At 43.5% G+C, this 144,179-nt stretch overlaps 1 protein-coding gene across 3 annotated transcripts; it reads left to right on the forward strand.

Moving 5' to 3' along the window:
• Positions 1 to 747: 747 nt before the first annotated feature.
• Positions 748 to 57,632, forward strand: TOLLIP (toll interacting protein). Of its 3 annotated transcripts, none has more exons than XM_063438517.1 (7): positions 748 to 880; positions 38,651 to 38,800; positions 40,956 to 41,138; positions 42,389 to 42,541; positions 44,111 to 44,201; positions 47,892 to 47,912; positions 54,997 to 57,632. In XM_063438517.1, exons 1-7 carry the CDS (start codon positions 848 to 850, stop codon positions 55,203 to 55,205), a joined length of 840 nt encoding a protein of 279 aa, XP_063294587.1. In that variant the 5' UTR covers positions 748 to 847; the 3' UTR covers positions 55,206 to 57,632. The 3 variants fall into 3 exon arrangements, with proteins under 3 accessions (XP_063294587.1, XP_063294588.1, XP_063294589.1); XM_063438519.1 differs by lacking the exon at positions 748 to 880 and adding an exon at positions 34,676 to 34,815; XM_063438518.1 differs by lacking the exon at positions 47,892 to 47,912.
• The last annotated feature ends 86,547 nt before the right edge of the window (positions 57,633 to 144,179 follow it).

Here is a 144,179-nt window from a genome sequence, read left to right on the forward strand (position 1 = left end):
ATACAGACCCCCCATTGCACCAGGTAGGGGCAGTTATTATTATTATATACAGACCCCCCATTATACCGGGTAGGGGCAGTTATTATTATTATATACAGACCCCCCATTGTACCGGGTAGGGGCAGTTATTATTATTATTATATACAGACCCCCCATTGTACCGGGTAGGGGCAGTTATTATTATATACAGACCCCCCATTGTACCGGGTAGGGGCAGTTATTATTATTATTATTATTATTATTATTATTATATACAGACCCCCCATTGTACCCGGTAGGGGCAGTTATTATTATATACAGACCCCCCATTGTACCGGGTAGGGGCAGTTATTATTATTATTATTATTATTATTATATACAGACAGGCCATTGTACCGGGTAGGGGCAGTGATTATTATTATATACAGACCCCCATTGTACCGGGTAGGGGCAGTTGTTATTATTATTATTATTATTATTATTATTATATACAGACAGGCCATTGTACCGGGTAGGGGCAGTTGTTATTATTATTATTATTATTATTATATACAGACAGGCCATTGTTATTATTATTATCATTATATACAGACCCCCCATTGTTATTATTATTATTATTATTATTATTATTATTATATACAGACAGACCATTGGAATGTGTATTAGAATGTTACCTCAGACACAATCAATGACGTCACCCGGCCATGTGATTTTTGTCTTTTTTGTCCGTGTTAATAAAGTTGTTGATGGTTGCTGGGCTGGCGCATGCGCGCTGCGGGCCGACTCGGATGACACACTGTCAGACGGTGCGATCAGAGTCAGGAAGTGGGCGAGCAGAGGGAGCGGAGTCCGGAGCCAGCTGGGAACCATGGCGACCAGTGTTAGCACCCAGCGGGGCCCGGTGAGAGGCAGTGACCGGGGCTGTCTAATGGGAGGGAGGGGGAGGGTAATATGGGGGGGGGAGATGGAGGGTAATATGGGGGGGGGGGGGGGGGGAGATGGAGGGTAATATGGGGGGGGGGGGGGGGAGATGGAGGGTAATATGGGGGGGGGGGGGGAGATGGAGGGTAATATGGGGGGGGGGGAGATGGAGGGTAATATGGGGGGGGGGGAGATGGAGGGTAATATGGGGGGGGGGAGATGGAGGGTAATATGGGGGGGGGGGGAGATGGAGGGTAATATGGGGGGGGGGGGAGATGGAGGGTAATATGGGGGGGGGGGAGATGGAGGGTAATATGGGGGGGGGGGAGATGGAGGGTAATATGGGGGGGGGGGAGATGGAGGGTAATATGGGGGGGGGGGGGAGATGGAGGGTAATATGGGGGGGGGGGAGATGGAGGGTAATATGGGGGGGGGGGGAGATGGAGGGTAATATGGGGGGGGGGAGATGGAGGGTAATATGGGGGGGGGAGATGGAGGGTAATATGGGGGGGGAGATGGAGGGTAATATGGGGGGGGGAGATGGAGGGTAATATGGGGGGGGGGAGATGGAGGGTAATATGGGGGGGGGGAGATGGAGGGTAATATGGGGGGGGGGAGATGGAGGGTAATATGGGGGGGGGGGAGATGGAGGGTAATATGGGGGGGGGAGATGGAGGGTAATATGGGGGGGGGGAGATGGAGGGTAATATGGGGGGGGGGAGATGGAGGGTAATATGGGGGGGGGAGATGGAGGGTAATATGGGGGGGGGAGATGGATGGGGGGTAATATGGGGGGGGGAGGGAGATGGGGGGTAATATGGGGGGGGGAGGGAGATGGGGGGTAATATGGGGGGGGGAGGGAGATGGGGGGTAATATGGGTGGGGGAGGGAGATGGGGGGTAATATGGGGGGGGAGGGAGATGGGGGGTAATATGGGGGGGGGAGGGAGATGGGGGGTAATATGGGGGGGGGGAGGGAGATGGGGGGTAATATGGGGGGGGGAGGGAGATGGGGGGTAATATGGGGGGGGGAGGGAGATGGGGGGTAATATGGGGGGGGGAGGGAGATGGGGGGTAATATGGGGGGGGGGAGGGAGATGGGGGGTAATATGGGGGGGGGGAGGGAGATGGGGGGTAATATGGGGGGGGGGAGGGAGATGGGGGGTAATATGGGGGGGGAGGGAGATGGGGGGTAATATGGGGGGGGAGGGAGATGGGGGGTAATATGGGGGGGGGGGAGGGAGATGGGGGGTAATATGGGGGGGGGGGAGGGAGATGGGGGGTAATATGGGGGGGGAGGGAGATGGGGGGGGGAGATGGAGGGTAATATGGGGGGGGGGGGAGATGGAGGGTAATATGGGGGGGGGGAGGAGATGGAGGGTAATATGGGGGGGGGGGAGATGGAGGGTAATATGGGGGGGGGAGGGAGATGGAGGGTAATATGGGGGGGGAGGGAGATGGAGGGTAATATGGGGGGGGAGGGAGATGGAGGGTAATATGGGGGGGGGGAGATGGAGGGTAATATGGGGGGGGGGAGATGGAGGGTAATATGGGGGGGGAGGGAGATGGAGGGTAATATGGGGGGGAGGGAGATGGAGGGTAATATGGGGGGGAGGGAGATGGAGGGTAATATGATGGAGGGTAATATGAGGGGGAGGGAGATGGAGGGTAATATGGAGGGTAATATGATGGAGGGTAATATGAGGGGGGAGGGAGATGGAGGGTAATATGAGGGGGGAGGGAGATGGAGGGTAATATGAGGGGGGAGGGAGATGGAGGGTAATATGAGGGGGGAGGGAGATGGAGGGTAATATGAGGGGGGAGGGAGATGGAGGGTAATATGAGGGGGGAGGGAGATGGAGGGTAATATGAGGGGGGAGGGAGATGGAGGGTAATATGAGGGGGAGGGGCAGATGGATGTTCCTCATACGAAAGGCATCCACAAAATGCCATTATATTATCATTGGTATGCATACTCATGGTTACCACTAACAATTTAACAACCTTTGCAGTTTATCCTTTGTTTTGTTGAAGTTGGTTCAAACTACTGTTTATCTCTACATTTTCTTCTCTTCAAAAGAAACAACTCTACCTCACCCATTTGCAATAAAAAATCCGCTTTAGTTGCCTTTCAGTACTTGCCACGTAGCTCCCTATGCTGCCGCCCTACCTCCCTGGCTGAGATCATCAAGGTTGATGATCTCAGCCAATCCAGTGCTTCCCCACATGGAAAATTAAGTGGTTGGTTCATATGCGTGGCAATCAAATTCTCTCTACTATGAGCAGCCTTTGATTGAAAGCAGAGTCTGACACGGTTGCAGGGTTAAAAAATCAGGGGCATGGCACCCAAACCACTTCATTGAGATGAAGTGGTCTTGGGTGCATATGGGAGGCAAGTATAAAAATAAATTCCAGCACTTCCTTTTGAACGTAGTGTCCCTTTATTCAGGTGCACAGCAACGTTTCAACCGCTGCAAAGGTCTGTATCACAGAAAGCTCTCAATAAATACTATACAGGAAATTGGAATATTCTCACATGATCTATTCCAGGTCCCGTGACAAATTACATGAACCGAGAACCATAACAAAATCAAAATGTGAAGATATGTAATGGTCTTATTCCATGCCAGGTATATATACTAAAAAGTATTACAATTACATGCTAAACGAGGACAAATCTAAAATCACACAACTTACAAAAAATGGCTCATCTACGAAGCAGTGTTGTAACCGCAGCTGGTTCCCCTATTTAACACTAGAACATGTTAATGCATTGAATTTAGCAGGGCTAACCGTACAGATATCTTGGCTAACGTGTTTTATATTGTTAAAGTTCCTCTATTTACAATATATAAATAATAATACAATAAAAAATAGGGATTGTCTTGGAAGCAATAGTTTTCTTAAATATAAATATAGACATAAATTAACTTAATCCATTATAATAATTTACAGCAGAGTATACAAGATTAAAGTACATGCTTCCAATAATCAATAAAATAGAATAACATAGCCTCTCAGTCATGATAAAATGGAATAGCGTCTATGCATCCAAAATTTACTTCATCGTTCCATTATTATTAACACATATTTATACCCTAAAATTTTCAATGAGGTCATGTTAGACCCTACCTTAACTTGGCAAAGATACAAGTCCATGTCCATTAACACGGGAACATCTTAATCGGTTTGTTGTTATGACCTAGACCTATTATCTATATTTAGACTAAAACTAAAGGTTCAAATACGTGCAGTGGTGAGATTCCTAGCGCTTGTTAGATCCGAGTATGGCAGCTGATACGTCCCAAACCAGAGTCTCTTCTCTCTAGGCGTAACTAGGTATAGGTCAGGAAAGCGTACAGGCAACAGCAAAAATAGAAATCATAATATACCTCTAGGTATAAAGAGATCCCAGAAGCCTCAGTTCCCCAGTCTAGTAGCAAGCTGATGCGGATTGTTAAGTGTGGGAAACCCAAATACTGCCATGAATAATAGTCAGGAAAATAAAATTACGACAAGTATGAATACATTTTTCTCATTCCTGGCTAATCATGGCAGCATTTAACTTATGGGGAATGCCCAAGCAGTAAAAATACAGGAAGGCAATACATGCCCAGAAATCTTTGATATTTTTATTATCGACTGGATGTTTCTTCAGATGCGGATACACAATTTGGCTTTTCCGTCTTAAATTCTTGTAAATTTCAAAACAAAGTATTACTTTACTGAGAGGGTAGTGGATGTATGGACTAGCCTTCCAGCTGAAGTGGTAGAGGTTAACACAGTAAAGGAGTTTAAGCATTCGTGGGATAGGCGTAAGGCTATCCTAACTATAAGATAAAGCCAGGGACTAATGAAAGTATTTAGAAAATTGTACAGACTAGACGGGCCGAATGGTTCTTATCTGCCGTCACATTCTATGTTTCTATGATAATGACGTATAAACGTTTTCAGTGAAGACCAATTCGCTGCTTTGCAGATGTTCTCTGGTGAAACTCCATATTCTGCAGCCCATGAGTGTGCACGTATACCCTTTGGAACCAGAACACCTTGAATCTTATACGCTCTTCAAATGGTAGAGACTGCCCAGGATCAGAGAGTAGACGCAGAGGCAGCTGCTCCTTTACCGGAACCCAAGGCATAACAAAGAGTTGAGATTTTCTCCATGGCTTAGTTCTTTGAATATATGCTGAAGGCATCTCTGAAGATCCAGCTTATGAAACTTTTTTCTTCCTCAGAATTAGTTCTGACAGGTTCTGACAGTAAACTGGAAGAATAATCTCCTGGTTTATGTAATATGGAGAGACCATTTTAGGGAGAAATTCTGGTCTGGAACAGAGAATAACCTTATCATAATAGAATGTAGTATAGGTTCTTCCACTGAAAGGCCCTTTGTCTGCCATCCTTCTAGCTGATGTTAGAGCTAAAAGAAGTAGAGTCTTCTGTGTCAAGGATAACATAGAAATGTATTCCAGTGGTTCGTATGGATTTTTCATTAAGGCCTGTTGGTGGTCTAATCCTGATGACTGCTTTTAATGAAGCGAATCACCATGGGGTTTGTCTGCCCATCTGATGCCTGAAATGGCAGAGATAGCGGAACAATGAACCTTAAGGGTGTTCAGGCTTAGGCCTCTATCCAAACCTGCCTGTAGAAATCCCAATACCTGTGAAATGGAAGGTGATTTTAGATCCTTAACATCTACTTGAAGCCATCCAGCAAAGGCCTCCCATATCTTATAAAACGTGGAGGAAGTAGATGTCTTTCTGGAGCACAGTAAAGTGGAAACCACTTGAAGCATGGAAGATGAGAATTGTGAGCTGTGGTAATTAGATCTACTTGTGCAAGACCCCATTTCTGGACCAGTTGCTGAAAGACTTGTTTGGAGAGTTGCCATTCTGTCTTCTTCACCTGATGTCTGCTCAGGAAATTGTCGACCGTATTCTCCTTTCCCGGTAGTTATATAGCACAAAGGCCTGCTATATTTTTCTGTGCCCTTCATCAGATCCCAACTGGAGCGACTATCAAAACATTGTTGAGATAATGGAATATTGCCACTCCCTTCTTTCTGAGTAAGGAATAACTGTTACCAGTACCTTTGTGAAGGTCCTTGGGGCTGTGCTGATCCCAAATAGCAGTGCTTGAAACAGGAAATGTTCTTCATCTATGCAGAATCTGAGGAATGCAGAATCTGTTGAGCTGTCGGAATATGGAAGTATGGGTCTTTGAGATCCACTGATATCAGCCTGTCTCCTTGATGTACCACAGGTACAATTGATTGTGGAGACTCCATTGGGAATTTCTTCATCCTCAGATGTATGTTGAGTTGGTGGAGGTCTAAAATGGGTCTCCATTTCCCCCTGGCTTCTTCACCAGAAAGAGAGGGGAGTAGAAACCTCAAAAATTCTCGTTTTAGTACATGTACCAATCACCTGTTGCTGTAGAAGGTCTCCTGTGTAATGAAGCAAAGCCTTCCTTTTCACAGGATTTAAGGGTAAACTTTTTTTTTTTTTTTTTACAAATCTTGAGCAGGGAAAATCCATGAATTCCAGAGAATAACCTTCTGTGATTATTGACCTTGCCCATCTGTCTGGGATCTCTGCCCAGACCCTTTGGAAATCAATGTCTTATTCCCACCAAAGGAGTCTAGGTGTAGTAACCTTCAGAATTGCTTGTTAGAACGAAAGGAAGAGGCAGTTGACTTTCCTCTAGTGGACTTGCTGGTTTGACCACTTCTCCAAGAAGCTGGTCTGTAGTATTCTCGGCCAGGTCTGTATGCCTTGCTCTCTCTATAAGAAGGGTGTTCTCTGTAAGAGCCACGTTCTTGTGGCGGTCTTCTATCTTGGGGAAGTAATACTTGTTTGACGTCTAGTGCCTTCTTGATGGTTTCTTCAAGAGGTTTTTCGAATAACACCTCTCCTGAAAATGGTAGGAAACATAGGTTATGTTTTGAGGCATTATCCGCCCCCCACGATCTTAGCCATAGAGCTCTTCTGGCTGCTACCGAAAGGGCTATAACCTTCTACATGACCTTGATCATGTCTGTGGAAGCTTCTAAAAAACATTCACTGGCTAATCTGACCTCCCTCAATGAATCTGCAATATGGTGTCTTCTATGTCCAGGATCCATGATCTTCGTGTTCTAGACATGGCAGAAGTAAAAACTGCAGGATGACATCCTGTTCCAACTGCCAAAAAAACAAACACTTTGAGAGGTCTGCATCTATTCTTTTCTCCATTAAGTCCCTTAGTGAAGCATTGCGATCAATAGGAAGGATAGAGCGTTTAGCCACCTTGATAACTGAAGCATCCACCTTAGGATTAGAGGTCCACAACCTGGACTCTTCAACCTGGACTCTTCTTCTCAGATGGGATATAGCTTATAAAGTCTGCTTTGAAGAGAAAATATTTTTTCTGGAGTAAGCCACTCGTTGCGTATAAATTCCTTTATGGATTTAAGAAGGTTTCTTTCTACTGAGACACTCTGAAGTGTCTATACGTGGCTTAGGTTTCTGGACCCTCATCTGGTAATTCCAGCGTTCTTCTTACCAGAGTAATCAGACGTTCTATAGCCTTGGAGTCTAGCGGGCAGGAATATTCATCTTCACTAGAAGACATAGGTTTTAGATCCAGGGATCCTGAATCTTGTCAGAGTGATCAAAACCTACTTGTGGATATTCACATCTAGGACGCTTGCCTCTGTGTGATTCTGCTCTTCTCTTGGGCCCCCTGCCTGTTTGATCCATGAGGCTATATCCTGAACTGAGGTAGAAGCTTGGGGAAATTGTTGGAACTCCGATTCTCCAGCAACCCGTGCGAAGCACCTTTTGCAGAGCATGCAGTTGTCCAATGGTCTGGAATCCCATCCTGCACAGGCTTACGGTTTATCCCTTCTCCTAGAAGATCTAGGGCCGGACCGGTCTTGAGAGCTGTAAATACAGAAGTAAAGAGGCTGTACCCTCTAGTGCACTCTTTATTATGGAAGATTAATATAAGAAAAAAAAGTTAATGATGCCTAGCTATTGACTATTGTTGCAGAATGATCCATCATTAGAAAGGAAAAAACTGGCTAAAATAAAATTGAATGTAGGTTAGTTGAAATTCTAATAGAGAATTTGATGAAGAAATAGAATAAAACCTTTTTTACCTGCAGAGTTATTGAGTCTTGAACCGCAGCGAGCACTTCCAGCATCCAAAACTATGTAATTATACACTGCCGCTTTAATTTTGCGGTAAAAATTAACCTTTACCGCCATTTTATCTTCTGGCGGGGATCGGACTACTATTAAAAAAATCATCCTATGCGTAGGCGTCTGTGCTCTGATGAGGCTCCCAGGGGTCCCCAGCTACAAAGAGGTGGGTTACTTGTGCCTGGTCTTCCTACAGAGGGAGGCTGACCTCTTAAGGAAAGGGGTTATAGTCATACCCAGGTGAGCATAAAATAAAAACCTTTTGTATTAAAATACAAGCGGTCCTATCTAGCTAGGAGGACAGGAAAAAGACTGGGGAACTGAGGCTTCTGGGATCTCTTTATAGCTAGAGGTTAATTGATTATTACAATTATTTAATTGGTATTCCTGTCCTATTGGCTGAATAGCCAGGAAAGGGGAAATGCATGGCTAAAACAAAGCATTTGACGTGTGCCTCCTGTTCCCAGCCTTTACCAGACGGATATAAGAAGAAAATCTGTGTCCGTTGTGCTAAAGAGGTTTCAGACTAAGTAAAAAAAAAAAAAGTGGAAGTCTCATCTTTCATGTCTTGATTCCAAAATGGCTTACAGCGAACATTTGTTGACTTAGAGGCCGCTCTACTACCAGCTCAGTCTTCTGTTCAACCAAGTTATCCTCCCTATAAAGAGAAGAGTACACGTTTTGAGGTTCCAGTTAGCTCTGAATCCTCTTCTAATGCCTATTCTTCTGAAGAATCTAGTGATTCCTCTGAGGAAAATTGCTTTCAGGGAAGAAAAGATATTCAGGAAACAAACCTTTTTACTACAGAAACAAGCAGTCTTATAGAGATTTCTTTTGTTGGTACTCATACAAGAAAAATCAAAGAAGACCATTTTTCGTTTGATAAAGGGAAAAGGAATTTTCCGGAGGAAAAAAAAAAAACCCTCTATTTTCATACAAGATTGTACTTAGACGCTTGTTTTGTTGCTATTTTACCTGTTGGTGTAAAATTATTGTAATAGCGCTATTATTGCATATTAAGATCCAAATGGCCCATACAGAATGGAGCAAAACCATTAGGCTCCATACAGGGTCACTAGGACTACAAAATCTGAAAATTACACACTATTTAACAATGTCCAGATTTTGCAATTTAGATCCCGACTGAACACCACCAAATGCTTCAAATCTGTGCCCGGATTTAAAGAAGTAAACAAATATTTGAACTATTGGATGGCAGCGCCAACAGTAAGTGGACAAAGTTAAAAATACTTGGCAGCGTGAGGGGTAATTATGTGGCGGCTTGCTAGTCCAAACATTAAATGGTTGGACCCCAATATTACTATAAAGGTTAAAGCTCCCTACTATATTTGCTCAATATTTAAAGAGACACCATAGTCACCAGAACAGCTACAGCTGCTAGACAGCCATTAGAAGAGGACTTAACCCTGCAAGGTAATTATTGCATAATTGCTGCTCAGCATTAACCCTTCTGTGGATTAGGTTGCTGCTTGGCACAGCTTTTCCTGTGTGGACAGTAAATGTCATTAACCACATTTCTATAAGCGGATGAATACGTGACAATAACACTGGACAAAGGTTGGGGTTATCCGGTAAAACGGGTAAAAGACCTCTTTAGTCGAGGATTTCGTTCTACGGGAAATATTGAAGGACACACCATTCGGAACAAAAATATGTGCTTTCCAGTCCAACGCCCTGACATCAGTGACGCGTTTACATGAAAGTAAACAAAAAAGCATTGCCACTTTTTCAAATAACTGTTTAAGCGAAAGCTTGTGATTTGAAGGCCAAGCTTCCAAAAAATTGAAAATCACATTAACATCCCAAAAGGAAGAATATCAAGCTTGTGGAGGTAGAGAAAAACGAATGCCTTTGAAGAGTCTACCCACAAAGGAATGTCTACCAATAGGGACAACATACAAGCCGCCCGTATGACCAGCTGAGATTGCTGATCTATAGAGATTTATGGTACGAAAAACCTTGCCCTCTTCAAAGAGCGGAGTAAAATAATGTAAGACTGCTTTTAGAGGAGCCGATACGGGATCCAAGGATCATTGTTGTTTGCGAAACATCCTCTACAGCCCAGGGTCCCTGGAAATTAGCCACGCTATAATATGACGCTGGCCCTGGTCGATCAATTCGCGACTCACCCCTTCTGGATTGGTCAGAAGGGAAGGCCTGTCTAGTATTATGCGAGGAAAATCTATTGACCTTTCCAATAGATGTGGGAACCAATGCTGAGACTGCCATAATGGGGTTATCAAAAGCAGAGTCCTTTGGAAGAAACGCCAAGGTCCGGGTTATAAGATTGAATGGAGAAAAGGCTTAATTCCTTCCCGTGGTCCAGTCTTGTAGGAATTCGCCTGTCGCTAGTGCTTCTGGCTCCGGTCTCCTGCTGAAGAACTGTGGGAGTTGGGTATTCAGAGGGGATGTGAAGAGATCTATGTATAGAGGTCCCAAAAGTCAAGAAAGATGTAGAAAAACTGATGGATGGAGGTACCAATCTCCTGCGTCTCGTAGGTATCAAGAGTTCCAGTCCACTGTAGTATTTTCCTGTCCTGGAATATATTCTGCTATCACCACTATGTTGTGATGTAGGCAATAATGCCAAAACTCTCAAGCCATGACTGCTAAAATTTTCGACTTCGTTCCCCCCAGGTGATTGATGTAACGCACTAATACGTTGTCCATCTTGAGGAGGATTGAGCAGGAGATGCCGGTGGGAGATCTAGACAAAGCTGCGTATGGCGAAGGATGCCGCTGGTAGATCTAGACAATGTGCAGAAAAGCCTCTTTGGTGGACCATCTGCCACTGGAAGAAACGTTCCCACATTGTGCACCCCATCCGTGTAAGCTAGCATCCGATCCTATGACCAGATCTGGAGTAGATCCCAAAATCGCCCACCCGTTCCATGATTCCATGTGGCGTGCCACCATGTCCGTTCCTCTCTGGACTCCTCATCTAGTGAAACACAGGTTTTGTACGAGTGACCAGAACGTAAATATGAAGCTTTGAGTTTTTGCAGATTTCGATAATGTAGAGGACCTGGAAAAATAGCTTGTATTGCCGATGCCAGTAGTCCGATAATTCTCGCTAGTTGTCTGAGAGAAATGTCTGGAAGATTCATAAGACGTCTGATCTAATTTTTAAAAAATTTTTATTGATGTGATTTTGTCGTTTGGTAGACACATTTGTCAAATCTACATGGAATCCCAATAAATCTATGCATTGGGAGGGGAGAAGGACCGATTTTTTTTTTTTTTTTTTTTTTTAAATCCCAAATTTTGGAGAAGATGCGTTGTCCAAGACAGGTGAACACTAAATTAGGATTGTGACTGACACAGGAGAAGGATGTCGTCTATATAATTATTTTATTTATTAAGCGCACTCCTCACATGCGTAGAAAGGAAATTACCGGCTTCAGAACTTTTGTGAAGCACCAGGGAGCAGAGGAAATGCCAAATGGGAAAACATACAAACTGGTCGTACTCTGCCTCCTTTCTTGGGGACTAGAAAAAAGTTGCTCACAAAACACTCTGTGTCCCAAGGGATCTGCTGAATTGCATTTTTTGATGCCAATTCTAATTTCTTGCAAATTGAAGGTTGATGGTCGGCGGGCATGATCATCTAGCGAGGAGGGAGCACCTGTACGGGATGAGAGACTAACTCCAACTGATACCATTGTATTGTTTGCAGAACCCATACATCTGAGGTTATAATCGTACATGCCTGGTGAAACAGTGCTAATCTGCCCCCCGCTCTTACATGGGGAAAAAATGGAATAAGCGATACTCACCATAAGGTCGTCTGCAGGAGACTGACCCCTGTGGTCCATGGGAGCTCCAGGGATGTTCTCGAGAAGGGAAGAAAAAGGTATAATTACGCTCCTCTATAGGTCTTTGCGTATTAAAGGCGCCTCTGCCGTCTCTGAATGAGCCCTGAAATCCACTGCTGGACAGACTGCTCCTACCTCTTCCGGTCACTCCAAAAACCTAAGGTGCAAACACTCTTTTCATAGAAGTTTGTGCTTGGTCAAGTGCTGTAAATTCTTTAACATACAGACCTAAATCCTTGATAAAGGATTCTCTAAAAAAAGAAGGCCCTTAGCAACCGGTCCCAGCTCATTGGTCGCCATACTGACCAGTTTGGGCTCAATTTTTTATAGGATTGTCTTGTGGCATTCGGTGGACATGCTGTATTCGCATTTTCTCACCATGCAAACCTAACATTGCAACCAACCCTTTGTCACCTCGAAATCCAAAGGCCATCGGATTCAACAAGCTCATAAAGCTTAGCAATATTGCTAAAGTGAGAAATCAAGGCTTTCCTTGGTTTCCATCCCGACTTGTTCAGGAACTGAACCAACTGAGGGTCAACATCCGGTAAAATGGGTGGGCATTCAGCTCTAAGCTTGCTGCGACCCTCCTTAGACAACAGCTTACGCACTCTTAAGTGGCAAGATATTGAGCAATGTGCTCAGGAGGCCAACCACTCAGCTGAACGAGGGTGGCGCAGATTATCTGGGTCAAACAAGGGATTACCCTGTGGGCCCCAGAGACCGCTGCCATTGTTCACTTCGAGAGGCTCAGAGCCCTGAGCTCGGTGGAAGAGCGCCATCATCGACAGCCTAATGCGTGTCATTCAGGACAGGACAAACCTGTTCATCTGGAGCGGAAATAGTATTTTTCAGTTTACACAGGGCCTTGCGGCCTGGTTGCGCTAGGGTGGCGACTAATGGGGCCTGATTACTCTAAGGGCCACAGCTCTGTGCCTGTATAAAGGCCTGGGTGATTGTGTAATGGAGGATGACATGACACACATTGCTGAGGCTAGTGCCTTATTAATGTTGTGACGTGGAGTCGAGGAGGGATTGGAAATCCTCCAATGCCATCAGGCTGGCGTCATCCCCACCAGATGGGGGAAACCCCAGGCAAGGGTAAAGTGGAGCCAGAAGGCCCATCACCCTGAGACTGCATAGTCTGTATGGGTAGAAACACCTAATCAAATGACAAGTAATAATACTTATGTGCTACTATATACTAGACTAGTATGAGCAGTCACAGTACTCGGCAAGTGCCACTAGTAAGTAGACAAATACTAATGTGTCACCCTATGCAAAAGCACTAGTTAACAATAAACCTAGGGAGAAAAAACATGAAGACACAATAAAGGTGGTGACAGGATAGCATAATCCACACACCACAACTTACGCACTGTTGACCAAAAAAAACACTATGCAGTCTGGGAATGCACCAGGGAGAGGTAGGAAACGCTCCAGCAAAAGGGAACACAATATTCGTGCTCTTTGCTGGCATGCGTGAAATAAAATGTCTGCTGCACACGAAAGTGCAAATTTGCGGCAACATGAACCAAAAAGATGCCATCTGTGATGCAAACTGCGCACAGCGGCGGGCCGACGGGACAACCGGATGCAAAAACACTTGGGCGTGCCATGACAGCCCTCCACCGAGGCCAACACAGAAAAGAGTGGGTCGAGCGGGAGGGCGGACAAGAGGCTGCCTGGCCAGAGAGGGGAGTGAGAAACCCCGCAAAACAGGGAGCAAGTAAATGGCAGGGAAAACCAGTCTCTGAAATACAAAAAATGGGTAGAGGCAGCTCTCCCAGAAGGCACAGACACAATATAAATAACAATATATTAAATAAAAGTAAAAATAGCCCATAAATTCCAGTCAAAACACACTCAAATGACAGTTAGAAAAATTGAATACTTAGCTGGTCTGAGGGAGCAGCAAAGAAAGAGGAAGAGTCTAGGAGTACCAAACCTTTATGGAATGTACTGGATCCTGATTGGTTGCAGTGTTGCTATGCTCTGTTACCGTATGTTTTTACTGCTGATTTTCTCTAGTTTTCTTTTGCTGCTGAGGGAATAGAGAGAGAGCATAATTGGAGCCTCTGTGTCTTTAATAAAATCTATATTTATCGGTTTTCAATTTTATTATCCAGTGGGTGCCTTTTTTTTGTTTGTTTTTTTTTTAAACCAAAAAAACCCATTAACTTAAAAGGACACTATAGTCACCAGACCAACTGCCGCCAAATGTAATTGTTCTGGTTTCTATAGCCAATCCATTTTTCAATGTAAATGCCTCTTTAGAGAAATCTAGAAAATACTATATTCCACAGTTTTTACAGGCTTTTAATTTTCTGATACTATGTGGATGTTACACCTCAGAATATCTGAGATTTATTTAAATGTCATCTAGTACAACGACCTACAATGAATCTTTGCTTCATATTTTGTTTATTACTGAGCCCTCGTTCCTTTGATATTTTCATAAATACCAGCCACTTGCTTCATTGGAGCAGGGAGTCATTTGGTATTTATGACCGCAGTCTGTATTACTGATGTCTATTTCCCCACAACCTTTCAGTAGAAGATAAGTGTAAATCTAGGGACATGTATTTGTTACATATGATTGCAGAGATAAGAATGGCAAACGTGACCATCTTTAGTCTAAGAATAGTGTGAAGGATGTTATGCAAGAGACCATGTTAATGTTTAACCATACGTGGGGTTAAGGAAAGAAAATATTGTAGGATTTATGGTATACACAGCAATGAAGATATTTCAATGTATTTTAATCAACCAAAAAATATTATTTTCAGCTAATGAAATTAACCCCTTCAGGACGGGTGACGGATGAGGTCTGTCATCCAGGGGATACCCTTAACGACGAGTGACGGACCTCGTCCGCCACGCTGTAAAATTAACCCCAGATCGCCACAATCGCGGCGATCGTGGGGTTAATGGTGCTCCGGTCTGCCTCTGTATTAGAGGCAGACCGGGAGCACCCGATAGTGCTGCCCCAGCACATGTTCCCGCTCTGACAGCATGTCAGAGCGGGCACATGTGCTCAGTATACTTGCCTTCCGCCTCCCTGCACTTCCGGGTTCACTGTGAAGTGCAGGGAGACGGATCAGTGCTGATCCTGCCCCCTAGTGTAAAAAAAAAATAAAGTAAATTTAAAATCCCACCCCCCTTTACCCATTTTAATAAATTAACCCCTTCCCTGCCAATTGATCACTGACTACAGTGATCAATTGGCAGGGATTACATTTTAATATGATCTGATTTTTTTTTTTAACCCCTGAGGGTTAATTCTTTTTTTTTTTTTTTTTTAACCCTCAGGGGTTAAATTTATTTTATGAATTAATTTAAATATTTTAAAATTATACATTTAGCTAGCTGGGGAGGGTGGAAGTTAGTGGGGAATTGGGGGATTTAGTGTTAGGCTAACTAAGGGGTTAACATTAAAAAAAGTTTTAAAATAAGCTTTAAAAAGTTAAAAAAATGAAGTTAAAAAAAAGTTTTAATAACGTTTAAGTAAAAAATTTAAAAAAATAAACCCTTTACCCAGTCCAAATAAAAATTAACCCCTTCCCTGCCAGTCGATCACTGCCTACAGTGATCAAAATACAGATCACAGTATTATACTGTGATCTAATTTTTTTTTAACCCCTGACAATTAACTTTTATTTATTTTTTAACCCTCAGGGGTTAAATTTAATTAACTAATTTAAATATTGTATAATTAAATATTTTGCTAGCTGGGGTGGGTGGGAGTTATGGGAAAATGGGGAATTTACTGTTAGTGCTGCTTACTGCTAGTTAAGGGTTAACGGTAAAAAAAAAAGCTTAGAAAAATGTTAAATCTGTAAAAAAAAAAAAAAAGTTTTACGAAAGTTTAGGAAACTTAAAAAAAATAAGCAAAACAAAAGTTTAAAAATAGTTTTAAAAAGTAAAAAAATACATTTAATAACGCTCATTACCACTACACCTGATACAAGCTAGCGGAAAAATGATCCCACGCTAAGGTTAAAAATATGCCTTTTGAAATACCCTGGGATGTCTTCTTTAAGAAATGGTATGGCTTTATGGGGTATTTGGATTATATAGCCTGGTAAAATACTCTAAAATGGGACATGGGCACAGCGTAAAAATTTAAAGTTTGAAGAAAAATGGAATGGCTGTGTCCCAAATGTGCCCCTCCGATGTCCATATATACATGGCAAAGGTACATACGGGGGTATTTTTGCACTCAGCCGACATAGCTGAGCAACATATAAAGTATTATAGAGTGGTGGTACACATAAGGTTTGCAATATATACTGTGCAAACTCACTTTGTGTGTCAAAAAGGCAGAAAAAAACGCTTATTACCACTACACCTGGTACAAGCTAGCGGAAAAATTATCCCACGCTAAGGTTCAAAATATGCCTTTTGAAATACCCTGGGGTGTCTACTTTAACCCCTTCAGGACCGCTGACGGTTCAGGACCGTCAGCGGTAAAACGTGCGTTTGGACCGCTGACGGTCCTGAACCGTCATAACGGTCTGGGGCTACTTACCTGATCGCCGTCGGTCCCACGGCGGCGATCAGTGCTCCACCCGGTCCAGGGGGACTGCCTGTCTGCCCGGGCAGTCCCCCCTCGGCAGATCAGGACCCCACGGCCATGTGATCACTCGATCACATGACCGCAATAGGGGTCTGTGTATCTGCCTGCAGGGGGACTGTCTGTGCTGACAGGCAGTCTCCCTGCAAGTAAAAAATCCAAAAAATAAAGTAAAAAAAAAAGAGTGTAAAATCAGTGTAAAAATAAATAAATAATATGTGTATATATATATATATATATATGATATATATATATATACACATGTATTATATCTATATATAATATATGTATATGTATCATATATATAATGTCATATTAAGTGTATTTTTATATTTATATATACGTATATTAATATAAAAATACACTTATATTTAAATTACACACGAATATATACAATATATATATAATTGCTATATATATGGTATATATATATTATTATAAAATACAAATAATATGTTAATAAAAATAAATAACAAAAATAAAAATAATTTTTAATAATTATAAAAAATATTTATATATGCAATTTTATTCTAACAGTATTTTGATATATATATATATATATATACCGTATTTTTCGCTCCATAAGACGCACTTTTTTTCCCCTCAAAAGTGAGGGGAAATGTCTGTGCGTCTTATGGAGCGAATATGAAGCTTTACTTACCTGTCTTGCAGCATTGGCCGGCAGCACAGGGCGCACCGCGGTAGTGGAACTTGAATTTCATGTTCCGGTTTCCGGCGGGACTGAAAGGAAGTGTGCACAAGCTGAGTGCGCACTTCCTTTCAGTCCCGCCGGAAACCGGAACATGAAATTCAAGTTCCACTACCGCGGTGCGCCCTGTGCTGCTGGCCAACGCTACAAGACAGGTAAGTAATTATGGGACAAGGGGAGGGGGACAGTAAGGGGAGGGGGACAGTAAGGGGGGGATGAAGTCTATGGGGGGGATGAAGTCTATGGAGGGGGGGGATGAAGTCTATGGGGAGGGGGGGGATGAAGTCTATGGGGAGGGGGGGGATGAAGTCTATGGGGAGGGGGGGGGATGAAGTCTATGGGGAGGGGGGGGGATGAAGTCTATGGGGAGGGGGGGGGATGAAGTCTATGGGGAGGGGGGGGGATGAAGTCTATGGGGAGGGGGGGGGATGAAGTCTATGGGGAGGGGGGGGGATGAAGTCTATGGGGAGGGGGGGGATGAAGTCTATGGGGAGGGGGGGATGAAGTCTATGGGGAGGGGGTGGATGAAGACTATGGGGAGGGGGTGGATGAAGTCTATGGGGAGGGGGTGGATGAAGTCTATGGGGAGGGGGTGGATGAAGTCTATGGGGAGGGGGTGGATGAAGTCTATGGGGAGGGGGTGGATGAAGTCTATGGGGAGGGGGTGGATGAAGTCTATGGGGAGGGGGTGGATGAAGTCTATGGGGAGGGGGTGGATGAAGTCTATGGGGAGGGGGTGGGTGAAGACTATGGGGAGGGGGTGGGTGAAGACTATGGGGAGGGGGTGGGTGAAGACTATGGGGAGGGGGTGGGTGAAGACTATGGGGAGGGGGTGGGTGAAGACTATGGGGAGGGGGTGGGTGAAGACTATGGGGAGGGGGTGGGTGAAGACTATGGGGAGGGGGTGGGTGAAGACTATGGGGAGGGGGTGGGTGAAGACTATGGGGAGGGGGTGGGTGAAGACTATGGGGAGGGGGTGAGTGAAGACTATGGGAGAGAGGAGAAGACTATGGGAGGGGGGGACACTATGGGACAGGGGAGAAAAAAAATATTCTGTACAAACTGTCCCATAGTAAGAAACACTATGGGACAGTTTGTTCAGAATATTTTTTTTCTGGGTTTCTTCCTCTAAAAACTAGGTGCGTCTTATGGTGAGGTGCGTCTTATGGAGCGAAAAATACGGTATATATCAAAATATACTTAGAATGTAATGATATATATATCTATGTATAAATAAATAAATAAAAACAATACGAAATATACATATGTCCATATACATAATTACATAAATAATTTCATAAATATACACGTAGACGTCAAATATATAAATATGTATATATATTAAAATTCTACATGTGTATTTATGTAATATTTTTACCTAATTAAGTAATTTTAATGATTGCAATTTGAGGGACCTGCCTGCCAACCCAGGCCGAAAGTCCAGATAATTTAATTTGCTAGCACTGTGTTTAACCCTGTAACTTTCTATGACACCCTAAAACCTGTACATGGGGGTACTGTTCTACTCGGGAGACTTCGCTGAACACAAATATTAGTGTTTCAAAACAGTAAAACATATCACAGCGATGATATTGTCAGTGAAAGTGAATTTTTTTGCATTTTTCACACACAAACAGCACTTTCACTGAGGATATTATTGCTGTGATACATTTTACTGTTCTGATACACTAATATTTGTGTTCAGCGAAGTCTCCTGAGTATAACAGTACCCCACATGTAGAGGTTTTATAGTGTTTGTGAAAGTTACAGGGTCAAATATAAGGCTTGATTTTACTTTTTTTTTTTTATTGAAATTTGTCGGATTGGTTAGGTTGCCTTTGAGAGCGTATGGTAGCCGAGGAATGAGAATTACCCCCATGATGGCATACCATTTGCAAAAGAAGACAACCCAAGGTATTGCAAATGGGGTATGTTCAGCCTTTTTTAGTAGCCACTTAGTCACAAACACCGGCCAAAGTTAGCGTTTCTTGCATTTTTAACACACAAACAAATATAAATGCTAACTTTGGCCAGTGTTTGTGACTAAGTGGCTACTAAAAAAAACTGGACATACCCAATTTTGAATACCCTGGGTTGTCTACTTTAAAAAAAATATGTACATGTTAGGTGTGTTTCGGGGATTTATGACAGATAACGGTGTTACAAGGTCACTATTGATACATTTAAAATATATATATATTGAAACAGCAATTTCCTACTTGTATTTATAGGCCTATAACTTGCAAAAAAAAGCAATAAAGCATGTAAACACTGGGTGTTTTTAAACTCGGGACAAAATTTTGAATCTATTTAGCAGTTTTTTTCATTAGCTTTTGTAGATAAGTAAAAGATTTTTCAAGTAAAAGTCCAAAAACATGTTTTTTTTTTTAATTTTTCACCATATTTTATTATTTTTTTTAAATACAATATTGGACATAATACAAATAATGGTATGTAAAGAAAGCCCCTTTTGTCCTGAAAAAAACAATATATAACTTGTATGGGAACCGTAAATGAGAGAGCGGAAAATTACAGCTAAACACAAACACCACAAAAGTGTTAAAACTGCTCTGGTCCTTAACGTACAAACATCGCAAAAACAGGCCGGTCCTGAAGGGGTTAAGAAATGGTAGGCCTTTGTGGAGTAGTTTTGAATTTAAAACCTGCGAAGATGCTTGGAAATTGCACATAGGCCCAGCGTCAAAATTCAAAGTTCGGTAAAAACTGATATGGCTTGGTCTCTTATATGGCACTGTAGCTTCACAAAATAGTGCCAAAGACATTCATTGGGGGTGTCCTTTTACTCAGAAGACTTAGCTGAGCATAATTTGGTGGTTTGAACTTAGTGGCACATATGAAATATACAAAATGCCCAGCAAAAATGCAATCCGTATGTAAAAAAAAAAAAATGCCCAAAATAATTTTTTACCACATACTTTGGCATATATTGGTGAAAAAAATGGGGGCATGCTAAGGCACAATATGCACCTTTGTGAGATACCCTGGAGTGTCTACTTTTACAAATGGTAGGCCTTTTGTGGGTTTTTTTTAACAGTCAAACTGTTATAATACCCCAAATGGAAGCATAGGCTCATTAAATCCGTCTCTCAAAATTCTACTGTGAATACTGAAAAGGACAGGTCTCCTGTATGGCACTGTAGCTTCACAAAATAGTGCCAAAGACATACAATGGGGGTACCGTTGTACTCAGCAGAAGTAACTGAACACATAATAAAACTTTGTACAGGAATAGCACACAACAACTTTACAAAATACACATGAGAAGTTCTTTGTTATAAGTTTGTGTGCGAAAACCCCCCAAAAAACACAATTTTACTCCAATATTTAGCAGAGGTTCGCGGTAAAATGGCTACGTAGAAAGTGTCAAAACAACCTTAGGTAAATAACCTGTGGTGTCTACTTTATTTAAATATATACTCTTGTGTGGCAATTTTGTTTTCTTTTATGGCTATTAAGCTTACAAGACAAACATACCAAATTCTAAAATCGCTCCACATTAAAAGTTTATTTTACTCCTTGTGCTTTGTGACCTGTAACTACCAAAAAAAACGTAAAATCCCAGACACATTAAATATTCTGTAAATCAGAACAACTAAATGAATTTATTTTTAATTACATTCCTTAACCTGCACTAATTGTGCACACATTATTATTGCAAAAACTGTAAAAAAAAACAAACAAGATTTTTCATTTTTTTTTGCATTTTTCTGTCTTTTTTTTAATAATAAATAAGCATTTATGTAAATATGTTACATCAAATTAAAGCCCTTTCTGTCCTTTAAAAAAGGTGTATAATATGTGTCGGTGCAATAAATTAGTAAAATGCAAATTGCAGTTGAACGCAAACAGCAAAAAATGCTTGTCATTAAGTGAAAGACAAGCTTCTGAAGCTGTGTCCTTAAGGGGTTAAAGGGATTCTATAGAAATCTGTATTTCTACCACTATAGTACCCTCTTGCCTACCCTAGCAGCTCAAAAAGGGTTAAACCCTCCCTTTCCCCTCCTCCTCCCCCCCCCCCCCCAAAAAAAGTTATTTACTCTTCTTATTCCAGTGCTGATGTTCCTCAGCGCTGGGTCAGCGATTCCTCTCCACCACCAGGGGGTGTGTTGCTCATACGCTGCGAGTGTATTAGGCCCTCCCCCTAGGAAAGCATTGCCACAATGCTTTCCTGTGGGGATTTCACTAATGTTGGATGTCCTCATGCAGAACCTCATTCATAGTCCCTGAGATTCCAGGAAGCGCCCCTGGAGGCAGTCTTATTAATTCAAAATAATTATTGCAGTTTCTCAAAAACTGTAATGATTTACCGTATATATTAGAGTATAAGACGAGTTTTTCAGCGCATTTTTTGTGCTGAAAACCCCCCACTCGTCTTTTACTCGAGTGAGTGTCTGTATTATGGCAACTTACATTGCCATAATACAGACAAGGGGCTGTTGGGGGCTGGCAGAGAGCGTTTACTTACCTTTCATGCAGCTCCTGTCAGCTCCCTTCTCTTCTCCTCCGGTCCGGTCAGCTCCGCGCGGCACTCACATTGCGAGACTTGCAGAGGGAGCTGACAGGGGAGCTGCACGGACCGGAGGAGAAGAGAAGGGAGCTGCAGGAAAGGTAAGTAAACGCTCTCTGCTCTCCTACATAGCCCATCCACTAGACCACCAGGGAGTGAGAGCCCCCCTCCCTGGCCAGCTAACAAGCAGGGAGGGGGGACGAAAATAAAATAACATAAACATTTAAATAATATAAAAAAATATTAAAATAATATACATTTTTTTAACCCCTTAAGGACCGGACTGTTTTTGCGATGTTGTACATTTGCGACCAGGCATCTTTTTGACACTTTTGTGGTGTTTGTGTTTAGCTGTAATTTTCCGCTCTCTCATTTACTGTTCCCATACAAATTATATATTGTTTTTTTCAGGACAAAAGGGGTTTTCTTTATATACCATTATTTATATAATCTCATGTAATTTAATAAAAAAAATGAAAAAATATGATGAAAAATTGAAAAAAATACATGTTTTTTGACTTTTATGTGAAAAATCTTTTACTCGTCTACAAAAGCGAATGAAAAACACTGCTAAATAGATTCAAAATGTTGTCCTGAGTTTAAAAATACCCAGTGTTTACATGTTTTTTGCTATTTTTTTGCATGTTATAGGGCTATAAGTACAAGTAGGATATTGCGGTTTCAAAACATACATTTTAAAAATGTCTCAATAGTGACATTGTAACACTATTATCTGTCATAAATCTCTGAATACCACCCCACATGTACATATTTTTTTTAAAGTAGACAACCCAAGGTATTCAATAGGGGGTATGTCCAGACTTTTTTAGTAGCCACTTAGGCGCAAACACTGGCCAAAGTTAGCGTTCATATTTGTTTGTGTGTGAAAAAAGTAAAAAACTAAATTGAACGCTAATTTTGGCCAGTGTTTGTGATTAAGTGGCTACTAAAAAAGACTGGACATACCCCATTTGCAATACATTGGGTTGTCTTCTTTTGCAAATGGTATGCCATCATGGGGGTAATTCTCATTCCTCGGCTACCATAGGTTCTCAAAGGCAACGTAACCAACCTGGCCATTTTCAATGTAAAAATATTTGACCCTGTAACTTTCAAAAACGCTATAAAACCTGCACATGGGGTACTGTTATACTCAGGAGACTTTGCTGAACACAAATATTAGTGTTTCAAAACTGGAAAATGTATCACAACAATTATATCATCAGTAAAAGTGCTGTTTGTGTGTGAAATTTTTTTAAAAAGTCACTTTCACTGACAATATCATCGCTGTGATATGATTTACTGTTTTGAATCACTAATATTTGTGTTCAGCGAAGTCTCCCGAGTAAAACAGTAACCCCCATGTACAGGTTTTAGGATGTCGTAGAACGTTACAGGGTAAAATACAGTGCTAACAAATTAAATTATCTGGACTTTCGACCTGGGTTGGCAGGCAGGTCCCTTAGACCCTTAAGGACCAAACTTCTGGAATAAAAGGGAATCATGACATGTCACACATGTCATGTGTCCTTAAGAGGTTAAATTGCAATCAATAAAATTACTTAATTATGTAAAAATATTACATAAATACACATGTAGAATTTAAATATATATGCATATTTATATATTTGAAGTCGTCTACGTGTATATTTATATAATTATTTATGTAATTTTGTATATGGACATATGTATATTTCGTATTCTTTTTATTTATTTATATATACATAGATATATATACAATTTCATTCTAAGTGTATTTTGATATAAATATATATTAATATCAAAATACAGTTAGAATAAAATTTCATATAGAAAAATATTTTTTTTTAAATTTGTATTTTTAAATTTTTATTTAATTTAAATTACTTATTATTTGTATTTTATAATAATATATATATATATACAATATATATAGTTATTATATATATTATATATATACGTGTATTTTTATATTAATATATGTACATATTAATATAAAAATACACTTAGTATGACATTATATATGATATATAGACGTATATTATATATATATAATATACGTCTATATATCATATATATATATATACACACATATATAATTATTATTTTTATTTATTAACTTTAACCTTTATTTTTTTAGGATTTTACACTAGCAGGGAGACTGCCTGTCAGCACAGACAGTCCCCCTGCAGGCAGACACACGGACACCTATTGTGACCATGTGGTTGCCCTGTTGAGCGATCACATGGCCACAGGGGTCCTAATCTGCCATGGGGAGACTGTCTGTCTGGGCTGCAGGCAGTCTCCCCACACCGGGACTAACGCCGGCGATCGGGTAAGTAACTCAGACCGTTAGGACGGTTCAGGACCGTCAGCGGTCGGCAAGGCAAAAATGCAGATGACGGTCCTGAACCGTCCTCGGTCCTTAAGGGGTTAAATGCCCACCCCCCCACCAAGGCTCTGCATCACATATACACACACTGCACTCTTACACACACACACACACACACACACACACTGCGCTCTTACACACACACACACTGCACTCTTACACACACACACACTGCACTCTTACACACACACACACTGCACTCTTACACTGCACACACTGCACTCTTACACTGCATTCATACACACACTGTAAATAAATATTCAATTAATATAATTTTTGGGGATCTAATTTTATTTAGAAATTTACCAGTAGCTGCTGCATTTCCCACCCTAGTCTTATACTCGAGTCAATAAGTTTTCCCAGTTTTTTGGGGTAAAATTAGGGGTCTCGACTTATATTCGGGTCGACTTATACTCGAGTATATACGCTACATTGCAGGTCTAAATGGGACACGGCACTGCACCTAGACCACTTCAATGAGATTGTTGTCTGGGTGCCTATAGTGTCCTTTTAAAAATAATTTGTTGTATGGGAGAAGGAACCTGGCTACCAATGGGACTTAAGAGTTGTATGAGATGTCAACATCTCTTAAATCTATTTCACAATGTCCTTGCCATAAGGAGAACCTCCATTGTATGGAATATCATTGAGATTGGTTCATTAATATAAAAAAAAAAAAAAAAAAATACTCTGAATTTTGGCCCACTTTGTTTGTGTCTGTCTGACTGTCTATGATTTCTCACTGTCCTATTAGCTGGCAGCAGGATCCGTTACTTCTCATAAAGCATTTAATTCATTGCTTGTTTATGAGAAGTTTAGTGACTGCCAAGCTTGCACTCCATCTGGGTTATTTACTGAAGTCAAAATTCAAGGTTAATTCTGAGTGAATTTCAAATTTAAAGCCAGAATAGCCAATTTAGGGAGTTTTTCCTGAAATTTTATGGTGCCTGAAGTGTTCTTTTTTGGGGGGTTGCATTCCCTGCATCCTCTCAGCAGCCAGGAGAGCTGGAGTTGCTTAGGAGCTTCCATTAGATCTCCTGAACTAAGCCCTGCAGTGCTCCTGTAGGTTTTAGTGGCACCTGGCGGATACCAGGTAGACGTCAAACTTTTCTAAAAAGTACTCCTAGCACCATAACTACTACAACAAGCTTGGAGTGTTTGTTTAAGCACCTTGAATATTCAGTAATATGAATACAATTGTTTTGTTTCGTGACATCAGTTTGCATTGGTAGCTGGTAATTCATGCCTGGCACCTGAGAATCTCTGTTGGTTCAACCACACAGTTTTATGCCCCATAGCACTGTCCTTCATATAACTTGGGCAGACGGAAGGCCACATAGTTATGCTATAGTTTTCAAACACTCCCAAATATTCACCTTCCTGGTTACGTAACTTCCCAAACACTCCTGAATACCCAATGCCGAAGTATATCAATGTAACGTTTGCGTGTTGGACATTTACAACTGTATGTGGGTGACTGTAGGGTGCATTGTGTGTTATGAGTAGTTAAAGGGACACTATAGACACCCACACCACTTTAGCTCATTGAACTGTCCCTTAAAGGACCACTCTAGTGCCAGGAAAACATACTCGTTTTCCTGGCACTAGAGTGCCCTGAGGGTGCCCCCACCCTCAGGGACCCCCTCCCGCCGGGCTCTGGAGAGAGGAAGGGGTTAAACTTACCTCTTTTTCCAGCGCCGGGCGGGGAGCTTTCCTCCTCCTCTCCATCTTGATCGCGACGTCATCGGCTGAATGCGCATGCGCGGCAGGAGCCGCGCTCGCATTCAGCCGGTCGCATAGGAAAGCATTTACAATGCTTTCCTATGGACGCTTGCGTGCTCTCACTGTGATTTTCACAGTGAGAAGCACGCAAGCGCCTCTAGCGGCTGTCAATGAGACAGCCACTAGAGGATTGGGAGGCTGGATTAACCCTCATTATAAACATAGCAGTTTCTCTGAAACTGCTATGTTTATAAAAAAAGGGTTAATCCTAGAGGTACCTGGCACCCAGACCACTTCATTAAGCTGAAGTCGTCTGGGTGCCTAGAGTGGTCCTTTAACCCGGAGCATGTCATTTTTAAAAGAAACTGTAATAATTACCTGCTAGGATTAACTCCACCTCTAGTGGCTGTCAGACAGCCACTAGTGGGACATCCGGGCTGTTAGGCGACTTTTGCTTAACTGACACTGGATAGCCTCACACTATTCATGGTGACGTCCAGCATCACCCAAAACCCTATAAGAAAGCATTGAATAATACATTCCTATGGGGGCCATTGCCGTGCATGCACATTAATTCTCCCCTGCCGGCTGCCCCGAGCCAGCTCTGATGGACATCAGCGCTGAAACCAGATAAGTACCAGATTGCTGTGTTTTTTTTTTTTTAAAACCCCTTCTGCACCATCAGTGTGGGGGAGAGAAAGGGGTGGAGGGGTAAGCGATAGTGCCAGGAAAGCTAGTTTGTTAAGTATTATATTTGTGGTGGTCTATTTGCAAATGGAAATTGAATCCAAATCATCTTATGGGTCATACCTCTGGCTGCAGTACATGCTGCCATCTGGTGGAAGAAGCCAGCATGGTTGTCTGAATTATTGAGATTCCCCTCAGCTTAGAAAGGAGCTTAACTCCAAGAAGCAGTGGTTCAGGCGATACTGAACACAGTTGCTATTTACTGTAAGGATGTGCAAAGTCACATCCCATAGTCTTATAGCACCAGCTATAGGAAGTGCAGCCGTGCCACACCACCATACACCAGGAGGTCTTCCGCAGCTCCAAAAGATTTTAATGAGGTGCATGTCTGGTGATAGATTAAAAATTGGAACTGTGCATGTGGGGTTAATACAAATCATAAAGAACTATTTAACCTTTTCACTTATCTGCTCTGTAATGGGTGGAAGGGTTATTACATAACCCCCAATATGTTAGTAATATGCAGGTCTTAATGATGTGTGTATTACAGTGCCTATAGTAATGTAAAATGTATAGGACCCTTAATTCACTCACACTGTTACTTTAGGCAAATACACCTTAGGACTTTAGCATTCGAGCCTTGTTTCATGGAGTCAGAAAAGTGCCATAGGGCTGCAATGTAGATGATATGAGATAATGGGCCACAGGAGCGTGAGATAGGGGCTCTGTGAGATTGGATGGCTTGGGAATGAGAGTTGGGAACTGTATTAAGTAGTATGCAGTAACCGTATGGGATAAGTAGCCGTTGGCATGGTTTGGGACCTGTGTTGCGTAGCGTGAAAAATGATTAACATAAAGGTAGCAGATTGGTGATGTTTAGGATAGGACAGGGGATAGTCAGCCTTTAGCACTCTAGATATTGTTTACTAAATCTGTAAGAGCATTCTCGGAGATGTAGGCCACAACATCTGGAGTGCCATAGGTTGTCAACCTCTGGGATAGGAGCAGAGCATAACAATGTTTCAGGCCCCACAACGGGCTTTTGTCAAGCCTTTTTGTTTTGTGGGAAATGCACACACCAATAAGGAGTATTCTCACTGGGGTGCTTCAGGAGGGAAAGGCAAAACCCCAAAAGCCACACTGGAACGTTCGATAAGAAGCATCAGGCACGCCAGTGTTTTCCTTAAGAAGGACACTTTAGTTTGGGTTGGTGGGCTTTGGGCATCATGGAAACCTAAAGTTTTCGTGGGGGAGAGGGTTTTGGCAGGGAGCACATATAAGCCTTTCCCCAGGATGCCTTGTGACCTTGCTACATCTATGCTTATCCTTTTTAGATAGAAAATATTGTTTAAAGCTATTTTATTTTTTTTAAATTCCTTATTTTGGTTGCGCATAGATATACAATACATGTTTGCAATGCCCCAATAGTATATGCAAGTGAGGCAAGGGTTAACATTTGGGGGAGTCTGCACATTTTAGAAGTTAATAATAAGACTGGTATGACATGCGTGAATAAACAGTTGCTATGTGAACTAAGGAAATATGCGCAGATTAACTGTCATCTAACATGCTTATTGTTGCAGTATACTCAAGCTAGGTATGTTGGGTGTCGACAGCTTTACATATAGAAGGGAACAGGCTATACTACTTGTCAGTAGAATTGGGCAAAATTAGAAGATTAAACATTGGTTAAGCTAGGTCTTTCTATCTTGACAGTGGAATGTGTTAGTGTAGCTTGTCTCCTATATGAGGCCCCCAACAGTAATGGTAACTCCTGATGGCAGTCCCAGTGTATCTTATAGGCAGGCACGGTAGCCAAGAGTCCAATAAGTCCCTTTACGTGGCCCAGCTCAGCTGATGCCCTCACATGGCAGGCTGTGTGCAGACTTCCCAGTGAGATGCTTCAGGGTATGCTTAGCATGGTTGGCAGTGCGGGAGCTCAGTTGCTGCTAGCTGGTCTTTAGGCGGTGCCGCTCTTTGTGGAAGCTTCATGGTGGGTTTCGGCATCTTCATGGGAGGCCTTCGGGTTGTCCGTCGCTTGGGCTGTGCATGCCGCTTGTGCTGTCGTTGTGTGGGGTCATTATCCCGATATGGTGCTGCAAGCTTTGGTGATGGGCTCTGGTGAAAGGGAGCATTTGGCTGTGTAGGGGCATGCTTAGTCACCCTAATTTCAAGCCTCTGCCAGAAGTCCAGGAACAGTTTGTCCAGCCTGGTGAGTGTATCATCAGGGTTAGTGTTTGGAGCTAGGAGCCATGTGGCATCCGCTATCTTAGTTTGACTGCCGCAGGGTGCTCCCGTAGCCGGCTTAACTGATGGCGTTGGGCTGCCTTCTGGGGGGAGCCCGGGATTACACCCGCCAGTCCGGGGGGGGGGGGGGGGGGGGGCGGGAAAAGAGTTGTTAACGGGGCACAGCTTCATGTTTTTTTGCAGCTAGGTTGCCCTGTAGCAGGGGATCGGCTGCTTCCACCGCCCAGGATTCACAGTGCCGCTTTTTCCACGGAGGTAGCCGGTTAGTTACCTCGGGTCGCCAGCCTCCTTCCCACTTTGTAGGTAAATCAGGTAGTTTGGGTGTTGAGTTGATTAGTTCAGATCGAGCAGTAGTGGGCTGTAAAGTGCTGCATTTGGCTTGTTGGTGTAGGATCTCCGAAAAAAAAATGGGAAGTGGGAATCCTCATGTTCTTGTTCCTTTTCCGTCCCTAGGCGTGAGTGGGAGCTAATAATAAAAAGAGGGGGGGAGCAGTGGTGTATCCTGGTTTTGTGCTGCCCTAGGCAGGACAAAACTCAGGCGCCCCCCCTCCCCCCGCGCCACCCCCACCCAACCTTTCCCCCCGCCCCGCATTCTAAATACACACACACACACATTCACTGACAGATACGCATACACTAGCTAACAGAAATGCACACTCGCTAACAGAAACACACACACACTAACAGACACACTCACACTCAGTAACAGACAAACACACTCACTAACAGACACACACTAACAGACACACTCACTCACTAGCAGACACACACTAACAGACACACACACACACTAACAGACACACACACTAACAGACACACACACTAACAGACACAGACACACGCACTAACAGACACACGCACTAACAGACACACGCACTAACAGACACACGCACTAACAGACACACGCACTAACAGACACACGCACTAACAGACACACGCACTAACAGACACACGCACTAACAGACACACGCACTAACAGACACACGCACTAACAGACACACGCACTAACAGACACACGCACTAACAGACACACGCACTAACAGACACACGCACTAACAGACACACGCACTAACAGACACACGCACTAACAGACACACGCACTAACAGACACACGCACTAACAGACACACGCACTAACAGACACACGCACTAACAGACACACGCACTAACAGACACACGCACTAACAGACACACGCACTAACAGACACACGCACTAACAGACACACGCACTAACAGACACACGCACTAACAGACACACGCACTAACAGACACACGCACTAACAGACACACGCACTAACAGACACACGCACTAACAGACACACGCACTAACAGACACACGCACTAACAGACACACGCACTAACAGACACACGCACTAACAGACACACGCACTAACAGACACACGCACTAACAGACACACGCACTAACAGACACACGCACTAACAGACACACGCACTAACAGACACACGCACTAACAGACACACGCACTAACAGACACACGCACTAACAGACACACGCACTAACAGACACACGCACTAACAGACACACGCACTAACAGACACACGCACTAACAGACACACGCACTAACAGACACACGCACTAACAGACACACGCACTAACAGACACACGCACTAACAGACACACGCACTAACAGACACACGCACTAACAGACACACGCACTAACAGACACACGCACTAACAGACACACGCACTAACAGACACACGCACTAACAGACACACGCACTAACAGACACACGCACTAACAGACACACGCACTAACAGACACACGCACTAACAGACACACGCACTAACAGACACACGCACTAACAGACACACGCACTAACAGACACACGCACTAACAGACACACGCACTAACAGACACACGCACTAACAGACACACGCACTAACAGACACACGCACTAACAGACACACGCACTAACAGACACACGCACTAACAGACACACGCACTAACAGACACACGCACTAACAGACACACGCACTAACAGACACACGCACTAACAGACACACGCACTAACAGACACACGCACTAACAGACACACGCACTAACAGACACACGCACTAACAGACACACGCACTAACAGACACACGCACTAACAGACACACGCACTAACAGACACACGCACTAACAGACACACGCACTAACAGACACACGCACTAACAGACACACGCACTAACAGACACGCGCACTAACAGACACGCGCACTAACAGACACGCGCACTAACAGACACGCGCACTAACAGACACGCGCACTAACAGACACGCGCACTAACAGACACGCGCACTAACAGACACGCGCACTAACAGACACGCGCACTAACAGACACGCGCACTAACAGACACGCGCACTAACAGACACGCGCACTAACAGACACGCGCACTAACAGACACGCGCACTAACAGACACGCGCACTAACAGACACGCGCACTAACAGACACGCGCACTAACAGACACGCGCACTAACAGACACGCGCACTAACAGACACGCGCACACTAACAGACACGCGCACACTAACAGACACGCGCACACTAACAGACACGCGCACACTAACAGACACGCGCACACTAACAGACACGCGCACACTAACAGACACGCGCACACTAACAGACACGCGCACACTAACAGACACGCGCACACTAACAGACACGCGCACACTAACAGACACGCGCACACTAACAGACACGCGCACACTAACAGACACGCGCACACTAACAGACACACGCACACTAACAGACACACGCACACTAACAGACACACGCACACTAACAGACACACGCACACTAACAGACACACGCACACTAACAGACACACGCACACTAACAGACACACGCACACTAACAGACACACGCACACTAACAGACACACGCACACTAACAGACACACGCACACTAACAGACACACGCACACTAACAGACACACGCACACTAACAGACACACGCACACTAACAGACACACGCACACTAACAGACACACGCACACTAACAGACACACGCACTAACAGACACACGCACTAACAGACACACGCACTAACAGACACAGACACACTAACAGACACAGACAGAAACACCCCCCCCCCCCCCCCCCCCACAGCCTCCTTACCTTTGGGAATGCTGGGGAGGGGGGGTGTCTCTTCCTCCCTGGTGGTCCAGTGGCTGCTGGGCGATCGGGCGGCACTGCCTGGCGGGCGGCCGGCCGGCCGGCAAGGGAGCACTTCCCCTGAGCTGTCTGCTCAGCTCCCTCGCCAGCCGCAGAGTGAGGCTGGGAGCCGGAATATGACGTCATATTCCGGCTCCCAGCCTCACTCTGCGGCTGGCGAGGGAGCTGAGCAGACAGCTCAGGGGAAGTGCTCCCTCGCCGGCCGGTCGGCCGGCCAGTGCCGCCCGATCGCCCAGCAGCCCGCCGGCATGTCTGTTAGCCGCAAGGCTAACAAGACATTTGCCTTGGGCATTTGGGGGCGGCTTTTTTTGCCGCCCCCTGGAAAATGCCGCCCAAGGCAAATGCCTTGTTTGCCTCGCGGCTACTACGCCCCTGGGGGGGAGGTATTTTGAGCTGCCAACCAGGCAACAGCTGGTATTAAATCCACTGAAAAATGAATTTAAAAAAAAAAACTTCCAGTCGAATTGAATAGAGGCCTAAAACAATTGCTTATTTTTTATGTATTTGCTATTAGAATTGTTTAAATATCTAAGCCTTCTACATCTAGGGAGTTACGAAGACACTGATTTTATTTTATTGAAGGTACATTCAGTGAATTCACAATATTACATGGTATTGTTTGACAACGTTGTAGTCATTTTGCATATATTGAGAGGAGTGATATAACTGTATCATGAGTGAAATGCAAGCAAGCAGATGTCACAAAATGTACTTTTTGTATGAAAAGTAACACATAACAGAATAACATAGTTACAGAAGGTAGGGTAGATGGGGAAGGGGATCTTGTTTAAAGGATCACTATAGTGTCTGGAAAACAAATCGGTTTTCCTGACACTCAGGCTCCACCTGACCCGGTTTTCCTGACCCCTTCAGTTACTCACCTTATTCCACCGCTGGGCTCCCTTACCTCTCCTCCCTCTGACGTCAGCGGAGCGGAATGCGCATGCACTGCCGCGCGCGCGCGTTCAAAATGACCTTAGGAAAGCATTTTTCAATGTGTTCCTATGGTCGCTCTGCGTGATGGAGGCATATTATGCCTCCAGCGTTGCAGATGCGCCTCTAGTGGCTGTCCGGAAGACAGCCACTAGAGGCTGGCTTAACCCCAAATGTAAACATATCAGTTTCTCTGAAACTGCTATGTTTACAGCAGGCAGGGTTAACCCTAGAGGAACCTGGCACCCAGACCACTTTATTGAGCTGAAGTGGTCTGGGTGACTATAGTGTCCCTTTAAGGGCTGATTGTTATGCATAGTTCACAGTTTATTCATTACGGATAGTGTTGTACCCCAGTTTACTAATACATACTATTGAATGGTGTGAGTGCATATTGTCTGATATGCACAATTTCGGAAGGATAGACACAGCTGTGGAATTCGGCGCATGACCATGTCAGCCGTCTGACCCTTGGTTTGGAGTTTAGGTAGAGATCCCATTGGGTCCATGCCATTATTTAATATATATTGGTTATGGAGACTAGTTCAATGCATGAGTGGATAGTTGGGGCAGATTGCTAGTAGTGAGTGCTGCATTCCGTCTGGGAATGCAAGAAGTAAGAAGGTTTCTGGTGTTGCAAGTATGAGAATGTTGGTTTGTGCAGGCGTGTATTAGGTCAGCTATTTCCACCCAATATTGGGTTAGTTGTGGGCAGGACCATCATGTGTGAAGCATGGAGCCAGTACCAACCTGACATCTCCAACAAATGTCAGATTTTGGGGGGTCATCATTTTTTAAGCGAGTGGGAACTGTATACAGCGATATAGCATTTTTCAGGATAGTTCTTTCTTTGTGAGTCTCTGAGAGTGAGCTTCTAATCTTTTTCATACTTCAGTAAGGAGGGGATTGGTACTTCAGTAAGGAGGGGATTGGTTCCTTGAATGATTGGCAGCACACTGGGGAGCATTAACCTTAAGCATATGGTATTTTGTCCACCTCCGACAGCTGTTGTCCATGTGCATCTTTTTTTGTTCCTTTCATAATATTTGTGTAGCTTTAATTTGCATGTCCGAAAATGTTGCAATATTTGAAATGCCGTCCTTTTGTTGTAAGACCTTAAACTCTGAGTCACTTGGCGTAGGGAAGAGATCTTGTATTTATGCCATATTTTATAATTAAAGCTTGGGATGAGGGCTGAAAGTAGGCTATTTTATAATTAAAGCTTGGGATGAAATTAGCTGAAAGTAGGCTAATTTGTGTTTTGCTAGTTTGTGTTTAAGTTTATACTTGTCCCAGTGACTGAGAGGGAGTGCGGTGTTGGGGGAGTTATGTGTATATGTTTTGGTGTCCATGCAAGGCAAGATTATCCTCCTGTGTGGCAAGCTTCAATATGAATCCAGGGGGGCTTGAATTGAGGCTGAGAGTAGTGGGACTTAATATTGCTGCTTGGTAATAGTTTTGTAGATAGGGGAGTCCCATGCCTCCCATTGAGAAGGGTCTGTATAGAGTAGGTGCTGCGAGCCTAAGACGATTTCAGCCCCAGATGTATGGTTTGGGCTTCTCTGATGAATGTTTTAGGTAGCCTGAAGAGTTATAAATATATGCTGGAATTTTGGATGTATCATATTTTGTTTTATTTATTTTTTTTTATAAATACTTCACATGGTATACATATACATCCAACTGTGAATGAATATTTTTTTTTTTTTTTTTACCCATACAAAGGTCTTTCTCCAGGCAGTCTTGTATACACACCTCTTGATCAGGTATACTGTAGGAGCAACACCTTCCTCTTTCTAGAAGGGGCGAGTAATCTCTGCATAACAGATGCAGAAACACTTCACTAGGAGAGCACAGACGGCACAAGCTTCATTGATCTTATTGTCTATTGCTTTTTATAAACTTCCAATTGTTTCTTGAATTTACACCTCTGATCCTGACTCAGGTACATAAATCTTTGTATAGTGTGTTAGTTTTTTTTCTTTAACATGCAAAGGGGTTAATAGTGGTAAATGTTGCTCTGCACTGTGTGAACGAACGCTAATAGTAGCACAGGCTTTGCAGATCCAGCACAAATGGATACCTGGTGGGACTCCCTTAACTACTGCTTTTTACATTTCATTAAAGTTTTTTTTCCATAGAATTGCAGTCTGTGGATTTAGGTGATCGTACAGTGGAGTCTAGTAGCTTAATCTAGGTCGCTGACTCCGTTAAACAGCACAGACAACCAGCTAACCTAAACCAATTCAGAATTAACAATCTTATACTGCAGGCAGCGAAATAGACACATACACACAGAGTATCAGCCCTGTTTATAATCCATACCTTGGAACGTTATGTCCACCTTGGTGACAGGCCTATATAATAGTAGAACGATAAAATATTGTAGTGTCACTTGTTATTACAACATTGTCTCAATACTGAGCACGTTTTGAAAACTTTATAATGAATGTATATAGATTTTGATAGGAAATAGATTGTACTTTAAAACCATAAATCATGTATTAAAATTTGAATGGCTTTATAGACTTTCTGCCTGACACACCTTGATTGCCTATGCCAGGTGGCAGAGTGGCTTTTGGTGTTGTAGTTGGACTCTCAGAACATAAACCTACAGTTGTTTTAGGTGTCAAAGAAGGAAATGGAAAAAATGAGCCATATTGTCTGAACGATGCCAGGGATTTTCTGGGGTGTTCTACATACCGCCATAGAGTATTTTCAAGTTTCAAATAGCCAAGCAATATAATTTTCATTCACGCACTGCCATGTATCATCCATCACAATTTGGTCTCCTGTGTTTCTATATTTCTAATTTCTTTAGCTACATATTTAAAAGGACGCCAGATAGAATATGTACTTTGAAGCACATGGCATTTTTGTTCGAATTTGTTTTTTTGTTCTCCTCTGTCCTACACCCAGTAGATTCTGTTGAGCAGTGTACAGGGGCAAGGGGGTGTAAAAGACGCACATCATCATGCCTGTGGGTGACATCATTATCTGCGTTGAAACAGTGTGTATACAAGTGCCCTCATGGCACTCCATACATTATGGCATACAATATTTTTTAAAAGCCTGACTGGACTCACTAACTGTCCTGCTTTAACATTTATTTTGTCATATAGTTTGTGTTTATTCTCTTTTTAAACATGACCTTATTTCTCTCAAACAACTTTGTATCTTTGACTTCGGCCTAATTCCACAATCTCTGAATCTGAATGTCCCTTTATTTCTACTCCGCTCTCCCTGCCCACCGTGGTTCCTTCTAACTATATAGCGTGCTCTTCCGGCTGTTTGGAATCACAGTCAATCACCTCCTCATTCACATGTTATCAGTTACTGCATTTATACTATACATTTTCTCTGCCATCACCTCCAAACCCCTTCAGGCTAACTACACTGACACCCTGAGACTAAACAGGTAAGGGCACACAGCAGGCTGCCCAGTTAGATAAAACCGTATTCATTACACAGTGAACAATTGAAAAGTAAATTGCAGATATTGGGCTAAATGGGCAAATTAGATCACATGATCTAATTTAGCCATTTCCTGGCTCCCCTGTCTTTACAAATAATTCCAACCACTAGTCGAATATCCATAATTCCTGACTTGTTGAATAAACCCCACTTAATTAGAAATCTGATGAAATCAGTATTTCAGTCTGAATTGCTGCAGGACAGAAGTAGATCATGTATCACAGGGTGCAGCAGTGGTTGTACTTGTCCCACTCCTTATTTTCTGAGTCCTCCCTTTTTAAGGTGTGCTAGAAATGCAGTGTGTTTAACGCAGTGTGTCTGTAATGGGTCACATTCTGACTACCACTGATTGGAAAGATTGTTTGTAAAATACTTCTTCGTAGCTGTCACAGCCACACCTTATTAGCGAATGTAAAGCAGGGTATATCAATAGATCTTCAGTAAAATCTTTAGTCCTGTGAGATGGAAAGTCTGTGAGCTAATAAAAGGTCCCTGGAAATAATGAGACCATTTTAGGCATTCTCAAACATCTGTTTATTATACCTGCGCTTCATATGAACCCCCCACACTGTTGTGTGTTCAGTGATATTCTTGTATTAAAAAATCAGCAACATTTGTTTGATAGCTTTGCATACTGCAAATCCCAACTCCCTCCTCTTCAGTGTAACTTAATGGAAACTTTAGGCACCATAACCACCACAACTCATTGTAATGTTTACATTGGGTACACCTGAAGCCCTCCCCACTCCAGGGATTACAACCACTGCTGCTTGGGGTAATCCTTTAAAGGGACTATAGGAGCCTGGACCAGTTCGTCTCATTGAAGGTTCATTGACCACCTTTAGTGACTGTCTTCCAGATAGCCCCTCGTGGCACTTCCTGAATTCCAACGAAGTTTAAAGGGACACTGTAGGCACCCAGACCACTTCAGCTCATTAAAGTGGTCTGGGTGCCAACTCCCATCACCCTTAACCCTAGAGTGGTAATTATTGCAGTTTTTATAAACTTCAATAATTACCTGCTAGGGTTAACTCATCCTCCAGTGGCTGTCTACCAGACTTCTGGCTTCTTGGACCACTTTTGGTCGTCTAAATGACGCTGGACGTCCTCACGCTATGCACGAGGACATCTAGCGTTGCTGGAATCCATAGGAAAGCATTGAATAATGCTTAACCTATGGGGAGATCCTAATGTGAGCACGGCCATTGCCGCGCATGTTCATCAGGTCTCCCCTGCTGGTGGGGGAGGAGCGTGGGTGGAGCTGAGCCAGCGCCGAGGGACATTGGCGCTGGACCCTGGTAAGTGACTGAAGGGGTTGTTAACCTCTTAAGTGCCGCAGGAGGGGGCGTTGACAAAGAGGGAAACTATAGTGCCAGGAAAAATATTTTTTATTTATTTTTTTTAATTTTTTTTGCCTGGCACTATAGTTTCCCTTTAAGTCTGTGAAAGGACATTGGAAATCCTCATGCTTTTCAAAATCCCTATAGGAAAGCACTTAGTCTTTCCTATGGGGAAACTTTAATGTGTATGTGTAGCCTGCTGAGCATCCACGTTATGTTTCCCCCTTTGGCGTGACATTGCAGGACCACGGCGCTAGAAAAAGGTGAGGAGGGTTGCATACCTATAGATACAGTGAGAAATACAGTTTTGCATTCCGAACTCTATAGTGTTCCCTTAATGTGTAACCCAAACCGTATTACAATATTGGCGTACTGGCTGTTCTAAATGACATTTGTATTATTTAGAATATTTGACACTTAAAATCATTGCAGTCCTTATTTCCTTATATAAGTAAGTGCAGGTGAAACCTATACGTAATGGTAGATGTGTCAAATTGAAACTGTTCCACCCATGTCCATAGTAGAAGACACTTTAAACTTGCAATTTCAGGGATGCACATCTATCAGCGTAGAGGAATTCAGAGCCCAATCGAAGTGCATATAATGTCATATGTAGAAAGCGATTTTCAATCTAGATATATATTTTGGATACTTATTAAAAAAAAAAATGTATTTCTTAGCTCACACCAGGGGTCCCCCCCCCCAATAGAAAGTGTCTCCTTTATTGCTCGAGATGCTGAGCAATTAAACACTGTAAGATGTATCTGATTATAGCCTCCTGGGATATGCTTAGTCTTCTTTACAAATGCTCATGTTTTTTGTTTTCAAATATGTGTCTCTAGGCTCAGGGCTCAAAATGTCACATGGCAGCCAGTTACCGGTCACCAGAAGCATATCCAAAACCTTAAATAAAATGTTATATCATTGTTAATAAAGGGCCCATTTTATCTTTGGATTCTCCTACAGGTGTTTATTGGCGAGTTGCCTCAGGACTTCTTGCGCATCACTCCCACTCAGCAACAACAGCAGATTAATTTGGATGCACAGGCGGCTCAACAGCTACAGTACTCGGGAGCAATGGGTACAGTTGGACGACTCGGCATCACCGTGGTTCAGGTTTGTCATTATTATTGAGATGGAGTGGACGTTTGTTATGCCCTTACCTTAAAGGATTATTCCATTATATGTCATTTTATTATTTACAGTTAAGTGCCTAGTTTTTTAGAATTACTTTACAGAAAAATACTGTCGCAGTGCACAAGAATAAACTATTGAATGTTAAATGTTTAAAACTGCATCTATAGCTTTTCACATCCAGCTTTTTACAAGAAAAAGAAAAGTCAGGTTATAATACACAATGTATCATTGAGATATTGACAGCGTAATATAAGCTGATAAAGAGACTCAATCCCAGTAAAGGGAAACTATAGTCATCAGAACCCACTACAGGCACCCAAACCACTTCAGCTCAATGAGGTGGTCTGGGTGCCAGGTCCATCTAGGGTTAATGCTGCAGCTGAAAACTGTTTACAATAGGGTTAATCCAGCCTCTAGAGGCTGACTCATTGACAGCCGCTAGAGGCACTTCCGCGATTCTCACTGTGAAAATCAGTGAGAAGACGCTGATGTCCATAGGGAAGAATTGAGTAATGCTTTCATATAGGCGGTTTGAATGTGCCGCGCATGCGCATTCGGTGCGGACTTCGGCAGGAGGAGGAGAGGTCACCAGCGCCGAGGGAGTCCGGCACTGGAGAATGGCAAGTGGCTGAGGGGGCCATGAGGGTGGGGGGGGACCTAATGACCCTATAGTGCCAGGAATACGAGTTTGTTTTCCTGGCACTTCGGTGGTCCTTTAATTTAGTGGTTCTGGTGTCTGTAGCCTGTCCCTGCAGGTTTTTGAATGTAAACACTGCATTTTCAGAGAAGGCAGTGTTCGCATTGCTGCCTAAGAACACCTCCAGTGACAGTCAATCAGACGGTCACTAGAGGTGCTTTCTATTCCACGCTCTGCATGAAGATGCTGAATGCTCCCCATAGAAATAGATTGATTCAATGCATCTCTAGGAGGAGATGTTGATTGGCCGCGTAGCATTTTGCCACACATGTTCAATAGCCTCCCAAAAACTTTGGCGGGTTGCGTAATTGTTTGGCAAACACTGCCATTGTCTGTCATTAACCTGATAAATGGAAAATTGTATTGGATACATGAAAATAACGTGCTGTATACTGGATGGTTGAGTTAGTCCCATGAAGGAACATTCCATGTAAAAAAAGTTCTTTTAACCCCTTAAGGACACACGACATGTGTGACATGTCATGATTCCCTTTTATTCCAGAAGTCTGGTCCTTAAGGGGTTAATGGTCATATGACAATCTTTGTGTTAATGGAGGGCTCTTTCTCATCTTTTGTTAAAGACAACAAACACTACATCCTGCTGTAGTGATTATGGTACAGGCATGCTACTGATGCCATGCCTCGGTTCCGTGTCAGCTTTTGAGCAGTTTGACACAGTACCCAGTGAATATGGTGCTCAGCCTTGCTCTTGGCTTACTGTTATTGCAGCAATTACACTTCTGCATTAGTAATGTCCATTTAGCCAAATTTGGACTGCACGAGAGAGAGAGGGTTGGTATGAGGGCATTTGGAGAGGTTTCCTGTCTCCATAGATGGTTCTGTGGATTAAAGAGGAACTACCATTTCTTGGAGATTCATACCATTGAATAAAACATTGAAAATTGCACATAACAGTGTTAACCTTTTTTTTCCAATTAGATGCTTAGTCCATTTCCATTTTTGCCATTAGATGCTTTCTTTTAATTTTTTTGTTATTAAAGATTTAGCAAATCACATCATGGCCCTTTCTGACAAGGCAGAGCTAATATTGCAGATGAGGATAAATGGAGCCGTTGTTTAATTTCTCTGTTTGTTTCCACTATACTGACTGAAAGAACAAAGTTTGTAACAATGATTGACAGGGAGCGAAGATGGAGAGTCCCAGTTGCAGGAATAAGGGGACTTCTACATTTAGTTTATTTTTCACACCGCACAAATAAATTTTTGGTAAATGTAGGGTTAAGTAAATAAATGGGAAGTTTCAGATATCCGGTTTGAGTTGGGATGACTGCCGGCACAGTGCAGCAGGATTTGTGTAGGTCAGATATCTGCACCATTATTTTATCTAAAATAGTTTTAGGTTTTAGAGCTGGTTTATTGATACTAATTTTGTATAATGTGTTTCGATTCCTTCTCTCTTTCTAAATATGTTTTTAGGCCAAGCTTGCAAAAAATTATGGCATGACTCGGATGGATCCTTACTGCAGGATACGTTTGGGATATGCAGTGTATGAAACACCCACAGCACATAATGGAGCGAAAAACCCGCGGTGGAATAAAGTGATCCAGTGTACCATTCCTCCTGGGGTGGACTCTTTCTACCTGGAGATCTTTGATGAGGTTAGCCTTGATACATTTTCCTCATGGTCATATTCAGGCCTTAAGCTCATTTGTTAGATAAATAGTGCTAATTTATAGGAAGGGATGGCACCTACAAAATCTGTCCTTTTCTGCTTGTTCTGTTTTTTTCTTTGTAAATAGTCATTCTTCAGAATGTTACTTAGAATGTAAAAATATAAAGTTTTAAAGCCAAGTATGTGAGGGTTACATGGTGATAATTAGTTTTTGGGCGGCGTAATTGGCCTGGCATGCACACCCTCTGTTCACCATGGAGTGATCATACTTTAGAAGAGCACATGCTGAGAAAGCCCAGTCTATCCACTAAAAAAGGTTTCTCTGTGCAGTTTAGGAAATTGATAAAAACTAAAAGGTGGGAAATTACTCAAAGTTTACCAGATCTCCAGTATGTGCAGGATTTACTCAAACAGCAGAAGTATTTTCAAACATAAAATGAATAAATTGCAATAAAAATATAAAACAAAGAAATGCCCAACCAACCAATCTGAGGACGTATACATAAAACAAATGCCTTTCAATTATAACCAAAATATGGGACATTCTTCGATTGAGTGACAAAAAACTGCACTAGAATTTAATAGCAGAATGTATTGTGAATGAAAACCACTTTTATTTCAAGTTTCAATAAAATTCCAAAAAAGAGTTTGTTGCTTTTGAAGGCATACAGAAAGGAGAAACATGCACAGGAATCTGTCAGATTTACACTGTTTGGTGAATTCTGGTTATTAGAACATTGAGAATAAATTCATTTTCAGTGAGATTACATTTTGTTTGCTCTTGATGATTACATGTCCTCCCCTTGCTGCTCACCTTTATCAACGGAGAAATGAGATTGAAGCTCTTTTTCTGGCTTCTCAAGGCTGTGTCTGCGTAGTGCGTTTGCAGTTATGGTTTCCCTCTTTATTTGCTTTTCCAAGTGCTGTATAAAGGCAGAAATCCTGGAGGATGTAATATTCTATCACTTCCACGCAGTGCTGTCAGTCACAATGTTGTGAATGTGAGCAGAAAGAAGGAGAATAGAGCGAATAATTGATCTGCCATGTCTGTGTTTGGCGATCTTTTTATTTTACTCAGATCAATAGGCAGACATATTTTGGATTCACCATGGTGACCTTGTGACATAGCTTTATCAATCTGTGACACATTTCTGCATCCTAACTGTAGCATGTTATTTCATTAACCACCATTGTATGTTAAACATTCCAATCTTTTTCTACTCTTTTTGCACACAGAGAGCTTTCTCCATGGATGACCGCATCGCTTGGACGCACATCACTATACCTGAGACGCTGAAGGAGGGAAAGGTGGTCGATGAATGGTTTAGTCTGAGTGGGAGGCAGGGGGATGACAAGGAGGGCATGATTAACCTTGTGTTGTCCTTCTCGGTGAGAATGCCTGAAAAATATAAATGTATAGTTCTAAATGTGCTACATAATACATAATGCTTGGTTTTCTTTTTCTTTTTTTGTTGTCTTTTTTGCTCTTGTTCAAATGCATCCTTAAACTGAACTTGTCATGCACAAAACTACATTAGCTATTTTTAAAGAGCATGACATTTCATCTCTACATTGTGCTAGCAGTTTTACCAGCAAATGCAAAGGCTAGTTGAAAAAAATATTTTAAAATAGGTTTTTCTCCCACCTGTCAATCACTTCTTTGGCATAGACTCTATGCAGAAGAGACCTCCACTAGCAGCAGACCTTCTGCTCTTCACCAATAGCACCACAGTGCATGCGCTGTAATCGCTATGATGAATTCCTAGCCAGTGCAGCTTACCTGGCTACAGAGTATAGGACAGATTGATATCTTCAAACTCCGGCATGCTGGCAATTAAGCCAGCGTGTCTGCGTCATGGAGGAAGTTTTCCAGCAGGGCAAACCAGTGAAGAAAGCAGGAGAAGCAAGGGCAGACAGAGCTTGGTGTTACAGAAATGTAATAATATTGCAGCGGGGTGGCAGGTTCCCTTTAACAGGCTTAGCTCCAAATTGAAAGAAGCTCCGAATTTGTTTTTTAATTATTAAAATTACCCCGCTGATCTGAAAACACTTATCCCAAATAATGTACAAATTACAAACCAAAATGAATGAGTTTCAGTGAACACATATGCAATGCTGTGTCAAAGTTTTGATACCACTTTGAGTAGGCATTTAAAAAGAACATAAGCTCTACAGTAAAAAGGCTTAGTATTTTAAAAATACGCACATTTACATTACCTATGTCAGGAGAGGAGGTAGGACTAGAAATGATCTCCGGTGAGATGCTTCCAGCGTCTATCAGAATGCTACATGAAGATGAAACCGTATGGGAGGTGGACCAGATCGGTCTCCGCTGCATAGTAGGAGTCTGCCTTGCTTGGCCACCCTGGTCCGGCGCTGTGATAGTATCAACTTAAATTTGCCTTCCACTAACTTTTAAGGCAGCATCCAATAATCTGTTGATATTTGTGCTTGCAAAATTGTCAGCATTTGTGAATACTCAAATATCTTTTTGAGAGGGCTGTGGTATTTTGTTTCTTCAAGATGGCTAGCTAGCTGTACGTGCACATTGTCAGATGTATACACACAGCTTCTCAAATTTCATCAGCCTTATTTGTAGTATATTTTCTTCTCCCTGCACAAAAAGTGCAATAATATGTATTGCCTTTAACAAATGTATATGCTCGTTAGCAGTTTGGACAGCTCAAGGTACAGATCTCATTAGCTGCAATACAAACCAGGGCTAATGTATACCTCTTATGTACATTAATGATCTATTTTTCCACTACAGCCCATTCTAAATTTCATTAATAGTTGTCAATTTTATTTTAATGTGCCCTTAAATCACCCAACTATTAAACTTTATTTGAAAAATATTTCCCTTGGTTTCAGGTTATAAATGTTATAAAGCCAGTGTTCCTTTTTAAGTGTAGTTTTGTTCTACTCATTAGTATTAATGTATTTGTATTCTTCTTTCAGTCCATGCCAGCAGCAATGATGATGCAGCCTCAACCTGTGGTTTTAATGCCTACAGTGTATCAACAGGGAGTTGGCTATGTGCCCATTGCAGGTAAAAATGCTAACAGGTTGGGTTTCTGCGTGACTGGAATGTATGTAGTGGAGTTACCTCTGAGAGCATGTGGTTTAGGCTGCAGTTTGAAAAGGAGCCCAAGTAGTCTGAATGTGTTAATTCTAGTAGAACTGTAATACATTGGCTGGACTATGCTATATGGGGCAGTAATCTTTGATATCCATAAACAAAATTTATGCACAAAGTATAAAGTAAGATATAATCTAATTTAAAACATGTGTAATGTCACCTGCCATCAAGATTTTGGGGGTATTTAGTTCCGCTCAGCAACATTTTCGAACCACTATAATTTATCACTGTCAGTGTACTGGTAATGAGTGTGGTCACCTTCTTGTGGTGTGGTTACCTTCTTGGCATGGGGTCAGGTCACCTCTGTCTAATGGGATATTGCACCAGTCTTCAAGAGGAAAAGCCCCAGTTCTTGAAAACAAAAGAGATGGACATGACGTTTCCACACTGCATTCTAGAAAGTCCCATAAAGGTTCTATGATATATCAATCCATCACAGAATATAAATCCCTAAAAGATGTGCTCATAAGAGTGAAACAAAGGGAAATCTACTCGTTGTTCTTCACCAAACACACCCAAAACCAGACAGAAAAACATGTAAGTGTAGAACCCCAAAGTACAGGAAAGATATATCTCCTCGGAATTCTATAACCTCCTATATCTGAAAATCCTTATATTCATAGTGTAAAACCATATGAGTAATGAGGCTATGGGGGAAGAGGTGGTAGAACGTTCACAAAAAGTGAACAAATGCCTAGGGGTGCAACTGATGGAACCAAATCTTCCTCCTTGATATATCCTTAATATTGGAAGAAGAGAAACACAATATATAGATATTTCATTCCATCACTTGTGCAGGCTGTGGAAGATGTGTTTCTGGGGTACATTAAACCTCTCAAGAATTTGCTTTGGTTTGTGAAATTCGACATTATCATCCTGCAGTATTTATTAACAAAAAAGGGTAGCCACTAATCTCCTTAGTCAATACATAGGGGTGATGATGTTAGTTTTACCTATGTTTTGTGTAGAGTTCAGAATACAATCTCCACAGCGGTGCATTTATCATAGATGGGATGTCAGGTAGTTTATGTTCACTATATCCAACTGATGCGATTAATTAAGATACAAAGAAGCAAAATATAATGGAACACTGTTTATATTTATTTTACAAAAATTCCCAACCCCTTATTAGAAACTCTTACACAATAAAAGTGTGGTTTTCGTTTTCATGATCAGTAGTATACAGTCAAGCAGTATGTTCAGAGGATTTTTTCTACTCTGTCAAGGCAGCTGGTTCCACCGGTATGTTGAGTGCCGATTTGCAATATGTGCATTCCGAACCGCAGGGACGCTGAGATTAAACCTCGTTGAAATAGTCCGTGCTCTCTGATATGCGTGCAGGCCAATGGTTCATAAAAGTATTTTCACTCTTCCATCCTGCAGAACTTTTCATGTGTCTTCCAGCATTTAGCTCTTTTTTTCAATGAGAGCATGTCTATATAATTCCCTTATCTGGTATATACTTCAAAGGGGCCTGTTTAAATAAGGTGCTACACAGTGGTAAGTAAATAACTACCTGATAACTTATTACTAAAATACATAAAACCATATATAAACAAAATAAACGGAAAAGATCAGTATAAATGAGGATGTCGCTACATATAATGCAGGTTAAAAGAAAACCAACCTCAATTATTACTTCTTAAATGGATCATTTCAAGCCAGTTACATGGATTCATGTGTCTGCTTTTGTAAAAAAAAAAATACACAAAGTAATTTTAAAAGGGTATAATTTTTTTTTTTAACAAATATTAAAACCTGGTTTTCTATAAAAAAATTCTTTAAAAGAACCAAACAAACTGGACACTCCTTATATTCTACTAGTTCTCAGAGGGTTACAGGATGCAATATTTACACCAGAGGTGTAAGAGGTTCTGTAACATTGTAGAATTCGTATCTCATATTATGGATTAGGCATCACTTTGACATTTGATTTAAAGACCTTTGCCCACCACATCTGTTTAGGTGGAAGACATACTTGAGCACTTTAGCAAAACAGTGTTTTTGGTTATATTAGCAGTCTTCATGACAAAATATTAATCATGTAATCATTAATGTACAAAAAAATTTTTTTTTTTAAACTCAACTAGCCTTCCGTTGTTTAGGAGCCAGCTGCACTGCCCAAATACAAAATAAATTTAACGGTTTATTATATATACCCCAAATGAAAACTTGTATGTATTTAATTATACATTTTTCATTGGGGATAAATCTCTCTTGTCTGCAGACTTTGCGAGCCCACCCCTTCTAACCCCGCCCAGACTTTCTGTGGCTGTCCACTCACAGAATTCCCAAAGCAGCTCAATGAGAAGTCATTTGTAAGTCAGGTGCCCTGGGAAATTGCTTCCTCTTGAGGTCAGCTGCATAGAGCTAACAAAACCAGGAATTGACATTGCCGGTTTTCTGCTTGAAAGTGTCAATTTTTATTGAAATCTGCACTTTTTGCAAAAGGAGAAAGAGTAAACTCTTCACACATAAAGCTTTTCAGCAAGCTAAAATTGGAGTGACCCTTTAAATTAGAACAATAACAAGGATCAGTTAGATTCCATAGAATTATATTTCACGGGGGAAGCTAGGAGCAGAGAGTTCATTGTATGTTAAAAATAAAACAACCCCAAATTGGAGACTACACCACAAGATGTCATTTTTTTTATTGCTCCAGCTCTAAAAGAATGGAGACTTTTTTCTTCTTGAAGTATGGCACAGTATTCCAGCTCACACGGTCTACCCGTGCACCCCATATTTCACCTGCAGCTTGTGTATTTATTTAAACGCAATCTGAATTACTCCTTCAGCGATGGGCACAGTGTCATTAATGGGGGAGAGGGGTGGAGGGCAAGAGCAACTTTTTATTTTTTTTATTTGAAGCATATTTTTAAGTGAATTAAATCACAACATCTGTAGACATGTATGTTGATTGAGCAGAATAGTCAATAATACAATATAAAATGGAACAGACTTTCTAAAGGGCTGAGGATGATTTGTGATTGGTATGTGTTGGTCTGGTTCATGTGTTTTGAAAAGGTTTATACTGTACGTAGCGGATGTCTGTTAATGCATTTATTCTTTTTAGCAATTTAAATGTAATAAACATATGTTAGGAAATCAACACTTTAATAATGCCTCTGTCATCTCTACTTACGTTAAACTGATTTACAACTAAAATTCAATTTTTTATTTTTTTATTTTTTTTATGAAGACTGTTGTGTAACAGTCTTCTGAACTTCTGATATTTGGATGCCCATTCCGTGTCCAGTTGGCAGCATGTTATTTCTGTATAGCTGACTTCTCGCTGTATCAACAATTCCTGCTTGCTAAGGTTTGATTGCTGCTAACCTTCCGAAAATATCATATGCAGTTAATTTATGTCTTGTGGTTTCAGAAGACGTGTACACCTTTGTAACATTTGCAATAAGACAAAAAACTTGAATTTTAGCAGTGATTGGTCATTTCTCAAACTTTTGCATTTCATACAAAGCTATATTACCTGTATATTAAATTATCCTCATATATAGTCCATTAACATTCTTTCTTACTTATCAATTTCACTCTTTTTCTTATGTTTGTATCCTGTTCTATCTTTCTTACATCTTTACCTAGGTCTTGATTACTTAACTCTGGGTAAGTGTATGCAGCCTTCAGCATGATATGTTTTGCCAAGCACTTCACAAAACGAATCTGTGTGTTTAATACAATCACAGCTATTATTTATTGTAATTTAAAAGCTGTCTAGGGCAGTCTAAGTGAATCCTCACAGCTGCTGGTGTTTCCAAACTGGTTATGAACTTTCTTGATATGTGGATGTGGTTGAATTGTTTGATGTTCGTAGATGTTATTTGGAGAATAGGGGAATCTTTCTTGAAGTGTTAGTCTCCTGTAGTGTGAAATCCAAGTTTCTGTTTGGAAACGTTTATCTTCTGGTTTGTATGTTTGAATAATATGGATTTTGGTTGTAGAATAGTAACGTCGTTGTTCCCATAGTAGGATACGTAAGACGCCAATTAGTTGCAAAGTTCTGCAGTGCTGCAGCATTCAAGTGGCTAACAGAGCATTTAGGTAACTGATGTTTCCTTCTGTTACAGGATTTAAAGGGAACCTTTGGGCGCCATAAAAACGTAATCATAATTATGGTGACTGCTTTCCTTTCGGGATTTCTCTCCAGAGCCGTTTAGCTCAGCCCCTGTCCTTCTGTTGCTCTGAAATTTTCCATAGTGAAAGATGCGGACGGAGGTGCCACAGATTGGCTGAGAGCATCAGCTGACCGTATGAGCCAGACAGTAGCTCCCCATCCATTAGAACAGCTTAGGAAACATATATACGTTCCTCAAGTTGTTTTGTCGGAAGGTAGTTTAGCGTTCAGAGGCAATCAGAGGTGCCTCTGGCTGCGTCAGTCCGATGTTTCTTGTTTGAAGACTCTTAGAGCAGCAGTAGAACAGGGGCAGAGCTAAACAGCGTTGGATAGAAGACATTCACAAACGTTTTAACCCCTAAAGGGAATCTACTGGTACATACATTCATTCTGATGAAGTGGTTATGGTTCTCGGAGTGTTCCTTTTAATTGGTAATAAGGTTACAAAAACTAACAACTGTGAACTTACCTTGTAGTGATATGCTGTCCTGCGAATGGCCATCATTAACTAATTTGTTAAGATACATTTTTAATAAACTACTCTTTCCGTTTTACCTCTTGCATTTAAAGCCGTAGGCTAGAAATATGAGTCAGGTGTCATGCAGTATAAATGGAACAGTAAAGAGTTACTTGTAGCGGACCCTCCATAAAGTCGGCAATCAGTTCATCCGGCTGGTTACCTCCGCTATTAATAAAGGACCAGACCCATTTCTCCCAACTCCCCCTAGGTCCCCCCTTGGCAGCCAGCATCCGCTACGACTGGCGGCATTGCTCCTGGGTTAGCATATTCCCTAGTTGGACCTCGATGGACCCTGCCTGGGCTCTATCTTCTTGGAGGTTCGGCAGGGGAAGATTTTCTCAATCTTCCAAGGCCGGAGCACAGATGGCGGCCACATGCAACAGGTGCCGGACCCCAGTACCCGAGCACGGACCGATCACATTGGTGGTGTCACACTTTTGCTCTACCACCCAGTATGGGCCCTATCATGCCAGACAGGTTTGAGAATCAGGACCTTCTGCCCAACCTGAAAGCTACGACTCCTGGCTCCCTGATCATACCATGCGTGCTTGCACTTCTGGGCCACTTGGAGGTTTTCCTGCACTAGCTGGGTGAGCTCCTCCAGTCGGTCCCTCAACTCCAGCACGTATGGAACGATGGGGGTCACCCCTTGCCTCTGTGCTAGGATGAAGGCCTGAGTCTCATATATTAGCTTGGTTAGTAGTTCCGCCGGGGGAGTCTCTTCGAAGAAGGCCAAGCACTGCCTTTTTGCCTTTTCAAATGCATCTTCTTCCCCTTATGGCTATGGGGTCGGCAATCAGTTCAGCTGACTGGTTACCTCCGCTATTAATAGAGGACCAGGCACAGAAAGCCTGCCAAACAATCATTCTCCCCAAAGAGTATCCCCACCAATCTCGGGGACTAACAGCCTCCGTTCGTGGGGTCCCTGGGTGAAACCAGGCAAGGGAAGCGTCTCCTTTCAGGACATGAATACTCCCCCTGGCCGGCGTTCGTTTATACGAACAGTGGCCACCCAGGAAAGCACTCATTAATTACTTCCCTTGTGGTTTCTCACTTATGTTGCAAGTTATCAACGTTCTAATTGATTGGTGTGAACATTCCAAGGGGCACTGGGGAGGTCCTCGTTCAGGAGCTGAACGAGGTCTGAAGCAATCCGCGAATGCTCCCCCTGGATGGCGTTAGTCTAACGAACAGGTCGCCAGCCAGGGTCGGCACGCACAGAGGCTTCCCTTGCGGTTTGTGGTTTTCACACCTCGTTTGTGTGAACGTTCTAACTAAACATTCTAAATGGGGTATTGGGGTGGACATCGTTCGGGAGACGAACAGGCTTTGTTCGTACGCTGCCTCCCAAACTCGGAGCAGGTAAAACACACAAGAAATCACAAATCCATGGGGAACAAAATACTTTTTACGGTTTAGCGGTGATCCTGCTACATTACTATAGATGGAATACATTTCACAGAAGAACATTTAGTTCTAATGTTTCCATGAGGATGTTGGATTTCACTTGAGAGACTTTGATGGTCTGTTGCTTCACAGAGAACTTGTTCTTCAGTGGAATAAAAGTTTTATATGTTGGATGATCTCATGCTTATTAATTGGGGAGGAGGTTTAGTGGCTTAGTGGCTAGGCTAAGGGCTCACAAGGGTCCTGCACTGAGTCATCAGCGTATTGCCCTGTTCTCTGTTTTTGCCTAATAGTCTGTGGGTCAAACACTGCTCTGATCTGCTGAAGGGAAATAGGTGTTGCCACAGAGAGACTCCATCAAGCATTTTAGCATTTTCATAGGTGTTGCCACAGAGAGACTCCATCAAGCATTTTACATGTTCAAAGAGGGACACTTTAATTTTAGGGGTGCATCCAGGAGCAGGGCTGATACATTTTAGGTGACTTACTCATAACAATTATTTTTTTATTTTTTTTGAAAATAAATTATAATTTAGAGCAAGAACAATGTGTCTTATTTACAAAAAACTGATTTCTAAACACATGTATTTTAGTTTAACCCCTTAAGGACACAACTTCTGTAATAAAAGGGAATCATGACGGACTATATCCGCCATGTGTCCTTAAGGGGTTAAAGATGGATAAATAATTGTGATACATCAACAATATCGTGATGCGAGAAAATAGGGACATTAGGATAGAAACGAGGGAAAGAGAGATTTTGGCCCTAAATAGGGACTGTCCCTTCTAAATAGAGTGTTACCCAATTAGGACAGAACTTTGCACAGTATTCAAACAGAACCATGAAAAGTTCTCTTGGACCTTGATGGAGAAGGAGTTGTTTTACCTATGCAATGTTTAGTGAATATTCCCCTAGACATACAGAGCTATACATAATAAATAAATATATATACCGTATATACTCGAGTATAAGCCGACCCGAATATAAGCCGAGGCCCCTAATTTTACCCCAAAAAACTGGGAAAACTTATTGACTCGAGTATAAGACTAGGGTGGAAAATGCAGCAGCTACTGGTAAATTTCTAAATAAAATTAGATCCTAAAAAAGTTATATTAACTGAATATTTATTTACAGCGTGTGTATATAATGAATGCAGTGTGTGTGTGTGAATGCAGTGTGTGTGTGTGAATGCAGTGTGTGTGTGTGTGTGAATGCAGTGTGTGTGTGTGTGAATGCAGTGTGTGTGTGAATGCAGTGTGTGTGTGTGTATGCAGTGTGTGTGTGTATGCAGTGTGTGTGTGTGTGTGAATGCAGTGTGTGTGTGTGTGTGAATGCAGTGTGTGTGTGTGAATGCAGTGTGTGTGTGTGTATGCAGTGTGTGTGTGTGTATGCAGTGTGTGTGTGTATGCAGTGTGTATATAATGAATGGAGTGCAGTGTGTGTATGAGTGCAGTGCAGTGTGTGTATGAGTGCAGTGCAGTGTGTGTATGAGTGCAGTGCAGTGTGAGTGCAGTGTGTGTATATAATGAATGCAGTGCAGTGTGTGTGTGTGTGAGAGTGCAGTGTGTGTGTGTGTGTGAGTGCAGAGCATTGGTGGGGGTGGGCATTTTATTAATTATTATTAATTATTATTAATTATTATTGTAATATATATATTTTTTAATGTTATTTTTTTATTATTATTATTTTTTGTATTTATTTTTTCGTCCCCCCTCCCTGTTAGCTGGCCAGGGAGGGGGGCTCTCACTCCCTGGTGGTCCAGTGGATGGGCTGTAGGAGGGGGGCTGTCAGGAAGCTGTAACTTACCTTCACAGCAGCTCCTGTCAGCTCCCTTCTCTCTCCTCCGTCCGTGCAGCTCCCAGGTCAGCTTCCTCTGCAACTCTCGCGGCCCCGTGGAGCGTTGCCACGGTAACCCGTGGCAACGCTCTGACCCCGCGGCTCTCGCGAGAGTTGCACAGGAAGCTGACCTGGGAGCTGCACGGACGGAGGAGAGAGAAGGGAGCTGACAGGAGCTGCGGTGAAGGTAAGTTACAGCTTCCTGACGGCCCCCGGTCCTTGTCTGTATTATGGCAATGAAAATTGCCATAATACAGACAACTGACTCGAGTATAAGACGAGTGAGTGTTTTTCAGCACAAAAAATGTGCTGAAAAACTCGTCTTATACTAGAGTATATACGGTATATATATATTGTTACAGGGTGTCAGTCTCAGGTCCTGGTTTCTACTTCTGTATTTCTTATTACTAGCTAAAAGTATATACTATATACAGGGCTTGGAAGATTGAATGCTCAGTAAGCCTCATTATAATACAAGATACTCATCCTTTGAAAAGGTTAAAATGCCTTTCCACGTCTGCAGGGTTTACAATCAAGAATTTCCTCTCCTGTCTGCAATCTGTGGCAAGCAGGAACCCCCTTTTTTCTCAAACTGACACTAGTTTTAACTATCTTTTATAAACATCCTACCGTTGGGGAAAAAAATAACTATTCTTTCTAACTATCTGCAAATTTTAATTTGGTTACTAAATCAGACTGTCATGTACTTCAGTTAACAATAGACGTGCTAGAAATGCGCAGTAGAATAACGGTAATGTTACATGAATAATTGTACTTTTTGCACTGAACGTCTATGATTGGTTGATTTTGTCTCCTGTTGGATACACCCCTGTGAAAACTGTGTTTGTTTCATATATACACTTCTTTCTGAAACTTCATAATGACTGGTCTGCTTTAATTGTACATTAATTGTTCTCTGCAGTGAACATATACAAAGATTAAGGAAAGCAGGATGTGTTACCAGCATAAGTCCATGGCAGCGTAAGGGTTACATTCCCTGTAAAATTCTTAGAGCCTAACAGACCACCTAGATATTATAGATTTGATTATTATGTGTATACCACCAGCTTATTCTGCAGCTCTTTACATTAGAACAGTGATTCTAATCCTTTCAATTTTGAGGGACAATTATTTGCACAGCACGAGTCTGGCAACCCATTCTTCAACTAGATAATGAGCTCAGTGACACATTCATCAAACGTAGTATAATTAACATTAAAATACATTTTGCATTGCATCTTAATTAGGCTCTTTACAGTATCAAAGGATTTTGCATTTCACTGGGGAAAGTCAGTACCACTACAGACACAAATTATGGTGGGCAGATGCCTGGGGTCTGATGAATGTGATCTTCCTACTCCAACCACTGGGAATCCAAGTTTAGGATCTGACACATGAATTAAGAACTATTAGCCTAGAAGTTCCATTTGCAATTCTTCAGTTTAGTTTTACCTTCCTGTAGCTTCTCGAGATAAGGGTAGTTTTGTGTGGAATACTGAATGTCTCTACACATACGCAGTTATTTACTGTGAATGATGGAATGATCCATCTAAGCTTATACAAGAGATGCTGAAACAGTGTATATTTTCCTGTATTCAAGATCCATTTGTGATGAGACCTATGTCCCTTCACAGACATTTATATCAAATTGTTATATTATAATTATCGCCATTTATATAGCGCCAACAGATTCCGTAGCGCTTTACAATATTACAAGAGGGGGGATTTAGCTATAATAGGAAAATGACAAGAAAACTTTCAGGAACGATGTATCAATGTTGTGTTAGTAGTTATTTGTAAATGCTATGTCTGCTGCAACACACTTTATTTAACATCCGAGCAAAGAGGCAATTTTCAGATTGATTTTACAGTCAGAGAAATTCTCCTGTTCCTTATTGGAAACTAGTAAACGTGATCTCTATGACAAAGGCTTTGGCTTCTCCTGGAACATTATAGAATTATCCATTTATAATCCTGTTCTGGTCACAAAGCCCATAATGCAAGTACATGTTTCAATGTTACCAAATCATAACCTCGCTCTTTGCCTTTATATCTGGCTTTTGCTGTCTTTACAATACAAACCTAAAGCAGGCAAACATCCAGTGGGTGGATGAAGAATAGGACACACCATTGTCCTATCCCCAAACCTGCAGATATTATAGAAGAAAACAGTAATGCCATCACTACTGCCAACTCAATAGAACCGTTAATTTAAATTGAAACTCTCACTACCCGTCACTTTATTAATCAAATCTGTATGTGATGGTATAAAAACAAAATGAAATGAAGAAATTTGTATCTCTTTATTCTGTAACAGATCTGTCCTTTGACGGTCAGTATAGAAGAAACGTAACGAAAAGGAGAAATGAAACCGTGTTTCTATTTCTCATATTCATTTGCAATGTTTGACCTGGATTTTCCCTGTCTGAAATGGGTCATGGTGTAATTTGTGAAATCTTTATTATACATTTTATTCAGTGTTGTGACAATTCCCCTTTAGCTCCGCTCACCTGTAATAGTCGACATCTTGCTGAGTGGTGTCCATATAACGTGCTTATAATAATAAAAAAAAAAATCTCTAAATTGGTTGCCCTCTCATAAAGCTTATTTATATTTCAGTCTGAAAATTACTTCCTGTTGGCAAACATGTTCGTTGTCCGAAACATACTAATCATTTTGGGCTGTAATTTTTTTTTTTTTCGTTGCTTGTGTGAGAGATGTTTTGGTGTTCCTGAATACATCAACACAGATAAGTATGTACTTATAATTTTCTTGTGCTGATTAAGTTATATTTAAGACTTTCTTTCTACAGGTATGCCAACAGTTTACAACACTGGGTTACCTGTGACCGCACCGCCTCCTGTGAACCCCCAGCACCAAACCAGCGATGCTGACCTAAAAGCCCTGCAGGATATGTTCCCCATTATAGACCCTGAAGTCATCCGTACTGTTCTGGAAGCCCAACATGGAAATCGAGAAGCTGCTATCAACTCCCTGCTCCAGATGGCAGAAGATTCATAGTGTCTGTCTCCTTTCTGTATGCCATCCCTCGCTGATCTTTTGTTTGACTTGTCAAGGTGGAATTGTCATTCTGTCCTTTTCCAACCTTTGAGATATGCAGTTATTGCTGCTCATGTGTGCTGACTGTTGATTGTGACCTTCCCAGCTTCTCAAGCAGTTCCTGAAGTTGGATGTTGCTTCACATTCCTTCTACGCAAACAGTGTACGCATTGACGAAAATACAATTTTCTGGAATTTACATGAACCCACAGTAGACTTATGTATGTTCTGTATTATGAGTGAGCTGTAGATTTTAAGATGCTTGACAGATTCTTTCCTTGTAATTAATTAATTGTATGCCTACTTAAATTAGCAATCCTGCTAAATTAATACTGCTAAACCATTTTGCTGAATATTAACAAAATGCATAATCCTAAATCATTGCTTGCTACAGCAGCTGTAATCATACACCTGAAACAGATCATTTTATTGGCCCCTGGGCATCTCCAGTGAGTGGCTGCATGTGAAGTAATGACTGGTTGTTAAGTTCTTCTCCACAAAATTTGCATAGTACAAATTCTTTTAAAGTCTATTGGCCCTATTATCTTTGTAGAACACTGCATAGGTCAAAGCAGATTGCTAAACCACCAGTGGAAAGATATGTGCCTATGCTCTACCAGACTTTAAGTTTGAAATCGGTAGCCAAGGATGGGTGTGGGTTGTAAGATAAAAATGGCCTTGTTTGTCTGGCTGTGTGACTGTAATGTAGTCTGTTTAAAAGTTACAAAGTGGAACAAGAGGTGCAACAAGTTCAAAAGGGGAGTTTGGGAACATTTAAAACTGAGTATACAACATGGTTGGAAGGGGCAACATTGAAATACTAAGAGTGACCGCAATAGAAGCAATCAACAATATATTGACTTTGTAATGTGCCACCTAATTAAGTCAATTTACTTTTTAATTGAAACCATAAAGTCAACACAACACACAAAAAAAAGCTTAGAGTGGCTGATTCATTGATGAATGATATTCACAATATTAGCAATTTTTAATAAATATACCGTTTGAATATATATTCTAGTTAAAATTGCTAATATTGTTACTCGTTAATATTCCCCCATTAGTGTGAGTGTGTGGTTCTATTCTATTAACCACTTTTGTGCTGGGACACACGTCTAAACTCACTGATTTACACAATTTCTGGTCTACAATGATGCACTTTACCAAGAGATCCATAATTTAAATAACTAATTGGGCTTACGCATTAGCCCTGAATATTTAAATAAAAATTGTTGTATTTTATGCTACCAAAAAAATTCTAACTTTTCTTTTTCATTGAACTTGTTTTTAAGTTAATGTATGGAGTACTCTCAAGGAAAATAAACCGCTTGAGAAAGTTTGTTATATATCTTTAAATTTTATTTTTGTATTCAACCCCAGGTCCTTGTTTTACTTGTTTGGGTTGCACAGACTACGGTAGTATAGTATGTTTCCAGAAAATATATATTGTGTGCATGTATTCTGTGATAGTGCAATAGCGAAGTCGTTTTTTTGCACTGCTGTCGATGAACTATACATCGGTTTGTGAGATGGCATAACAGACCCTTTTCAGATGCAAATTGTGTCTACCCATGGTATAGAAACATATGAAATGACCTGTGATCTGTCTATATAGGTCTACAGACCATGAGGTGTGGGCCTAGTACTGTGTAGGAAACTTGATACTTTACTATAAACATAATCCAAAACCTGTATGTACAATGTCAAACAAGCTATTCAGTTGAGGAAAACTGTTAATTACCATTAAGTACCACTTGAGTACTAGATGGATAATTGGTCTTTATGACATTAACAATCAATGAAAATCAAAATCCTCCCCAGAACATGGTCAGTATAAAAACAGAAAGTTGTGCAAAAGTAGAAAGGGTGCCTTCAGTACCCAAAAGAAAACCCAAAACTGCATGCAGCATCAGTCAAGGCTTGAAGCAGATACAAAAACAGGCTCAGGTAGAAGAGGTTAATGTGTTGGTGATAGTGTCACCAAAATATTAAATAAGAAGTGAAACGGCAAAATACAATACAAACCTTTTGGGCAGAAAGCCATTTGTCAATGTACATCTGCTCTAAGAATGTCTTGGAATGCAGAATCCTGCTGATTGCTTTACAAATGTAGACTATCAACGGAGCTTAGTAGGTGAAATAAAAGCGTAGTTTTTAAGACCAGCGTGTTACCTAATGACATTCATTTGTTTTTCCTCAACAGTTTGTTGTTTTTTTTTATTTCTTTTAATGCTTCACTGAATTTCTTTTGCACCTATAATTTTGTTGTTTGCCGGTGTGTTTTTTTCCTCACCCTTATATCATGAACTTTCTGTTGTAATTCACAATGTGTCCATTTTTCTATTATTCATGTTGCCTGTGATACTCTCATAAAGCTATATATATTTTTTAATCTAAATAAAGTTATGTGGCCTATTTTAATGAAAGCTTCGCATAAAGAGAAATTGAAGTTTACATTCTTTTATTTCTAATTATCACAAAAAAATGTGATCTGACATTAATACACTGTCCTGTTTACGCTACTGTTAAGGAGCACGCTAAGCACCATATCCATTGCAGTCTAATGTAGTGGTTATGGTTCCCTGGTACCCCTTGTGGTGTCCCCCAGTTCTGTCTGAGGTTTGTCTCCTGGGTGCTTCTGCATTATCCAGTTGACAGAGGTGAGCTGGGGTCTGCCGTGGGCTAGTACCTGCACTGCAAGAGTGGCTTGGGTTGTTCCTGTAACAATCATCTTATTGAAATTGTGTGACATTTTGAAGTGCTGCATCTGAAAATTCCTTGAGGTAGCTAGTAGGGTAGGCAATCATTTTGTACAGCTTTCTGTGTGGGCACCCACTTGAGACCCAAATTGTCATATTAAAATAAATTGGGTGCCCACTTGAGACCCATACCATCAGACTTGAATAATATGTAAATATGCAGCCCAGAGCTACACGTCTGTTACCATCTGCACTCAGAAGCCAAACTGGCAATACCTTAAGGCCTCTATCTCTAGGCAGACACACTAGGGGTAGTCACGTAACGCGAGCTTACTGTGGCAGCATTAATGCATCCGCCATTTTAAAATAAAAAGCAATAATGTCTAACATTGGACAGCAGATATTTAAATTGACTACTGTTTTCAGCCAGGCATCATAAAAATAGGACAGTCAATATTTGCCATCACTTCAGTAAAGCACTGATAAGCAAGTCGATACAAGGATTCTCTCTAGTCATGAACGCCAGCCTTGGTTTCAGAGCACCTGAAAAATGTTATCAGTCTGAATGGCACCTGCCTTATCTTGTCCACATGAGCTTGCGTTCAGTTTGAGAAGTGCCAAACCATGGTGTATATAGTTGTTGAAGATACTGAGGATATGTTTTTATTTTGTTTGAGGAATTTTGACATGTTTTCATAACACAATAATTGAACAATATTTGTCTTATGTTTGATTCAACTTGTCCACAGTTGCTCCAGCAAGTTAACATAATATATTTTTTACAATTGTAATAATAGTTGCATAATTGTTTGTGTGCAACACATCTTTCCTAAATTAAATTAATTACTGAAGCTCTGTTACGGGGGCCCATTGCTAGGGAGATACGGAGGACATTTTATAGAAAATACATCCTGGAGGGTTGTTAATTTGTCAGCATAGAAGCAAACAAGTTAATCTAGCGTTTTGCAGGTCAAAATAAAATGTTAGAATGTAGCAAAGCTTTTACGGTATGGTTGCTTTCATTGAGACAATAGGCAGTATAGTAATGTTTGTAATGTCACCTGAAAACACAAGAGGGCAGTACTGTGGAAATGATGTAGGGTCCTCTTTTTATATGTTGTTAAAGGGACACTATAGTCACCTGAACAACTTCAGCTTAATGAGGTTGTGCAGGTGAGAACTATAGCTCCCTGCAGCCTCTCTCATGTAAACGCTGTATGTTCTGAGAAAATACAGCGTTTACATTGGAAGCTAGGAACACCTCCAGTTGCAGTCACTCAGACCGCCACCAGAGGGACTTCCGAGTTCATTAAGGCATAAAACTCCTCAATCCACTCAGATCTGCTGTCAGCAGAGCACAGGGCAACACTGTCTCCTCCCACTGCATGCAAACACTGCACTTTCCTCAGAGATTCATTGATTCAATTTGTCTCTATGAGGAGATGCTGATTGGCCAGGGCTGTGTTTGAATCATGCTGGCTCTGCCCCTGGTCTTCCTCCTTGTCAGTCTCAACCTGATCCGATCACAGTGCTTCCCCTTAGTATTGGCTAACACTTCTGATGATGTCAGCAGACTGTTTTTTTTTGTTTTGTTTTTTAAGGCAAACCGCATGTAGAGTTACAGCTTCTGGCTTGAATACAGTAAGATCTTTACTATATTTATGGAGGCATGACGGGCCAGATGGTGATGTTAACAGTATAGGGTCAGGAATACATGTTTGTATTCCTGACCCTATAGTGTTCCTTTAATATACATTGTGGATGTTGGCAGGTTTGCTAAAAGGAATAGTGATGGCTCTGTTCGTTATAACCGCTTTTTTGTTTAACTAGACACATATCAACAAATGTTAAGATGATTGATTTCTGGTATATGAACACTGGGGTTTGAAGCCCTGTTCTGCAGATTGATGCAATGAAGTCCTGTAGGAACTACCCTTATTAGCTTTTGTCTGACACTGCATTGCTTTGACATGCAGACAAGTTCGTAGGGTGGCCCTTGTAACCCCTATGGACTTTGACAGAAGGTCATGCTATACAAGAACAGGTCAAATAGGTTAGTCATCTGGGTGTCCTGAAGAAAATATTCTGTGTTTAAATCTTGTAAAAGAAAAAAGTAATGTAATGTTTTCTGTTTCACAGACTGGACCTCTGTAGCACATTATCACTATCATGAACCAGCATCTGTTTGTTTAGTGTGATCTTCAGTTCTCTGTATAATATAAAATGTGTTTTCCTTGTCCATTATGTGTAAGATAATGTATTGCACTTATACTTGAATTCTTCTCTTTTGTACCTTCATCCATTAAGCATCACTTTAATGTAAATTATTACTCTTTATGTTATTTTAATTTCAAATTGCTGCCTAAGTTAATAAATGGATAATTAGACATTACGCAGTATAGTAAAACTCCCGATGTGTTGCTGTGTTTGCTATCAGTCTATCGCAGAACACTTCCAAGATCCAATAAAAACACCTTCTAACTAACCCTCTTGTCCGTTCACCCTCTCACAAGATGAAATTTAAAAGCATCCATCATAAAAACAAATTTTATATTCACTGCATTTTTTTTATGTATAACAGTGCTATATAATCAAGTATTTCAGGACATTTAAATATGATTTATTCCTTGATTATAAAAGTAAAAGACCATGGCCTTGAATTTGTGGTTTTCCCTATAAAAGCTCCCCTGCTTACCAATGTGGTTCCTGTTAGAGTGACGTTGCCACAACAACCAGCACTTCCGGTTTTGGCCTTCCCCGTTGTTCCAGCAGCCACGGACTCGACTCCAGCCTCTTTAACCAGGCCTGCAGCTTCACGGGGGCCCCAACTGCCTACAGGTCCTTTGTCCCGATTCTCAATCCTGACACCGGCTCCCGGGTCTCTAGACGCGGCACGCACACATATGTTCACGTGGGAATCCGTTTGCGGCGTTTGGGCCAATGCGGGGATTGGCTCCCTCTGTTTTGCACAATTCATGCCGTTTGTTAAATTTCTGTTTATATTCCGTTTAATTCATTTCGTTAAATTGGTCCTTCATTTAATCATTTTGTTTAATCCTTTTCGTTTCAATCATTTCGTTTAAATCTATTCAAAGTTACAGTTACAAAGCTGAAAAGACACTTGCATCCATCAAGTTCAGCCTTCCTCACATATGTTTGTTTTTGCTGTTGATCCAAAAGAAGGCAAAAAACCCAGTCTGAAGTGCTTCCAATTTTGCAACAAACTAGGAAAAAATTCCTTCTTGATCCCAAAATAGCAGTCAGATGTCTCCTTGGATCAAGCAGCTATTACCCCACTAATTAGAAATGATATCCCTGTATGTTATATTTTTGTAAGTATTTATCCAATTGCAGTTTAAACATCTTTATGGACTCTGATATAACCACCTCTTCAGGCAGAGAATTCCATATCCTTACTGCTCTTACTGTAACAAAAAAAAAATGTATTTGCCTTAGATGAAATCTCCTTTCTTCAAGCCTAAATGTGTGACCTTGTGTCCTATGTATAGCCCTGTTTATGAATAGTTTTCCAGATAATGGTTTGTACTGGTCCCGAATATATTTGTATAATGTTATCATATCCTCTCTCAGGTGCCGTTTTTCCAAATTAAAGAGATTTAAATGTTTTTAACCTTTCTTCATAACTAAAATGCTCCATTCCTTTTATCAATTTTGTAGCTCGTCTCTGCACTTTTTCTAGTGCTATGATATCTTTCTTTAGAACAGGTGCCCCAAATTGCACAGCATATTCAAGGTGTGGTCTTACCAGCGATTTATAAAGAGGCAAAATATTTTCATCTCGAATTCATGCCCCTCTTTATACATGACAAAACCTTACTGGCCCTAGCAATGGCAGATTGACATTGCATATTGCTGCCTAATCTGTTGTCTATAACAATTCCCAAATCCTTCTCGTGTGTGGTTATCCCTAGTTCACTACCATTTAGGGTGTAAATTGCTTGTGCATTCTTAACCCCGAAGTGCATAACTTTGCATTTCTCTACATTAAATTTCATCTGCCATTTTAGTGCCCAGTCCCCAATCTATCTAAATCCCTCTGCAGCAAAGCAATATCCTGCTCACATTTTATTACTTTACAAAGTTTTGTGTCATCTGCAAACACTGATACATGGCTTTCAATGCCCATTTCAAGATCATTTATAAAAATGTTAAATAGAAGCGGTCCCAAAACAGAACCCTGAGGGACACCACTTACCACTTTTGTCCAGCTTGAGAATTTACCATTAATGACAACTCATTGTACTCTATCCTTAAGCCAATGTTCTACCCAAGAACAAGAACATTCATCTAGACCAATTTATTTTAGTTTAAAGACTAACCTATTGTGAGGAACCGTATCAAATGCCTTGGAAAAATCCAAGTAGATCACATCCACTGGAACACCCTGATCTATACTTCTACTTACTTCTTCGTAAAATGCAATTAGGTTAGTTTGACATGACCTGTGTTTCATAAAACCATGCTGATTATTGCTAATAACACAGTTCTTCCCAATGAATTCCTGAATATTATCCCTTAATAGCCGTTGAAATAATTTCCCAGTCACAGAAGTTAAGCTCACAGGTCTATAATTTCCAGGCAAGGATTTCAAACCCTTTTTAAATATAGGAACAACATCTGCCTTCCTCCAATCCTACGGTACAAGACCTGAAACAAAAGAATCTTGAAAAATTAAATACACTTTAAGTGACCATGTGTGGGTCAATAATCTTGTTAATCCATTGTTAACTCTGGAAATGTTGGTATTCCGGATGGGAGCTGGTTGGCGAAGGGATGCACCGTGTAGAATGCCTAAAAGTTAGATCACTTATTTCCCCACTTAGCTCCTTAAGTACTCGTGGGTGGATACCGTCAGGCCCCGGAGCTTTATTTACATGAATTTTCTTTAATAGCTGTAGCACCTTGTCTCGAGTTATCCAATCACAAGTTATCTGCATTTGTTAATATATATTTAGTTTAAATCACTGTTAAAGCTGTTCCTCTGTCTCTTACGCTCAGTGCATTTGGTCAATTCAAGCCGTACGTTTGCACACACTATCATTCACACGTTGGCTGTATCATATGCCCTTTAAATCTTAGAATACGTGAAGGCTACCACTTTAATTTGTTTCTGCTATTTGATTGGTAAATTTGCATAACGTCACGATTAAAGGACCTCTATAGTGCCCTGAGGGTGCCCCCCCTTCAGGGTCCCACTCCCGTGGCGCTAAGGGGGGAGGAAGGGGTTAATCCAACGCCAGGCTCCCTCGTGCTGGGACTCTCCTCCCTCTTCTGACGTCACCCGCTGAATGCGCATGCGCGGCAAGAACCGCGCGCGCATTCAGCCAGTCTTATAGGAAAACATTCTCAATGCTTTCCTATGGACGCGGAAGCTCCTCTAGCGGCTGTCAATGAGACAGCCACTAGAGGCCGGATTAACCCATAGGTAAACATAGCAGTTTCTCTGAAACTGCTATGTTTACTGCAAAAAGGGTTAAACCTAGCTGGACCTAGCACCCAGACCACTTCATTATGCTGAAGTGGTCTGGGTGCCTATAGTGGTCCTTTAACCCCTTAAGGACACATGACTTGTGTGACATGTCATGATTCCCTTTTATTCCAGAAGTTTGGTCCTTAAGGGGTTAATGTTGGGTAGTTCACAATTTAGTACGCTTTAACTGTTCGGTTTTAGCAGTTCCTAGATATTACTTAAATCTCACAAGCACGTCAGTTTTGTTCCTGCACATATTTGTAGGTTAATTCCCTAGATCTAACGAGCCCTGCACATTACTTTCCTCACTATCCTCTGCTACACGGTTTATTTAATTGTGCACCAGCTTGCCCGGGTTATTAACGAAATAAACTCCATCTGCACGGTTAAAATGTTGCTCACTAATTGTCTGGACTCTGTCTCACGGGATACTATTTCAAATAAATCTGTCACAATTGCTATTTAGTAAGTCTGTTAGATAAGCTTAAACACAATCACTAACTAGTCTTTCCTCGGAACGGTACTCATGTTGTCTTTATATCACACGCAGTGGCGTACATACCAGGGTCGCAGGGGTCGCGGCTGCGACCGGGCCCGGCCCACCAGGGGGCCCGGCCGCCCCTGCGACCCGGTATGTATGTCACTGGGCCAGCCTCTTCTCCTGGGGGGCCCAGGAGCCGGCCACCTCCGGGCCCCCCGAGGCTGGCCCTGCTTACACCCGGCGGGCTGGCTGGTCCTGCGGGAGCGCGAGGGAGCACTCTCCCCTGTGTGCTTCCTCTTCAGCTCCCTCGCACACCGCAATGATACCGGAGCCGGAAGATGACGTCATCTTCCAGTGCCGGTATCATTACGCGGCGCGCGAGGGAGCTGAAGAGGAAGCACTCAGGGGAGAGTGCTCCCTCGCGCTCCCGCAGGACCAGCCAGCCCGCCGGGTGACCGCCCCCCCAGGAGCCCAGCAGCACCACTGGACCCCAGGGAATCCCCTCAGCACTCCAAAAGGTAAGGAGGCTGGGGGGATTAAATACAAAAAAAAAATGTTAGTGTATGTGTGTGTGTGTTAGTGTTACTGTGAGTGAGTGTGTGTGTGTGTGTGTGTTAGTGTTAGTGTGTGTGTTAGTGTTACTGTGAGTGTTAGTGTGTGTGTTAGTGTTACTGTGAGTGTGTGTGTTAGTGTTACTGTGAGTGTTAGTGTGTGTGTTATTGTGAGTGTTAGTGTGTGTGTGTTAGTGTGTGTGTTAGTGTTACTGTGAGTGTTAGTGAGTGTGTCTGTTGAGTGTGTGTCTGCTAATGAGTGTCAGTGAGTGTGTTACTGTGTGTGTCTGTTACTGAGTGTGTTTGTGTTAGTGAGTCTGTTTGATGTCTGTTAGTGAGTGTGTGTTTGTCAGTGAGAGTGTATGTTTTGTAAGTGAGTGTGTATGTATGTCTGTCTGTCGCTGAGTGTGTCTCTGTCAGTAAATGCGTGTGTCTATTAGCTAGTGTGTATGCGTCTGTTCGTGAGAGTGTGTGTGTGTCTTCAGCACTTACCTTTCTCCAGGGCCGGACTCCCTTGGCGCTGGGGATCCCTCCGCCTCTCAGCTCCGAATGCGCATGCACAGCAAGAGCCGTGCGCGCATTCAAACCGCCCATAGGAAAGCATGACTCAATGCTTTTCTATGGACGTTCAGTGTCTTAGAATCGCGGAAGCTCCTCTAGCGGCTGTCAATGAGACAGCCACTAGAGGCTGGATTAACCCTCGGGGGGCCCACCGATCAATTTTCGCACCGGGGCCCCATAGGTCATGTGTACACCACTGATCACACGTGTATCTTAGGTGGCTATTTCTAGGATTAGCAAGTTCCTGGTAAAACCTGGGACAGGGTTGTTCTTCCGGCAATCTTGTTTCAGGTATTTCCATTTCCTTACGCTCATATTCAATCATAACCGGTACATCACGGCCTCGTACTGCCTTTTACGTTTACACGTTAAGCTCAGTTAAGGGGCTTGTCTTATCACATCCCATGTTTGGGAACCTCTATACGAAATCTTACAAATCTTCTGTTGTGCTATCTGTTTTCCAGCTTTGGCAAGTAATACCATTGACAAAATTAAGACACATAGAGTTACTACAACACCTATCAGGTAAAAAAATACAAATAAATTTAAAAAAATCGCTCCGTTATTCCATTTATACTACTTATTACACATATCCCCAATGTTTTCTTTCAGGTGCACATAAGATACTCCTATCCTGTAAGAGATATCTCTCCTAGGCTAAATTAAGGGTACATTTATATATACATATATATGTACACTAGGATATAACCATTACTCCACTTATCATTAGTTAATAATTGATCCTTTTTCAAATAGGCATCTTTAAACCTGCATCATCCCTCTAGCTTTCTACTCAGGTTCTATCTCATCCTGTTATTAGGTACATATGTGATTATCACAGGTCGGTTTTCATCTATGATTATCACAGGTTGGTTTCATCTAAGACAGCAGCGGCTCTGACCCAGTCCAACACTCGCATCAATTAGAGTCACTTGGACACAGAGCTCTTCTGCAGGCATTTCGCCAGCTTGAGACCCCCGTCTTGTGCGGTTTGCTCCTCTACCTCACACTTCTCCAACTTGTGTCCCTGTGAAGCAGAACACTCTACATCTCAGCCCTCCACTTCCTACCCATCCCATCCGTCAGTCAGGATAGAGGACAGAGAGATAAGCTGGGCAGACCAGTCGTATTCCTGGGCAAGGCGCAGATATGCAACAACTTTAATGCTGGAGCATGTAACTACACTGCCTGCAGGTTGTTGCATATGTGCTCCATCTGCTTCAGGGCACATACAAAAGCCATGTGCCCTTCTAAGCTTTTCCCTAGGAAATGACTGACGGAGGAAAACATCGACACCTTAGCTTACCGATTAGGAACCCACCTTTCCCCTCATCTGGTGCAATATTTGATTTCTGAGGGTTTCCGCACCGGGTTAGTAGCACTCCCAACAGGCACACTGGAATGCCCTAATTTACTCGGCTACAAACGACCCATCCGCCATTGACGAGTTGCTATGGAGAGAGACCACATCAGGCTTTATGATCGGTCCTTTTCCACCCCCTCCTTTTTCTACATGGCGTACGAAGCCTATCGGATTGGTTACCAACAACATATCTAATAAAAAAACATTTGATTATCGATTTGTCAGCGCCTCATTCTTCAAAGAACCCTTGTTTAAATTCATTAATACCGGCTGAAGAATTATCTCTCCATTATGCCTCCGTGGATCATGCCATACAAGCTATTCTACTGGCCGGCAAACAAGCCTGGCTCAGTAAGACGGACATAACTAACGCTTTCAAATTACTACCAATCCATCCGTCTCTCTGGCATATCCACGGCATCATATGGGGCGATAATTATTACTTCACCACCAAGCTCACTTTCGGCTCCAGGAGCAGCCTGAAGCTGTTCGATATATTTGCAGAAACACTTTGTTGGCTGCTCCTAAATATGGTCAGATGCCCTACGGTCATACACTATTTGGACGATTTTTACTGGTCAAGGCAGGATCCCTCACTCCACGTACTATCATTAGCACCACTGCACCGGTTTTGGCACTAGGTGTCCCATTGTCCCCTGACAAAACAATAGGCCCCACAACACAGTTGGTATTCCTGGGTATCTCACTCGACTCAGTGTCTATGCAGGCACACGTCCCCCATGTGAAATTGGTACGCATCAGACACGAACTGTACCAGTTACTCCAAAAAGGTACTGGTACTTGGAGGGATATCCAGTCTCTACTGGGATACCTCAATTTTGCAATGCGTATCATTCCACAAGAGAGTTCCTTCATCTCCAGGCTACTCTGCCTCCTACCTGGCATGTCTGATGATGGCACCATAGTCCTCAACCCGCCAGCCATAGCCAAATTAATAATGTGGGACTTCCTAGCAGAGTGGAACGGCATCTCCATGTTCATTCCCCACTGACCGAGCACTCTCCTGTTATTTGGACTGATGCAGCAGCCCACCCTGGGTTTGCTGCAATTTTTGGTAAACACTGGTTCAGGGATGTGTGACCCCAAGAAACGCTTGCCTTACCGGCCTTGAGGGAAACTTCAGCACTTTTCGAGATCTATCCCATTGTAGCAGCAGCTCATACTTGGGGTCGGTAAGGCAGTCAAGTGTTTCTCAGATAATTTGGAGGCTTGCGAAATCATTAATAAAGGAAGCTCTTCCTCCTTAACCATAATGCGGTCAATACGGAGATTGACGTGGCTGGCAGCCAAACTACAATTCTTTCTAGTGTGCGAACACATTCCAGGCATCCATAATACGACAGCTAACGCTTTGTCCCGATCTAACTTTTAGGCATTCTACATGGTGCATCCAGTGGTGTATCCTGGTTTTGTGCTGCACTAGGCAGGACAAAACTCAGGCGCCCCCCCGTGCCACCCCCACCAAACCTTTCCCCCCGCCCCGCATTCTAAATACACACACACACACTCGCTAACAGAAACACACACACACTAACAGACACACTCACACTCACTAACAGACAAACAAACACACTCACTAACAGACACACACTCACTCACTAGCAGAAACAAACTAGCAGACACACACACTCACTGACATACACACACACTCACAGGCAAACACACACTAACAGACACACACAGTCACACACTAACAGACACACACACACTAACAGACACACACACACACACACACACACACACACTAACAGACACAGACACACACACACACACACACACACTGACACACACACACTAACAGACACAGACACACACACTAACAGACACAGACACTGACACACACTAACAGACACAGACACACACTAACAGACACAGACACTAACAGACACACACACACTAATAGACACAGACACACACACTAACAGACACAGACACTAACAGACACACACACACACACTAACAGACACAAACACTAACAGACACACACACTGACACACACTAACAGACACAGACACACACTAACAGACACAGACACACTCACCCACCCACATTAACACATTTTTTTTAAATTTATTTTTAACACTTTTTTAAATTTTTTTTAACACTTTTTTTAAATTTATTTTTAACACATTTTTAAAAAAAAAATGTTAACACGTTTTTTTTTAAATTTATTTGTAACACATTTTTTTTAAATTTATTTTTAACACATTTTTTTTATTTTTTTATTTAACACCCCCCCCCCAGCCTCCTTACCTTTGGGAATGCTGGGGAGGGGGGTGTCTCTTCCTCCCTGGTGGTCCAGTGGCTGCTGGGCGATCGGGCGGCACTGCCTGGCGGGCGGGCGGCCGGCGAGGGAGCACTTCCCCTGAGCTGTCTGCTCAGCTCCCTCGCGCGCCTCAGAGTGAGGCTGGGAGCCGGAATATGACGTCATATTCCGGCTCCGCCTCCCAGCCTCACTCTGCGGCTGGCGAGGGAGCTGAGCAGACAGCTCAGGGGAAGTGCTCCCTCGCCGGCCGGCCGGCCGCCCGCCCGCCAGCCAGGCAGTGCCGCCCGATCGCCCAGCAGCCCGCCGGCATGTCTGTTAGCCGCAAGGCTAACAAGACATTTGCCTTGGGCATTTGGGGGCGGCTTTTTTTGCCGCCCCCTGGAAAATGCCGCCCAAGGCAAATGCCTTGTTTGCCTCGCGGCTAATACGCCCCTGGGTGCATCCCTTCGCCAACCAGCTCCCATCCAGAATACCAACATTTCCAGAGTTAACAATGGAATAACAAGATTATTGACTGTCAGGGTATTTATATCGGCAGACATTTTGTGCTATGATAGAAATACAAAGTGTATATTCTGAAGTCAAAATGAACAGACCAGACTCCATTTTGTATCTTCACGTTAACAAAGAGACACAAAATTTCTATCCTTTCTGTTATACTAACCTTAGCTTAAACCTAAAACTTGCCAAGCTGAATGGAATGTGTATAGAAACAAACCAAATAGATAAGACAGTGAGAATGGGGGTGGACAGACTGTCTAATTGCGAATGGAATAAGAATAAATTCTAAACCCAGACCTGGGTGACAGAGGATTAAATAATTAAATTTTACTTTCGATATTGTACAACGTCCCATTATAGTTTAAGGTGAAACTTAGTTCACAAACTATCAATTTTAGGAATTATAGCAGAATTTGCAGACGCATAGTCTGGACAAAACTGAGAAAGACCCTGTGATCTGACAGATAAAATAAGTTATTGGGTACATAAAGATAACGTAAATGACGTCAAAAATAGCCACCAGGAAAAGTTAACTCTCTCCTGGATAGGTATGTCTAGTGGAACAATACTGCCATCTAGAGTCTGAATATTAAATTGGTTACCTAGAAGGGAACCACACCCCACATTTGTGATTGGCTATCACCTAAGGAATTTTTCCCTTTAAAAAGTTAAGACAAGGGAAGAGAGGGAGATTCGGAAAATTCAAAGATTGAAGAGAGAGACATTACAACACTCTCGGGAGATTCAGGGAGATTCAGAGAGATCCAGGCAGAATCGGACACTCAGAAAATCAAGACACTCCATGCAGAGAAAGAGACCCATGACATTTAGCTACCTGAGAACATCTGATGAGAAAATATCTACTTAACTGGTAAATATACAGACATTTAATTAATTAATTTAAATTAATTAAAATTAATAGCATGATATATGACTGGATAAATCATGTTTGATTTCATATTTAGAAATCTTAGTTATTAAAGAATATATATATGGTTATAGCATCCTATCTGCAGCTGGGATCAATATAATCATTAATGTATTTGTGTGATTAATATCACGTTAGCATATCATGACCATTTATCCAGCTGTATGGATTTGCTCTAAAATAAGATAAAATATCTGTTTAGACAAATTAATAAAATATCAGCTAATATAACATAGTAGATTTCTCTCATTGGATAAAATCAAGGAAATGGTTGATGATTGGTTAAATGTTATTTATTAAAATTACATAGGAGTAGATCTTAACTACTTAGGAGGTCTAACCAGCATTGAAAGGGTTACTTCTGCCAGAAAGTTTTACGGCAGCTCTAAGGAATGCTCTGTCTCCTTCCTTCGCTGTAAAGAAAGGGTCGTAAATCAGTCTTGACAGCTAATGGAGTCTATGCTGTACTAACCAGGAAGTAAATTGCCTATTGTATTGCATATTGTTTTTATACTGCATATTAATTATTATTGCCATATTGTATTACATATTCATGTTATACTGAAAATTCCATTGATTATTATCATGCATGTTACTCATCATTATTATTTAAATTGTTAAGAAATAAATATCTATTTTTATAACAATTTGTGATTTTTAATTACCGGTATATGGTTATACATTTCATTTAACACGATAACGATTAAGGATCTGAGAATTGAAATAGTGGGCAATTTCTCTCTGTTTACATTATTATCCCATAAATATCCCCACATGACCCACGCATGGTCACTCTCACGTAAAGCTCGGTCTACCAACACCAAAACAGCCTATGACAGGGCTTGGACTGTGTTCCCCAAATTTGGTGGGGAGTTTCACGTTTCAGATAATTATTCTATCGAGACCATGGTGGCTTTTTGCCTCTTTGCCACCTACACCTAAAATTAGCACGAAGACTATTAAATTATATCTTACAGGTATACAACACCATGTCCTCACAACCTTTCCCAATCACCCACCTTTTTTTTCCATGTACCCCATCAAATCTATTCTCAAAGGCATCAACAAAATAGATCGACCTCCAACTACCAATAGATTACCCATAAATGGAACCATATTCAGGAACATGTCAGACCTATTGGACACAAATCCCTTTAATACCCACTTTAAGGCTGTCATCAAAGTAGCCATTTACATCGCCTTCTACGGCTTCCTCAGACCCCGAGAGTTCATTGTGGTCTGTCAAACGGATGTCAGCTCCTGTTTAAAACAATCGGACATAACCAAACACGGTGACGTTATGTCTTTACACTCATCAAAACCAACCACACAAACTACCCAACTACAATCCCTCTGTTTCCTACAGAGAACTTCTGGTGATCCTTTAAAATACTCCACTTATTTCTATCCACGAGCTTCAATCTCCCACCTAACTAGCCCCTATTACTTCTTCACGGACACCCACTTACCACTTCAAAATTAATATTCCACGTTAGAACACTACTGCTAAGATTGGGACATAACCCCGCCGCATTTTCAGGTCATTCCTTCACAATTGTTGCTTCCTCAGCCTCCAGTATGGACACACCAGTCCATGTCACCAAAAGATTGGGCAGATGGAAATCCTCTGTTTACAGCACGTATACTCCACATCCTGAGAAAGAACTCAGGAAAGCCTTTAAATGTCTAGTATTGTAAAAAATTATGAAATAAAGTGTGTTTTCTGCAATATCTTTTGCCCTCTTTAGGGCCTACCCGTACGTTGGTTTCAGCACACCGCTACCAACTATCCCCCTCTTCTCTATTTTCATATACGAATTAAGTTTCCGGCCACAACTATCATTATACATAATTGATTTGCACTTTCTCCACACCATCCACATTTTCGGAGCAAAAAGATAAACCAAAAGGGGTGAGCGAAATGAAAAAGTAACCTGCACCTATATACTCATTTCCAAACTAAATTGCAAGGTTACTTTAACCATTCAAGTAGCCATGGTGTGTTTCAGAAGGAATGCCGCTCATACTTAGATATTTCATGTTGCTGCTGATGTCTAACTCAATTTTCATCTGTCATGAGAGTTCTGGGCAATTTTGTATTATTATTAAATTCTGTACATAAGCCTTTTTATGGAGGTTCATTCAACTGATGCTCTTAGGCCATGATGAACAGCAGCCGGCATATTAGGAGCCTTCCACCGGCCGGATCCAGGTAAGTGGTGAACAGTTGCATAATGGTGCACGGGTACTCTTGGCATCATAACTACAGCAGACTGTAATGGTTGTGGTGCTCAGAATAACTGAATAACCCTTTAATGAATAATGGACTGAGGGCCCAAGAGATGCCAGTAGAGTGAGGTCACTGGTTTGGTGGAAAGAAGCAAACCGTGTGAAAGGAGGTGAGCATGCTGTGGGAGCAATGGAGATTGGTACATTCATAACATTCATATTAGTAAAGTGATTGTGCTGGCATGTAAAAAAAAGAGTAATTTCTGTTTAAACGGACATTCAAAGCATTACAATTTATGGACCTTGCACAGAAGGTTATATTGCAAAGTGCTGTCACTGTCTACCAGCACATACATGCAGAGGTCACTCGGGTAGCGTGTCATAGTCATACATGGATGGAGCACTCCACATCTCATGGGGAGCATTTTACAGCGTTATTTGTGACAAAGTGCAGTAAAACCATTTACATTTCCCTGATACTTTTATATAACACAAAATTCATCAATCTCTTTACACAAACAAAACAAAAATCATAGTTTTAGCAATAAAAAACAAAGGAAAAAAGTTACTTGTGCATTATCTTAAATCCCTATGCACATTTAAATAACTGGAGTTTTTTATTTTTATTTTTTAAAGGCCATTAAACCATTGTACAGCGCTACAGTATGTGATGGCGCTATATAAATAATAAAATAATAATAATTAAATTGTAAGCCCACCTGCTGCGTCAAGGCAAAACCTCTTTGTTAAGTCCTACACTAACAGAGGGGTGTTTTTCTAAACCCCTACATCCATAACCCTTAATAGGGAACACATGGGGTTGGCAGAAACATGTCAATACAAATATACAAAATTAAGCCCTGCATTCAAACTCCCACTACTCCTGGACGGCAGCAATGACTATAGTACACAGTGAAGAAATGTAAGAGGGGCTAGAGTTGTTTAAAGCTTTATAGGTAAGGGTTTGTATTTTGAATTGACACCTATAGGATACAGGAAGCCAGTGCAAGGATCGACAGAGGGGAGAGGTATGGGAGGAGCGACGGGTGAGAAAGATCAGCCTGGCAGCAGCATTCATTGCTGATTGTAGCGGAGCAGTTAGGCTAATGGGGAGACCAACTAGGAGAGTACATTCAGAGACACAGCGTGGTAGAGTCTGAGATTTTCTGGCAGGTGCAGTGGAGAGAGAACGCACTCAAACGGCATCCTACAGAGCCAGTGACAGTATTAACCACAGTACTGTGTGTGGCGTAGACATGTGCAATTTGTTTCGGTCCGAATGTGAATTCAGACAGATTTCGGGCACTTCGGACATTCGGGTACTTCCAAATGTCCTCCCCCTGGCCCGGTGTGTGGGGTCCCTAAATACTAATGAGGGGGGAACTAATGTCCTCCCCCCTGGACCCCACCCCTGAGCGGTGGGTGGGGGCCCTAAATACTAATAAGGGGGGACCTAATGTCCTCCCCCCTGGCCCCCACCCCTGAGCGGTGGGTGGGGGCCCTACAGTAAAATAAGGGGGGGACCTAATGTCCTCCCCCGGCCCCCACCCCTGAGCGGTGTGTGGGGGCTCTACAGTAAAATAAGGGGGGGACCTAATGTCCTCCCCCCTGGACCCCACCCCTGAGCGGTGGGTGGGGGCCCTAAATACTAATAAGGGGGGGACCTAATGTCCTCCCCCCTGGCCCCCACCGCTGAGCGGCGCCCTAAATAGGTAGGGGTTAATTTTTTTGGGGGGTGACTAGGGGTTTGGGGACCCCTAGGCACCTGGGGGGGTAACGTTTTTATTTACTGCCCCCACCCGCCGCTCAGGGGTGGGGGCCGGGGGGGAGGACAATAGGTTCCCCCATTGGTATTTAGGGCTCCCACCCACTGCTCAGGGGTGGGGGCCAGGGGGGAGGACTTTAGGTCCCCCCCCTTATTAGTATTTAGGGCCTCCGCTCAGGGGTTGGGTGCCACTGCTCAGGGGTGGGGCCCGGGGGGGAGGACTTTAGGTCCCCCCCCCTTATTAGCATTTAGGGCCTCCGCTCAGGGGTGGAGGCCAGGGGGGAGGACAGTCTTATTATTATTTAGGGCCCCCACTCTCCGCTCAGGGGTGGGGGCCAGAGGGGAGGATATTAGGTCCCCCCACCTTATTCCAATTTAGGGCCCCCACCCACCGCTCAGGGGTGTGTGCCAGGGGGGAAGACATTAGGTCCCCCCCCCTTTATTAGTATTAGGTGCCCCCCTTATTTTACTGTAGGGCCCCCACCCACCACTTAGGGGTGGGAGCCATGGGGGAGAACATTAGGTCCCCCCCTTATTCTAATGCTGATAGAAGACTGTTTATTGACAGTACAGACATCAAGTTTATACAGTCAGTAAACTTCTCATCTGTGTCTGTGAGATAATTGAGTCAGGAACTGTACTAAACTCTATTATCTCCAGGCACAGAAAAACAAACAATATTACAACACCCCAAAAGTACCCCCAAAATACATGAACAATATATCCAAAAATCACTAGATCCGTTTGGTAATTTTCGAACGTCATCGCAGGGAAGTTCTGACCGGTCTGCCTCGACGTAGAAGCCCAAAATAGTTCCATGGAAATTGTGGTTAGAGCCGGTCTCCGTATGAAAACCACATAAGATATAGGAAAGCTGGTTCATGGAGAATGCTCGGTATTCTGTAACTCCCGAACACCGTTCATCTAAGTGAACGGGAACTAGATCCGTAGATCCCTGGTGACCGGTGTTCGCGGGAGTGACTGGTCGAAATGAGTTGCAGGCACTCGACGACCAGATCCCGCTGCCAACGCTGGAGACAAGATGGCAACCATCGATTGACCGAACCACGTGCGTTCACATGTACAATATGGCGGCCACCCAGTGGAGCATTCTATTATTTATTTCCTTTGCGGTTTTCGTACAAGATACATAACGTTCCACATTCTAATTGGTCTCGGTTTGAGAAATAAACAAAATAAATGAAATAAAACTGGGACATGAGGGGGGTGGAGCCTAACTGCCGGGCTGGAAAAGATGTGCCGAGAATCAGCTCCTGACAAACGTGAAATAATCAGGGGTAAATAGGGGTAAATGAAGAGGTACTTTAACCACTCCATATTTGTGAGTTCATTTCAACAGGGGTTTATATACACCCTGTTCCAAATTATTATGCAAATTATATTTTTCTCATTTACCTAAATAATTGATGTAAATAACAGTCAGCATAATTCTCATGTTATCAGAGGGGCGTGGCCGACCACGGAGCTGTATGGACGTGCTCTAAATCAGCTCCTCTAGGCCCAGCAGAATATCCACTCTCATCAGAGACTTTCTTTAACTATGGGGAACCCCAAAAGACAAGTAAATACTCAGGAGAAGTCAGGGAAGACCCCGATATCTAAATCTGGTACGTTGAACCAATATTTTCGAGATAATCAGGAAACTACTCCAGGCGTGGATCTAAACAAAATGGCCACGCCAGACTTAAATGAAGACCATAATCCCTCTAGCCCCTCAGGCTCGGACCGCTCTATTCAAACTCATGAATACAAAAAAGAAGCTGATATCAGGGAAATGATTAAGAACTTACCTTCCAAAAACGACTTGGCAACCATGCTGAGCAGACTGGAGGCCTCATTTCAGGCGAGGATGGTCTCTGTCGAGGCCGAAGTACAACAAGCGGCAAACCGGATCTCTGACCTAGAGGAGGAAAGAGATGTCACTCAGGCTCAAATATCGAACCTCTCCAGCATGGTTGAAGCCCAAGGTAACTCGCTCACCGGATTTCAAAGGTATGTAGACGACCTCGATAACAGAGGTCGTCGTAACAACCTAAGAGTAAGGGGTTTACCAGAGCAACAGGGCGAAGACTTAGTCCAGCTCCTATTTAATTTATTATTAGACAAAGCAGGAGACAGCCCCATCCAATTCGATAGAGCACACAGATCTCTGAGACCTAGAGGTGTAGCCCAGGACGCGCCAAGAGATATTATCTGCAGACTCCATTATTTTTCCGTTAAGGACAATATCCTAAAATCACTTAGGGACACTAATCAACCTCTCCTGTTTCATGGCACACCGGTCCAAATTGTCCCCGATCTTACTTGGTACACTCTCCAAGCCAGGAGATGCCTAAGACCAATTACAGCATTATTGCGCCAACGAGCAATCAAATATCGATGGGGGTTTCCCTTTGCTCTTATCGTACAACAAAAGGGTAACTTATTTTCCATCACGTCCTTTCAAGACACCAAACCCTTCTTAAGAGCCCTAGAATTACCTGACACCATGGTAATGGATTGGAATATCCCCCCTGCTCCTGCTGAAGATTCCTCCGCACCTCCATCCCAACGAGGTTACACCCCAATGAAAAAACGTCGACCCGATTCCCGTCTGTTCTCTCCAAACAGAAGACCTCCAGCAACAATAAGGAGAAGCTAGAAATTAGTTATCTAACAACGCTCACCTCTACCTACCTCCACAACTTTGAAGAAACGCAGCCGCTACATTTTCGGAAACATGCAAACCTTTTCTATGTCAACATTTACCTCTCCCCATTGACCTAAACCTCCATCATCTCTATTTGCTCCCCACTGTTACCTGCCACGATGAACTGGACTGCACAGGACATTCATTTTTTCTTTTACCAATCCATGGGACTCCTTCTACTCCATGACGAAACTAATCAATTACTACACCGGATTCACAAGACTGCTTCCCGACTGACAGCTGAGTAAACAAGCAACATCCTCAAGTTACCGAACTGTTATAAGTCCTTTCTATACATATGCTGACTTCGCTTCTGAGCGAAATCATCCAAAGGGCCGAGATATCGACTGTCAGGTTGTATGATTAAAGTTAATGGGGAAACAAAATACCACCCCACCATAACATTATTTTAGTCCATATTCGATACTGGTTACTGGTCATGTATATTCTATCATACATAGCGCCCTTAGCCTTCTCCCCCCCCTCCCCCCCCCCTCATCCATCATCCTAGACTAAACCCTCCCATGGATAAACTTTAGAGGTTTATAACTTAAACATTATTTGTCACCCAGAGTGCGTTTGCACAATATCTCTCCAGTGAGACCCATTTAGATAGCCTAACTCTGACACCATTTCTATAACGTATAGGAAGCAATCCTCCCCCAGTAAGATACCTGGTCCGTCACTATTTAGTTAATTTGTAACTGTTATTATCAAAAATATCTATGTTTCCTCGTTAAACCCCCCCCCCACTGCTTCTCTTATCCCTCCTCTCTCCCCCCTCCCCCTCCCCTCTCAACCTTACCCACTTACCCCCTATCCTCATCCTCTACCACATCACGACTCCCTCTGATCTAAGACGAAAGGGCAACAGAGATTGCATGTACACACAACTATAGGGTCTTAAAGATATCGAAACTTTCTATTCAATTACTTTAACATGCATTAATTGTGTTATAATGTAATATGTGTCACTGCTATACCAATAAAAAAAAAATAATAATAATAATTTATCTCTAATATCCCCCTATCCCCATCCCCTCCCCCTCCCCCTCCCCCTCTCCAATGACACACTCACCTTACCTTGATGAGATGTTCGAAAATTTGGGTGAGATAAGTAATAATGTATACAATGGGCAATAACCAAAAGCTCTCCCCCTGACCTCTCCCTCCCTTTTTCCGCAACTTCTAACTAGACTAGCTTTTTGAGACCAGACTGGACAAGATTCAAAGAAATTTATTTAATTCAATGTCAAGATTTATAAACTTTATGTGCTTGTGAAGGAATGTTTCTATTCTTAAAGATATACCTCACTCCGTACTCACACTTACATAGTGATTCCTATACCACATCTACCAGGGAAAATACATTATTATATATTATATAATTCTAATAAGCGCTGATTTCATGGTTTTATTTATTTATTTATTTATTATTGCCATTTATATAGCGCCAACAGATTCCGTAGCGCTTTACAATATTATGAGAGGGGGATTTAACTATAAATAGGACAGTTACAAATAAACTTACAGGAACAATAGGTTGAAGAGGACCCTGCTCAAACGAGCTTACATTCTATAGGAGGTGGGGTGTAAAACACATTAGGACAGGAATTTACAATCAAATAAGGTGGGCTGCCCTTTTGGAGAGGGCAAGAGACAGGTATGTGAGGTAAGGGTTAGTCTTGGAGGCCATAAGCTTTCCTAAAGAGATGGGTTTTAAGGCACTTCTTAAAAGATGCAAGACTAGGGGAGAGTCTGATGGCGGTAGGCAGGCTATTCCATAGGAAGGGAGCCGCCCGCGAGAAGTCCTGCAAGCGCGAGTTGGCCGTACGAGTGCGGACAACGGACAGGAGGTGGTCACGGGCAGAACGGAGAGACCGAGAAGGGACATACCTATGGATCTGTGAGGAGATATAAGAGGGGCTAGAGTTGTTCAGTGCTTTATAGGTGTGAGTTAGTACCTTGAATTGACTCCTATAGCATACAGGAAGCCAATGTAAGGACTGGCAGAGGGGTGAGGTGTGAGAGAAACGACTAGAGAGGAAAATCAATCTAGCAGCAGCATTCATTACGGACTGTAAGGGTGCAGTACGGCTATTGGGGAGACCAATCAGGAGAGGGTTACAATAATCCATGCGGGAAATTACTAGAGCATGGACAAGCTCCTTGGTAGTATCTGGTGCAAGAAAGGGGCGGATGCGGGCTATGTTTTTAAGATGGAATCTACAGGATTTGGCAACATGCTGGATGTGAGGCTCAAAGGTGAGACCAGAGTCAAGTATGACGCCAAGACAGCGCGCTTGCAAGGATGGACTGATGTTGGTACCACAAACTTGGAGGGAGAGCGAAAGAGGAGGATCAGTATTAGGAGGAGGAAAGACAAGGAGCTCAGTTTTTGAGAGATTGAGTTTCAGAAAGCGGGAGGACATCCAGTCAGAGATGGAAGAAAGGCAAGCAGTGACACGTTGCAGGACGGCAGGGGAGAGGTCCGGGGAGGAGAGATATAGCTGGGTGTCATCAGCGTACAGGTGGTAGTGAAATCCAAAAGAGGTAATAAGTTTGCCAAGAGAGGCAGTATAAAGAGAAAATAGAAGGGGACCAAGGACGGAGCCTTGGGGAACTCCAACTGAGACAGGGCAAGAGGAGGAGGTATCATTAGAAAAGGAGACACTGAATGAGCGTTGGGAGAGATAAGAGGAAAACCATGAGAGGACAGAGTCACAGAGACCAAGCGATTGAAGAGTTTGAAGAAGGAGAGCATGATCAACGGTGTCAAAGGCCGCTGAGAGGTCAAGAAGAATTAGTATGGAGTAGTGGCCTTTGGATTTAGCTGCGATTAGGTCGTTAGTAACTTTGATAAGGGCAGTCTCTGTAGAGTGGAGAGGGCGGAAGCCAGATTGAAGAGGGTCAAGGAGAGAGTTGGAATTGAGGAAATGAGACACACGGGTGAAGACAAGTCTTTCCAGAAGCTTTGAGGAAAAAGGGAGCAGGGATATGGGACGGTAGTTAGAGGGGGTGGATGGGTCGAGGGATGGTTTTTTTAGTATAGGTACTACAGTGGCATGTTTAAGGTCAGCAGGGACGATGCCAGAGGAGAGCGAGCAGTTGAAGATGTGTGTTAGAGAAGGCACGAGACAAGTGGAGAGAGATCTAATAAGGTGAGATGGGACAGGATCGAGCGGGCAAGTGGTGGGGCGAGAGGAGCAAAGAAGAGCAGCCACCTCTTGGTCAGTAGCTGGGGAGAATGTCTGAAGGGTAGGAAAGGCATGATCTATGTGTGATTGAGAAACAGAAAGGCAAGGAGGGGAGAATTCTTTCCTTAGCTGTTCAATCTTGTCAGTGAAGTAACATGCGAAGTTATCAGCAGTAAGGTTAGTTTTGGGGGTGGCCACAGCAGGGCGAAGAAGAGAATTAAAGGTGTGAAAGAGACGCCTGGGGTTGCGGGAACATGAACTAATGAGAGTGGAAAAATAGGACTGTTTGGCAAGGGCAAGGGCTGCACTGTATGAACACAATATGAATCTATAATGGAGAAAGTCTGATTGTGTACGAGACTTCCTCCAGGAGCGTTCAGCACAACGGGAGCATCTTTGCAGGTAGCGCGTTGATTTAGTATGCCATGGTTGGGGGCGGGTCCTCCTCGAGGTGCTTGTTTGGAGTGGCGCTGCAGTGTTCAAGGCAGATGTAAGAGTAGAGTTATATATGGAGATGGCCTGTGAAGGACAGGAGAGGGAAGGGATGGACAGCAGTTGTGAATCAATGTCAGCTGACAGCTGTTGGAGATCAAGAGAATTAAGGTCCCTCCTGAGTTGAGGGGGGTTAGGCTGAGGTTTTTGGGTGAGGGGGTATGTGAGAGCAAATGATAAGAGGTGGTGATCAGAGAGTGGATATGGAGTGTTGCAGATATTAGATACTGTACATGCATAAGTGAAGATTAGGTCAAGGGTATTGCCAGCTACATGGGTGGGAGAATCTGCCCACTGCGATAGCCCGAGGGAGGAAGTCATGGAAAGTAGTTTGGTGGCTGCAGAGGTCAAAGGTGGGTTTATAGGAATATTGAAGTCCCCGAGAATTAGGGATGGAATGTTAGAAGAGAGGAAATAGGGTAGCCAGGCAGCAAAGTGGTCAAGGAAGAGAAGAGGGGAACCAGGGGGGCGGTAAATAACAGCAATGTTAGCAGAGAAGGGTTTGAAAAGGCGAATTGAGTGTATTTCAAATGATGGGAAAGAGAGAGAAGGGGGGGTGGGAAGAGGTTTAAAAGAGCAGTGAGGGGAGAGGAGAAACCCAACACCACCACCTTTACATTCAGAGTTTCTTGGGTTGTGGGTAAGTTGGAGACCACCGAAGGACAAAGATGCAGGGGTGGCAGTGTCAGAGGGGGAGAGCCAGGTTTCTGTTATGGCTAGTAAATCTATAGAACGAGAGATGAAGAAGTCATGGACAGCAGTGGATTTAGTTATATTGCAAACAGAGCGTGCGTTCCAGAGGGCAGTATTGAAGGAGGATTTAGAGGAACATGAGATGGGTATGAGATTAGTGTGGATCCTTGGGTTAGTATGTGCTGAGTTTGTTGCGAGGGGGCCGGGGTTAGGAGAGACATCACCAGCAGCTAGGAGCAGAAGGATAGAAAGGAAGTGAAGGTGGGAGTAGGATTTGAAAGTTTTGTAGGAGGGTATGTATGTAGAGGATTTGGGAGGAGTTGGTGGAGATAGGCTGGAAAGGTATGTGTAGAGTGCATGAGATGAATAGAGAGGGGAGGGGAGTAAGGTGGAAGTAATAATTATGGTGTTGCTAGGGACAGGTGAGTGAAAGGATAGGGATATTTTAGTGATGAGAGAAGTTAGTGTTAAAGTGAAAAATAGAAGGGAGAACATTAGAAAAAGTGTATTATATAGATATGTAGATCATATATACAAACACACAAATATCAATGAGTGATTAAACCAATGTAAGGATGCAGTGTGTTAAATAAATTCAGGTGAGGAGAGGTTTAGTGATTTGATTGGTGTGTTAAGGAAACCAGCTGATGTGCACTATCTATAAGTAAGTTGTCGACCATGGGGTGGGATGGTGTGGGGAGGGGTGGGTGGGCAATCTTCCAGAGATGATACCTCTGCTCTGAAGATTCAGCAGGACTTGGTTGCTTGGGAGTGCTGGGTGTTAATGCTGTTTTAAGGGGCCCAGTCTGAAATATAAGGTCTGAGGTTAGAAAAAAAAAGAAATAAAACACACTATTATGGGTGGGGAGACATGGGGCTATTGAGGTAATTAATTAGAGATGAAAAACTAAAAGGAGATAACATTTGGGATAAAAAGATAGGAAGGATCAGATAGGTGAAAGTCATAAACCATGAACATAAATTTACAAGATTATCAGTGAGTAGTAACACTAGGTAAACAAACAATTAACAAAAAGTCTTAAAGAATGAACATAAAATGACATGATCACAGCAGCTTTAAGCAAACAAGAACAGAAGATCAGGATGGGAGATATAGGTATCAATTAAGTAGTGATAGTATAGGGAGGGAGATGGAATAGAACACAATTTTAAAATAAGAGTTTAAAGGAAACAGGAATACAGGTATTCTTGAGTAGATCTTCCAGAGATGATACCTCTGCTCTGAAGATTCAGCAGGACTTGGTTGCTTGGGAGTGCTGGGTGTTAATGCTGTTTTAAGGGGCCCAGTCTCTGCTCTGAAGATTCAGCAGGACTTGGTTGCTTGGGAGTGCTGGGTGTTAATGCTGTTTTAAGGGGCCCAGTCTCTGCTCTGAAGATTCAGCAGGACTTGGTTGCTTGGGAGTGCTGGGTGTTAATGCTGTTTTAAGTTTTGTGCTGTACAATGTATGTGATTTCTCCCATTGGTTGTGTATCAATTATTATGTATTAATTTACAACCTCTTTCGGCCCCTCTCCCCCCCCCAACCTCCCCCCCCCCCATAAATCCTCCCCCCCCTCCCCCCCCCTATCCTTACTTCCAAGGTTATGCGATATACCTAAAACTTCAAAGGACACTTTGGTAAATGGTAGAGACTCTTATTTTACTCTAATTATACACAAGTCTCCATAAAATACCATACTTTTTAAGTGGATTTTACTGCACATAGCCACCGTTCGACCACACACTCAAAAATCTAGCTGTTCCTCTATAGAAAATAGAGAGATACAGCAAGCCCGTCACCTTTTTATACAGGGAGTGCAGAATTATTAGGCAAGTTGTATTTTTGAGGATTAATTTTATTATTGAACAACAACCATGTTCTCAATGAACCCAAAAAACTCATTAATATCAAAGCTGAATATTTTTGGAAGTAGTTTTTAGTTTGTTTTTAGTTTTAGCTATTTTAGGGGGATATCTGTGTGTGCAGGTGACTATTACTGTGCATAATTATTAGGCAACTTAACAAAAAACAAATATATACCCATTTCAATTATTTATTTTTACCAGTGAAACCAATATAACATCTCAACATTCACAAATATACATTTCTGACATTCAAAAACAAAACAAAAACAAATCAGTGACCAATATAGCCACCTTTCTTTGCAAGGACACTCAAAAGCCTGCCATCCATGGATTCTGTCAGTGTTTTGATCTGTTCACCATCAACATTGCGTGCAGCAGCAACCACAGCCTCCCAGACACTGTTCAGAGAGGTGTACTGTTTTCCCTCCTTGTAAATCTCACATTTGATGATGGACCACAGGTTCTCAATGGGGTTCAGATCAGGTGAACAAGGAGGCCATGTCATTAGATTTTTTTCTTTTATACCCTTTCTTGCCAGCCACGCTGTGGAGTACTTGGACGCGTGTGATGGAGCATTGTCCTGCATGAAAATCATGTTTTTCTTGAAGGATGCAGACTTCTTCCTGTACCACTGCTTGAAGAAGGTGTCTTCCAGAAACTGGGAGTTGAGCTTGACTCCATCCTCAACCCGAAAAGGCCCCACAAGCTCATCTTTGATGATACCAGCCCAAACCAGTACTCCACCTCCACCTTGCTGGCGTCTGAGTCGGACTGGAGCTCTCTGCCCTTTACCAATCCATCCATCTGGCCCATCAAGACTCACTCTCATTTCATCAGTCCATAAAACCTTTGTAGCGGAGAGCTGATTTCTCGCAGCTATTCTCCACTTTAGATCCAAGGGAGGCTCAGGAACAAGTCATTAGTAAATCCACAGCAGAGTTTCCAGCAGGTAAAAAGGTTCAGCGAAATCCCCACAGCACTCCCAATAACTGGACGACACACAGTTTCAGGAGTAGAACTGACAATCGTTTATTCCAAGGTTTCTTATAAAGCCTAATAACCAATGTGTGAGCGCTAAAATCCCATGCAGATAATATGGCAGCGTTCACAAATACAATGCACAAGAAATTGTGAAAAGCAAAACAATAATTACCAAAAAGAACGCGCTAAATTAATCTGTAAATATAAAGAAACAAATAATGGTGCAGACCATCTGGTAATAATAATATGGGGAAAAGGGGTTGTATGTAAAAAACTCACATGTCCCAGAGCCCTATCACCCCTGGCTCTGGGTTTGAAATGCTCCTTGGGAGAGGGGATATTCCCACACTGCAGGATAGTCAGGAGGATATGTCCACTGATGATTCTGTTGTGCTGTATATAAAAGGAAAGAAGGGCAGGACCTCCAATTGAATAGTATCACAATTCGTTTTATTGTATAAAATAGGTTAAAAACCCTTACTTTGGATGTGGTGGGTACAAACTCGCAGAGTCACCCACATAAAAGCATAAAACACATGTACTCGAAAAAAAACGCTTCCTGGTTGTAGTCCGGTCACGTGATCGCTTCCGGGTCCGCCCTCCAATGACGTCCGTGTGACGCGTTTCGCCCGCCTCCACAGGCTTCTTCCGACAACGTCATGGGGTTCCAGTCTTCCTTTTAAGTCCATAGTGCCGCCCTTCTCTCGCCTCATTGGCCGGGGGGCGTGGTTTCGCACGATCTTTTTTCTCAATCATTCAATTACACACTAATAAACTTCATAGACTTAACCCCTTCCAGCACCCACACTAAAACGGTTATATTCAGTGCCACATATTAAAAACAGAATCATTCAAGTGATATTAATCACAATTATTTCTAATGCATATATAGACCATATCTAAGTTATTCCACATAATGATTTATCAAAGAGACATCTTCTTACTTCATTAAATTAAGTTTTTAGGTATACACAATGGACATTATACGAGGGTAATTAATAAAAATTACAAATTCTATAAAAATTATATAAAGAAGATCAATTCTAGACAGCAGGAAAAGCCTTAACTTTTTCCATATCCCTTAAAATAGACAGTGCAAATATATATTTTATACTCATTTCTAAAGTATGCAATTATTATACTAAATACAGACTGGCATTATTACAGAGTGCCTGCTGATTGAAAAAGAGAGGTTGGAAAAAACAGACATTATAATTTATTCACAAAAAATGACAGATTTCAAATTCTCCATTTAAACCCCTAGGGAACAGCGATTTCAATTTAAATACCCACCTCATTTCTTGTTTTGACAACTTATTGTCCAGATTTTCACCCCTCCAATTTCTACTAACTCTTTCTATCCCAATAAATTGCAATTTGGTAACATCTCCCTGATGTTTATGAATAAAATGGGAGGATAGGGGGTGCTCCTTAAAACCTCTTTTTATGTTACGCACATGCTCCTCAATACGAATATGCACTTGCCGGGTAGTTTTCCCGACATAGTGCATATTGCACGGGCATGTGAGAACATAAATGCAGTTAGTAGTGTGACAAGTTATCAATTGTTTCACACTATATACTTGTTGTGTATTGCCCCCTATCAGTTCTTTTTTGACACACTTAGTGGCTCCCGTGGTTCTGCACGCCAAGCAGTATCCGCATTGGAAAAAACCCACATCTTTATTGAGGAAGTTCTTATTTGAATTTTCTTGTCTAAAGCTACTCTTTACCAGATGGTTCTTAATACTCGGTACTCCCCTGTAGATGATCCTTGGTTTTTTCGAAATTATCTTATCCAGCAGGGGGTCCTCCTTTAAGACAAACCAATATTTATTAATTATATTTTTTAAATCCTTATTCTTCCCTGAATAGTCAAAAATTAGGGAAACTTCATTCTTGTTACTATTCTTTTTATTTTTATTTTTAATCTTTTTACTTGATTTGTCTAGTAGCTTTTTCCTGTCTACTTTCCCCACTTCCTTATGGGCCTTATCCAGTAGAGTCCTAGGGTAGTTTTTAGCTGTGAATTGTTCTACTAACTTGTCAATCTGGCTCTCGCAAGTTTCTCCACTCGTGCAGTTTCTTTTTAACCTTAACATCTGCCCTTTGGGGATGTTGTCCAGCCACGGGCCATAATGGCAGCTGTCATAAAAAATGAAACTGTTAACGTCCACCTTCTTGAAGAAGGTTTCAGTACATATTTGATTGTTGGAAATAAAAATGCGTAAATCCAAAAAATTGACCTGATTATCACTGTGGTCCATAGTGAGCTGAATCCCCCATGAATTGGAATTTAAATGTGTCAAAAAGGCAGTAAGCTCTTCTGCAGAGCCCCTCCAGATCCAGAACAGATCGTCGATGTAACGGCGATAGGTGACCAGGTTCTGCACCCAGCCATGACCACCATATATAAAGGATTCCTCCCAATATGACATGAAAAGGTTTGCATAGCTGGGTGCGAACCTAGTCCCCATCGCCGTCCCAAGGATCTGTAGATAGAAAGAGTCTAGGAAATAAAAATAATTATTAGTCAAGATGAGGTGGATGCCCTCCAAAATAAATGCCTGTTGATCCGAAGATAAATTTGAAGCCGACAGAAAGAATTGGACGGCCTCCATACCCTTGGAATGTGGAATAATCGAATAGAGTGATGACACATCCGCCGTTACGAGGATGTCACCATCCCTCCACTCGACTTCCTCCAATATTTGGAGAATTTGACTGGTGTCCCTTAGATAGGCTTTCGTTTCCTTCACTAAGGGCTGCAGACATAGGTCGATATACTCCGACAAGGGGGCTGACACCGAACCTATCCCAGAGATAATGGGCCTCCCTGGTGGTCTAGTTTCATGTTTATGGATTTTCGGTAGAAAATAGTATACAGGTATCTTGGGATAGGTGACAACCAAATAATCATATTCTGTTTTAGAAATCACTTCTATTGATAAACCCTTGTTCAAAAATTCCATAAACATGTCTCTTTTCTCATAAGTGGGGTCATCTTTCAATTTCTTATATGTAATGCCGTCATTGAGTTGTCTCAATGATTCCTCTACATAGTATTCCCTATCCATAAGAACGATGCCACCCCCCTTGTCGGCCGGTTTGATAACCACGTCTTTGTTCTCTCTTAAATCAGCCAAAGCTTGCTGTTCTTCCTTATTCAAATTCATTCTATTCTTATTTATTCTTTTAATACGTTCCACCTCTCGCATTACTAGTTCCTCAAAAGCATCCATTGACTTAGTCTTACAACCCTTCGGAAAAAAGGTGGATTTCTTTTTAAGTGAGGTGAGATTGGGCTCTTTTAGTTGCACATCTCCATTTAATCCCTCAGTAGTGTCCACCTTCTCCAGAAAAAAGCGTTTCAAACACAATTTTCTGACAAACTTCTTCAAATCTATATAGACTGAGAAATGATCCACATTCGCAGTAGGGCAGAATTTTATCCCCCTAGCTAATACTCTATTCTGCATAGTATTTAATGTAAGTTTCGAAAGATTGTATATTCCCTTGATGTCTATGTCCTTCCCCTTTTTCCTTCTCTGTATCTTATTTCCCCCTCTTGTTCCTCTCTTTCTATTCTTCTTTTTAATGGAGAACTTGGGAGGTTTAATTTGATTCTTTCTTTTCTTTTGTGTTCCCAATCTAAAAAATCTTTTGGATGTCCCTCCCGTCCCTGGGTGGTATCCCTGATTTTATATCCGTTAGGCTCCATAGAGTCTATTGGCTTTCGATTTAATCCTTGGGAAGCTGACTTCCAAACATTGGACTCTGGTCCTGGTTTTTGATTTCTATCTCTCTCTGTTTCCTCTATATTGGTAGGATCTCTGATGGGTCTATTCAAAGGTTGTTTTTCATACTTCCTAACCGGGGTATCCCCTTCTTGATCATTTGTCCTCCATTGTTGGTTATAATTGTATTTCTTTTGATACTGTCTACTCCCACTAAAAGATCTCCTCCTCCTTCTGTATTGGTATCTGTCTCCATTGTGTTGTCTATACCCTTGTTTATATTGTTTCCTATTCCCCTCATATTTCTTTATTGGGTATTCGTTCCTAGGTACATAATTTACATAATTTACAAGGTACATAACTTGTCACACTACTAACTGCATTTATGTTCTCACATGCCCGTGCAATATGCACTATGTCGGGAAAACTACCCGGCAAGTGCATATTCGTATTGAGGAGCATGTGCGTAACATAAAAAGAGGTTTTAAGGAGCACCCCCTATCCTCCCATTTTATTCATAAACATCAGGGAGATGTTACCAAATTGCAATTTATTGGGATAGAAAGAGTTAGTAGAAATTGGAGGGGTGAAAATCTGGACAATAAGTTGTCAAAACAAGAAATGAGGTGGGTATTTAAATTGAAATCGCTGTTCCCTAGGGGTTTAAATGGAGAATTTGAAATCTGTCATTTTTTGTGAATAAATTATAATGTCTGTTTTTTCCAACCTCTCTTTTTCAATCAGCAGGCACTCTGTAATAATGCCAGTCTGTATTTAGTATAATAATTGCATACTTTAGAAATGAGTATAAAATATATATTTGCACTGTCTATTTTAAGGGATATGGAAAAAGTTAAGGCTTTTCCTGCTGTCTAGAATTGATCTTCTTTATATAATTTTTATAGAATTTGTAATTTTTATTAATTACCCTCGTATAATGTCCATTGTGTATACCTAAAAACTTAATTTAATGAAGTAAGAAGATGTCTCTTTGATAAATCATTATGTGGAATAACTTAGATATGGTCTATATATGCATTAGAAATAATTGTGATTAATATCACTTGGATGATTCTGTTTTTAATATGTGGCACTGAATATAACCGTTTTAGTGTGGGTGCTGGAAGGGGTTAAGTCTATGAAGTTTATTAGTGTGTAATTGAATGATTGAGAAAAAAGATCGTGCGAAACCACGCCCCCCGGCCAATGAGGCGAGAGAAGGGCGGCACTATGGACTTAAAAGGAAGACTGGAACCCCATGACGTTGTCGGAAGAAGCCTGTGGAGGCGGGCGAAACGCGTCACACGGACGTCATTGGAGGGCGGACCCGGAAGCGATCACGTGACCGGACTACAACCAGGAAGCGTTTTTTTTCGAGTACATGTGTTTTATGCTTTTATGTGGGTGACTCTGCGAGTTTGTACCCACCACATCCAAAGTAAGGGTTTTTAACCTATTTTATACAATAAAACGAATTGTGATACTATTCAATTGGAGGTCCTGCCCTTCTTTCCTTTTATATACAGCACAACAGAATCATCAGTGGACATATCCTCCTGACTATCCTGCAGTGTGGGAATATCCCCTCTCCCAAGGAGCATTTCAAACCCAGAGCCAGGGGTGATAGGGCTCTGGGACATGTGAGTTTTTTACATACAACCCCTTTTCCCCATATTATTATTACCAGATGGTCTGCACCATTATTTGGTTCTTATAAAGCCTGCTCCCATGCAAGGGAGGGAACTACAGTAATTATGACAGTAACCAATACCATTCTTGTTACCTCCCACACATCTCCTCCCCTCAGAGTGAGTCATAATCCCCTTAAGTTGTACAGTACTTTACCCCAAACTTGGATGTACCCCTAAACCATCACATATCCTTAATATCAGGGTACCGCTAGGTAGCCCTGATCTGGGTGAATATAATATTCAAAATTCACCCAGATCGGACCAGGGGTTCGGTAGTTACAGGCAGGGGAAGTTTGACCGACCGCACACGAGTTGGTATCCGAAAAGGGTTCCACGAGAATGGGCCCTGCGGTCGGTCTCCGTTCGGCAGTTAAAACAGGCATTTATAATTGCCATCCACATTTACATTCACCTAGATAGTGATTCCCTCATTCGGTACTTTATTACTACCGAATGGGGATTCGTTATGTTTCTCCGTTCGGCAGTTACGGAGCTCTGGAGGTCTCAGCGGTGTTTGGTTGTTCGAGTGTCCGATTTGAGTTCCAGGCACTCGACGACCAAACACCGCTGGGATTTTCATGCGTAAGATGGCCGCCGCCACGTGTACGCATGCCGAATGGCGGCCACCCAGATACAATGCTAATGAGCCGGTTAACTTGCGGTTGGAAGGAATGTGAACTTTAATAGCCGGCACACTTCTCTCTGGGGTGGTCCCTCCGTTCGGTAGTTTCCATAAGTATATAGTACGGATGGAAACTACCGAATACCATACAATTCACATAATACACACACGAATAGCAATTTCAACATAGGGAAAACATATACAACCACAGTCACACAGGCATTTTGCAGGACAGGCTCACTGCATTCCGCTACACTGCTCCCCCTTGCCCACAAGCCGGCATACACAGTCTGATCCCACACGGATCGGCTTGGGGATGACCGGGGTGCTCACGGATCATTTCTCCAGATCAGTTTGTCGCGACAACCCGTCGGCGTTTCCATTTTGCTTACCCGGGCGGTATTGAATGTTAAAGTCAAAAGGCTGCAGCGCCAAACTCCAGCGCAGCAGCCTGGCATTGTCCCCAGCCACCCGGTTCAGCCAGACTAACGGGTTGTGATCCGTGAGCAGCGAAAAAGCCTGTCCGTACAAGTAGGGTTGCAATTTCTTCAAGGCCCACACCACAGCCAGGCATTCCTTCTCGATGGCGGCGTAGCTTACTTCCCGGGGTAAAAGTTTGCGACTGATGTAAGCCACGGGATGTTCTCCGCCATCGGCCCCGACTTGGCTCAATACTGCCCCCAATCCAAACATAGAAGCGTCTGTGTGAACAAGAAAACGTTTAGTTGGATTGGGAGCGGCCAAGACAGGGGCATTAACAAGTGCATCTTTCAAGTGTTGGAATGCCTGCTCACACTCCGGGGTCCAGGTTACTTGGCGGGGAAGGTTTTTACGTGTCAGGTCCGTGAGGGGTTTGGCCAGGGCACTATAATTGGGGACAAATTTCCGGTAATACCCTGCAGTCCCTAGGAAGGCTAACACCTGGGTTTTAGTTGTCGGGGTAGGCCACTGTGATACTGCCTCTACTTTGGCGGGTTCCGGCTTCTGCTTACCACAGCCCACTCTGTGGCCCAGGTACTGTACCTCGGCCATCCCAATACTACATTTAGCTGGTTTTAGGGTCAAACCAGCCTCCCGGATCCTGTCTAGAACCGCTCCTATATGGGCCAAGTGTTCCTGCCAGGTATCGCTAAATATGGCAATATCATCGAGATATGCGCAGGTATAGTCTTGGAACCCATCTAGGAGGCGGTCCACCATCCGCTGGAAGGTAGCCGGCGCGTTTTTCATCCCAAACGGCATGACCTTAAATTGGTACAGGCCGAATGGGGTGACAAAGGCGGACTTAGGGATGGCTTCCGGGGCTAAGGGAATCTGCCAATACCCTTTGCACAGATCAATCGTGGTAAGGTATTGTCCCCTGGCCATCCGGTCTAGTAATTCATCGATCCTAGGCATCGGGTATGCGTCGGATACGGTCTTCTCATTCAGTCTCCTGTAGTCCACGCAAAAGCGGGTCGTGCCGTCCCGCTTTGGTACGAGGACCACTGGAGATGCCCAGGGACTATCTGAGGGCTCAATCACTCCTAACTGTATCATCTCCTCAATCTCTTTGCGCATATTCTCCCGGACCGCTTCCGGGATGCGGTATGGGGTCTGGCGCATGGGAAGTTGACCGGGGGTGTCTACTCGGTGGGTGGCCAGAGGGGTGTATCCAGGTACATTTGAAAAGGTCTCTTGCTTTTCCCGCAGGAGTTGTTGTACCTCGATACGCTCCTGTGGGCTCAACCGATCCCCCAATACAACTGCTCCTAAATCCCCAGCCAGCTGTCCATCTTCTAATAGATCGGGGAGGGGTAGGCTGTCGCTCTCTTCAGAGGTGGGGGCGCAGATAGCTGTCACCTCCTCTGAACGCTCCTGGTAAGGTTTCAGCATGTTCACATGGATCATGCGTCGCCCCCCATTCCCTGCGCAGTGGCCAATTATATACGTGGTGTCACATCGTTGTTCTACCACTTTATAAGGGCCTTGCCAGGCGGCCTGTAGCTTATCGTGTCGGACAGGTTTTAAAATTAACACTTTCTGTCCGACCTGAAAGCTGCGGTCCCTGGCGCCCCTATCGTACCAGGTGCGCTGACGCGTCTGAGCTGCCTGTAGGTTTTCCTTTACCGTCTTGGTGAGTGCTTCCAGGCGATCTCGGAGGGCCAACACATATGGTACAATAGGGGTACCGTCCACGCTACGGTCTCCCTCCCAGTGCTCTCTAATCAAGTCTAGGGGTCCCCTTACCCTCCTCCCAAACAGCAGTTCAAAGGGGGAAAATCCTGTAGATTCCTGCGGCACCTCCCTGTAAGCAAACAGTAAGTGCGGCAGGAATTTTTCCCAGTCTCGGTGAGTCTCGGCGAAGGTTCGGAGCATCTGTTTTAAGGTGCCATTGAACCGTTCGCAGAGCCCATTAGTCTGGGGGTGGTACGGAGCACTAATTATAGGCTTAATTTTGCAGAACTTCCAGAGTTGTTGGGTAACCTCTGCCGTGAACTGAGTGCCCTGATCCGAGATGATCTCCCTGGGTAACCCCATCCGGGAGAAAATCTGCATCAGCGCCTCAGCCACCGTCTCTGCATGTATATTCGTTAAAGCTACCGCCTCGGGGTAGCGAGTGGCATAGTCCACTACGGTCAGGATGTACCGTTTGCCCGAGGGGCTAGGTTTCCGGAAGGGGCCTACAATATCTACGGCAACCCTATGAAAGGGTTCTTCAATTATGGGTAGGCGGTGCAGCCTCGCCTTACGCTTATCCCCCCTCTTTCCCACCCTTTGGCACGTGTCGCAGGTATTACAGTACCTGCGTACCTCCTGGCTAATCCCTGGCCAGAAGAAACTTTGGGTCAATCGATATCTGGTACGGCTGACCCCCAAATGTCCGGATAGCGGAATATCGTGCGCTATCCGGAGTAATTCGGTTCGGTACCTCTGAGGTACCACCAGCTGCCTTGTAGCAATGGGGTCTGACCCATCTATCTGTTTACTTGTTTCCCGGTACAATAGCTGTCTGTCCCATACAAATCTTTCCCCCTCTGCCCCCGGTTGGATAGAGGTGACCTTGTCTCGGTATACCTGTAAGGTAGGGTCAGTGATTATCTCGGCTACAAACTCGTCAGGAGGGGCCCAAGGGATACAGTCTAGGGAAGGGGAGGAATTTCTTACCTGGACCTCCGGCAGTGCGTTGTTTTGTTGGGTGCGGGCCTGTTGCCTGGTGACTACTGGGTGTGCTTCTTCAGTAGTTTGTGGTTCAAATGCGGAGGTGAGTTTGCCCAGATCATTCCCCAGGACCACCTCAGCAGGTAATTGCGGCATTAGTCCCACTTCCACATTCCCGAACCCCGCACCCCAATGCAAATGTACCCTGGCTGTGTCTAGCCGATACACGGCTCCCCCTGCAACCCTGACAGCCACAGTCTTATTCAGCTTGGCCTTGTCCGAAACCAAATGGCTTTGCACCAGGGTGATAGTGGCTCCCGAGTCTCGGAGCCCCTGCATAGGCTTCCCTTCCAGATATACGGTCTGCCTATGGTGCTGGCGGTTATCCGCATGTGCCTGTAAGGGGTTGGCCTCATGCAGCACTTCCCACTGTTCCACAGTCGTGACTGGAACGGCAGAGCTGTAGGGAAGTGGTACCTCGTCCTGGTAATGATGTGCTGCTGCTCTTGGTGGTGGTGGTGGAGGCCCTGGTCGGATCCAGGTGTTGCGTTCCCTGGACTGCGGACAATCTCGCTGGTAATGTCCCCACCTCTGGCATCGGTGGCATTGCACAGAAGCAGGTGTGCGGTATCTCTGCTGCGCTGCTGCTGGTGCTGGTGGAGGAAGGGGTCTTGGTGGGGGTTGAGGGTTAGGAGAAAATGAATTTACCCCTAGTGGCCGCATGGCCGGTTTGGTACCCACTGCCTTGGTTTGTCTGCGAGCATCCATAAAGTCATCTGCCTTTTTGGCAGCCTCGGTGAGGGTGGTGGGGTTACGATCCCTCACCCATTCCTGTAGTTCTGAGGATATACCCTCATAAAACTGCTCCAACAGCAGCATTTGTAACAAGTCCTCCATGGACCTCGCTTTACTCGACTGCATCCACCCAAGAGCTGCCCTTTCTAGTCGGCAAGCCCACTCTGCATGTGAATCTTTGTCCACCTTTTTCAATTCCCTGAAACGTCTCCGGTATGCCTCTGCTGTTATTGCATACCGGGCCAGGATAATCTCTTTCACCCGGTTATAGTTCCTAATTTCCACATCTGGTACAGTGCGGTAGGCTTCCGCTGCCCTTCCTGACAGCCGTCCTGCTAATATGGGTACCCACTCTTCCCTTGGTATGTTATGCAGTGTACACAGTCTCTCAAAGTCCTGGAGGAAGGCATCTATATCCTCCTCTGCTTCCACATACGTTTTAAAAGCTTGATAGGGAATTTTGGGCTTACCCTCTTGTGCCACAGCTCCTGCTGTACTTCTTTCTGGTGTTTGTGGTCTCCGATTTCTCTTCACAAACTCCTGCACCTCTGTCATGGTTTTAGAGATGATCTCTGTGGGTGGGTTTTCCCCATAAAAGGCCAGTCTGTATTGTAACTGCCTTTGGAACTCCTCCTGTTCTGTTTCAGGTCTTTGTTCCGTGGCCTGGACCTCCTCTGCTCTGTATTCTGCCATTACTTCGGTGATAAGCGTTGCTTTGGATTTGCTGCTGGCAGAAACACCTTTCGCTTCCAGAAGGTCTTTCAATGTGGTTCTTTTTAGCGTAGAAAGGTCAATCTCCATTAATCCTTGTTCCTCTGTGAGTCTGGATCCCAGCGCTGCCAACCAATGTAGCGGAGAGCTGATTTCTCGCAGCTATTCTCCACTTTAGATCCAAGGGAGGCTCAGGAACAAGTCATTAGTAAATCCACAGCAGAGTTTCCAGCAGGTAAAAAGGTTCAGCGAAATCCCCACAGCACTCCCAATAACTGGACGACACACAGTTTCAGGAGTAGAACTGACAATCGTTTATTCCAAGGTTTCTTATAAAGCCTGCTCCCATGCAAGGGAGGGAACTACAGTAATTATGACAGTAACCAATACCATTCTTGTTACCTCCCACACATCTCCTCCCCTCAGAGTGAGTCATAATCCCCTTAAGTTGTACAGTACTTTACCCCAAACTTGGATGTACCCCTAAACCATCACATATCCTTAATATCAGGGTACCGCTAGGTAGCCCTGATCTGGGTGAATATAATATCCAAAATTCACCCAGATCGGACCAGGGGTTCGGTAGTTACAGGCAGGGGAAGTTTGACCGACCGCACACGAGTTGGTATCCGAAAAGGGTTCCACGAGAATGGGCCCTGCGGTCGGTCTCCGTTCGGCAGTTAAAACAGGCATTTATAATTGCCATCCACATTTACATTCACCTAGATAGTGATTCCCTCATTCGGTACTTTATTACTACCGAATGGGGATTCGTTATGTTTCTCCGTTCGGCAGTTACGGAGCTCTGGAGGTCTCAGCGGTGTTTGGTTGTTCGAGTGTCCGATTTGAGTTCCAGGCACTCGACGACCAAACACCGCTGGGATTTTCATGCGTAAGATGGCCGCCGCCACGTGTACGCATGCCGAATGGCGGCCACCCAGATACAATGCTAATGAGCCGGTTAACTTGCGGTTGGAAGGAATGTGAACTTTAATAGCCGGCACACTTCTCTCTGGGGTGGTCCCTCCGTTCGGTAGTTTCCATAAGTATATAGTACGGATGGAAACTACCGAATACCATACAATTCACATAATACACACACGAATAGCAATTTCAACATAGGGAAAACATATACAACCACAGTCACACAGGCATTTTGCAGGACAGGCTCACTGCATTCCGCTACAACCTTAGAAAAATCAGTCTTGAGATATTTCTTGGCCCAGTCTTGACGTTTCAGCTTGTGTGTCTTGTTCAGTGGTGGTCGTCTTTCAGCCTTTCTTACCTTGGCCATGTCTCTGAGTATTGCACACCTTGTGCTTTCTGGCACTCCAGTGATGTTGCAGCTCTGAAATATGGCCAAACTGGTGGCAAGTGGCATCTTGGTAGCTGCACGCTTGACTTTTCTCAGTTCATGGGCAGTTATTTTGCGCCTTGGTTTCTCCACACGCTTCTTGCGACCCTGTTGACTATTTTGAATGAAACGCTTGATTGTTCGATGATCACGCTTCAGAAGATTTGCAATTTTAAGAGTGCTGCATCCCTCTGCAAGATATCTCACTATTTTTAACTTTTCTGAGCCTGTCAAGTCCTTCTTTTGACCCATTTTGCCAAAGGAAAGGAGGTTGCCTAATAATTATGCACACCTGATATAGGGTGTTGATGTCATTAGACCACACCCCTTCTCATTACAGAGATGCACATCACCTAATATGCTTAATTGGTAGTAGGCTTTCAAGCCTATACAGCTTGGAGTAAGACAACATGCATAAAGAGGATGATGTGGTCAAAATACTAATTTGCCTAATAATTCTGCACGCAGTGTAGAGTGACGTTAAGCAGACAAGTTCCTGCACACCCACCATTGTTAGTAAAACCTGTTCACTGATCTGAGAGGGTTTCACAATCTCAAACCCTACTCTTGTTAGCCAGATTAGGTGACTCGTTTACTGATTTTTGACATCTGCTTATTGATCCTTCTAGTTAGCTCTTTAAATCCCTTTCTCATACTTTTTATTTTATTTTATTTTGTTTCACATATACTCAATAACAACCACTTATATTTCGTTGAGTAAAACATTAAAGAATCTACATCTATCATCAGCAACAAGTTAAAAACATTGCATAGATCTACATTGAGACATCTCCCGGCGGTCTTGGCCTTGGTGGCGGCTGACAAAAGGCGTCACAATCTCCCCATCCCCCCCCACCCCCTCCCTCAGTACCCTACCAGACACAGAATACATATCCCTCCATCTGAGGGTGGAGTGGTCACTAAGACCCACTAATTCCCTCGCAAAATAATATCACCCTCACTGTTTAAAAAGAAAACCACAACAGTAGAACAAGGACTGCATCCCGCAAGTTATAAAATATACCTAACCTCCTCTTACTCACTATTCTCATCCTTCCCACAACCACAGAGCTTTTCTACTAAACTACCAAACATGGCATCTATTAAAATACTAACACAAAATGCAAGGGGATTAAACACTCCCGAAAAAAGATCCATAGCTCTAACAGACTTCAAGAGACATAATGCCGACATCATATTTGTCCAAGAAACTCATTTCCGAGCCGACTCGGCCCCCACCTTCCGAAACAAAGACTACCCTACGATTTACTGTGGCAACTACATAGCTTCTAAATCAAGGGGAGTAGCGATTCTGATAGGACGACAGACTCCCTTTACATTCCTAGATCACCAAACAGATGATTCTGGAAGGTATGTCTTTATTAAAGGGAAATTAGGTGACACTCTCATTACGCTAGCAAATATCTACTTGCCCAATAGGAAACAAAACTCATCCCTGAAGAAGATACTACAAAAATTATCCTCTTTTCAAGATGGCATTCTCATTATAGGGGGTGACATAAACATCTCATTAGACGGAGATTTAGACTCCACTGCCACCTCACAACTTCATTTAACCCAATCCCGGAAACAAGTTAATAACACACTCTTTGAAGCCCAATTATACGATGGCTGGAGAGCCATTCATCCATCGCGTAAAGACTACTCCTTCTTCTCCCCACCCACAGGGACATATTCCTGCATTGATACCATTTTTCTCCAACATAGGTTTTTACCCCTAATTATTAAAATTAAAATAGCTGCACAGGCAAAACGAAACAGGGAACTCAAAATCACACAACTAACAAGGACACTGAAAACCCTTGAGAGTAAACACCAACAGGGTCATAAAAACTTGGAAGAATATAACCATATCCTAAAATTGCGAACAGAATTGACTACTATCCTACAATTGCATGCTAAACGTATGATAACACTTACTAAACACACCTACTACTCAAAAGGAGGGAAAGCGGGTAGACTCCTGGCGCAATCTCTAAAACAATCCAAACAAACCACCTTTATATCAGAAATCAAACACGATAATGGCAGCCTTTCTCGACACATGCCAGATATCATAAAATCTTTTCACGAATTTTACTCCAACCTATACAATCTCAAACAAACGCTCCCCACAGCAGCAGAAATCCAGAACTTCCTTGGAGCAAGAATCAATATGACGCTCCCACCTAACGAAACCTCTTTTCTAGATGAACCTATCACGATAGATTAATTCACTACCACTGTTAAATCGCTCCCTTTGGGTAAAAGCCCAGGACCTGATGGTTACACAGGCAAATACTTTAAAACACTCTCTCAATCACTAATCCTACATTTTATTGAGGCCTTTAACGTAACTAACCTTGCGACATCCCTACCTATCTCTGCTTTAGAAGCAAATATTTCCCTTATACCCAAACCGGGCAAAGATCCATCAGTTTGCGGCAATTACAGGCCAATATCTTTAATTAACATTGATCTAAAAATCCTGACTAAAATCTTAGCCACCAGATTGAAACCTTTCCTACCACACCTTATACATCAGGATCAGGCAGGTTTCATACCTGGGAGGGAGGCCAAACATAACACCACGAAAATATTAAATATCATACACTGGGCTCAAAAACACAAAACTCATAGCGCCCTACAAGCCATAGACGCGGAGAAAGCTTTTGACAGGGTCAGTTGGACGTTACTTACACACACAATGAAACATTTGGGCTTTGGTACTAGGTGGCAATCCTGGTTATCTGCAATTTCCCCACAGCACGCCTCCTTATAAATGGCCAACTCTCTAGCTCTGTCTCCATCACTAACAGTACGAGACAAGGCTGCCCCCTTTCTCCTCTCCTATTTGTACTTGTCCTAGAGCCTTTCTTACAAGGAATTAGAAACAACACTCACATCCAGGGAATTCACATAGATAATCAGGAATACAAGGTCACAGCATTTGCTGATGACCTCCTATTCACCATATCAAACCCCTTAACCACGATACCACATATTCTTTCCGAGATGAAGAACTATGGATTACTATCCAACTTCCAAGCCAACTTGTCAAAATGCGAACTGATGCCTATCTATTCCCCACCTTCCACAAACAAACTACTAAGAGAGAACTTTCACTTCTCTTGGGCCCCCAACTCACTGAAATACTTAGGAGTCCAACTCCCCTCTAATCTAGACCACGCATTTGACCTGAACTTTCCGCCTCTGTTGAAATCTATTACTTCCGACCTACAATCCTGGCAAAGACCATGTTTTGGCTTGTTCTGTAGGACTAATATATTAAAAATGAATATCTTGCCTCGATTACTATACCTGCTACAAACATTACCCATCATGATACCTAATACATTTTTCAAATCGATCAAAACCCTGTTCAACAATTTTATTTGGGCAGGAAAACACCCTTGTATTGCTCTCACTATACTAAGCAACCCCAGAGATAAAGGGGGAATAAATCTCCCAGATATCGAATCGTATCACAAGGCAACACACTTAGCACGAATGTATGAATGGACGCTAACTGATATAAATCTACACTGGGTTCAGATTGAGCACGCCTCCTCAATATTACCATTAAGAGCACATCCTTGGATACCCGCAAACTCTCCTCAGATACGACATACTGTTGACAAGCACCCTACCATAAAGCCTACTCTACAGGTGTGGTATAAATTGACAAAAGAAACCTCCATCTCCCCGCATCTCTCCCCTTTCTATCCCCTCACACACAACCCTGACTTTCAAAGAGGGCAATCTAGCAATATATACAACCCATATCATTCGGGCCAGGTCTTACAACTTAAAGACATGGTAGTAAACAATAAAATAAAAAGCTTAACCCAACTGACCTCTATTGCAAACCCCACAGGCAACCAGCGTCTTCACTATGACCAACTGATCCATTATATTAAACATGCCAAGCTTCTTCTCACAGACCTAAGGCCCCTAACCAGGGCTCGAGTCCTGCAGGAACGCATGGGAACGGCGTTCCTGCACTTTTTCCAAAGCAGGAACGCCGTTCCCAGTCCTGCAGGACCTGCCCTGCTAACTGCACACAGGGGCCATCACACGCGGCGTTCTTCTCCAGCTCTCTCAGCTTCAACTCTCGCGAGACCCGCAGCTGTAAGAGCGTTGCCACGGGTTACCATGGCAACGCTCCGCACAGGCGAGTCTCGCGAGAGTTGAAGCTGAGAGAGCTGGAGAAGAACGCCGCGTGTGATGGCCCCTGTGTGCAGCGGCTGCTACCCTCCACCGGACCACCAGGTGATCTCCCCCCTCCCTGACAAGGTAAGAAGCAGGGAGGGGGGAGTAAAGTAAAAAAAAAAACACATAAAAGTTAAAAAGCAAATGCATCGCCCCCATCATCCAGCACACACACACACATAATCCAGCACACACACACATAATCCAGCACACACACACATAATCCAGTACACACACACACATAATCCAGCACACACACATAATCCAGCACACACACACACATAATCCAGTACACACACACACATAATCCAGTACACACACACACACATAATCCAGCACACACACACATAATCCAGCACACACACACACATAATCCAGCACACACACACACATAATCCAGCGTGCACACACACATAATCCAGCACACACACACACACACACACACACATAATCCAGTACACACACACATAATCCAGCACACACACACACATAATCCAGTACACACACACATAATCCAGCACACACACATAATCCAGCACACACACACACATAATCCAGCACACACACACACATAATCCAGCACACACACACACACACACATAATCCAGTACACACACACATAATCCAGTACACACACACACATAATCCAGTACACACACACACACATCATCCAGCACACACACACACACACACACATAATCCAGTACACACACACACATAATCCAGTACACACACATCATCCAGCACACACACATAATCCAGCACACACACACATAATCCAGCACACACACATCATCCAGCGCACACACACACATAATCCAGCACACACACACATAATCCAGCACACACACATAATCCAGCACACACACACATAATCCAGCACACACACATAATACAGCACACACACACATCATCCAGCACACACACACATCATCCAGCACACACACACATCATCCAGCACACACACACATCATCCAGCACACACACACAATCATCCAGCACCCACACACACACACACACACACACATAATCCAGCACACACACTGCATTCATTATACACAATCTGCACTTACTACAAACACACTACATTCATTATACACACTCTGCACTCATTACAAACACACTAAATTCACTGTACACACTGCACTCACTACACACACTACATTCACTATACACACTCTGCATTCATTATACACACTCTGCATTCACTACACACACACTACATACACTGCATTCATTATACACACTGCATTCATTATACACACTCTGCACTCACTACAAACACACTACATTCACTATACACACTCTGCATTCATTATATAGACTCTGCATTCATTATACACGCTCTGCACTCACTACACACTACATTCACTATACACACTCTGCATTCACTACAAACACACTACATACACTGCATTCACTACAAACACACTACATACACTGCATTCATTATACACAATCTGCACTCACTACAAACACACTACATTCATTATACACACTCTGCACTCACTACAAACACACTACATTCATTATACACACTCTGCACTCACTACAAACACACTACATTCATTATACACACTGCACTCACTACAAACACACTACATTCACTATACACACTTTGCACTCACTACACACTATATTCATTATACACACTGCACTCACTACACACACACTACATTCATTATACACATTCTGCTCTCACCACAAACACACTACATTTATTATACACAATCCGCACTCACTACAAACACACTGCATTAATTATACACACTCTACACTTACTACAAACACACTACATTCATTATACACACTCTACACTTACTACAAACACACTACATTCATTATACACACACTGCACTCACAACAAACACACTACATTCCTTATACACACTCTGCACTCACTACAAACACACTAAATTTATTATACACACTGCACTCACTACAAACACACTACATTCATTATACACGCTGCACTCACTACAAACACACTACATTCATTATCCATACTCTGCATTCACTACAAACACACTACATTCATTATACACACCCTGTATGCATAGGAGTGCAATTTTTTTTAAGGGGGGGGAAGGAGGCGGAATCTTGGGTGAGTTCCCACACTTTTTTCCCCAGGACTTGACCCCTGCCCCTAACAAACTTTGAACAAATATGCTCTGACCACACACTTAAAAAGAAAATGTTGTCCACCATGTATCACTTAGTTAGGAACTCAAGAGAACTTCCAATACCAAAATGTACAGGGCAATGGACAGAAGAACTTCAAATAGAAATCACACAAAAAGATTGGGGAAAAATCTTTCAAATTGCACACAAATCAACCACGTCTGTAGTTGCCCAAGAAAGTAACTATAAACGTATCACTCGCTGGCACTATACACCAGCCAAAATACAACATATGCATAACTTAACTGCCCAGGTATGTTGGAGATGCCAACAAGGAAACGCCCACCATGCCCACATCTGGTGGCAATGTTCACTCATAACAATCTACTGGACTAGAATTCATACCATGACACAATTGATACTTCAAACTCAAATACCCTTCCAGCCACAGCACTTTTTATTCTCACTAACCCCCGCTGATATGAGAAGAGACAAATCGGCTCTCTTTTGCTTCTTGACTATGGCTGCGTTGCAGCTTATACCTATATACTGGAAACACAAACAGATTCCATCCATCAGGGAATGGATTAATAGAGTAAACAAAATAAAACAAATGGAGGAAATAACTTATGCACTATCGAAAAATGTCAAATCCTTCACTGAAACTTGGCAACCATGGATAAAATTTATGACTTCCAGGAAAACAATCTAATACTCAACTTCCCCTCCTCCCCCCACCCGCAACCCGTCCAAACCCCCTCCCCCCCCGATCCACATGTCGTCAGAACAAAACCGACTGGTGGACGAAGAGATCCACACGCTCTTCGAGAAGGGCGCGATTCAATACGCGCCAGACGGGGGAGGCTTTATAAGCAATATCTTCTTGGTCAAGAAGAAGACAGGCGAGTATCGGACGGTTATCAACCTCCGACAACTAAACACCTTTGTGGTCTACAGACACTTCAAGATGGAAGGTATCCATCTTCTACAAGACCCTCTCATCAAGAACGACTGGTTTACACGCCTGGACCTCAAAGACGCGTATCTCACGGTCCCCGTGGACAAAGATTACCGTCAGTTTCTCCGCTTCAGATGGAGAGAACGGGTATGCCAATTTACTTGTCAGCCATTCGGCCTCAGCTCGGCTCCGTGGTGCTTCACGAAGTTATTGAGACCGGTGATGGCTCGCATCCGTACAAAGGGCATACGCTGTCTCGTATACTTGGACGATTTGCTGATCTTCTGCGAATCCGCGTCCAGGCTACGATCGCAGACGAGATTTGTAGTTCACTTACTGGAGTCCCTGGGATTCGTGGTGAACAGGCAAAAGTCGTCTCTCTCTCTCCATCCCAGTCGGTACAATTCCTGGGCTTCGACATCGATTCGAGGGAATGCGTGCTACGCCTCCCCTCGAAAAAGATTGCCTCAATAAGGAAGGAAATCAGGCGAGTCTTGAAGATGGACTCGATACCGCTCAGGATGCTCACTTGGATTGTAGGACTCCTGTCCTCATCCATTCAGGCGATATTCCCAGGCCCTCTACATTACAGGGCCATGCAACGTCTGAAAGCGGGATATCTGCGCATCGGACATTCCTACGACCACTGGATCCCACTCACTCGGGAGGTGAGATCAGAACTGCGATGGTGGTTGCTACACATACAAGCCTGGAACGGCAAGGCGATCTTCGGCCCCTCCCCGGACTTCATCGTGGAATCGGACGCCAGTTTGTGGGGATGGGGCGCCCACTGCTCAGAGGCCTCCACGGGGGGCCCATGGCAAGGAGAGGAGACCGACCTACACATCAACTGCCTGGAGTTGATTGCGGGTTCCTTCGCCATACGCAGTCTGGCCAAAGACAAGTCGAATTGCTGTATCCTACTCCGCATGGACAACATCTCAGCGGTGCAATACATCAACCGCCTGGGTGGAGCGAGGTCCAAAGAGCTGACCGAAGCCACGAAGGATATTTACAGCTTCTGCATCCGGAGGAACATCACGATACAGGCAGAATATCTCCCAGGGGTCTCCAACCTGACGGCGGACTGGTTCTCCCGGCACTGGAGAGACACCAGCGATTGGACACTCAACAGGGAGGTATTTCAGACACTATGACAACGGATGGGTCCGCTATCAATAGACTTGTTCGCCTCAAGGACCAACCACCAACTACGGAGATACTACAGCTGGCTTCCGGACCCGATGGGCGAAGCAGCGGATGCTTTTCTTCAAGACTGGCCCTCTCACGGGGCCTACGCCTTCCCTCCATTTTCTATGATTCCACGGGTACTACGGTACTTACGCACCCACAGGATTTCGCTCCTGCTCATAACGCCTCTCTGGCAGAGTCAACCGTGGTTCCCGGATCTCCTGGAGATGTCCCACGACAATCCTGTTCTGCTTCCAACCTTTCCACTCCTCCTGTCGGGACCTCGAGGGGAACCTCACCCCCTTGTCCTGGAAGGAGAACTGGAACTGGTGGCCTGGACGATTTCAGGGGCTCCTGGTCGGTCCACGGCCTATCGCAATCTACTAAAGATCTCCTATGGGACTCATGGGCCCCGGGCACCAGGAGATGTTACATCTCCGCCTGGTCAGCCTGGAGTGATTGGTGCATGGAAAGGGATTCCGATCCCTTTACTGCCCCTATTCCACTGATACTCAATTACCTTGCTCATCTTTTCTCGACGGGTCGATCATATAGATCCCTTAACGTGATCAGATCGCCCATTTCAGCGGCACACGTCCCAGTACAAGGCAGACCGGTGGGTCAGGATCCGCTGGTATGTCGTCTACTGCGGGGTGCCAGACTGACGAGACCCCCAGCACCTAAATATTCCAACCTCTGGCAAGTGAATGGAGTGCTGGATTTCCTTCGGGGCTGGCCGGACAACCCCTCGCTATCGCTGAAACAACTCTCAGCCAAATTGGCCCTGTTGTTATGCCTCGTCTCTTTCCAACGGGTGTCTGACATTGGGGCTTTTGACGTGGACGGTTTCTCTCTCACTCCAGAGGGAGTCACTTTTTCCATTGCAAGACGGACTAAATCAGATTCGTCCTCTGTGTCTTACCCATATTTCGAATCGGACTCCAAACTGTGCATCGTCAAGACACTTAGGAGATACGTAGAAATCACAGCCGCCCTTCGGCGCTCCTTGTCGGGCCAGTTGCTGATTTCCTACGTAAAACCTCACGGCCCAGTGTCGGCGACAACCCTGGCCAGATGGGTTCGCTGGTTACTTCAGTTGGCAGGAATCGAATCTAGCTTTGGAGCACATTCAGTCAGAGGGGCGGCAGCATCCCAAGCATTCTTGGCAGGCGCCTCCCTAGCCGACATTATGCGTTGTGCGGACTGGTCTCGGGAAAGTAAATTTCGGACTTTCTATTTCCGCCAAATTTTGCATACTTCCTTCACACTAGTTAGGCCTAAGCTTTAAAAATGCAAATATGAAGCCTCCTGTCATGTGGTAAAATTGAAGATTATATTAGCTTTAGTGTACTAATAATCTTAATTTTAGTAATGACAGGAGGCGAATATTTCCCGCCCTATGGATTTCCCCCCCAGGTTATCTAGGGTTACAGGATTATGTCTGGGTGCTCAGGTAAGCATGCAGGTTTTGTTTGTATATGTTTTCTTTTCAAATACGTTGTTGGTTCTTTTCCATGCCCAGAATAGATGAGCTTTTAGATCGTATGGCGGGGGGGAATTACTTGACTACTCTGGACTTGTGCAAGGGGTATTGGCAGAGCCCCTTGGAGCCTGCGGCCATTCCCAAGTCAGCCTTCGTCACCCCATTTGGGCTATACCAATTCAAGGTTATGCCCTTTGGGATGAAGAATGCTCCGGCTACTTTTCAGAGGATGGCCGACAGGCTCCTGGAAGGGTTCCAGGACTTCGCATGTGCGTATCTGGATGACATCGCCATCTATAGCCGCACATGGGGGGACCACCTGGGTCACGTGTCCAGGGTACTTAAGCGAATCCACTTTGCAGGGCTCACCTTGAAACCTGACAAATGTCATGTAGGTATGGCCGAGGTACAGTATCTCGGCCACAGGGTAGGTTCCGGTCAGCAGCGTCCAGAGACGGCTAAAGTAGAGGCTATCGCTAACTGGCCCCAGGGCCAGCCCCGTACCAAAACCCAGATACTAGTTTTCTTAGGGACGGCCGGTTACTATCGTAAATTTGTCCCAGAATACAGCGCCTTGGCCAAACCCCTAACAGACCTTACCAAAAAAGCCCTCCCAAAACAGGTCTCCTGGACCCCAGAGTGCGCGGACGCTTTCCAGAAACTTAAAGCTGCATTGAGTGAGGCTCCTGTGTTGGCAGCACCCAACCACACTAAACAATTTCTGTTCCACACAAATGCCTCCATGTTTGGGCTTGGAGCCGTGTTAAGCCAAATGGGAGACGACGGCATGGAACACCCGATAGCATATCTCAGCCGTAAACTTTTGCCCAGAGAGGTCAGTTATGCCACCGTGGAGAAGGAGTGTCTAGCTCTAGTTTGGGCACTTAAGAAACTGCAGCCCTATCTGTATGGACGGCCGTTTACCCTCATGACCGACCACAACCCCCTTGTATGGCTAAACCGGGTAGCTGGTGACAACCCCAGGCTATTACGGTGGAGCCTAGCCCTTCAGCCCTATAATTTCACAATGCAGTACCGTCCGGGCAAACAAAACGGTAATGCTGATGGGCTGTCCCGCCAGACCGAACTGGACTCCTAAAAACATTTTGTCCTTTTTTTTCTCCCTCTTTTACTTCCTCGGTCATCCCCAAGCCAACCCGACAGGGTCTAGGCGGGTATGCCGACCCATGGACTTATAGGGGAGCAGTGTGAAGAAACAACCCTCTTATCCGGTAGTTCCTCATGTTTCCCTTCTATTTCTGTTCCTGGCCCTTTAACGGTTTTGCACAAAGGATTGGTACTTCGATACTGAACTTCAGATACAGTAGAAGTGCCGAAGCCGTCGAAGTACCGAAGTCACCGAAGTAGTCGAAGTGGCCGCCATTAGACATTCGAACACGTGGCGGCGGCCATTTTAATGCAGTCGAACGCAGTCAGCGGTGACCTGTACCTTCCCCTACCCTTCGACACCGCAGCTGGAGACTAAGTCCCGTTCGAACATTCGAACACCCGTTCGAATGGGACTTTGCAGTTTTTTCATGGGAAATAGACTGCCACTTGACTAACGACCACCGCGGAAGTTTAACCGCGTTTTACATCGACAAAATTTTTAATATGTGTGATTCATAAAAATATAAGTTTTATTGCGGTGTGATAAAAAATCATAAAGTTATAAAAATTTAGAAAAATTTATAAGTTTTAGCTGGGAGATAATTGAGTAGATACAGTAAGAAACTCAATTATCTCCCAGGCAGAGGGGAGGGAAACTGTGGGTTGTACTGTTGTTTGATTGGATGTTTTATCCCTCCCTGTGGGCGGTCCTGTATTTGAAAAGACAGTAATAAAAACAAGGCTGGGTGTGCCAAGACATGCAGTTCTTCTTGTATCCTGATCCTGGACTTTAGCTGTTATTTAGAATTCGTATGCTTTACTAAGGGAATTATCTTGTGAAGTTTCTGTTATTCTGTATGGATTTCATTCAATGCAACTACCGAACAGAGAGCTATATATTCTAGGCTCTGGCGGTTCGGGAGGAAACTACCGAAAGAGGTTTAAATACACTTGGTTTCCTTACATGAGCACTTCTCCTTTGCCGAGATAATCCATCCACCTCACAGATGTGTCATATCAAGATGCTGATTAGACAGCATGATTATTGCACAGGTGTTTTATCACACAGCACAATGCCACAGATGTCACAAGTTTTGAGGGAGTGTGCAATTGGCATGTTGACTACAGGAGTGTGCAATTGGCATGTTGACTGCAGGAATGTCCACCAGAGCTGTTGCCCGTGAATTGAATGTTAATTTCTCTACCATAAACCATCTCCAAAAGTGTTTCAGAGAATTTGGTAGTAAATCCAACCGGCCTCAAAACTGCAGACCACATGTAACCACACCAGCCCAGGACCTCCACATCCAGCATCTTCACCTCCAGGATCATCCAAGACCAGCCACCCGGGCAGCTGCTGCAACAATCGGTTTGCATAACCAAAGAATTTCTGCACAAACTGTCAGAAACTGCTTCATCTGCATGCTCGTCGTCCTCATCAGGGTCTCGACCGGACTGCAGTTTGTCGTCGTAACCGACTTGAGTGGGGAAATGCTCACATTCGATGGCGTGTGGCACTTTGTAGAGGTGTTCTCTTCACTATACAGGGCATATGGCAGACAACATGTATGGCGTTGTGTGGGTGAGCAGTTTGCCGATGTCAACGTTGTGGATCGAGTGGCTTATGGTGTCGATGGGGTTATGGTATGTTATGGACAACGAACACAGGTGCATTTTATTGATGGCATTTTGAATGCACAGAGATACCATAACGATACCATAACGAGATCCTGAGGCCCATTGTTGTGCCATTCATCCACGGCCAACACCTCATGTTGCAGCATGATAATGAACGGCCCCATGTTGCAAGGATCTGTACACAATTCCTGGAAGCTGAAAACAAGTTCTTGCATGGCCACCATACTCACCGGACATATCACTCATTTAGCATGTTTGGGATGCTCTGGATCGGCGTATACTACAGTGTGTTCCAGGTCCTGCCAATATCCAGTAACTTCGCACAGCCATTGAAGAGGAGTGGACCAACATTCCACAGGCCACAATCAACAATCTGATCAACTGTATGTGAAGGAGATGTGTTGCACTGCGTGAGGCAAATGGTGGTCACACCAGATACTGACTGGTTTTCAGAACCCATCCACCCCCTAACACACCCACCTCTCCCTACCCCTTTCCCCTTCGATCCTCCCAGCCTCCCCAAAACAGTAAAACTGCACATTTTAGAGTGGCCTTTTATTGTGGCCAGGCTAAGGCACATCTATGCAATAATCATGCTGTCTAATCAGCATCTTGATTATCTCAGCTCACTAACACAGATTTAGACAGATTTGGGAACAATATTTGAGAGAAATAGGCCTTTTGTGTACATAGAAAAAGTCTTAGATATTTGAGTTCAGCGCCTGAAAAATGGGGGCAAAAACAAAAGTGTTGTGTTTATAATTTTGTTTAGTGTATATATAAAAATACACATTATCAATTTTAAACAATATTATCCTAAGAGCCCTCCCTGCCCTCCTCTTGTATTGTATTTACATGCACACAGCTGCATGTGTAGTGGATCCCTAGTTTTACATAGGTTTTCTCCGCTGGTAATCCAATAGCAATCCAGGAACGAGGGGTTAACACAGGAAAAACAGCATCAGTGGTAAATAAAATAATCCAGTAATATCCCATCACCTTTCCCAATAACTGGACCACACACAGTATCAGGAGCAGAACTCATGTTTAATGCCACATACCCTGCTTTTATTCATCTCTCCCATGCAAGGGAGACACCCACAGAAAATTATACAGTAACCAATCCTAGTTAGGTTACCACCCACACATCTCCTCCCCTCAGCCTGACAGATAATACAATTAAAAGTACAGTTTTCACACAGAGTTTTTCCCGATTTCTAGATGTACCCCAAATACATAACATACACCCGTAAAAAGATACGAATGGGTGGAAGTCTGGAGGTCTCTGCGGTGTTCGTGTGGTCGAGTGTCCGATTTGGGTTCCAGACACTCGACGACCAAACACCGCTGGGCGTTCGTATGGCAAGATGGCTGCCGCCACTTGTTCGTATGCCAAATGGCGCCCACCCAGGGAAAACACAGTACATTTGTGTAATTGCCAATTGTAACGGATCTCCAGTACTCCGACTGAGTACCTCCGCCAAGTCTGCTTCCTTGTAGCTATCAGGGACCCTGAAACACTTCAGACCCAGACGCCGAGGCTTGACTGGGATCACTTAGGGCCTTTTCCACCCTGGACCAAACGACACATGGTGAAGGTTAAACAGCAACTCTTTAATGAATACAGCACACATAGTTTAAGCCCCCAACAGCCTCATTTACATACATTAGGTTACATAGATTACTATATTACAAGGAAGAGATTGAGGAGGGACAGAGCAGCTTGATTAAACTGGTCTGGCAGTGTCCCTGGGACAACGCCCTGCTGGGGAAACAATAGGCCAGGAATAAGGGGGGAGGGGGAGACGCACAGACCAGCAATAATTCAACATACCCTGAACAAATAATAGGCACAATGTGACAAAACACAAAAGGAATTTCGGAGCCCACCCATAGTGTCTGTCTTCAATCCCCAGTGATGGTGACTACCGTCACAGCAATTAGGCTGGTGTTAATACCGCTGAGGGAGGTAAATTGTAGACACTTCTCTCCAGGGTCGTCTGGTTGTTCGGTAGTTTTGTTCGTACATGGAACAGAGGTATTCAACTGGGCATACATTGCGTTTGTACCGAACAGTCAGACGAATGCTTCATACAATACATTGTATCCAAAGGAATAAACGATAGGGGAATAACGTTGGAACCATGATAGTTAGTCACAACAACACGCAATCCGCTACAGCATGTAAAAGGAACAATATAAGAAGAACACATAAAGGACTAAAGCTAGGGAAAACATCAGAGTGCATCTATATTTAAGTATAGTAAGCTGTGACAGAGCACCTGTACTTTGACTGAGTACCTGCACCCAATCTGCTTCCTAGTCATTGAGGGAGGAAGGGTGCCTGGAAAGCTTCAGCCACAGTCGCCGAACCTTGACTGGGGTCTCTCCAGTACTGTTCCACCCAACCAGATTTTCCTTCCAGGCAGGTATCTTGCCCCCGGCCTATTCCTCTGCAGCTTTACTTCCATGCAGGTATCATCCCCTCTACCTATTGTTCTACAGCTCTGTTTATGGTGATTGCTTATGCCTTTACAAAGGCACTTCTGGCTTAGAGGCCTAGTTCTCTTGATTTATCCCAGAACTAGAGAGATTGTGCAGCCAGAAGGTCTGAGGACTCTGTTACTGGGATCCCTAAAAATCCACACAGGACACACAGTTCCAAAAGGAACTAAAATTCAAAGCTTTATTTTTTACTTTGGACTAGCCCATATGATAATTACATCAAGCTTGCTGTGACAATCGTAATAAAATACAAATAACAAAAACATGTCAGAAAACATGCAGGGAATTATAATATTGTTATATTTAAAAGGGGGTGGGGAAGACAAAATTGAACACAACATATCTCTCCTGCCTGCAGAGTCAGCAATATGCAAATCTACCCAAATATGCAAATTAACAAGCCCTGCTAATAAGGTAGTGCCAATAGCTGTTGCTACCAACAGAGGGCTCTATATATGGCTTTATATCCAAATTATCCTAGTTGGTAGCAAGAATCAGCAAGATAGAGCACACAAAACAACCAATGCACTATACACACCGTGCACCTATAATGGGCACATGGTGACTTTGACATAGGAGTAGTCCAGGGCTACCATCAGAAATTTTGGGGCCCCTGACAAAGCACAAGGTCTGGGTCCCCCCCCTTGGGCCCGCCCACGAGTCCGCCCACAGGACTCCTACCTAGTCTGCTGACAATGATGCAGGACTGAATGTGGTGTGTATAGTAGAAGTGAACTAAAATGTGTAATGGATGTAGTGTTTGTGTGTATTAGATACTGTTTGTGCAGTGAATGCAGAGTGTATGTTTGTGTAGTGGATGTAGTGTGTACAGTGATTTAGTGTGTTTGTGTAGTGGATGTACTAGATGCAATGTGTTTAGTGTGATGCAGTGTCTGTAGTGGATGTAGTGTGTGTATTAGATGCAGTGTCTGTGTATAGTGAATGCAGAGTGTTTGAATGTGTGGTGGGTGTAGTGTGTGTACAGTGAATGCAGGATGTTTGTGTAGTGGATGCTGTGTGTATAGTTAATGCAGAGTGTGTGTGCATAGTGTGTAATGAATGCAGAGTGTGTAATGAGTGCATAGTGTGTGTTAGTGTGTAATGAACACAGTGTCAGTGTAATGAATGTTAGTGTGTAATGAATGCAGTATAAGTGTAATGAATGCAGTGTGTGTGTCAGTGTAGTGATTGTAGTGTATGTGTGTCAGTATAGTGAATGCAGAGTGTGTGTTAGTGTAGTGAATGCAGAGTGTGTGTTAGTATAATGAATGCAGAGTGTGTGTTAGTATAATGAATGCAGGGTGTGTGTTAGTATAATGAATGCAGAGTGTGTGTTAGTATAATGAATGCAGGGTGTGTGTTAGTGTAGTGAATCCAGGGTGTGTGTTAGTGTATTGAATCAAGGGTGTGTGTTAGTGTATTGAATGCAGAGTGTGTGTTAGTGTAGTGAATGCAGACTGTGTGTGAGTGTAGTGAATGCAGGGTGTGTGTGAGTGTAGTGAATGCAGGGTGTGTGTTAGTATAATAAATGCAGTGTGTGTGTGTTAGTATAATGAATGCAGGAAGTGTGCTAGTGTAATTAATGTAGGTTGTGTGTTAGTGTAATTAATGCAGTGTGTGTGTTAGTGTAATGAATGCAGAGTGTGTGTTAGTGCAGTGAATGCAGAGTGTGTGTTAGTGTAGTGAATGCAGTGTGTGTTTTAGTGTAGTGAATCCAGGGTGTGTTAGTGTAATGAATGCAGGGTGTGTGTTAGTGAAGTGAATGCAGTGTGTGTGTTAGTGTAGTGAATGCAGTGTGTGTGTTAGTGTAGTGAATGCAGGCAGGGCCGGACTGGCCCACCGGGATACCGGGAAATTTCCCGGTGGGCCGTCGGCACCTGGGGCCGGGGAGACATTTCGGTGACCTGTGGTCGCAGGGAGAACTTGAATGGCGGCCGCAGGGGAAGCTCTTCTGGCGGCCGCAGGGGGGGCAGGCTGTTCTGTCTCTGCTCCCCCACCCTCGCGCGCTACTTAATTAGATCGGGGCCGGAATATGACAGTACATACATATGCACCCCTACATTATTATTATTATTGGCTAGACATTTAGCAAGGGGTTAGGGGTCTAACTTTTTTAGATTTCGGCATTGTGAGTTGGGGATTGGAGAATTTTTGGGAATTTGATAACACTATGGGAGGGTGCACTTGCACGCACCTATTTGGATTTTTGCATCTTTAAGATTACTAGTGTATTCCCCTCCATGTTCCCAGGTACTAAATATGTTTGTTCCTTCTAGCCGAATACCCCTCCCCTCCACGTGTATATAGCCACTTTTCAGTTTTAATAGTCGTTTATTAAAGGTTATGTTTTAATTTACTTCATTCCACTATTTCTCTATGGGTTGCTACAATTCTTGGAAGGTTTAGGTCGAGAGATATAAGAAATTATCTATCTCTGATCCTGCCTTTCTTTTCGCTCTCTTATATATTTCAACAAGGAGTTATCCCCCACACATAATTAGCAACCTGACACACTCTCCCTACCTGCATCTATATTTAGTTATTGTTATTATTATTATTCTGACTCGGGTTGTTGTGATAGTGATCTAACCCTTGTGAGACCTCTGTGCTTGGCCGGTATAAGCAGATACGGTCACTGCGGACAATCCTCCTCAGATAGCTGAACTCACCAATACTAGTTTCATCCAAAAGCTGGTTTATTCAGAACATCACACAACAGGAATACAGCAGAATGAATGGATTTCAGTATTATGCCTGCAAAAGATGATGCTTTCCTTAGCTTAGCATGTGGAAAACAAGAGTCCCAGTTACATGAGGCAAATGCAAGTCGCCATGACACCGGAAGTACAGCAAGAACAGGGCGGAGTTTACATAGCAGGAAATGATGTAAGATGCTCACAGGAGGAACAAGAGCATTACCAAAACGGGCCAGAAGGTGGCAGCAAATACCTACCCATAGAAAAATACAAGGTAAATAAATCACAGAATATGCTATGTAAATTGCATCTACAATAACGAGAATATTAACTGTGTAACAGCACACTCCCCGTCTGACATTGTAAATGTCACTATTTTATACCATAACGGTAGTTATACAAGTGCAAATAAACAACAGTGCAATTTGCTTGATGTCTTGAGAATGTAAAAAACATAAAGAAAAAATCATGCAAAAAAAATGCAACAACTTCAAGTTAACATTAACGTCCAAGACTCTTCCTTCTGGAAGTCAAAGGTAGGAACAAACAACATACGCAAGTAAGTTCATTCTCCAAAGGGTAAGAGCAGAATAAGTTCAGTGATAGGTCTGATGAAGGTCTTTACAGTCCCTTGTCTTGCAACCTTCACCTCCACCTTGCGTACCTTGCCATCATCACTAGGAACACTCTTTATGATAAGTCCCATAGGCCACTCGAGTCTCCCAGCTTGTTGATCCTTGAGCAGAACAAGATCTCCAACTTCAATGTTAGGATTTGGGTGTTGCCATTTCCTGCATCCTTGCAAAGTAGAAAGGTACTCCATCTTCCAACGATTCCAGAAGCAGTTGGCGAGGTGTTGAACTCGCTTCCACTGGTCATAGTGCAAGTTTCCTGAGTTAAAGTTTCCGGGTGGGACAGGAATAGACCCAAGCTTTTGGGTAAGCAGAGTAGTTGGGGTTAGGATAGTTGGATTCTCTGGATCTGTTGACACTGGAACCAGTGGTCTGGAATTAATTATAGCAGATGCCTCTGCCATAAAGGTGGTTAGAACCTCGTGGGTAAGTCTTGTGCAATTTGAGTCCATAAGCATAGAGTCCAGTATTCTACGTGTAATGCCAATCATTCTCTCCCATGAGCCGCCCATATGGGAAGAATGAGGAGGATTGAATATTCATGTACAGCCTTTTTGAGCTAAGAAGTCTTGGATTGGTCTAGAGTTGAGCTCTAACTCTCGACAAGCTCCAACGAAATTAGTACTGCAATCAGACCTAAGTGTCTTGACTGGTCCTCTGATGGCGAGAAATTGTCTCAAAGCATTGATGAAGCTTGAAGCATCCATAGATTCTATTACTTCAATGTGTACCGCACGCACACTCATGCAAGTAAACAACGCTGCCCAGCGTTTCCTGTTTGCTTGACCACCACGAGTTCTGCGGGCTGTTACCATCCATGGTCCAAATACATCCAGACCAACATGAGTGAATGGTGGGTCAGTACTTAACCTGTCAGTTGGTAGATCTGACATTTGCTGTTGCGGATGTTTACCTCTTAGTTTGCGGCAGTGAACACAGCTATGCAGTATAGCTGTAATTTGTCTTTTTGCTCCTATGATCCAAAGGCCTGCAGCTCTTATGACACCTTCAGTGAAGTGTCTACCTTGGTGCTTAACCCCTTCGTGGTAGTGCCGTATGAGCAGAGTGGTAATGTGATGGTGAGCGGGCATAATGAGAGGATTCTGTTCTTTCTCTCCCAACTCGGCCTTGTTTAAACGTCCACCAACTCTAAACATACCATCATTGTCAATGAATGGGTTTAGATTAGCAATTGCACTGGTTTTTGGAATATCCCTCTTGTCACGGATACATTTAATGTCTGGGCCAAAGACTTCCTGCTGTACAATGCGTATTATGACCATTTCACCTTCAGCAATGTCCTTTGCAGAAAGAAACCTTTGACATATGTGCCAACCTTGACATTGAGGATCAGTGGGCTTTGTGTGAAAGCAGCGTGCGATGTGGACTAACCTTGCGATGGTGCGTACAAGTTTTATCCACTTGGAAAATCGTTCAAATCGCTGACAATCCAAGATGAGTCTTTGTTTAGTTTGAGTGAGGAGGGTTTTCACTTCTGGACGAATCTCTGGATCTTTGTCAGGTTCTAGGATACGGAAGACATCAGCTGTGGTTTCTTCTGGCTGATCCAGCAGGAATTCAGGACCTGTTATCCAAGAAGAATTAGCAAAGGCACTTGCAGACACTGGCCTGGTGGCATGATCTGCAGGATTCATTTCAGATGGGACATAATGCCATTGTTCAGATTTAGATGATTTCCTGATTCTTTCAACGCGGTTGCTGACATACACATAGAAACGTTTAGTTTGGTTGTTTATGTAACCCAGAACAACTTTGCTGTCTGTGTAGAATTTGATGTCGTCTATCACAATGTCCAGCTCACCTAGTATGAAATCTGCAATTTCTACAGCTAGAACAGTCCCACAAAGTTCAAGCCTAGGGATTGTGTGCTCTGGCTTAGGTGCTAACTTAGCTTTCCCAAACAGAAACCCTATGTGGACTTGATTAGAAGAGTCTCTTACCTTGAGGTAGGCAACAGCCGCTATAGCCTCAGTTGATGCATCTGAGAAGATGTGAAGTTCTTTTCTCTGACTTGTAGTAAGGGAAGCTGAATTGTAGCAGCGTGGTATACGGATTCCATCTAAGGCACGTAGAGATTGTTTCCAGGACTCCCACTTAGGAAGCTTGTCTGATGGCAATGGAGCATCCCAATCTTTAATAGTCTCTGAGAATTGCCTAAGCAAGGATTTGCCTTGTATGGTAATGGGAGCAACAAATCCCATAGGATCATATAGGCTATTTACTATTGACAGAACACCACACTTGGTAAACGGCTTGTCTGTAGAGCTGACTTGAAAGCCGAAGGTATCCTTTGACAAGTCCCACCGTAGGCCCAGACTTCTCTGTTCAGGTGGCATGTCCATTCCAAGATTAAGGTCTTTAAACCCTGTGGCATGATCATCAGGTTGAAAGGCTTTCATGACGGCAACACTATTTGAGGCAATCTTGTGTAGTCTGAGGTTAGCCTCAGAGAGCATATCTTGTGTCCTCTTGAGCAGATCTATGGCTTCTTCATCTGTAGGTAAAGACTTAAGCCCATCGTCAACATAAAAGTCTCTCTCAACAAAGTGTCGAGCGTCACTGCCATACTCCTTTTCTCCTTGAAGGGCAGTCCTTCGTAAACCATATGTTGCAACAGCGGGTGAGGGACTATTCCCGAAGACATGAACCTTCATGCGGTATTCTATGATCTCATTGTCCATGTAGTTGTTACGGTACCATAGAAACCTTAGGAAGTTCCTATGGTCTTCGTATACAATGAAGCAATGAAACATCTGCTCAATGTCGGCAGTTATAGCAACTGGCTCTCTTCTAAACCTCATGAGTACACCTACAAGGTTGTTGGTTAGATTCGGACCTGTGAGTAGAACATCGTTCAGGGATACGCCTTGATGCTTGGCACTGGAGTCAAATACTACCCTGATTTGTTTGGGCTTGCGTGGATGATACACTCCGAAGAAAGGCAGGTACCAGCACTCATCGTGACTTTGAAGTGGTGGCGCTGGTTCGGCATGATCATTGTCGAAGATCCTTTTCATGAAAGCGATGAAATTATCCTTCATTTCAGGTCTGTTCTTTAGTGTTCGTTGAAGTGAATTCAATCTGGATACAGCCTGTTCATGATTGGTAGGGAGTTTGGCTCTTGCTGCTCGAAAAGGTAATGGCGCAACCCAGCTGTTAGACTCGTCCTGGAAGAATTCTTTGTCCATTATTTTGCTGAATTCTTTGTCTTCAATCGACAAGGCTAATTTGTTGTCATCATTTGTAGTACTAAACACTGCAGCACCTAGGTTGTCGTAAGAAAGAATTGAAGCAATATGCCGTACTTGCAATACTTGCCTTTCATCTGGTATCTGGTCACACTCAACTAATGTTGGTAGGGGTATACCCTTTCCCCCCTTGATGTGAGAAACCATGAACCTATCCACTCTTCTGCCAAAAGCCTCTACACGACCAGAACAGGTTCTAAGAGTATACGGTGTGGGATGACCCTCTATGCCAAAGATCTCAAAGAATTTAGGCTTAACCAGGGATCTATTGCTCTGTTCATCTATTATGGCATACATCTTAGTAACTTTTTCAGGGTGGTCCTTTGGGTATATCCTGACTAGGCATACCTTGGCGCAGCATTTGTGATCCAAGCCTTCTCCACAGACTTCTGTGCATGAAGAGAGAACGTTAATCTTGGCTGGAGCATGACTTTGTTGCTCCCCGCCATAACTTGAGGCAGGTGAGGAGGTAGGTGGCTGCTGGAAGTGGTGTAGGATGCATAGCTGTAACATGTTTGTCGCTGCTGCATTCTGTGCACTTGATGAGGGCTTCACAGTCTTTAGCAAGGTGGCTATAAGAAGCACAGCACTTGAAGCATATTCCAAGTTTCTGGAGAATCTCCTTGCGCTCTTGTAAAGTCTCGGCCCTAAGTCCACGACATTTCTTAAGAGGGTGAGGCTTCTTGTGAATAGGACACTGGCGATTAGGGTCTTTACCTTTGTCAACCACGCACTCATCACTAGGTGAGGTGACGGAGGGTGAGATGTCTGTCCTCTTGACAGATATTGCTTTATTAAAGTCTCTACGTTTAAGTGCTGTGTTATTATACCTTGATGATGATGAGGATAAAGCAGGCATGTTGGGTTCACTGAAGCTGAAGCTGGGGTCATTTCTCATCCAAGCTTGATCACTAATGAACCTGCAAAAGTATGAGAATGGAGGAAAAGATACATTGTAGTCTCTTTTATACTTTGATCCTTGTTGTACCCATTTCTCTTGTAGGCTGTATGGCAGTTTAGACACCACTGGGTTGACACCATGAGCAGTGTCCAAGAAGCTTAGTCCAGGTAGACGTGGATCTCTCTTTGCCAACTCCAATTCCATGAGGAGGTCACTTAGATCTTGCAGCTTGCAATGGTCTTTGTTTGATATTTTTGGAAAATTTTGCAGTCTCTTGAATAGGGCACTTTCTATGGCTTCAGAGCTACCATAAGTTTGCTCAAGTCTTGCCCATGCAGCAGAAAGACCTGCATCTGGGTGGTCAACATGTACTGTTCTCAGTCTTTTAACACGATCGGAAGATTCTGGTCCCAACCATTTTATGATCAAATCAAGTTCTTCCCTAGCAGTAAGGTTGAGATCAGCAATAGCAGCCTTGAATGTTGCTCTCCAGGCCCTGTAGCTCTCTGCACTATCGTCAAACCTTGAGAGGCTTGTGTTAATGAGCTCACGGCGCACCATATATCTGGCGAAGTCATTCAAATCTGATTTCTCACTCTTTGGTACCAAAGTAACTTGTGGAACCCCTTGGTTGTGAAAGTTCTCTGGTGATGTAGGGCGAGGTTCACCAGGGTAGAATGATGTAGCATGAGCGTTTAACCTTGGCTTAGTCTCTAAGGCTTGTGCTGGCGGTGGCTTCAGATGTAGTTTGTCACAGAAAGTCACATTGTTGTTTGCAGGAGAAGATGTGGTTGGTTGCATAGATGTACCTGTATTGTAGACTTGAAGAGGCTCAGGCATATTGTGTTGAGAGGTCTCCGTGTTGAGAGTCAGAACAGTGTTGTTTGTAGGAAGTACAGGAGATGACTCTGTATCCTTGCAAATGTTATGCTTTAGTATATATTCACTGGTGCGTTCAACTGGATCTTCCAGTTCTGCTGGGATAAGACAGTCCAGATTAGTGCTTTGTCCCATTGCTTGTTCGAGGACTTTTTGCCTTGCCAGGGAAGCTGCTTTCTCACCTTCCATTTGCAGAATCTTTATTTGTGCTTCTTCCTCTGCTTGCTTTCTGATAAAAGAGCTTTGCACCTTTTTTGCTTCAGCATCAGCGCGGGCCTCAATAAGCTTATCATTTAATATTGAATTTCTGGAGCGAGAAGATCGAGAAGAAGGTGCAGTGCGCTTGGTTGAGGTGGATCTGTGAGATCTGGTCTCCAGCAGATGAGCTAGGCGGAGTTCTGCCTTAAGCTTAGCATTTTGCACTTCAAGATCCCTTTGTCGGTTTAGTGCATTGGTCCTGGTCAGTTCTGCTGAAGAATCCTCTATATTAGAGTCCTGCAAGAAGGCTGAGTATTTTACAGACAACCGCTTATAGCGTTCATATGCGGCACATAGGCGATTTACAGAGTCTCTTAATTCAGCCGGTTGATCAGTAAAATTCACCAAAACTGACATGCAGTGTGAGGTTCTGTCCCAGAGGTCTGACAGATTACTGGAGAACTCATCTCTAGTTGCTTCATAGTTTTCTCTGAGTTTCTGTGTCGGTTTTATTATACGTTTGGCTTTTACACTTTGTTCTGTAATATCTGCTGGATCTGTTCCCTGTGCACCTTCTGGTTCAGAGGCGTGATATATCTGTATTGTTTCTGCCATAAAAGAGTGTTCAGAGCGTTGGCTAGACATTTTATATTGTTTCTTAAACTGTCTCTTTAAGAAACCACGCGGCAGCTTAGACGGGTAACACAGTTCAGTGTAGAGAAACAGCTTCAATGTTCACATGAAGTGCAGTTAGAATGCAGTAAGAACAGATCATATGCAGTGCAGTGAGCTTCAGCCGCCATGTGCTTCACAAGATGGGGGATGGGACTGAGCTGCTTCACAAGATGAGGGATGGGACTGAGCTAGATTGTAAATTATGCTCTCACATATACACAGCAGCTGCAGGAATTTTATGCATCTTTTGACTATTCTGACTCGGATTGTTTTGATAGTGATCTAACCCTTGTGAGACCTCTGTGCTTGGCCTGTATAAGCAGATACGATCACTGCGGACAATCCTCCTCAGATAGCTGAACTCACCAATACTAGTGTTATGGTACTTTTTAAAAGTAAACCAAAATGTTTAAATGTCTATCTGTTCCTGTCCAAATTAATAAAATTGAATTGCGTATATACGCTGAAGTAATTAAGTCTGACACACAAGGTTCAGGTTAAAATAACTTCGAGAAAGTTTATTGGCAAGTGAAGAAAAAGCGGGCGCGCAGGCCCTTTTAAGAGGCATTTTGCGTCATCATTGATTATTAGAATATCAGCAAATAAACATCATCAATTGGATTAATTGTTAAGTGTCGGAGTTAGTGTCTTACTTATTGGTTCAAAAAATTAAGAGGTTAGTCCCGTGCCCACCCACCAGAGGTGGGATTGTTCTGGACACGGGTGGGGATAAGGGGGTCTTGAACGTCATTTTACACGGTCAGTGATATCAGGCCTCATGTCCAGGTGCAAGGTCTCTTATGAATAGAACATTTCATTACTACTGTGTTCTCGTGGCCTTCAAACTATACTATCTTACAAGTTTAGGGAGTAGCCAGCAACTCCTGTGTCTTTGCAGGAAATACAGTCTTTGTCTACTATACTAATTGGGTTGGGAAATTCAGTCACGTAAGGTAGTTTTAAAATGAACAAGTTAAGTCATGAGGACAAAATGGAGGATTGAAGAAGTCAGGTTAGGAGGACAAAATGGAGGATTGAAGAAGTCAGGTTAGGAGGACAAAATGGAGGATTGTCACAATATAAGGTTAAAATGGAGTTAGTACAATAATTCAATACAAGTACAATAAAGATTTTTAATAATCCCACATCAGTCCCCCCTATGAAATGTTAGATTCTAAGAGATAAAACTTTATTTGTTAGTATCAGAAGACGTGTTAACCCAAAGGCACAGAAACCCCGTGGCCGCTAGCTAGGTGTTAATGCAAAGTGCAAGTCTGTCCCTAGAGCTGACCCTAATAGGCTAATTCATCCGTCAGTATGGCTCTCGAACACTTCACACCCATGGGTGTCCCATGGCAGCTAACCCACCACTTCTCCACACGGGGCCTTTACCATTCACTGACAGATGCTGTCGCTAAGCTAGTCCCTTCCTAGAATTCCTGCACTTTATCAACAAAAGGGATAGTTTGCAGCGGCAGACAGGGTGAGTTGATGTCTTGGAATTCTTGGTCATCAACTTCGAGATGGGTGAAAGTGGGTGCCGCTTGGTCAACAGTCTTCATGAGGGATTTTCTCAGACATGGGAGGATACAACAAAAGAGAAGAGCAAAGATAAAAAGGAAAATTAGTATAGCCATACCAATATGCATTAAAGCCTTTTGCCATCCTGTCATCCAACCAAACCATCTTTCCCAAGGATCTTTTATCCCAGAATTCCTTTTTAACTCTTCAGACAGGTCATTTAATTTCTCTATGGCTAATGTAACTTTACCATTAGGGCCTGTGTTTTCTGGGATATAGGTACAACATGTCATGGTGTCGGGCAAAATTTTACAAACCCCTCCTTTTTCGGCTAAGATCATATCTAGGGCCATTCTATTCTGGAAAGCCATTTGGGATGTGGCCTGCAGCTGTTCGGCCAACCCCTGGAGGGCGTCTCTGGTATAATTAACAAAACGCTGTTGATTATAATAAATGTAATTTATCCAATTTAAATTCTTGTTTGCGGTAACTATGGTAAAAATTGATTCAAATCCTGCAGCAACTTCATCCCTTGCTTTAAACTCATTGGGCACCCCCTTAGGTACTCCAATGGCATCAATATACACATGAGGATCAAAACTTCCTTTCACTGGGGCGTCACGCTTAACCTTAGTGTGCTTGGACCCATGGGTGACGAGGTGTGTGTCAGAGATGATATGTATAGGCATAATGGCTTTAGCCAGAGTACACTCCCCCCACCACTGCTTGTCCATTCTGGATCTTAGCTGTAAGTCCCCACACAACCAGTAAATATCCCCAAATGACCTGGTGTGAAACTGCAACAAGTCCATAGAGACATTTCTGTAGGTAGCACAATACCCTTTAGAGAAGTTACCCAAGAATTTACCCATTCCATCGTAATTAGCATAACAAGTGTAATTACCTTTATACACGGTAATACCATCTGGGGGTTTGACATCCTGGGTTAGGAGAGGATACTCTTTTGTCCATGCAATACATATGGACCTGTTAAAATTATAGTGATAGGCAAAAAGGCTTAAAACACATTCTTCTATATCTACTGGTAGGATTAAAGGCACAGTACCCAGGTGAGGCCGGGCACCGCCACACACATAGCATGCGGTCTTATTATGCTTATTAGCATTATATTTCATCCATTCTAACCATAGATTTACATCATTAAAACCTGTTTCAGCGGCCATGGTATCTTCAAAGGTGGGGTTAGCAATGGCCATCATGTCTTGAAAGGTCTGGATATGAGGTTTTAATGGGTTAGGGACCATATGGGTGGCCCCTTGCCACTCAGAAGAGTTGCACATATCTTTGAGGTAGAAATGCCCTAATTTACGGTAGGAACCCTTTTTCCAATACATTCCCATCACATACTGGTCTGCATCCGTGGGGCTTGGATGCTCAATGTTAAGGATTAATTTCATTGGTGTACCCCCCCCCCCAGGCTTTCTCAAAGTCATTCTCTGGAGAAGGGATCTACCATGATCATCTACTTTAGATACGGCACTTTTTGGTTTGTAACCCCAGGCAGGCCCGGCATTCCATCCCGCCGCCCCCCAGTGGTCACAATTGTACCCCCATTGCTTGTCAACTACACAAACATATGGGTCTTTCGAATGAGGGATATCTCTATAGATGCTCTGGATTTGTGGTGTGGGAAATGGGCATTCTACAATATCACAATAGTCAAAGGTATAAGTAGCCACCTGGGTGCACGATGAATTATACCAGAAGGTGTACCCACTAATATCTTTGGTAATGGCTACTTGCTGGGCCTTTATAAGGCTAATTAGGGAGAAGGTGTACCAGAGATACATGTTTGTGCGGTATTCGCTTCCTCTGGGGCAGGAGATTTCTTGCAGTGGGAAGCGTGGATCCAATTTGGCCTACCGGCCAGTTTGACGGAGGTTGTGGTAATCAGGAGAACTTGGAATGGACCGTCAAATCTTGGTTCCAGGGTACTTTTCCGCACAAACTTCTTGACCAGAACCCAATCTCCGGGGAGCAGGTTATGGGTACCTGTATCCAATTCGGGATCTGGAATTGAAGAGAAAACTTGGGCATGTATTTTGTTTAAAACACTTGCAAGTTCAGTTACATAGTCTACTAAAACATCTGATTGGAGCTGCAACTGCTGCGGATAATAACAACCTAGTCTGGGTGCTGTCCCAAATAGAATCTCATATGGGGACAGTGAATGTTTCCCTCTAGGTGTGTGCCTAACACTAAATAAAGCTATTGGCAGGCTTTCTGGCCAGGGCATCTTTGTTTCTTGTGACATTTTTAACATTCTGGTTTTTAAAGTGCCATTCATGCGCTCCACTTTACCACTACTTTGTGGGTGGTAAGGGGTGTGGAAGGCTAGAGTCACCCCTAGAGCAGTCCAAATTTCTTTAGTCACTGTTGCTGTAAAGGCTGGGCCTTGATCACTCTCAATGACTTCTGGGAGTCCGAATCTACATACAATATCTGTAAGTAGGCGCTTTGCGGTTGTTTTTGCAGTGATATTGGCCACTGGGTAGGCTTCTGGCCAGCCTGAGAACATGTCCACTATAACTAGTGCATATTCATGGGGCCCACTCTTGGGCATTTGGATGTGGTCAATTTGAATTCTCTGAAAGGGGTACATGGACTTCGCCAGGTGTTTTGCAGGCACCTTGATTGGTTTTCCTGGATTGCATTTTGCACAAATGACACAGGCCTTGCAGAAGCTATTGATCAATGTTGTGATTCCAGGTGCTTCATAATACTTCTGTATGAGGGCGGCCATCAATTCTTTTGACAGGTGTGCAGGCCCATGTGCCCATTGGACAACTGCTGGATATAATTTTCTGGGAAGACAAAATTTGAAGTTGTTGTAATATACTCCGTCCTTATGGACAGCTCCTTTCTTTTTCCATTTCTGGATTTCTTCAGGAGTGACTGCAGCTTGCTGTTCTCGCAAAATTCGCAAATCAGTAGGAAGAGTTTGCAGAGCAAAAATAGGAACTTCTTCTTCTTCTTGTCCGGACACCTCTTCATCCACTTCCTGCAGATCCCTGGCCGCTAGCTTAGCAGCCTGATCAGCCAAGTGGTTGCCCTTTGCTTCATCTGTATCCAATTTCCCATGGGCCTTGACTTTCAAAACGGCCACTTCTTTGGGGAGTAGGAGGGCATCCATTAGCTCCTTGATTGCAGTGCTGTGTTTGACTGGTGTACCGGCGGTGGTAAGGAATCCTCTTGTCTTCCAAATCAGGCCGAAGTCATGTGCCACACCCAGAGCATATCTTGAATCTGTATAGATGTTGGCACGTTTTCCTTCGGAAATTTTGCATGCTGAAGTCAGAGCCTGTAATTCAGCTTCTTGCGCAGACATTGCTGGTGGTAAAGATGATGATTTGATAACTTCATCTGTTGTGGTTACGGCATATCCTGTATGGTATCTTCCTTCTTCATCAGCATATCTTGAACCGTCCACAAACAGGGTAAAATCCGGATCTGGTAATGGATTTTCATGCACAGTTGGTAAGTGCACTGTTTCCATTTTCATCTGTTCGAAACAGTCATGAGGTGTTTCTGGGTCATAATCATTCTTTATGACCAGATCTTGAAATTCCTTTTCCAGGAAATGGCGTGGCCATGCTTCTAGAAGGTCAGTTGTTGGGTATTTGGCAATACCATTTTCCTGTAGCTGTTCTTCATTCATGGTGGCCCATAGTTTTGCCATGGGCCCAAGATCATTCCATGACCTTGTCTTCAACTTGGTAACAGGAATATGTGGGATAGCGGTATCCCAATGGCGGTAAAGGTAGTTAAGTTGTTGAGGTAGCTGGACCAAGACCATGCTATTGCCTTCAGAATCACAATAGAAGTCTTGAGCAGTGAGCTTCACATCAGTCCAGTGGTAAAGCTCATCTTCATAGCAAGGTTCGGGAGAAATGTTTGGTTTGTACCACATGGTACAGAAGGCGTAATCTGGGCCTTCACAGAGAGGATTCCCATTTTCTTGAAATGTCAAATGTGGGTGCATGATCTTCTTGATACACCCGCAGAGCAGGTAAATGTAGGTCTCATCCGTGATGAATCCATAGTAGATACCCCCCTCAGGGAGTGGAAGAAGAGTGGATGGATTAAGCACTTGACATCTCTGGATGGAAATGTTGTCAGGCAAAAGAAGATGACACTGTAGGCGCAGGTGTCTGGCTGGAGACACGTGCTTGAGCTGGACTTGGTTGATGATGGCAGAAATGTCATGAGGGGCCAAAACAACCAGAGGGTGGCCAAGGACCAGGTCTGAGGTTCTTTCTATGAGCTCTCTTGCAGCAAAAACGGCCCTGAGGCAGGAAGGGGTCCCTCTGGCCACAATGTCCAGTTGACATGAGAAATATCCAATAGGCCTCTGGCGGCCTCTTAAGTCATTAGTTTGGGTGAGAACTCCTGTTGCATGGCCTTGTCTTTCAGAGACAAATAATTTGAAAGGTTTGGTGTAGTCAGGTAGGCCCAAGGCAGGAGCAGAAGCAATGGCACGTTTGAGAGCATTGAAATTGTCCAGAGCTTCATTGGTCAGACAGAATGGGTCAGACTTAAGTGCATCATAGAGAGGTTGCATAAGCAGGGAGGCTTCTGGGATCCATGCTCTGCAGTAGGAAATGAGGCCTAGGAAGGCATGAAGAGACTTTGAAGTCCTTGGAGGTGGAATGTCCAGTACAGCTCTTACCCGGTCCCGAGTAAGGTGTCTGGTGCCTTGGGATAGGCAATGTCCAAGGAAAATCACTGAAGGTTGGCAGAATTGCAGCTTGATGAGTGAAGCTTTGCATCCTTGTTCTGCCAAATAGGAAAGAAGACTAATTGAACACCTTTCAGTAGTGGGAATATCGTCTCCACAGAGCAGTAGATCATCCACATACTGGAGCAAGACAACTTCTGGGTGCTCAGCTTGCCATGGGTCAAGGATGGTACTCATGGCCTTTGCAAATTGACTTGGAGAATTTTGTGCCCCTTGGGGCATGACAGTCCAGGTATACTGTTGCATCTCATGAGTGAAAGCAAACAGGTATTGACAGGATGGGTCCAGTGGGACACTGAAAAAGGCATTGGCCAGGTCAATGACTGTGAAAATTTTTTTCCCCCAGAGAGCAGAGTATGAGGATTTGGTACAAGAGGGGTGTCCAGGACGGTAGCTTCATTAACAGCACGGAGATCCTGGACCATCCTGTACTTCTCTGGCTCACCTTTTGGAGTTTTCTTTTTCACAGGAAATAATGGGGTGTTCAGATTTACATTTTACCAGGGCACCCTTCTCTAAGAGTGCCTTGATGTGGATAGAAATGGCAGCAGACTGTGCTGGTTTTAATGGATATTGTGGCTTTCTTGGTAACTTAGCTCCTGGAATAAGCTTTACCACCACAGGGGGAACATTTAGGTGACCTATGTCCTCTGGGCCTGAGGACCATAACTTGGCGGGCACCTGTGTTTTTAATTCCTCTGGGAAATTGGACCTTAATTCTGCTGCTTCCTCACGGGGCTTTTCTAAATGCAGCATCAGAGGCAAGGAGCACAGGGCTGAGGTGTCTGATACAGATAGAGGTGTAAACATTTCTACCTGCCCGTCTGGGGTGAAGGTGATGGATGCTTGCAGGCGTGAGAGTACATCAGCACCTAACAGGTTAATTGGGCATGTGGAGGATACCACAAAGCGAGCAAGCAGGCTAGAGCCAACTCGTAGTGGAGTTGTTAAAGGGCTATGTCTTGGCTGGCCATCCACTCCAACACAAGAGACATCAATATTGGACAGGAAGGATGGGTCTGGCAGGTCTTGTTCTCGCAGAACACTACGGGCTGCACCTGTGTCAACTAGAAATGTGGTAGGGTGGCCTTCAATGGGTAAAGTCACTGTGGCAAGTGGCCCCCCCTTATCCCCTGTAGACACTGCCATGACAGGGGTTACGGACACAGGCTTGCCAATCTCCTAGTCATCGGGTTCCTCAACTATTGGAACCTGTTTGGTGGCTTTGGGAGCCGGGGCAGGCTTGGGTGGCTTTCTGGGTTCCCTTTGCTCCTTTTTTGGTTCTGGACAGTCGCTTCTAAAGTGCCCTTTTGCTCCACAATTAAAGCAATGTCCCCCCTCCTCCGGTCTGGTACCTCTTGGGACTGGAGTGGAGCGGGATACCATGAGAGGAGCTGAAGTGGGTCTTCTTGGGGTCTGAACAGATTCCAAACCTCTAGCAACTAAAAGCAGGGTATCCAGGGGAACAACCTTATATTCAGGGCGTGCAGCAATGATTCCCTTGCGTATAGAGTCTTTAACACCTTGGACAAACGCACCTGACAGCATTTGTGAATGAATTTTGTCAGTAAGATCAAATCCCAAATCTGTAAACATTTGATACAGTCTTGCATGAAACCTTTCCACTGATTCTCCTTTATCTTGAATAACATCAGTAAGGCCAGCAGCCTGATCTGCAAGTTTGTCCTTAGCCCATTCTCTTAATTGGGTGCAAAAGGTTACCCCGGAGGGGTAATCAACATCACTGGAAAGCAGATCTGTACTGAGGTGACGGGCCATGCTCGGCCAATATGCATCCCCTGCTTTAATAGCACAAATGCTCAGTAAATCACGCCATGCGGCGGAATAAGTCTTTTGAATTTGAACTATCCCTCGGTAAAAAGGCATAGGCTGTTTTTCTGGGTCAGGGAGCGATTTCATTAATGCACTAGCTTGAGTGGGGTTAAAAGCAACATACTTAGGAGGGGTCCGTTCTCCCCGACCCTTGTGTCCAAAGGGATCATCGATAGAACGATGAGCTGAGGCTCCTGCAGTGGCTCCTGCAGCCTCCAATGAGTCCTGGGATAGCTTATCCTCCTCTTCCTCATCTAATTCTATGATCTGGGCTCTCTTGCGTGCAGGGCCCGGGTGAGGTGACAGGACCGGAGGATGAGCGGGGGTCCCAGATGCAGGGGTGGCTAGCGAGTCATAACCTGGGGATAGGTAGTCACCGGGAATTACCGGCATCAGGGCTGTACTGGGGGCCGCCATATTGGTGGCCGGAAAAGGTACTGCATTAGGATTAAGGGAAGAAGTGGCGGCCATGTTGGATGTGGGCACATCCGGGGCAGACTGTGCCGGACTGGGCATGACCGGAACCTGGGGAGTGGCTTGGGGAAGGGATAGTGGATACCCGGGATAGGGCAGGGCCATGGGATATGGGAAGGGGTAGGGCCAGGCTGGGGAGGGGAAGGAGGTGGGGTATTGGACTGGGGTGGAGATGGGAGGGGACGGAGAGGGATTGGTAGAGGTGGGTGTAGAGGGAGGAGCCGGGGCAAGGGTGGAGGAGGTGGTTAGCTGGGCGGATGAAGAGGGGAGGGGATCATTAACGGAGAGAGAATGTAAGGAAGGAATGGCAGATGAGATGTTAGGAGGAGGTACAGCAGGTAGCGTAGGGATGGATGAGGATGATGGGAATGTTAGAGACGGGAAGGGGAAAAGAAAGATCCATCAGAATTCAGGACCGGGCAGACAGGGGAGGTGATGGGATGGGCGTTAGGAGGATTGGGAGTGGGGAACATAGTCAGCTGGCTATCACCTATTGCTGACTGAACCTTGGGGATAGACATTCCCTGGGCGCCATTTTGGGGCGCTGGCTGAGGGTAAACCCCAGCAACACAATTATTATGATACACAAACAATTTCACACCTTTGTGATTTATTTCTTCCTCAACCCAACCTTCTAGCTGAATAGCCTTCGCTACTCTGTACCATGCTTCAGCAGTCTTTAATAAACCATTATCTGTAAGCTTGCCTTTCTTTTCTGTCAGTAACCTACGCCAACTTTCTGGTTGCAATCTTCCACCTGTTGGTACAGCAATTTTACATACTTTTGCAATCTTTTCAACACCTTTAACCATCTCCTCGCCCTCTCTGTCCTCAACTAAATCACATGCCAACCAGCCCTTACTGGGCTTGCTTAAATCCTGCCCCATAATCCCTTTCCCCCTATACCAGCGTCCTAGATATAGGGAGAGAGAAGGAAAACTGAACAAGAATGTCTACAATGCTCGACTGCCACCTGAGAACCGTGGGACTTTCTCTGGTGCGTCTTCCCAAAACGTAGACTAGTCACTGAATCCGCCTACCCGGGGTGGTAGACACGGATTGGAGCGAGGTGAGAAGTGTGTGACCAATCACTTCTCTTTTAAGAGAAATAGGAGTGGATAGTATAATAATATAGGAAGTGTAGAAAAGATGAAAGGCAAGGAAAATCCTTAGAGACAGACACAGGAGTGCATGAGACTCCTAATTAGACAAACAAGACAACAATACAATTGAAATACAGTGCATGCATCACAGTTCAAATGAAATCGACAATAATCCCTTTCCTTTACTCGTGTGCTTACTCCAAAGTCACCTCCCTCAACCCCGTAGTGTCTCCGCTCGGAGAACGACTTTCGTAAGTCTCACTACCAGCGGCCACGGAAAACAACTGACACCGGTCCGAGTTCCGTCAGCCTCCCTCTGCACAGTAGCCCACAAGAATGTGGCCACCTCTATCCTCACTCCCGTAGTGCTCCTATAAAACCCACTTTATAAGTCTCACTACCACGTGATGCGGAAAACAAGCAATGCCTACTTGAATCCCCCCAGGAAACAGAGTCCCCTGCCACAAGACTAAGTCCCCTACCACAAATAAACAGAAAACTGGAATTCCACCAGCCCCAGCGCTCAGGGTTGTGGTTACCAAAAGAAAACTGGAATCCCCCCAGCCGAAGCTGAGGTTTACCAAAACTGGAATCCCCCCAGCCTCAGTACTCGGGGCAGTGGTTACCAAACTTGGAATTCCACTAGCCCCAGCACTCGAAGCTGTGGGTTACCACGTGCACAATGAGGCTAGCTGGGCTCTCAAAGTGTCACAAGAAGGATCACAGGAAATTATGAGTCTACACAAAATCCACAGTTCCAACAATCCCCTTTTTCCTTACAGCCACAGCCACGAGGCTCCTAAAAGAGGTAAACAGGTAAAGAAGACCCCCAGGAACGCATCCACAGGTCAACCCCCCTTTTTCCCTACAACCACAGCACCGTGGTTCCTAAAAGGAGTAAAACAGGCAACAGAAGACCCCCAGGAACGCATCCACAGGTCCACCCCCCTTTATCCCAAAAGGGGTAAAATACAAACAGATAGACAGACAAACTGAAGACCCAGGCAAGTCCCCTCAGGTCCACCCCCCTTTATCCCAAAAAGGGGAAAACAAGCAAGACAGAACCCCAGGCAAATCCCCTGCAGGTCCACCCCCCCTTTATCTCAAAATGGGGAAACAGGCAAACAATTCAAACACACGCAGGCAACAGATAGACTAAAATGCAGGTAAACAAGTGAGTAACGAGATGTCCTCCCGGGAAGCAGTCACAGACACGTGGACGGGTCAATCAAAGGGGCCGGAACATACCGGTGGCTCTGCAGAAGTCTCTACCGTGTACCTGGAGGTGATCAATCTCCTTTCCTTCCCCCTGGATTCCTCCGTCCACCCTTGTCTTCCTTAGGACGGCTCACCGGCCGGACATAGCCCGATGCCCCACGTTGGGCGCCAAGTTGTTATGGTACTTTTTAAAAGTAAACCAAAATGTTTAAATGTCTATCTGTTCCTGTCCAAATTAATAAAATTGAATTGCGTATATACGCTGAAGTAATTAAGTCTGACACACAAGGTTCAGGTTAAAATAACTTCGAGAAAGTTTATTGGCAAGTGAAGAAAAAGCGGGCGCGCAGGCCCTTTTAAGAGGCATTTTGCGTCATCATTGATTATTAGAATATCAGCAAATAAACATCATCAATTGGATTAATTGTTAAGTGTCGGAGTTAGTGTCTTACTTATTGGTTCAAAAAATTAAGAGGTTAGTCCCGTGCCCACCCACCAGAGGTGGGATTGTTCTGGACACGGGTGGGGATAAGGGGGTCTTGAACGTCATTTTACACGGTCAGTGATATCAGGCCTCATGTCCAGGTGCAAGGTCTCTTATGAATAGAACATTTCATTACTACTGTGTTCTCGTGGCCTTCAAACTATACTATCTTACAAGTTTAGGGAGTAGCCAGCAACTCCTGTGTCTTTGCAGGAAATACAGTCTTTGTCTACTATACTAATTGGGTTGGGAAATTCAGTCACGTAAGGTAGTTTTAAAATGAACAAGTTAAGTCATGAGGACAAAATGGAGGATTGAAGAAGTCAGGTTAGGAGGACAAAATGGAGGATTGAAGAAGTCAGGTTAGGAGGACAAAATGGAGGATTGAAGAAGTCAGGTTAGGAGGACAAAATGGAGGATTGTCACAATATAAGGTTAAAATGGAGTTAGTACAATAATTCAATACAAGTACAATAAAGATTTTTAATAATCCCACATCACTAGTTTCATCCAAAAGCTGGTTTATTCTGAACATCACACAACAGGAATACAGCAGAATGAATGGATTTCAGTATTATGCGGTCAAAAGATGATGCTTTCCTTAGCTTAACATGTGGAAAACAAGAGTCCCAGTTTCATGAGGCAAATGGCATGACACCGGAAGTACAGCAAGAACAGGGCGGAGTTTACATAGCAGGAAATGATGTAAGATGCTCACAGGGGGAACAAGAGCATTACCAAAACGGGCCAGAAGGTGGCAGCAAATACCTACCCATAGAAAAATACAAGGTAAATAAATCACAGAATATGCTATGTAAATTGCATCTACAATAACGAGAATATTAACTGTGTAACAGCACAATTATTATTATTATTATTTATATAGTGCCAGCTTATTCCGCAGCGCTTTACAATAAGAGGAGAATTTACCAAATGAGACAATAACAAAATGTAACAGGAACAATAGGTAGCTGAGGACCTGCTCAAACCAGCTTACAGTCTAGAGGAGGTGGGGTATAAAAACACAATAGGAAGGGTATTGAGAGAGACAGCAAATAGACATGGTGGGAAAGTAGCAGAACTGGAGGTGAGAGTGGAGTGTGGCCCTATAGGAGAGAGCGAGATGAAGGTTTGAGAGATAGAAGTTACTCTTGGAGGCCATAAGCAATCCTGAAAAGATGGGTTTTGAGGGACTTCTTAAAGGATTGAAGACTAGGGGAGAGTCTGACAGGGGTAGGCAGGCTGTTCCAATGGAAAGGAGACGCCCGTTAGAAGTCTTGCAGGCGTGAATTTTCAGTAAGGGTGAGAGCAGCAGACAGGAGAAGGTCACCAGAAGGTCACCAGTAGAGCAGAGACCGAGAGGGGGCATACCTATGAATCAGGAATGTAAGATAGGCTAGAGTTGGTTAGGGCTTTATAGGTAAGGGTTAGTAATTTAAATTGGCACCTATAGGGGACAGGAAGCCAGTGTAAAGATCGACAGAGGGGGGACAGGAGAGAAAGGGACAGGAGAGAAAGATCAGCCTGGCAGCATCATTCACCACAGATTGTAGGGGGCAGTACGGCTTCTGGGGAGACCAATTAGGAGAGAATTACAGTAATTGATGCGAGAGATTACTAGAGCATTAACAAGCTCCTTAGCAGCATCCCATGTAAGAAAGGGGCGTATGTGGGCAATGTTTTTAAGCTGGAATCGAAAGGTTTTAGGAACAAACTGAACATTTAATTTGAAGACTGCAGCTTAAAGGCCCAGTTTTACATCCACCCCTGCAAAAAGCCCATTTAATTTGAAGAATGCATAAACTGCTTACATTCAAATGCACAAACACTGCTTACAAATACAAATACAACCCTACAAGAATTGCCAAATAGGGATCTATCTTTTCTCCACTCTTGAGCTAGAGGGGAGGCCCAAAAAATTATTGCATTAGTTATGTCACTGGGTTTAGTGGCAGCCGTGATTGCATGCCAGTGAGTTGGGGTTGGGAATGGAGGAGGGGGAGACAGGGACCAGGGGCCCCAAGCAAATGCTTGCCCAGGATCCAATCAACATTAAAGACGGCCCTGGATATAACCCCACCACTCTCTCTCTTCCCGTGCTCCACTTACAAGCTATACATAGTTGTTTAGGTTGAAAAAGAGATTAAAACTGATCAAGTTCACCCGTGAAGCCCATTATCCATAATTAGATTCCTCCTTAGATCAACAACCTGTTTATCAAATACCGGTATATCCTTGAATATTCTGTTTATGGAAAAAAGCATTCAAGCCTTTTAAAAAAAAAAATTATCTATAGAATTTTGATATATTACACCATGTCATGATTTATTTAACAAAAATAAAGCGAAAATGGAGAAGCCATGTGTGAAAAACTAAGTAAACCCTTACTGCTTCCATAGGAATTAAGATGCTAAGTAGCAGACAGGTGCAGCTAAACATGTATGTACGTAGTGGGCATTGGATGGGATGACCTTTTACCAAACCATAGCTTCCCCCCAAATAAAGACAGACACCAAATCTTGGAAGTAACAGGCCACCGCATTTATTAAAACACAAATACTGCAGGATTCCTTCAACGTATAATTTTACATAATATTCTCATAAATAAATAACATGTAAGTACCTGCATGATGTCATACAGTACTTGTCCAACACGTCCTTGCCAATCTCATTCCTTCTTCCCAAAGGCTCTCACCTCCCCCTTTCGGCATAATAAACTACTCTTGCCTTTTTGGCACCCCACCAGCAGGCTTTTAGCTCGGTGGGGCCCGACCATAATGCTTCCCACCAGCTGGCTTTAGCTCGTCCAAATTGGTACCACTTAAGGTTCACCAAAGAGACAGGTGAGACCCGGCCATTACCCCCCATCTTCATCTAACCTGCAAAAACCACCAAGGACACCCCCCCCCCCCCGCTGTGACAACAAACCCGTGCCCAAAAAACAAAAGGGAGGGTGGGGGGGGAACTTGTTGCTGTCCCGGCTCCAAATTGTCACCACCCACTTCCTCCCATACAACACTCCCCCAACATAAACACAGCCCATCCTGTTTCATCCAACCCCACACTCATACATGTGCCCTTGTTCGCTAAGCTGCGCACGCTCCCTGGGGCCTAATGCCCTTGGTTAATTGATCATCAGCAAGTGTGACCAGACGTTTTAGCAGTTTGCTGGTCTGGTGCATTCAGATGTGTGTTAACATAATGCCAAGGAGAAAAAATATCAGCAAAATCCTAGAAAGGCAATTGTTGGTGCCCCTCAAACTTGGAAGGGTTATAAGACAATTTCCAAGCATTTTAAAGTCAATCACTCTACAGAAAAAGAGAAAGATTACTCAAAAGTGGGAAAAATGCAAGACATTTGCAAATCCTCCCCGGAGTGGGGCCCTGGAACCTATTGCAAGAATTTGAATGAATGTTGTCTTTCTGGACTCAGCCAAAGCATAGCTGTTCATCTGGGTCCCTGACTGCCTCTTGCCCTTGGTCCGTGACTGATGTTCCCGAGTGGTCAGTCCGCCCTTAGTTACACTGCTCAAAAATTAAAACCTAAATGTAGGAATGGCACCAGGGGCTGCTGGTACTGCAACCAATTTAACATGATGAAATTGCAATATTGCCCTTAGTGTCTGGGCAATATCTGGAGGATTCACTCCCCTACAAGCTTGATCACCATAATTTAAAATTAAGCTCTGCACAACTGGTCATTGCTAAGTTTGGCTAATAGTTATTCAAAAGTTGCCACCCTTCCCATTGCACACAGAAAGCATCAAATCCTTTTTTGTAAATAGGAATCTGTGCGGCCAACCACTTTTATTCTTGTGGGTCACGGCTATTTGCAAGGCCTTTCTGTTTTGTTGTGTAGATCTCCTCATATTGTTTTTAAAGTATGTGATGTTTAATGCACATGCGTATTTGTCTTTTCTTTCAATTCTGCAGCTTAGAGCTTCTCTTTTCCACTCTCAGGTGCAGCCCCGAAAGTCTACTGTTAGTTATTTACTATGTGGTAAGCCCCAGACCTCTAGAGTAGTGAGAGGCTTGGGAACTGTGCTGACTTATTTTACTTACAGAGGAAGAGTTCCCACACTTCTAACTCTAGGACACAGTACAGGAGAATTTATACAGAGCAATGGACTTTTTAACAAGACATCAAAGTGCTCCTACTTAAATCCTAAGTTTCTGTAAGTAATCCTTTGCAACTCCCTTTATGAGTGGCTCACTGGCTGAACTACTAGTAGTGTAGCTGCTACGGGAAGTGCACACTTGGGGGGCCCTTTGGGTGTCCTTCACACTAAGGGACACAGACACCCAATAGACATCTCTGTCCAGAATAATGTCTGCATTGCTCACTATAAAAAAAACTCTTTATTCCAATATAAAGACTTGAATCTTTCTGGTAATTACAGAGGACAGGGGCTACCACTGTGCAGAATTACACAGGAACTCAAAATCAGCAAAGTGAAAGATAGAGAAAATTTATAACAAACTTACCGTAATTTTCTTTTCCTGGCTATTTCTCATGGCAGCATCACTTATGGGTAGCTCCTCCCTTAGCAGTCACAGGACAGGAATTAATTAGATTAATTAATTAGACTGATAGGTATGAAGAGTCCCTCCTCCCCTTACACCTCAGTCCAATTATAAAGCTGAAAAATAAAAGAAAGGGCGGGAACCCTGATGCTGCCATGAGAAATAGCCAGGAAAAGAAAATTACAGTAAGTTTGTTATACATTTTCTCTATTCCTGGCTAATCATGGCAGCATCACTTATGGGTAATACCCAAGCTCACAGAATTATAGGGTGGGAATAATAAACAGAGAAAAGACACTGAACAGACTCTTATGCTGCAAAGAAATGTAATATCACTGGGATAAAGAAACCGTAGACAGGACACTCTTCCCAAAGGAGGTGGAAGGAGAGTCCACATCCAGGTTGTAGTGTTTCAAGAACGTCATCGGGGAAGACCAGGTGGCTGCCCTGCAAATATCATCGTATGAAACCTCTGCCCAATTAGCCCATGAAGTCGACAATGCTCTAGTAGAATGAGTTCTTATCTTCATTGGAGGAGATCGACCTTTAGAGATATATGCTTTCCTGATTACCAGTGAAATCCAATGTTTTAATGTACATAATGAAGCCACCTCACCTCTCCTGGCTCCCGATGGTAAAACAAAGAGTTGGTCAGTTTTTCAGTAAGACTCAGAACACTTAAAGTACATGGACAGGCAGTTCATGACATCCAAACGTTGCCATCTAACCTCCTCTGGCGAAGAAGGATTGGGGTAGAACGATGCAAGGACCACTTCTTGAGAGAGATGAAACTGAGAGACCACTTTAGGAAGAAACTCAGGTTTTGGTTTCAGACACACCCTATCCTTATAGAATTGTAAACAAGAAGATAAGGTAGAAAATGCTTTAATCTCCAAAATTCTTCTTGCGGAAGTAATTGCCACCAAAAACAAAGTTTTATACGTCAGGAGGGTAGCATCCAAACTCTCAAGAGGAACGAACAGATCCTCAGTTAGGTAATTGAGCACCATAGGAAGGTCCCAAGGAGGGGTAGTAGACCTGGAAGGAGGTCACAACCTGAAAGCTGCCTTGAAGAACCTGGAGATCAAAGGATCCGAAGTCCATGAGATGTTGCACAAAGCTGAAAGCGCCGAAGACTGAACCTTAAGAGTGCTGAGGATAGGGCCCTTATCCAGACCCTCTTGCAGGACCTCCAAGATCTCAGTATTGTGAGGATGCAGGAAGTCAACATTTTTGGCCGAAGCCCATTCCAGGAACACATCCCAGATCCTATGGTAGCATGCAGAAGTAGAAGCTTTCCTTGATTGCAAAAGGGTATTGACCACTGCTTCTGAGAGGCCTAGTAGTTGAAGTCTTTCTTTTTCAAGACCCATACCCCCAATTTGAGGCATTCCGGATGAGGATGGAATATTGGGCCCTGCGTTATCAGATCCTCCATAACAGGAAGAGGCCAAGGCTGTTCTTGGCTCATCATAGTCAATAGGGGGAACCACGGCCTTCGAGGCCAAATCGGAATTATGGCAATAACCTCCTTGCCTTCCGACCAAACCTTTCTCAGGAACCTGGGTATCATGGGTAGGGGAGGGAACGCATACCCCAGATCGAATGACCAAGGAAGAGAGAGAGAATCCTGGCCCATTGCCTGACTGTCCGGGTGGAGGGAGAAGTAATTCTCCACCTGATGATTCTGGGAGGACGCCATCAGGTCGATCTGGGGCATTCCCCACTGATGGGCAATCCATGCAAAGACTGCCGGGTGAAGTTTCCATTCTCCCGGAAGAATTTCCTTCCTGCTGAGGAAGTCTGCAGTCATATTCTCCGAACCTGGAAGATAGATCGCCTTCAGACCCTGGAGATTGGTCATTGTGATTGTCATCAAGGGAGCTAGCTCCTTCAAGAGCAATCTGCTTCTTGTGCCACCTTGGTTGTTCACATATGAAGCAACCGCTCTGTTGTCTGTTTTGATCAGTACCCGAGAATTTATGATCCTTGGTAGGAACACCAAGATGGCCTTGGAAACCGCTCTCAGTTCTCTTAGATTTGAGTGTAGCTGACTCTCTTCTCGGGTCCACTTCCCTTGAGTCCATGTGGAATTGAAGTGGGCACGCCATCCAAAAGAACTGGCATCTGTTGTAAAAACCTTCCAAGGAGGTTCCTCCAACGGGAAGCCTGCTGCCAAATTATTCTTGTTCTTCCACCAGTTCAACCCTTTCCTCACGGGCAGGGGTAGAGAGATCCTTTGCTCCCAATCTGATCCCACTCTGTCGAACTGGAGAAGGAAGCAATTCTGGACCGGACGAAACTTCCACTGGGCCCATTTTACTAACCCTATAGTTGATGTCAAAGAACCCAGGAGACTCATGACTTCTCTTGCAGAGGCAGCCTCGAGCCCTTGTAGCTTCCCTACTTTGTCTCCCTTTTTGTCTTTTTGTGACCCTTTCCGGAGACAGGAACACATGGGCAGATACGGTGTTTATCACTGCTCCGAGGAATACGATAGTCTGAGAAGGAATCAGGGAGCTTTTTTCCACGTTCAGAAGCCAACCGTGGTCTTGAAGAATGTTCATAGCCACCAACGTGTGATGAGCTACTATCCTTTGAGATGGACCTATGATAAGGATGTCGTCCAAGTAATGGAAGATCTCAATACCTTTTTCCCTTATGAAGGCTATCAAAGTAACAAGAACTTTCGAGAATGTTCTTGGCGCCAAGCTGAGGCCAAACGGTAGTCCCCGGAACTGAAAGTGCCTTCCTAGCGCCCAGAACCTGAGAAACTGCATATGATCTTGGTTTATAGGGATTTGGTAGTAGGCGTCCCTCAAGTCTATGGAGGTCATCCAGTCTCTTTTGACGCTCTTCAAAATGGTCTGTAAAGATTCCATTTTGAATGTTCTTACATCTAGCATGGAGTTCACACCCTTCAAGTTCAAGATGAGACGCCACTTTCCCTGGGGTTTTGGGGCCAAGAACAATGTGGAGTAAACCCCCAGGAACCTTTTCTGTCTTGGATCTTCTTCCACCACTTCCTGTTGCAGGAGAGTAGAAATGCAGGTCCTCATTGCCCTTCGTTTGATGCCTACAGACACCCTGCATTTCTTAAAGAAAGCGGATTTTGGGCGAGAGGAAAATTCTATCCTGTAACCCTCTTTTATGATGGATGTGACCCACACGTCTGTAATATTTTTGGCCCACACGGGGTAGAAGAACTTCAGTCTTCCTCCCCCAGTCCCCGAATGGGCCTGAAGACCTTCAGAAGGTCTTCCCAGAGGTTCTAGCTCCTCTTCCTCTGGAAGCCTTATTGGAAGAAGAGTGTGAGAAGGATTTCCATGAAGAATTTATGGAATACTCCCTTCCTGGTTTATAGCTTCTGCTGTCCCGAAAGGACTGATCCTTGAAGCGCTAAGTCTTCCAGGAGAAGGGAAAGCTCTTTCTGCTTACTTGAGGTAAAGATGCTGTTTTCCCATCAGCAGCTTTTTGAATAGCCTCCTCCAGAATCTTACCAAATAGGGAAGGCCACACAAGGATGCCTTAGAGGCATAATCCGCTCCCCACGAATGAAGCCATAAGGCCCTTCTAGAAGCCACAGACAGGGCCATACTCTTGATGCGAGTGATGTCTAGGGAGGCTTCTGAACAGAATTCCGTGGCAAGGCTAAAGTCCTTGAGGCTCTACAAGAGATGTTCCCTATGGACACCCCCGATCAATATCCTCCTTTAAATTAGCGAGCCACACTCTTAAGGCCCTGGAGAGAGTGGTCAGTGCCACTGCCGGATGAAGGGCGGAGCCCAGGGCCAAGTAGGCTTTAATCAAATCTCCATCCATACGCTTTTCCATAGGCTCCCTGAGATATGCCATGGAGTCAATAGGCAGCATAGTTTTCTTTGCCATATAAATTACAGCAGCGTCAATCTTAGGAACTGAATTCCATAGGCAGCAGTCCACGGCAGACAAAGGATAAATCCTGGTGAATTTATTTTTCAAGGTGGTTTCCTTTCTGGCTTATTCCATTCTAGAAGGATCATGTCCCTGATCGAGGAATGCACCGGGAAGGTAGGTCTATTCGGTTTCAGGTCCTCAAAGAACATGTCAGCCTCTCTCAATTCAGACTTTTCTTCCGTGAGACTAAGAGTGTCTCTGAGAAGGGTAATAAGTCTATTAATAGACTTTGAGTCAAGGGACCTGGAGGTATATTCAACTTCCTCCTCACCATCATCTGAGACCTCCCACACATCAGGGTCTTCTCCAGAGCTGGAAGACTGAGGTTCCGCTCTGCGTCTCTTACTCGGACCACTAGACACCGTGGTAGACTTAAAGCCCTCAGCAATAGCTTGGGAAATCCAGAGCTTAAGGTCGTCCTGTGGGGAACCCCTACTGGGGACATCTGCCGCTTCAAATAAGCATTCCCTGCAAAGATTCCTTCCATGCGGAGCAGGTGACGAACAATTAATGCATTTATTGGTCTTTTCCCTTGATTTCCTTGCTGGAGAATCCAGATGCTTGCTGGGGATGAAATAAATCCATATATGACATATATTACAGGCTTAGTTTGGCACTCTTTTAACAACCCCCCCATTAAAAAATTAATGGCTCACCTATGTTTTCTAGAGATGGATCTTGCAGAGGCAGAGGGAGAATCCATACTATAAAGGAGAATCAAAGGAAATTCAAAACACAATTCCCAATAAAAAAGCTAGAAGCAAACTGACAAGCAAAAAAAACCTCAAACAAGAAACACAGAAGAACTGGTAATCCTACCTTATAATGACAGTAAAAACCTCCAGGCAGCCAAGAAATAACAGCAAAGGATGAACTTCAGAAAAACCAGGACTGAAATCGCCTGATGCAGTGCACAGGCAGAGTGTCTGTATCATCAAGTTTAAATAGAGCCGGGGAAAACGTCCGGTCCGCGAATACGCAGACCGCTGGAACGCATGCTATGCGTTCCAAACGCTCGCAGCCGATGCAAATCACTTCCGGGTTTGGGCGCGATTACAATTCCGACTGCTGGAATGCATACCGCGTTCCAGCCAACAACACTGGTACCTCTAGAAAGCCACAGTAAGTCGGCAAAGTACCCCCACGGCCGCAGGAAACACACTGCCCGCCAAGAACCCCGGAGGCACCTCAGGGAACCACCTGAAAACCAGACAAAGAGCAAAACACTACAGGTCTGTGCAGGGTCTCCCCACAGGAGGACCCCCTAGTATGGATTCCAAAGAACTGCCATCAAGGTGTGGGGGGGATTATAGACCCCAATTACTAGGGGCAATCCAATAAAAGGGGAATTTTTAAGGATAATCAACCCCATTAATAAACTAGAACAGTGTCTCCCTCAGAACACCTTCCATCTAAGTCCCACGCTGCAGTTCAGTACTTACATTGAACCTGACCCAGTTAGTCCTGCTCACGCAGGCTGTTTACTGGATCCTTCAAATGAAGAGAGGCTGAACCCACGACAAACGCAGGAAGGTGGCCATAAAATAAAATGTAAGAAGTCCTGTAGAACTTGCTAAGGACAGGAAAAAAGACTGAGGTGTAAGGGGAGGAGGGACTCTTTATACCCATCAGTCTAATTAATGAATCTAATTAATTCCTGTCCTGTGACTGCTAAGGGAGGAGCTACCCATAAGTGATGCTGCCATGATTAGCCAGGAAAGATAATTAATCAATGAAAGTCACAGTGCGTGCTAGCCCAGACTCTTAGCAACTTGAAGGAGTAGACTGAGCCTGGTCCAGACTGTCATCGGCCCCAAACTTTCAGCAGTTATATCCCATGACTGGACCCCAGGGAAGCCGCCCTCCTGCACACAAATGGTATGGAAGCAGGGTTGGCTAAAATATATAAATTATGTCTTGTGTGTTTGTGTCAGTGTGAAAGTATGTGTGGCAGTATCAGTGTATATATCCATACATCTCAGCAGTCGAACAACACCATTACATACAAACAGACCACTGCATTCAATTAGCTAACGGTACATACAACTTTACTCATACATTCAAACACACATTCTCAATGCAAAGACATGCTTACATTCTGACACAGAAGCACAACTCTTCAAGGTTGGGCAAATGGTAGATCCCCAGCTGGCACAGCATTGTGGGAGTTGAACAACAATTGAGGATCTACCTTTTGGCCACCCTTGTGCTAGAAGTGGCCCAAAACATTTCTTGCGGCATTAGTTTCACGATTGACGTGGCTGATATTATTCTGACAGATTGACATGTGACCAGGGATGGACTGACTCATTTACAGGCAGCGAGCTTGTATTCAAACTGTCTGTAATGTTGTGCATAAATATAAATAAATGCAATAAAAACGGTGTAGCACATATGCGTGTATAAATGTCCTCATACTGCATTTGTGATTAATTTCTGGCATTTTAGCTCTGAACTGTATCTTTTTATGGAGCGCTCATTGGCTGCACCACCATGCATCCTCTCATGGCACAGGATCTGTGACACTTATTGCATCACTGACATGTCCACTCATCCCTATACCAAATTTGGCAGGTCTGAGCAATCGAGGCAAAACATAGAGATGGAGAAAGGATGTCAAATTGTATTTTGCCTACGTTGCCAGCATTTCAAGTCCATACCCAGCCTGTACCCTCAATGTGCCACTTGGTAATGGAGAGGAACGTCAGGATGATATTTATATCTTGAAAGAACACCAAAGCTAACACATTTTAGGCACCATAACAACAAATTTGAATGTAGTGGTGAGTGGATCAATGGTCAAGAGCAGGCTGATGTCAGAGGGTTGTGAACCTGAGGAGTTCCCATACTTATTTTTTTAGGATTTAACCGCAAGTTAACTCACAGTGGTTTTTACCAAGCATTTTGGTAGCCATCACACAATAAGCTTTGTGAGAGTACGCCAATTGCCATACGGTAAAATGCCATCACAAATAAGCTACCTGTATAAAAAATACTGTTACTGTGTGTTTTAGTGCCAACAGTTAAATGTCCCATTTGATATTTACTTAGCTGCTCATGCTATTAGATTTTTTTGAAAACTGCTATATAATATTTCATAAAGTCTAGAGGTTTTAATATGGTCACGTTCAGTACATTTATTACAGCTGTTTGATCCAATAACTTTTTTTTTCTTTGCAGAACTGTCCTTTCGCTGGCAATTCTATGGTCAGCTTCCAATAGTGCTTATACCTGTATGATGGTTGCAGTTAGCTGTGTCAATGAAACGAACTGGAGTGTTGTAGTGATGTATTGATATCACAGTTATACAGAGTTTTCCAAAACAATATCACTGACAAGGCAAATAAAGCTATGTTTCAATGTTTTCTATGTTTCTATGTTTTCTATGTGTTTTTTTTCTGTGTTTCTATGTTTTCTGTGTTTCTATGTTTCTATGTTTTCTATGTTTTTATGTTTCTGTGTTTTATGTTTCCATGTTTCTATTTTTTCTGTTTCTATGTTTTCTGTGTTTCTATGTTTTCTATGTGTGGCAAATCCAGCCACTGTTCATTGTCCTTTATGTATATGTAATGTTATGCATACGTGTATATACCTTTAAGAACCAAGTGTATGTATTCTGTGTTCAAAGGAATCCTAGCGTTCATATGCTGCCGGCATACGAAAACCGCCAGCATTCATGTAATCGTTTCACGGTGAATTTCAACACCCTTCGTGAAACTAACAAACTACCGAATGGAGACCACACACAGGAGGTTGTGTGGCGCCCAT

Source organism: Pelobates fuscus, chromosome 12 (genome assembly GCF_036172605.1).
Source record: "Pelobates fuscus isolate aPelFus1 chromosome 12, aPelFus1.pri, whole genome shotgun sequence".
Classification (NCBI taxonomy): Eukaryota; Metazoa; Chordata; class Amphibia; order Anura; family Pelobatidae; genus Pelobates; species Pelobates fuscus.

What these genes read in the sequence shown, in the direction of transcription:
- TOLLIP (XM_063438517.1), top strand. Translation starts at nt 848, where the DNA reads ATGGCGACCAGTGTTAGCACCCAGCGGGGCCCG. An exon ending in TTAGCACCCAGCGGGGCCCG is followed by an intron (nt 881 to 38,650) that starts GTGAGAGGCAGT and finishes ATTCTCCTACAG; the next exon opens with GTGTTTATTGGCGAGTTGCC. An exon ending in TCGGCATCACCGTGGTTCAG is followed by an intron (nt 38,801 to 40,955) that starts GTTTGTCATTAT and finishes ATATGTTTTTAG; the next exon opens with GCCAAGCTTGCAAAAAATTA.